Here is a 144,179-nt window from a genome sequence, read left to right as displayed (position 1 = left end):
ATGCAAGTGGTTTGTGAAAGGCTTGTGCTCAGATTAAAGGAGTGTTATTGCTGTTGAAATGGTCATCTTTTTAAAAAAGTTGCTAATTATGCTAAAGTACTAGAGAGAGAGCTCAGAAGGATTATGAGAACTGGTATTTCATAGAGATTAGCATTATCAAAGAGAAACAAAGATTTTTGGTTTCAAATACAACCTTGGTTGGAATTAGTTGTATTCCATGTCAAATTATCAAATCTGTTGAAAGCCAGACACGCTTAAGTAGTAAGGTCTGGTACTGGAAGGTTAAATAAGGAGTTAAGAATGGATATGAAGTTAAGTTTAGAAATGAAAGTAATGGATTGGATTAAAAGTTCTGCTAGAAATTATATAAAGTAAAGTATGAGAATATAAGAAGTATTTTAAATGGATCAAGTGATATATATACTGTTTTGTAAGAGTTTAAGAATGTGTACATCGATGATTGGTTTATAAGATAAAGGAAGTTGTAATGCTTGAGTTTGAACCCAGGAAATTGCATTGTGAATGAGTAAGAATGTGAGTTTGATGAGTCAAATAAATTATTCCTGAGTTAGTTTTGACCAGAAAGAGTGTATATGATTGGAAGAACTGTTGCTGACTGACAAAGTTAGGTGATGATGAATGTATTAAAGTTAAAGGATTAGAAGATGATGTCAGGTTAAGCTAACAAAGTATGATGTGAATTTGTAAATGGTTGTGTATTTTGATTATGTAAATGTGATGTAGTGAAGGAGATAAGGATTAGTATGTTTGAAGGAAGTTAAGGATTGATAAAAAGTTTAAGGTGATAAAAAATGATATTGGTGTTGTGATTTGAAAAGGGATTTTATAATAAATAAGATTTGTACAAAAGCGTGGATTATCATAATTATGATGACGTGATAAAAATAGGTAATTAGAGATAAGTATAAGTAATATGAAAAGAGTACGTGAGTATGAAAGAAATGATATGACTGATGTTATAAGAAGATTTTGATTTATGGAAAATAATGGAATAAAGAAATGAAAGAATGGAGTTTATAGAAACATATATGACAATGGTTATATGGAAGTATATATTATAAGTTTGATATAGAAATAAGAGAATTGCGTAAGGTAATATGAAAAGATCACGATTATTGTAGTACAGAAAATGAATAAGAAATGAGTAAAGATTTGGTTTATGTGGTAAAACAATTAGAGAATAAGGAAAGAAATCAATTGAGTTATGATATTGAGGAGTAAGGATTGGATTTTCTGTCTATATAATGAGTAACAATATATGGATTTATAAAGGTCAGATGTATATGCAGATTTGAGTGGGGAAAACGGTAAGTATGCTAGCGGTAAACAGGAAAGACTAAGTAAATAAAGTAATATAAGAACATTAGAAGATATGTTCTTATCGAAATGTGTAGTGAAAATTCGAGGACAAATTTACTTAAAAGGATGGGAGATTTGTAATATCCCAAAATCAAGGTTAGTGACTAAATTGTAAATTTTGAAAACTTTGTGCTTAATTTCAAAATAAGTTAAAAGTTTAGAGATTTAATTGGATATAATGTGTGTAGGGTTGATTGGTAAAGATGGAAAGAAAGAAGGGTAAAATGGTCATTTTTTAAGAAAGATTTTTATATTTACTTTTTGGACTATAAAACACGTGGAAAATGGGATAAAAAAATAGAATTGTCTTGAGACTTGGTTCTCTTCTTCCTTGTTGCCGTGAGCTCCATTTTCCTAAGGTGAGTTTTGGTTAAATGATTATTTCTTGAGTTTTAAGCTTAGTTTTGATTCTTGGTGTGTTAAGAAAGCTTAAGGAAATCTTAAGTTAATTTTAAATCAAAGAATGAAAGAGTTAGGAGAAATTAAAGATTAGGAGTTTTTAAATGTAATCTTGGAAAATAGTTGAGAAGTAGAATTAGAAGCTAAATTTGACTTGTCAATAGTTGAATTAAGAGATATGAAGCAATATAATTGAAATTAGAACATATAGAAAATTTAGTATGATTCTTGATTTCTATTTTGAAGATGAGATTTTGAAGATAAAGAGGTATTAAATTCATAGGAATTGGTTTGGGTATGTTTATGTGAGTTAAGAGCATTAAAGGGGTTAAGATATTAAGGATTTAAGTTGAAATGGAGTAATTTTTGGGCTTAAGAAGGAAAATATGGGCTATTGGTATCGGTATTGATTCATTAGGTACTGATACTTCAAGAGTAAAAATAAGGAAGATATTCATGATGTATCGATACCTGAAGAACAATATCGATACCAAGGGGTATCGATACCATAAGGATGGTATCGATACCATCTTTGAAATGAGAATTACATAATTCAATATGGGTATCGATACCTAGGCATGGTACCGATACCACAACTAGAGAAGTATCAACCCTACAGGAGGTACCGATACTACTCCAAGTGGAAATGAAATTAAGCCTTTCTTTTGGTCTAAGAAATTAGGGATCGAATTATGATAGCTGGAATGTTGATATGTATATAATATGTATGATTATGTAGATATCGATCGAGAGTAAAGTTTGGACAAATTGACAAGTAATAATCATCACGAAGAAATAAAGGATTGGTATTGACTAGTGAGGCCAGGTGAATGCTAGTTATTATTATATACAATATGTTTTATGGAAATAAGACTTGAGATGAGTCTATTTCCACTATTAGATTGTATGAGTCCATGAATTCAGTTGTCATATTGATATGATTTCTTTGTGGATATGAATACATGTTTATATGATACACATTAAGTGTTTATGATATATGTGAATCCATGATAATATGATATAAGTTAAGTTGTGTAATACTAGATTATGAAACTGTATGAAAAGGTTATATGAGCATGTAGAATAAGTTAAAAGATCATGAATAATATAAAATAGTAAATGACTTATCGGATAACAACAGAAAGAATATGAGCTAAGTGATTATAAATAGGTAGATATATGTTTAGATTAAGATATGATAACAAGACATAAATTATATGAGTTAAGTTTAGAGGAAACTAATATAATAGATTTATTATATTAAAGGAAAAGTGAGAGAAGCTAACTAACATTGATCTTTAGGATAATAGGAGAATATAAAATAAGTTGTGTAATTATATGATCATAAGAGGTAAGTCATATGACAAGATAAATGTGATACATAAGAATGTAATATAAGCTATGTATAAGTGATGAGTCATGCAAATGTATGTCTATGAAAAGACTTAAGAGAACTAAATATAAATCATGAAATAGTGAATTATGAGACTATACGAGAATAGTATATAAATTAGGGGACATGAACTTAAATGATAATACGAAATTATAGTATAAGCCTTAAAGGAAATTATGATATAGGAATTATCGAATGAAGAATTATAAAATTCTATGAGAAGTTTATAGTTTTTATATGATTTAAGCATAGAAATAGACATAAGATATAGTCAGGTGAAATTATTATGTGATATGAGTATATGACATTACTATATGGATTATAGGAAAGAATATATATGAATAAATGTGTAAGCTTATATGGTATTGATATAACACATAAGATTATATGCATGTATGATAATATGAAAAAGTGAATTAAGTTCAATGATATTACGTGAATATAAGAGAATAAAATATAAATTATATGAAAAGATATGAACCATATGATATGACATTGTGAACATATGAGAAAGGATATAAGACATATATGTGTTACATGATATATGTGATATGTGTGATATATGGGAACCATATGTGAACAAGAGATGGCAATGACATACATGTTATATGAACACATGAGAAATGTTATAAGCTAACTGCCATATGAATATGAAATCATATAAAAAGTGACATGTACATGTGAATATGGAAAATGATATAAATAATAATAATGCTCATGTTATGTGTCATGAGGGCTAGAGGTATAGTTGGCATGCCAAGAGTCGAGGGTTACCTATGTCCCTTGGGACATATGGACAGAATTACCTATGTCCTTCGGGACATATAGACAGGTCCTTTGGGACGTAGATGATGTCCTTCGGGACATAGACTTCATATGCCACTCAGTGGAATTATACGAGCTGTGGTGACAGCATAGGTGTACAACCTCAATTACTCACATATCTTTAGTTCTCACATATGTACATGGGCTAAGACAGAGATAACAACAAATACCTTATATATATGTTGTATATGTTTATGTGATATGATATGAATTATAGAAATTGTATGGTGATATGTTTGATTCTTTGCGAACTGATCCATGTGATATATGATGTGCATAAAGGTTAAGGATAAGATTACATGAGTAAAGGAATAAATGGAAATAATATTGATAATAAAAAGAATATGAATGATGATAATATTAGTATATATATATGCATTTGTTACATGAAAGGACATATAAATTTTGTATGATATGATATAATTATATGTTCATGAATGGTTCAGAGTTAAAGTTACTTATATGTTTTTCAATGCCTCACTAAGTCATTGACTTAGTGTGTGAATGTTTGACACGTAGGTTCCGTGAGAAAAAAGAGGAGCATGAATATGCAAAGCATGTCAGTTACTTCTTTCCAAAGGTTAGATCAGAAAAGCATATTTTGAATCATATGTATTTTGTTATATAGAAAGTTGTTGGCATGAAATAAAAGATTTGAATTGGATCCGCTTTGATAAGTTTTATAAATTCTTTGATATAAATTGTATAAGTATGCAATTTGATTTAATAAAAGTCAATATTTTCATTCTTTTGTAAAAGTAATGGGTTTAATAGTCAATGTGACATCTCGGACTCGTATCCGGGTCGGATACAGGTTGGGGGTGTTACACTCGCGATAAGTCAACCTCTTATGTTTTGAAAGAAAAATGTTTTGAATTTATTATGAAATACTTTTATCATGCTTTGTTAAATAAATTTTGAATAATTTGGCTTGTGAGTAGCCAATATTGAAATTTTAATAATGAAAATGGTTTGGTTTATGTTATGATATTTTTCTGATATTTTGATATATTTGTGTTTATGAACTTTGACATGAAATGATATATGGATTTAAATATAACACTATGTGAAATCCTATGAGTATATGTTATACGTGAACATGTTCTATGTGAAAATGTGCTAAGTGAATTTGTTCTATGAGAATAAATGATAAGTTGGGAAATGTTATATAAAATGCTATGAGTAAATCCTTTATGTGAATAAATGATAAATTTTGGGGAAATGCTATGTGAAATAGTATGAGTATATGTTTTATGTGAATAAATGATAATTCAAATAAATTATGTGAATTAATTAAATGGTTAAAGCCTAAAGTATGTACTATGAGAATTAGATGTATAGTTGGCATGCCAAGAGTTGAAGGTTCTACGCGGTCCTTCGAGACAAATCTATGTGGCACTTCGGTGCATATTCTACGTGGCACTTCGGTGAAAATTCTATGTGGCAGTGGTGACTGCAATTATAGTGCACAACCTCATTGTACTCACATACCTTGAGTTCTCAGTGATATACGATGGGCTAATTAAACAAATCGATATGTATTGAAAAGTGTATAATTGTATATGTAGTTTTTATGAAATGTAAATTGATTATGAATTGAATAGTGCCTAAAAGTCTATTTTATTTATATGAAACGTAAATTGATTTTCATATTAAGTATTTTCTCTGAAATGTTTTATTGTTTTATTATACTCATTATGGCTCAATAAGTCAAAGACTTAGCGTGTCAATGTTTTCACACATAGGTTCAGAGGAGTAAATAGAGTAAGCAAGGGCAGGACAACATATCTATGAAGAGTATAAGATCAGAGGAATTTGAATCGTATGTGATGTTATTATTGGAATTTTTGTTGGCATGTACCATAAATGTTTAAAGTGTAGATGCTCTGATATGTATTTTAACTGTGTTTTATTAAGTTTTTCTTTCATTTTCAAGTTTTAGTCGCATTTTAAAATAGTTAAATCGTTTTAAAAGTCAATGTGACACCTCAGATTTGTGTTTAAGTCAGGTACGGGTCGGGGTGTTACACCATGAACCTTGACTAGCTATGGCCCTCTTAGATGGAGTCTGTAATGATCCAACTATCTTGGTAACTCTCCTGGACTGCCATTCGGTCACGTTGACCTATCTAGCCCTTCTAATAAAAACCTTCTCGACTGCCTTAGCCTGACGGGATAGCTCAACATAAACTTGGGAATGGTCCACTGCAAGGTGTGAGAGGATATCGAGGTATAGGCCCTCCCTGAACCTATGATAATGATACTCTTCTGTGGAGATCAACTCGGGCACGTACCTACTTAGTCGGAGAAACTCGCATTCATACTCTATCATTGTCCGGTCCCCTTAGACTAAATGTAGAAATTATTCCCTAAGATCATCAGTGTGAGCCTTACTAATGTACTTCTGCCGAAACTCAGAAATGAACATCTCTCATGTTAGTCTTTCTGGCTCCAATGCCAGCTCGATGGTCTCCCACCAATCTATAGTGTTACCCTTGAGTAGGGCAGTGACACACTTAAGTCTACCCTTAGGGGTGAGATGCAGTTGTCCGAGGGTGAAAAGGGTCTTTCTAAGCCACTTATCGACTGCTATGGGATCATCATCCCCTAAAATTAAGAACTCAATCATCCTGTATCTGCAGAGCCTCTCCACATGGAGCTCCAGGAAAACTATCACTGATTGAGGTGGGGTACAAGTGGGGGATGTGGTGTAGCTGAAGTACTGGGTAGGGACCTGACGATCTGCCTAAGTATCGAGGTGAGGTCAATGAAAAAGGTCGCCTCCTCAACTCCTGGATCCACTAGGGTGTTCTGATGATTTGAATTCGGGACGAACTCTTCCCCGGAATATGATGCTAGGGAAGCATGACTCTTTACCCTATCATCCTAATTGTGGGTTGGATCATTTGCCATTTGAAATGGGAAAGAGCAAGGGTTATTATTTCCATTTCAGCCTTAAAGTACTCTTAACACTCTAGAGGCATGTATACTTACAGGAACAGAATCACCTTACCTGTGGGTCCTAAAACTGACTAAACCTGATGCTTTGATACTACTAAATGTAACACCGTAATCCATTTCAACCCAAAGATCTTGGATCAGGATGTCACATTGGACCACCTAAATGGCTAACCCAAAATATTTCTTTTAAAATAACTCAATGTCAATTTTATGGTAAAATTGCCCATTAAAATAATAATAAAAATCAAAACAGCTGAGTTGTAAGCACGGGTGAGCTACCAAAGTATTCAAAATAATACAATACTGAGTTAAATGAAGAGTTATGACTAAATATACAAGGGTCCATAACAATACATGCTCTCTAAAAGTAACTCAAGACATACTCTAAAATACTCATCTGCTCTGTTATACTGCAGTGGATGCCTGATGACGATAACTCACCACGAATGGTCTCTTAACTTGTGCACGGAAACACATTCCAAACGTTGAGTTTACTAGCTCGGTGTCTCACTAAAAATTATATTATACTATATGTATTAATTAAATATGCTAGTTGAATGCACATGTAAAGGGAATAAAAGCTATTGGTCTACTATACTATAGCGAACATCATGGTGCGGCTGAGGGATTCTATATCTTGGAGCTCACACACCCCTCTAGCCTACCTGAATACCCGAAGGTACTCTGGGTGAGATACGAAATATGCATTGAAAACGTACACCCTACCAACTCAATCCCTCGAGTCTTGGGGCATCTTCGCCCAGCTGGCGATAAGTGTATTGGCAGTGAGTGTGATATCCAACTGTACGATTATATATACTAGAGAGACTCGGGTGTCCTGGCTGTGTCCAGAGCGTCAAACAAGGCTAGTGTTATATCACCATAGCTATTGTTTTTCTAACTATTTTGAGTTAATTTAACATTCTCACTTGTAGTTTTATTTCATAACATTCTGGTATGAATGGGACCCCTAATACCTAATCTTTAAATTCTTAAGTTCTCTATCCAAAATTGTTTGTGGGTATCAATACTAAGCCTTTAGTATCGGTATTGACCCTTGAGTATCGATACCAACCCCTAGTATCAATTTCATTTTTAGCTTCGATGTTATGGTAATTGACTGAGTATCGATACCTCTATGGAGAGTATCAATATTGGTATCGATACCACCATAGGTATTGGTACCAAAATTACCTACTGTAATTGTTAAGTGATCTCGGTATCGATACCACCCTATGGGTATCGACACTGGCCATACAGTATCGGTACTCCATGAATGGGTATCGATACTCCCTACTGAATTTTACTCTTTGTTTTAAGAACATTATCGATATTGTTCTTCCAGTACTGATACTCTCGTTCGAAAATGTCATGTTTTGGCATAAAAAATGCCACATTTATACTCTAAATGCCCTATTGAGGGTCCCAATTGTTTTTAAAGTCTTATGTATGATTAAAGGAATCATAAAAATGTTATAAACACGCTGGGAACACAAATTTCTGATTTCTACCGTAAAAATGCTAATTAACTCATGTAACTTTGTAACACATATATTTACCTGCATATGGTATAGTTGAGTCAAAAGTGAGTTACCTTTGATTGCTAAGCTGCTGGAAGTGCTAAAGGTTCAACCCAAGGTAAGCTTCTATTTTCCCTTAGCTTGAGAGGTCTCTTTCAATTATCTCACTAGACAAGAATCAAACACTTGTGTTACTAACTTGTTCTAGAAGCTTATAAGAGATTATAAACCATTTTTAAGACTTGGAAGTCAAGGTGGAATGAAGAGATTATGGGCTTAGATTGAAGTTATGAAGGTGGAGATTTTGAAACTTACCTTTAAAAATCTCAACTAAGGTTGAAAGGCCACCAAACTAACACCTTTTCTTAGTTGTTAGAGAATAAGATGAGAGCTTGGGAGAAGAAGACAAGGTGAGTGATGAAAAATAGAATAGGGAAAGGGACAACGAGATATCACCATGTAATTAAAGCTTTTTAGCAAACTACGTTCCTTAAGCAAGGTCAGGGGTTCGAATCCTGGCGTTTGCGAATGAAGCAAAATGGGTTAGGAGGGTCGCCCTCGCCTCTGCAGTACTCGATCTGGATTAGTCGGTTAATAGATTAGATACCAGTGATTAATTAAAAAAAGGTTTTTAGCTTTTGTTTTGAAAAAAGGTTTATTTAACCTTTTGGTAACTCTACCTTTAATCAACTCTCAAAATCATCCTATTTACCAACTATTGGGCTAAATCACAAGCCCAACTCCACTCAAATTGGGTCAAGGCTTCCATAGGCTAAGGAATTTATTCAAGGACCGACTCAGGTTAGCCTGAATCTATAACCTGGGTTTGGGGGCATTACATCCAATTTCTTATATATATATTATTTTTTAAATTATTTAACTATACAATTTTAAATTATTAATTTCTTAAATTATTTCACCTTAAAATCTAACTTATTTCTTTTAATTTCAATATATTTTAAATTTAATTATATTTTTAATTACATTTCTAATAAATTTTATATTTTATTTTTTTAATTTGAATTTTAAATTTTATCTGTGAATTATGTATCATAATTTTTATATAAATTATTTTAAAAAATAATAGAATTTAAAAAATAAAAAAATATAAATCGAATACCCAATATTTCTGAATTATTTTCAATGTACATAAAAGCCCAATTTAAACATGGGATATATAAAGCTTGTATGGGATAGCGTAGTCAGGGACAAAGCCAAAATTAAATATTGGCAGGGGCCGAAATATTAAACTATTTAAGAAAAATATAAAGACATATTTAAGAAAAATATAAATACTTATTATGTATTTAAACTCGAAATTCAATATGAACCAAGTGACCTTAGTGATTAAGGAATTGCTGTTATCCTTGAGGTCCTGAGTTCAGGCACGTATGTAGGGGTATGAGCGTTCATTGTCAAATAGGTGAAAGTCTTTGTATAGATATTACCTTGTATTCATCCTAAATAAAAAAAATCTCAAAAACTCAAAAGATAACTTTTAATTTGTCTAATATTTAAACTTACAATGACATAAATTATAATTAGACCAAAAATTTAAGAACTCTGACTTATCATTATTTAGTTCAACTCATACTTGATTAAATATTTAATAAAATTTTATATTTTTTAACTTTAAATATTTATTTTTACATTAACCAAAATACTATTTGTTGAGTTAATCGATTGACGGAATTGGCCAAGAGGGCGGTGAATTGGCAATTAAAAATTTGGTGGAAGCTTTTGCAGAAAATTGAAAGTAATTGCACAACGATTTAGAGTGGTTCAACTTTCTCAATCAAAGTCTACGTCCACTACCTTAGCTATCTACACTAAGGATTTTCCAACAAATTCACTAATTTGTTCTTTCTTTTGAGGCCAAAGAGATAACCTTACAACACCCTCAAGAATATACCCCAATTCTTGAGAACACTCTTTCCCAAAGAGAAGATTACAAATTTGCAAACTTACGAGGAAAACCTCACAAGGTAAGATGTTTGCACAATTCTAGAACAAGAAAAGAACACTCACAAATAATTACAAATGAGCACAAATGGTGTTCTTTGAAAGGAAAGAAGAATATTGAAAGGAAAATTAGCTTGATTTGCACAAACTTGGTGTTTGATGCTTTCTCTCTTGTTTCTCTATGATTTCTTCTTGATCAAAGGCTTCAGAACTTGTTTAAATACACCTTGAATCACTTCTGAATGTTGGGGATGATTAGTGAAGATCATATAGCCGTTTTAGTGTGAAAACAATTAATAAAATAGCTTGGAGCGTGGGGGAATCGGTACCCCCTATGGGGAATCGGTTCCCTAAGTGTAAAATTCAAATATTTCGACCGTTATACAAGGGGGGAATCGGTACCCCCGAGCATACTGGAATTCTCGGAGCCAAACCATTCAGGGGGAATCGGTTCCCTCTGAGCAATCTGGAATTTTTGTCTTTGAAATGGTTCGAAATACTTTGTAAAATTATTTTGTAATTATTTTAAGATTAAAACTTAATTTTACACTTGAGTAAGGATTAAAAATGACATTTGAAAGATTTGGAGTAATATTTTGATATTCGAATAATTATATCAAATATACTTAGAAAATCTTTTTTGAAAATCTTAAAATTCATTTAACTTAATTTGTTATATCGAAATATCAAAATGTTTTCAACAATCTCCCCCTTTTTGATATAACAAAACATTTTAGTAATTTTAAGATTTTGAAATCAAGTTTTGAAATTACTCCCCCTTACTTTAACACTTCTCCCATTTACCATTTAAATTTAAAACACATATAACACTTCTCCCCCTTTTTGTTAAATCAAAAAGACATTTTAAAGAATTTAAACAAGGTTTTGAAATCATTTAGCCAATTGATTATAGATAATATAAGCTGCTAAGATCACAAGCAAGAGAAACGTTAGCCATTAGTTTCATAATCAATATTCATAATTAATGTGACATGACAAAATTGGTCATATATCTAACATGAAGTAAATGATGCAATAATGAATAAATTTATCACACCAAATAGATAAGTTCTCACCATTCATAAATCCAAACAAATTCAAAATCAATCAATCCACAAATTCAAACATTCCAAAATATTCAAAATGTTAAAACAATAAGTTTGGAGTTCAAAGCAAAACATAGAATCACATATCCGGATCATGAGGAGGAAAACGAGCTTGCATAGCGGCCATTTCGTGAGTGAGTTCATTAATACGCGCGTAGGTTGCTTCGTTGTTTGCACGCATCTCCCGAAGAATTTCTAATTGATGAGCTCCCATTGTGGATAAATGAGACTCTATAGAAGTAAAGCGCGAATCCATGATAGCATATCGGAAATCGAATGTCTCCATAAAGGATTGAAAATATGGAGGCATTTGATGTGTTTGTTGTGCTTGCTCCTCGGGCTGCTCAGGCTCATCTTCGGCTTCATCGATGTCTCGCATTAATTTCTCAAGCTCGAGATCGTCATCAGCTTCTGGTGGAGCTCGTGAAGAACTAGCTCCCGGAGTATTTGCAGAAGATCGAACCCATTCACCGGTTTCCTTATCCTTTATCCATCCCGCTCTCTAAGCCCAGCTTTGGAAAACAGATTACTCAAAATATAACCGTAAACTAGAGATGAACATAGTTTCTTGTTAGGAACAAGATTTACGGTTTCAATAATTTTAGAAAAAATAATTTGAGGTAGGTTTATTTTAATATTGTTTTCGAAACAATGTAACCACCAAAGATCTAAGGCTCTAAGAGTAGAATAACGACCTCCAGATGGTTAAAACCACCAAGAAATCATTAGATGAAGAAAACGTTCATGAAGGTCTAAGACACTTGCATTATCCCTTCTTTTATAACGAGATCCTAAGATTTGTTTTTCATTTGAAATACCATCATTATCTAATCCGAATATCTTGGCTATGTAATATATAAGAATTGTCCTAGGAGGTAGGAACGAATTCCTATGGTTTCAGTTTCAGTTTGGTTTTTAACACAAACGACATTAGAATAGAAAATACGAACAAGTTGATGGTAGACAACAGGTTCAAGATCAAAACGTTTGTCAAATTTCCACTCTTGTAAAAGAGGAAGATATTTAAAATTAATATCTAACAAAGCTTGACGAGAAGGAATACGTTCTTCTCTAATTTTGTAAGAGTCGAAATATTGATAATACCAAAAACGATGATTTCTAGGACCAGGATGATTGAAGCACAAATTTTGGATAGTCAAATTAGGATCAATGAGATTATGATTAGGAATTGGATTTTGAGGATTTGGAGGTGGATTTAGTTGACGGTGTGAGCGACTAGATGATGACCTAGCACGTTTAGGATTGGACATGGTTTAGGAAATCGGAATAGAATGGATAACCTATAATTTAGAAAACACATTATGCAATTCAATCAATCCTAAAACTCAATTGAGTCCTCAATATTTCAAGGTTCTCTAAATCAATCCTAATGGGCAAAGTTTTTGAGAACTTTTGAAAAATATGGTTTTGAGAAACAATATATGTATAGTTTTCATAACAACAACATAATTCAATCAAAACACAATAATTTGAAAAATAAAATTTTTTTATTTCGAAAATTTAAGAATTTTTGGAAAATTCTTGTGTTTTTGATGAAATTAGTTGTAATATCTAGTTTCTAATCACTAAACAATCAATGCCCAATCTAAAGTTTATCCTAGAACAAATTAAAACTAGTTCTATGTTCATAAATTGATGAAATAGAAGTTTTTGAAAAATACCTTGAAGGATTTCGGATTTAAGTGAGATTAGATGAAGTTTGCACGTTTTTTATGATTCCAACAGGTTTAGAAGATGATATTTGAAGTGAATTCTGATTAAAAACGTTGATTTGAGGCAAAGATGGAGATTTGAGAGTGTAGAGGGTGATAGGCGGTAAAGAGAAAAGAAGAGGGTTTTGAGGATTTTTGAGGTTTTGCCCGTGTTATAACCAGTACCCCAGGGGGGTATCGATTCCCCTGTGAGGGGAATCGGTTCCCCTTCAAAGGGGGAATCGATTCCCTCATAGGGGGATCGATTCCCTTTGCACCAAAATGCTAAAATCTGATTTTAAACACCCAAAATGCTAAATTAATTTCCTCTAGTGGTATTGGCAACTCATATATTGAAAATTAATCATGTTCAAACAATTAAATTAATCTTTAAACGATATTTGAACATAAAATTAATTTTTCATCAAGAATCATAAACTCCCCCTAACTAATAGCAATGAATGCAATCAAAAATTACTATTATAAGCATTTTTCATTTATTATTAAAAGTGCTAAAATTATTTTAAACACTAAGTGAAGATAGGTTGGTCAAACTTAATTCTCTCCTAAGTGTCCAAAATCGTTCCTTGTCTAAAGGTTTTGTAAAGATATCCGCTAATTGGTGCAAAGTATCAATAAATTCTAGAACTACATCTTCCTTAGTGACATGGTCTCTAATGAAGTGATGTCTTATTTCAATGTGCTTAGTTCTAGAGTGTTGGATGGAATTTTTAGTGAGACAAATAGCACTAGTATTGTCACACTTGATAGGAATGATACCAACTTCAATTCTATAATCAAAAAGTTGTTGTTTCATCCATAAAACTTGTGCACAACAACTACCAGCTGAAATGTATTCGGCTTCAGTAGTAGATAATGCAACACAATTTTGTTTCTTTGAAAAACAAGAAATCAACATATTTTCAAGGAATTGGCAAGTACCGGAGGTGCTTTTCCTATCTAATTTGCATCCTCCATAATCCGCATCAGAAAAAGCATGCAAGCTAAAGCTAGAGTCTCTAGGATACCAAAGTCCTAAACTAGGTGTGTCTTTAAGGTATCTAAAGATTCTCTTAACAGCTAGTAAATGTGATTCCTTAGGGCATGATTGAAATCTAGCACATAAGTAAACACTAAACATAATGTCTGGTCTACTTGCAGTTAGATAAAGTAGAGATCCAATCATTGACCTATATAATTTAATATCTACACATTTACCTCATTCATCTAAGTCAAGCTTTGTTGAAGAGCTCATTGGAGTGTCATGAGGTTTCCCATTTTCCAGTCCAAACTTCTTGAGTATATCTTTGACGTACTTAGCTTGATTGATGAAGATGCCATCTTTTCTTTGCTTGATTTGGAGTCCCAAGAAAAATGAGAGCTCCCCCATCATGCTCATCTCAAACTCACTTTGCATTAGCTTAGAAAATTCTTGGCAAAGAACATCATTAGTAGAACCAAATATTATATCATCAACATAAATTTGAACTACTAATAAATCTTTACCTTTATGCTTTAAAAACAATATAGTGTCAACCTTCCCTTTTGAAAAACTTTTTTTCAATTAAAAAATTTGACAATCTTTCATACCAAGCTCTAGGAGCTTATTTTAAACCATAAAGAGTTTTTGTCAATTTAAGAACATGGTCCGAAAATTTTGAATCTTCAAAACCTGGAGGTTGTTCCACATACACTTCTTTCTTTATAAAACGATTTAAAAATGCACTTTTAACATCCATTTGATTTAATTTAAATTCATGAAAACATGCAAATGCTAATAACATTCTAATTGCTTCCATCCTAGCTACGGGAGTGTATGTTTCATCATAGTCTATGCCCTCTTCTTGAGTATACCCTTGAGCAACAAGTCTAGCCTTGTTTCTCACTATATTACCACTCTCATCAAGCTTATTCCTAAATACCCATCTAGTACCTACAGTAGGTTTATTACTAGGCCTTTCAACTAATGTCCATACTTTACTTCTCTCAAATTGATTTAACTCTTCTTGCATAGCCATAATCCAATTTTCATCATTTAATGCTTCTTTAATATTCTTAGGCTCTATGCATGAGATAAATGCAACATAATTATAAATATTTCTAAGAGAAGATCGAGTTGTTACCCCTTTGGATGGATCACATATAATTTCACCATCCTTGACATAGTTGTACTCTCTTGGATAAGATATTTCCCTTTCTTCAATGGTTGGATTCTCAAAAGGATCATGAGTTTCCTCATTTTTTGTTTCTTCCTTTGATGATGGTTCTCCAACGTCATGTCTAACGTCATTTGTATTTATAACACCTACATCATCATTCATACAAGAGTCCTTCCTTGGAAGGGGATTATCATCGAAAACAACATGTATAGACTCTTCTACAACTAAAGTTCTTTTATTAAACACTCGATAAGCTTTAGAATTTAAGGAATAACCCAGAACAATTCCTTCATCACTTTTAGCATCAAATTTACCAAGGTTCTCTTTACCGTTGTTTAAAACAAAACATATACATCCAAAAGGATGAAAATAGCTAATGTTAGGCTTTTTATTTTTAAAAATTTCATATGGAGTTTTCTTTAAAATTGGCCTAATCATTACTCAATTTATAACATAACAGGTGGTATTTGTGGCTTCCGCCCAAAAATATTTTGGCAAATTATTTTCACAAAGCATGGTTCTAGCCATTTCTTCCAAAGTTCGATTTTTCCTCTCAACAACTCCATTTTGTTGAGGGGTTCTAGGTGCTAAAAAATTATGGCTAATACCGTTAGAGTTACAAAATTCAGTAAATCCAAGATTTTTAAATTCAGTTCCATGATCACTCCTAACACTAGTTATAGAGTAACCTATTTCATTTTGGATTACTTTTGAAAACGTGATGAATTGTTCTAATGCTTCATCTTTAGTACTTAAAAATAGAACCCAAGTATATCTAGAATAGTCATCTACCAAGACAAATGCATATTGTTTTCCACCCAAGCTAGTAGTCCTAGTTGGCCCAAAAAGATCTATATGGATCAATTGTAATACTCTACTAGTTGATACGTCATTAATGGATTTAAAAGAAATTCGCTTTTGTTTTCCTTTAGCCCAAGCATCATAGATTTTATCATTATCAAATTTAAGCTTAGGCAACCCTCGAACTAAATCATCTTGAATTAGCCTTTGCAAAACACTCACACTAGCATGTCCTAGTCTCCTATGCCATAACCAACTATCATGTTCATCCTTAGCAACTAGGCATAAATTAGTCATATCAATAGAATCTAAATGCACCATGTATATGTTTCCTATTCTATGACCAACAAGCATAATCTGATTAGATGCAATGTCAATGACTTTACAACCATTAATATCAAACATGACATTGAATCCCTTATCACAAAATTGACTAATACTTAATAGATTATGCTTTAATCCATTCACATATAAAACATTCTTAATTTGTATGGAAGAGGTATTACCAATAGTACCAATACCTTCAATGTGACCTTTTGAATCATCACCAAAAGTCACTTCTCCTCCATTTTTGGCGTTAAGCTTAATGAACCGGCTTTTGTCTCCGGTCATGTGTCTTGAGCATCCACTATCAAGGTACCATGAGTTTGAATTTGTTTCCCGTGCCTTGTAGCAATGCTCCTTTTCCTACAAACATAGATTAATTTCTAATTTTTGGTACCCAAATTCTTTTGGGTCCATATTCATTAGTTTCCAAAATTCTAGTCCCCTTAGGTATCCATTTGTGTAGGATATCCTTATCTTTAGTAGTAATGAGCTCTTTAGGAACCCATATACTTCTAACAATTTTTCCATTAGAGGTTATTTGGGGACCTCTATGATTGTAGTTTTTAAAACTTTTTCTAACAAAGTTGGGTTTAGAATTTTCTCCACATTCAAAACATTTTGTTCCAACTTTATCAAAAGAAGCTTTAAGATCATCAATTTTCTTTTGATGATCATCATTGACCTTTGAAAGTAAATTTTGCAAATCTAAATTTTTATTTTCAAACTCTTCTAGTTTGATTTGAAAATCTTTGATCTTACTTTCAAGATCGTTTTTGGTTTTGGATATGAGCTTATTTTTATTTTTCAATTTTGAAACATCATTTTAATATTTTAAAAATAATTTCGCATAATCCTAAGCCAACCCATTATATTCCTCTAATAGCTCATCATAGGATAAATCATCAAAATCAGATGAGTTAGAGGTTACCTTAGAATCTTCCCCGAATACCATCAAGCACAAGTTTGCTACTTCTTGTTCCTCTTCATCGGAACCTTCTTCGTCTCTCCATGTAGCTACATGAGCCTTGTGCTTATTCTTTGATTGACCATTTCTCTTCAATTGTGGGCAATCATATTTGACATGCCCCGGTTTTTTGCATTCATAGCAAATGATTGGGTCCTTCTCTTTTGGTTCATTTTTGAGGCCTTCATTTCGTTTGAATTTTCTTCCTCGGTAAGGTCTCATCATTTTTCTGAACCGTTTGGCAAATAATGTCATTTCCTCATCATCGTCATCTTCATCCGAATCACTCTCATCTTTTGTGGATTTGAGAGCAACTCCAATGTTTTTCTTCTTCTCCTTCTCCTTCTCCTTTGGTGTCTCTTCAATCTTATCAAGGTCCACCTCATCTTTAAGCATCATTTCATAGTGAGGAGTGACCCAATTAGCTCTTCAAGATTTAAGGACGTTAAGTCCTTAGACTCGATGATTGCCGTCTTCTTTGATTGCCACGATTTTGGGAGGGAGTAGAATAACTTCCTCACAAGCTTTTCATTTGAAATGATCTCTCCATATGACTTGAGACCATTGACAATCGTTGAAAATCTATCCGTCATAGATTTGATATCTTCATTTGGTTTTATCCTGAAATTTTCATAGCTATACGTTAGAATACTAATTTTAGATTTCTTTACCTCATCGGTACCTTCATGAGTGACTTGAAGTTTGTCCCATATTTCTTTGGCGGTTGTACACGATGAAACTCTTTCGTATTCATCTGGTCCAAGAGCACAAAAATGATATGGATGACTTTGGAGTTGAGTTGGAACATTTTTGTCACTCCTTCACTCCACAATCTTGGATGAGTGAGAGGCTTGATGTATCCTTCTACTATGACATTCCATGCTCCCATGTCACTTGCTTGAATGAAGTACATCATTCTATTCTTCCAATATGCATAGTTAGCTCCATTGAAGAAAAGAGGCTTGTTGGCGGGCATCGAATCGAGACCGAAGTCGAAGTTTGAAGCGGAGGCCATTGATGACTTTGATTATCGATATAACTCTTCCCGAATCGACTCAAGAGGCGATTAAACCTTCAAATGAGTTAGGCTCTGATGCCAATTGTTGAGTTAATCGATTGACGGAATTGGCCAAGAGGGGGGTGAATTGGCAATTAAAAATTTGGTGGAAGCTTTTGCAGAAAATTGAAAGTAATTGCACAGCGATTTAGAGTGGTTCGACTTTCTCAATCAAAGTCTACGTCCACTACCTTAGCTATCTACACTAAGGATTTTCCAACAAATTCACTAATTTGTTCTTTCTTTTGAGGCCAAAGAGACAACCTTACAACACCCTCAAGAATATACCCCAATTCTTGAGAACACTCTTTCCCAAAGAGAAGATTACAAATTTGCAAACTTACAAGGAAAACCTCACAAGGTAAGATGTTTGCACAATTCTAGAACAAGAAAAGAACACTCACAAATAATTACAAATGAGCACAAATGGTGTTCTTTGAAAGCAAAAATGAATATTGAAAGGAAAATTGGCTTGATTTGCACAAACTTGGTGTTTGATGCTTTCTCTCTTGTTTCTCTATGATTTCTTCTTGATCAAAGGCTTCAGAACTTGTTTAAATACACCTTGAATCACTTCTGAACGTTGGGGATGATTAGTGAAGATCATATAGCCGTTTTAGTGTGAAAACAATTAATAAAACAGCTTGGAGAGTGGGGGGAATCGGTACCCCCTATGGGGAATCAGTTCCCTAAGTGTAAAATTCAAATATTTCGACCGTTATACAAGGGGGGAATCGGTTCCCTCCGAGCATACTGGAATTCTCGGAGCCAAACCATTCAGGGGGAATCGGTTCCCTCTGAGCAATCTGGAATTTTTTGCTTTGAAATGGTTCGAAATACTTTGTAAAATTATTTTGTAATTATTTTAAGATTAAAACTTAATTTTACACTTGAGTAAGGATTAAAAATGACATTTGAAAGATTTGGAGTAATATTTTGATATTCGAATAATTATATCGAATATACTTAGAAAATCTTTTTGGAAAATCTTAAAATTCATTTAACTTAATTTATTATATCAAAATATTTTCAACACTATTAAACTAAAATTATATTGAATATATAAATTTTAATAGGGGTCGGGGCCACTTGGGCCATAAGGGAGCTCCATCCCAGCGTAGTTGTGAACCAATCCAGCCCAAATGAGAGTCAACTGTCAACAGAAGAAGAATCCATCACCCTCCATTACACTATAATGCAGGATGTCCATGATTGAAGCATTTTTAGAAATATTTGTTAAAATTAATCACCTTCATCTTCAAAACGTCTCCCCCAAAATGGCTTCCAGTTTCGAACTTGTTTGCGAAATCTTGCTGGCGATTTTTCTATCTCCGTTGGGAGTTTGCTTCAGGCACTGCTGTTGCAGCGTAAGTAATTAAATAAAAATATTGATTCCAAAACAAAATCGAAACAATTAATGTTTGGTTTGTTTTGCAGATAGAGGTACTGGTTTGTCTGGTGTTAACTCTCCTAGGATTTATCCCTGGCTTAATCTACGCTCTCTATGTCATTCTTTGTGTGCCCGGCTGAATCTGTAACCCACCTCCACACTTTAACTTCTTAAGGTATATCGTCGCTGTACAAATATTTTTCTCCTTACTTTAATAGTATTTATTTTTAACAAAAAAAAAAAACCGACGCTTTGTGCCCTTCTTTTCTAACCTTGACCTTTTTTGTCCAAGAGAACGAAAGACAAACAACAATGTTGATTCACCTTCGTTATGTCCACATCTCTGTCTTAATCTTTTTTATTTTTATTTTTTCCCATTTAATCATTAAGAACATTGAGTTGACCTCATAAAATGTAAATTATTTTTTAAAATGTAATAATATTTGATACGTTTTTTGAATATCATGTGTTATTTTATTTATTTGATAGAAATATCAGATTTTAATTTCTAATTAAATAATATTTAAAAAATGAAAATAAATTTCATCAAATTATTTTTGTTACACAGTTTGTTTACGTTCATTGCATGTTATGTACAGTAGACATTAATAGTAAAGTGCTTAACATAAATATATAATTAAACATATAGATATGCTTTAAACACAGTTATAATATAAGGATAGGAAGATTCTGTATAATATTTGAAAGAACAGTGCTTAGCCAAAGCTATTAAAAGGAAGATTATGCGTAATATTTCTAAGATGATTCGACGGTTTTAGTGGGAGACTGAAAAGTTTTAATTTTTGATTTCGATTGAAATTTGAAGACATTAAAAGGTTTTTCAACGAGTTTAAACCAAATAAAAGAAAGAAATAGAAGAAATAGAGCTTGTGGATTTTTTAATAAAGAAACCGTAAAACGATAAGAGAAATCACGAAAGGAGAAGCCTATGATTTTCTTTAACTTGTCATGGCAACTCTTTTATCAACAGTTACCAATACTGACCATAATGAAAGAGAACTAAATGCCGAGTGATTTTAATGTTTAGTGATCCACAATGTAGTTTAACCATTAATATTTATGAGAGATTCAAAATTAACTTCACCATTGAATCTCAATAAGTTCAAAAAATGTTTTGTCCCATTAACATCATAGAAGTCTTATTACCGGCTACCTACAACATACTCGAATCTTATCCTAAGAAAGTGTCATAACATCATATTTAGATAGGTTCGTTATTCATGAAGACCAACAATTGGCTCACCATCAACCTCCATCGAAAACTTCTCTTCCATCACAACACCTTTTGAAAATCTCCTCCACAGCTCCCGGCACTAATATATGAACGGTCCTTAATCAACAAGCCCCAAATCTCATACCAAGTTGGAGGTAGCAAACGAAACGACAGCTACGGAAATAAATAATTTGGCGGCCTAACCTCTGGTCGGTAGGTACTCAGAGATAGACTGAAGGGACGAGGAGCAGTCGCTCCTAAAAATATAAAACTATCATATATTTTAGATTTTTTTATATATATTTAAGAAATTCGTCTCCTAACGTCTGTCCTGTTGGTACTCATGCTTTCCTGTGCTTTTAAATGCACTCTTGTGCATGTTTCATCTTCTAGTTTATCACTTGTGACGGTAAATCCAGCATGTGAAACTCTTGAACGAAAGCAACATTCGATACGTTTTTTTTTCTATCTTAATTTCCATTATTAGCATCCGTCACCTTCCGGAAACCTATCCTACCACAAAATGTATACTCATCGTTTCAGCACCATACATAAATAATGGAAAACCAACGATGTAACATCTTCGTCCTGGTGCAATGCAATGTCTTATCTATTCATACACTCACATTTATGTGTGTGAGAGAGAGTATTGCTTTCCTGTGATTTTAAACGCACCTTCTATTATGCACGTTGAATTATTGATACTCCATTATTACCCGAATAAAAAAAACTCAACTTTTAAACGCTCTCACTTCTATCAATTCATTCTATTAAACTAAGTAGATTTTGTTATTGTTTTTATAAGGTAAAATTATTTTGATTAAATTATATTTATTTTATATTTAATTATTTGAACAAATTTTATTGTACTAATTATTTTAGATTATTTTTTGCGGTTGTAAAATTGGAAAGTGACATCATACCTCGAGATATTTTGCCGATATGGCAACAATAGGAAGTTGTGTTATTTAAATTATTGTGGAATTTTTTAAAAAATTGGATTAGTTTATATTTTAATTCATATACTATTTATTTAATTAGGCATATTTCAGATATAAGACTTTTGATCTTTTAAAGTCTCAAAATAACGCGTATTTCAACTATTGTTTACTATGATGGAGAAATTCGGGAAGATGAAACCGGTAGCGTCTTCGCATCAAATCATTATGTCAGAATATCCTTCAAGAGAAACATCACTCTTGAGGAGTTGATCACTAAAATTTCAAGGAAGGTTCATGTTGGAAGTACTAAATGATTGTCCTCACTTCAATACAGATTTCCAACTGCAGTATTTTCGTTAACTTATACAGCGTTCGAACTCTCCAACGATGGCGATGTTGCTATGATGGTTGATTCTCAGAATCAATATTCAAACATCGATACAAAGATGTATGTGATATTTGTTGAAGTGTCTGCGGTTCGTGGTATGTCATTATGCTCTCAATATGTGCTGGCTCAACAAGTTGATCAAGTTGACAGCCCAACTCAAGTAATGTGTAATGATTTTAACTCGTTAATGGGAAATCCACATCATGGTGACATCCCATCAAGTTCAATAGAGAGACATTTATCAGCAACTTCTTATGATCTGTACCGAGATGGCTCCATAAACAATCTGTATGACAACATCGCTTCCAGTTTAAGGGCAAGGCATTCATCTGCCAATTTCTTTTACCTGAATATGGAGATGCCCTTAACACAACAATCTGTGCAGTACCAATTTGACACGATGCCGTCAAGTTTCAGGGGGAGGCATTCCACTGCAAGCTTCTTTGACCTCAACGTCGAGATGCCTTCAAGTTCAAGGGGAAGACATTCAACTACCAGCTTGTTCGACCTAAATGTCGGCATCATGAAGGAACCCTCATCTCCACCAGAAAAACCTCTTTGTGAGCCAAGTGCGGATGGTGTTGAGACTGGACTTTTCGTTCAGCCAGAATCACCGCAGTTCAACATGGACTCCGATGATGATGATGTAGATAAAGTTCCCACACAATAAACACTGAACCTCCAGCACATATATATGAAGTTGACTATGGTGCAATGTATGTGCCAAAATTTGTGGATATGCCTAATGTTGATGACTATAGATTTAACTCATCAGTCAATAATGGTGAGTTATATAAAAGAATGGAGTTTCCATCCAAGTAAGATGTGATGATGTCAATTAAGAATTACAACATTCGTAATTTTGTTCAGTCTAGAGTCAACCGTTCCACAATCAAAGAGTATGTTTGTCATTGTGTCCAACGTGATAACAGATGCAACTGGATGGTTCATGTATCAAAGAGGAAGAGAAAAAACAATATATGAGAACTAACAGTATACAACGGTCCTCACACATGTTGTTCTGGGGGGATCAACCGGGATCATCCCAACTTGGAATCCGACATTATCTGCCAAGACATCATGCCTATATTCAAAGCAAGCTCCCAAATAGCTATTGTGGTGTTGATTTCAGCTATACAGTCTCAATATAGGTACACTGTCTCATATAGGAAAACATGGAAGGAAAAGTAGAATGCTATTAAAAAACATCACGGCGAATGAGATGTATCTTACAACGAACTACCAAGTTGGTTTAGGGTAGTGCGCAGATTGAATCCTGGGACAATTGTCGACTTCAAAACTTATCATGCATACCACAATGATCGAGTCATTCGCAATGCCAATTCTATCGATTTTTTTGGACTTACTCGCAGTGCATTAATACTGTGAAATATTACAAGCCCATGGTCCAAATTGATGGGACAATCTTGTATGGAAAATACATGAAAGTTTTACTATTAAAAGTTGTCCAATATAGTAATCACAACATTCTTCCAGTTTTTTTTGTCCTTGTTGAAGGAGAAGATACATATTCTTGGGTTTTTTCCTCAGATACTTATGCTTACATGTTGTCACGAGGGAAAAATATGTGTCATTTCAGTTAGCGGAACTGGGATCAAAGCAACAATGGAGTCTTTGGGTTAAGTGTGGCAACCACCCTATGTCCAACATCGGTACTGTATCTGACATATTACTGCAAACTATCATGAAAAGTTCAAGAAGAATGATGAACGACAATTACTTATGCGTATGAGTATGTAAAAATGCCTAAGTTTATTTCTCAATCATTTTCATTTTTTTATGGAAACTTAATAATAAGTTTTACATTTGATGCTCAGGTTATGAAATATTACCTGAAACATTTGAGTCTATGCTTCAAGATTTGTGAGGAAAGAATGAGGAATGATACAATTACATCAATCTCGTCAATAAAGAAATGTGGACAAATGCATATGATGATGGATATCGATATGGACACATGACGACAAACTTGGCTGAGGCTATAAATTTGACCTTAAAGGGGGCACACCATTTACCAGAAACAACTTTGGTTAAAATGATGTATTTTCGTTTGGGAGCGGTTTTTGCCAAGCTCAGGGGACAAGCTCAAACTTGGATGCAAAATGGTATTGGATGCAAAATGGTCATGTCTATCACCCAAGATTAGTTGTAGATCTACAAAAAAGAATTGTTGCATAAAATGGAATATTTGTAACATTCTTCTCTAGAACCCATAAATTACTTCGTGTCACAGAGATGTCACGACCTCTTCAAGGGATTCAAGCTAATTCATTCAGAGTTAATATATGAGACAGGTGGTGTGACTGTGAGTTTTTTCAAGCTCTGAAGTATACATGCTCCCATGTCATAGCAACTTGCTCTAATAGCCGTCAAGACTATAACCATTTTGTAGATCTCGTTTACCGACTTTTAGAAGCATTTAAGGTATATTAATTTGAGTTCCCCCATAGTTAATGAGAAAGACGCTGATGAGGTTCAGAATTACCTTCCGATTGTACTAGATCCATCCTTATTAAGGGAGACCAGTCGTCCAAAATCTGTTCGAATTCATTGTGACATGGATATTCGAGAGACGTTAAGAGAAAACAAAAGATATTGGCATTGTAGAAACCTAGGACACAATAGGAAAAAATGTTCATCTCTTTTGTCATCAAGTAATCATTGATGATGTGATGATGTAATGATTGTTTATGAAACCTAAATTTGTGTTATTTAATTTTTATTTATTTTCAATTAATGTCATTTGAGCATCACCGAGTAATGGGTTACTCAAGTGAAAATTAAATAAAAACATTACAAACTAAATAGAAGAAAACGATACAATTCAAACAATAAGAACAACTAAATAGAAACATTAAATGCAGATGATACAATTCGAACAATTAATTAATAAAACAATTAACAAACAAAATAAATAAAAAGTCCATAATCAAATAAAAACTTTACAATTACTGGTAAACAAATAAAATTAAATAAAAACATTACAAACTAAGCAACTATATCGATGTTTGAGTCTTGAATGTGTTCCGCAAGGCAGTGGTTGTCTGTGTCGATGAAGATTTCTTTGTATAACTTGTTATTCCTCATCACTCTCATCATCATCATCATCATCAGGAGCAGCTACATTTTGTTTATGAGAGATGGATGACGATGTAACATCTCTATAGAATAAGGAACCTAAAGGTGTATGACTGAGTATCCCACCGCTCAAAGAAAATTGTGAAAATTGTGAAAACACCGACATCAACGTGTGAAAACTGTGCCGGAGGTGTCTTTATATGTGGTCCACCTTCACCCGCTAAATAAGCAACATATGAACCTCCACGCTGGATCTAAAAGCATGGAAGTATAATATCCGCTAGGAGGGGTCATAAAACCCTGCAACGATGGCATCTGACCCGACTACGGTGGCATCTGATATGGATATGGTAGCATCTGATATGGAAGCGATGACGTCTGACTTGGGTGAGGTGGCATCTAAAATGGTTGTGGTACCATCTGATACGGCTTCGGTGCCATCTAAAATGGCTGCAGAATGTACACTGGTGTAGATGATGGTTGCTGTGATGGTTTCGGTGCTGCAGCTGAGGATGAACCGAAAGTGCCTACTCTCCGTCCACGATTTGAGGGATGACGATATTGTGATGGTGGACGTCTTTGTAGGCGCCGATGTATGATCCTGCCTCATGCTTCATTGAAAAGTATGAACGGTTTTCTGTTCGTGTTGAACCACTCATAATAATCTTCCACAACCGAATAATGATCCGCATAAATGGCTTCCGTACAGGGAATGCGTCCATGTCAGTCATCCCATATCATTACACACTCTATGTATTTCAATAGCCAGTCGGCTTCTTTTTTTAGCCATCTATCGATGATATGCATATCATCAAGATTCTTAGGTGCTTCCGGAATAGATTGTACGAAACCAAATTGGTGGGGCACGTGATCAGTAAGATGCCACTCGTGAATAACATAACAGATCAGAGGAACCACCGCCATCCAGACATTTCATGGGCATCTCAAGTGATGTGGGATGCAAATTCTTATTTCTTTAGTAGAATAAGGATCCTATTGAAACTAAAAAAATATATATAATTTTTATCAAAATAATATTTTAATTATATAACGAAATTTAAAAGTAAATAATAAAATTTAAATGCATACCTCTGTACCTGAATTATGATCAATGAGTAGCCAAATTTCTTCCAATTCATCTGGTAAATCCCGATAATCTTTTCTTGCACTTGACCACTTATTCAATGAAAACAATTCATTATATACTCAACAAAACTATTTCTATACGAATTCAATATTGAAATTACCTCAACAGCGGGAAGATCAACGCGTTTTTCACGATCAGACATAAAAAGGGCATGTGATACCACGTCCTATACTGGAGAAGAATGAGACATCTTCCGATAGTATTTTTTATAATCAATTGCTTGACAGATTTCCCTATACAGAAATGCCAAAACTGCAGAGCCCCAACTGAGTGTGTCGGAAACATGAAAATATGCGAAATGACGCAACCACATACAATGAACTTAGTTGCACGATTTGTCGGGCATCAGGATCCTTCCTATGAGTTGTAATATGCAAGTCTGTGTATACATTTTAACTTGTTCCTCGGAGGCGTCGCGACTCAAATGTTTAAAAGTTGTATCCAACCAATTTAACGGTATTTGACTACCGTTGAAATTAGGCGGGACACCTCCAAGATACCCCTCGCACAAGGAATGCCAATCACCATCCGCCACCTCAGAAATCACATCCTCATCTACCGGAATCCCCAAATGTATAAAAACATCCTCCAACGTAATCGTGCACTCTTCACACGGAAGATGGAATGTGTGTGTCTCTGGTCTCCACCTCTCAATCAGTGCAGAAATAAGGTTGCATTCAAGGTTACAGTGCCCTTCATATTTCTCTATGTAACTGAATCCAGGCTAAACTAAATATGGACATACACGAGTATGTATCTCTAACTTAACGTTACGAATGAATGGATCTAATATACGATCTCTCTCCTTATTTAATAAATAGTTTACAAATTAAAATATAAACTAATACTAAAAAAATTAAATAAATAAAACATTCACAATAATTAAAATAACAACACAATTTAAAATTGTTACTGCATCAGTAAAATGCCTCGAGATATGATTCACATCTAAATATAGCAATTAACCTTCCATTTTATAAATGCAAAAAGTAATAAAAAATTAGTACAATAAAATTTAATAAAATAATAAATTAATAAATAATTCTAATATAATAGAAAAAAATTAACCTTCTTAATATAAATATTGATAATATGAAGAATGAGAGAATTTGATATTTGAGTGTGGTTTAAAGGTTGTGTTAGGTGTGATATTTATAGGGAAAGGGGAGAGGGAGACATGTGGTAATTAATGTGGGAGACAAACAGTTGGAGAAATAAAGAAAAGGCTTTGAATGACTAAAAAAACCTAATCTATTAAGTTCGGTGAAAAATTTGAAAAGATTTCTTGTAGAAAAAAATAATATTTTAAGTAGCGCTTTACCGGAAATGTTAAACATTTTAGGTAGCATCCAATATTAATATTTTTGATAAAAAAAATAATATTTTATATAACGCTTTACCAAAAATATTAAAAAAAATATTAACTTTCCAATAATATATTTCTTTAACTGTTTATTGAGACTGTTGTACTTTAGACATCCCATACAAAACACATGGGTGTAAGCAATAACATTGTAGTTTTACCATTTTGAACAACAGAAAGGTCAATTGATTTCACGATTTCCCATCTCTTCCTTTCCCCTTGGGAAACTATCGTATCTTCGTCAAACACGTTCAATATAGACAAAAATTTGGGTCTAAAAAGTTTGTTATATTGTTGTAATAACACTTATATTCAATAATTACTTAATAAAATATTTTTTAAAAAATATCTTAAAATATATCATTTTGACATATTTTTCAGAATGTAAGTTTTATAAGACGTGTCTTTGTTAACATTATAAGAAATTTGAACATAATTTTTAACATATTTGCGAGAACGCGGATTAATTGAACGACAATAGTAATATATCTATAAATTTTGTCTTCAACCATATATCGTCAAAGTTCATCCCTTAATAAAATGTTTTATAATATATTCAATGCATTTATTTTCCGTTCCTGAAAATCTGTGAAAAAAGCGATGACTGTTCTGCATGGAAGCCAACAAGGGCCCAAGGGTGGATCCAAGAGGTAAATGGGTAGTTATTTCTTTAAAATTTTAAAATTGTTATATATTTTATATTAAAATATATTTTATATTAAAATATATTTTCATCCATTAAAATTTTAAAATTTTAAATCTATTTCCTAAAATTTTATTTAAAATTTTAATAATTTAAATTTACCCGCAACATAAAATTATGCATACGAGCGACCTAAGGATTTTGATTGTATAAACCATCCAGCTGAAATTTACACTTACATCACGTGGTGAAGATTTGGTTCACATAGTTAGTCAATGATTTAACCTCTTGAAGCATCAATTCAAGCACATTCTGATTAAATGAATTTTCTAGGCATTATTATTATTATTATTATTATTATTATTAGGGTAAAGGAGAGTAATAGTTACTGAACTTTTCTAAAGCTTTCATTTAGGTTCCTTAACTTTTAAAACTTGCAATACAATCCCCTAATATTTAGTCCGTTTGCAATATGGTCTCCGACGTAACCGACCGTTTGACACTGTTACACTGTCGTTAGTACATTTGCAATATGGTCACTGAACTTTTCAAGTGCTTGCATTTAATTCCCCCAACTTTTAAAACTTGCAATACGATCCTCAATTTCATTCTAAACCCCAAATTCCTTTTCGATCTTGAATTTCCTTTTTCGCTTATCTCTTCTCATTTCCAGCGTAACTTTTCAGTCGAGGATGCATAGGAAATTCTAATCTAACTTTGAATTATGTGGAGGTGTTGACTTGAATAAGAGTCCATTAAGAGAAGACCCGACCAATGGACTATTGGGACCATCAACGATTCAAGGTGTAATGTTATATACATGTCATCTCAGGTGAAGCATAGATGTTCGATGAAACGCTTGTGAGAAAAAAAATGGGGTTAGAAATGCAGAGTTGACAAATACTACTAAGATGAACTAAATATCACTGTTGAAAGTCACCAACAAAGCTGGAATTATTTTGTATAAATAGCATATAATAATTTTTTCGTTTAATCATTGTGGTTAAATATTTTCCAACAGATGATCAAATATAATGAAATCCCAAACAACGCATTCACCTCTCAGTCTCTTTCGCTCACTTGCACTCTCGTTTGGTTTTTGTTCTTCAATTTTCCGCCATGTAAAATTGTAAACCCAAGCAGTGCTCTGTCTTTCAGCTTTTTATTTACAAAGAAAAAAATGGAGGAAGAATTGCTAGAATGCAACACCGATTGCGTTTATTTCTTAGCCTCTCCCCTCACTTGCAAGAAGGTATTTATTTTCTCTTTTGGGCTATCCGGAAGTAAGTTTTTCCTCTTTTGCACTTTCCCATTTTCAGCTCGCATTGTGTGTTTTTTGTTGAAATTTTTATGTTTCTGGAACTGCATGTCAATGATCTGGATATTCAGTGTTAGTTTTGAACCAAAACCATCTAATTTTCTTTCTTTCTTCTTAATCAAAACTTTTAGTACTCCTTGTGAAAGATATTTAGTCCATCAGAATAGAAGTGAAATAGGGTCATAGGCTAAATTTTTTATCTTCTTGTTTGGTTTTTCTTTAAATCATGGAATTGATTGTGAGTATCGGCATAGTGAAATCACCAGACTCAATTCGAGAGACTGTTGGTAATAGTTTACTGGAATTGTATTGATCTGACCTGTGGTTTTCGGCGTCTTGTGAGCTCGTATTCTTTTTAATAAGTTCATGTTGATTATGAGACTGATATATCGTGAACGAATTGGATTTTTTTACATGTTTTGGAAATTTTACTGTTGAATTGTATTGAATTATAGCTTTAGAAGACAATTTTGCATGCACGTAACTCGAAAGGCATCATGATAGGGTAGTATATTTGGAGCAGCTACTTGACCCTGTCATGATGCCTTTCGAGTTGCGAAAGAGACTGAGAGGTGAATGCTCTATTTGAGATTTCATTATATTTGATCATTGGAAAATCTTTAATCACAAGGATTAAACGAAGAAATTATTATATGTCATTTATACAAAATAATTCAGCTTTGTTGGTGACTTTCAACTATGATAATTAGTTCATCTTAGTAGTATTTGTCAACTATGTATTTCTAACCCCATTTTTTCTCACAAGCATTTCATCGAACATATATGCTTCACCTGAGATGACATGTATCTAACATTACACCTTGAATCGTTGATGGTCCCGATAGTCCCTTGGTTGAGTCTTCTCTCAATGAACCCTTATTCAAGTCAACACCTCCACATAATTCAAAGTTAGATTAGAATTTCTCATGCATTCCTGACTGAAAAGTTACGCTGGAAATGAGAAGAGAGAAGCGAAAAAGGAAATTCGAGATTGGGAAGGAATTTGGGGTTTAGAATGAAATTGAGAACTATGTTGCAAGTTTTAATAGTTGGGGGACCAGAATGAAAGCGCCTGAAAAGTTCAGTGATCATATTGCAAATGTACTAACGGCAGTTTAACGACGTCAAACGGCCAGTTACGTCAGGGACCATATTGCAAACGTACTTAATGTTGGAGGACTATATTACAAGTTTTAAAAATTAGGAGACCTAAATGAAAGTTTTAGAAAAATTTAGTTACCAGTACCATACTCAATGTATATCCCTTAGTCGCAACAGTGTGCAAGATCTAAAAACAATTGTGTTATTGCTATTATATTCCACCCGAACATGCAGAAAAGATCAGATTCGATCAGACTGTAAGTGAAATAAAACAAAAAGAGGTGGGCTTTTTCGTCTTTGAGAACATAAATACAAGCTTGCAGGCACGAAAAGATGGGAAAAATAACAACTTTTGCCTGTGGGGTTTTGCAAAAAAGCTTTTCTTGTACATCAACTAATCATTCAACTATGTCATGATTAAACTTCAGCCAACAAGGCAATGTGAACAGTGTGCTCTGATTATACAGCAACATCAACTAATCACAGTCCAACACCTGTAATTCTCTGTTTATTAATAATAATAATGATATTCCATGGGAAAAAAAACTGGGGAGCACATATTATATAAGCAGCTAGTGTTTGATGTAAATAGTATGTGATAAAGGGTTGTTAGAAAACAAAGACCTTTGATATATGGTGGATGTCGTTGTAAGGGATACTGGTCATTGGTGCCTTGCTGATTTAAATACAGCTTGGCTACTAGTAGTTTTTCCCTTCACATTATAGGGAGGAGGCCACCTTTTTTTTTCTGGTTTTACTCTCATCTTCTTCTAAAACCCTTGTCATGGTTAGTTTCTCTATAAGCTTCTTTGCTGCTTCTTGTTCCAGTTCTGACAGAAAAAAAAATGGCATGGAACTGGGGTTTTGTCATGAAAAATGTTGTTTTATGTTCAGTGTTTCTTCCTTACAGGCTGAGAAGATGAGCTTAACTGTTGCTGATGCAGTGGATTACAAGGGATTCCCTGCTGATAGGTCTATAACTGGTGGCTGGGTACCTGCAGCTCTCAGTTTAGGTACACCAAAAAACAAAAAGCAAAAACTCATCATTCATCTTCTTCATAATGAGTTAATGACTGTGCCTGATCTGAAACCAGTAGTAAACAGACAAGAAATCAACCTTGTCTCATGTCTTTGTTTGAGGCAAAACTGTTGAGTTTTGGTGTGTTTTTTTTTTCTTCAGGCATTGAAATATGTGAGAGGCTGGCAACAATGGGGATAGCAGTGAACCTTGTGACTTACTTGGGTGGGAAATATGCACTTTCCAAGTGCTACTTCTGCAAATGTTGTGACAGACTTCACGGGGACCTCGTTTATTCTGTATTTACTTGGTGGATTCCTTGCCGATTGGTGCTTGAGACGATACTAAACGATCGCGATATTCGCCTCGGTTCAGATGCTTGTAAGTTCAGAAACCAGAGTTTTTAATTGAAACCATCAAAAGTTTGCATTCAGTTTCTATATATGCCTAATGATGGTGGTGAATCAGGGGACTTTCCTGTTAGCTGTATCAACAAAACTGCAGCAACTTCGGCCGCCTCCTTGCCACGCTGCCGATGTAACACAATGCCAACGAGCTAATAGCTTTCAAATGGGAATTCTGTACCTTTCATTGTATCTAGTAGCATTAGGGACCGGTGGCTTGAAATCGAGCGTTTCAGGATTCGGAACTGACCAGTTCGATGAAAAGGATTAAAAGGAGAAGGCCCAGATGACTTATTTCTTCAGTCGGTTTTTCTTTGTTATCAGAACTGGAACTTTGATGGCTGTCACAGTGCTTGTTTACATCCAAGATGAAGTTGGTCGAAGTTGGGGTTATGGGATCTGCTCTGCTTCAACGTTTGTTGCACTTGTGGTGTTCTTTTCGGGAACGAAACGATACCGATACAAGAAATGTTCGGGGAGTCCCGTTGCTCATATTTCCCAAGTTGTTTCTGCTGCATTTAGGAAAAAGAAAGCTAAACTCCCTTCTGATATTTCCTTGTTGTATGAAGATCTCCCTGAGGCATCACGAATCCGTCACACCAATCAGTTACGGTATGCAATTTGTGATACCAAACATGTCTATCAATCGGTTCAATATAATATCAGTCGATAACCAACATCTTTCTTTGTTTTTTCATTCTTAGCTTCCTGGACAAGGCATCTGTTGTGACCGAGGATGATGACGGGCACAACGGTTCGTTCATGGTGAACCCTTGGAAGCTTTGTCCAGTTACAAGGGTGGAGGTGGTGAAGAAGATGATCAGGCTACTACCGATTTGGGTGACAACTATCTTATTTTGGACGACGTACGCGCAAATGATCACTTTCTCGGCGGAACAGGCGACCACTATGAAGAGAAACATAGGGAATTTCCTAATTCCAGCTGGTTCACTCACTGTCTTCTTTGTGGGGGCCATACTGATCAGTTTAGCTTTTTATGATCGTTTTATAATTCCACTTTGGAAAAAAATGGAAAGGCAAACCTGGTAAGACAAACATCATGTCAGCATCATATGCTAATCAATAACATTGAATTATTCACATAATTGCATGATTTGACATTAATCGAATAATGATTTGATCAATATCTGTCCACAGGGTTAACAAATCTGCAACTGATAGCCATAGGCCTCTTCCTGTCTGCCATGGGAATGGCAGTTGCAGCCATAGTAGAGGTGAAACGGCTATCGGTAGCAAAAAAAAAAAAAAAAACACAACGAAACCACCACCCTACCGATAACCGTTTTCTACCTGATTCCTCAATTCTTCTTGGTGGGTACGGGAGAAGGACTCATATACACCGGTCAGCTGGATTTCTTCATCACTCAATCCCCAAAAGGAATGAAAACGATAAGCACTGGCCTATTCCTCACCACTCTTTCGCTCGGTTTCTTCTTTAGTAGCTTGCTAGTTTCCGTTGTGAAGGTTGCGATAAGAAGCGGTGGAAAACAAGGATGGGTGGTAGAGAACATAAACAAAGGAAGATTAGATTTCTTCTATGGACTTTTGGCTGCATTAAGCTTCATTAACTTTGGATTATTCCTTCTTTCTGCAGCATGGTTCAGGAAGACAACATGTAAACAAGCTCCTGAAACAGAGATTGTCGTAAAATGTTAAGAACTTGTAAATAAATGAATCAAGCAACTAATGCATTCTCATTGATAAATGGCTTGATACGGTTTACATTGCTTATATAGCTTAAGTTGTTGAACCTTCAAGCAACATTATTAACAGAATTACAAACTGCTCCTAACAATTTGTGCTATTCCTAACAACCTTCCCTAATAGCCTGAGGTTGTAATCTTCTGCAGCGCAGCACATCCTTTGCACATGAATCTAACTGGAACCTTCTTGATCCATGCAGCCACCCCAATCTGCATATGCAAATGCAGTTACTCTCATTACTTCCTTTGATGGTTTAAAGACTAATCCATATTCAATAGTGCCAGCTAGATATCATAGAATGCGCTTGGCAGCCAATAGAAGACAGAATTACAAACTGCTCCTAACAATTTGAGCTGGTCACGTTGCATGTGTATGGATGAAGAAGGTTCAAGAAGGTTCCAGTTAGATTCATGTGCAAAGGATGTGTTGCGCTGCAGAAGATTACAACCTCAGGCTGTTAGGGAAGGTTGTTAGGAATAACTCAAATTGTTAGGAGCAGTTTGTAATTCTGTTAATAATGTTGCTTGAAGGTTCAACAACTTAAGCTATATAAGCAATGAAAACTGTATCAAGCCATTTATCAATAAGAATGCATTAGTTGCTTGATTCATTTATTTACAAGTTCTTAACATGGTATCTTTCGCTAAGGATCTTGGGGTCTTCGTTTTCATTGCTGCTTAGTTTCTCCCTTTTCCTTCAACATCATGTTTACCAATAAAAAGGTCAATGTGGTGTTGGATGAATCGAATTACCTGCTATGGAAACAACAGGTTCTTCTCACGGTGCGCAGTCATCGTTTGGAATGACTTCTTAATGGAACCATGCATATTCCGCCTGAATTTGTTGTTAATAATGAAGGTGCATCTGTTGTTAACGAGGCGTATGAAGTTTCTTGGAACAAGACAGTGCTCTTGCTTAATGGCTACTGTCAACGATCAGTGCTCCACTGCTGCCTCAATTAATTGGTGTTGAGTCTGCCTCAGCTGTCTAGAGCACAGTTATTTAGTTTTTTGCAAACAAATCAACCACTACAGTGATGGACCTGCACTATAAGCTACAATCGATAAGGAAGGGTGATGATTCCATGCGTGTGTACCTCACTCGCATCAAAGAGGTTTGTGATGCTCTTGCATCCTGTGGAAGTTCGGTTTCACAAGTTGAACACGTGGTAAGTATTCTCAAAGGGCTGCCAAGAGAGTATCAGTCATTCATGGCAGTTATTACATCAAGTTCTGAGACTCTATCACTCGATCGGGTTACTCAATGCTGGTTGACGCAGAAACACAGCTTGCTGGTTTTGATGCACAACCTGAGAACCTTCCCATGAGTGCAAGTGTGGCTCAAGGACAATTACATGGTGTATCAACTAGATCTGCAGCTTCCCATGAATTCAAACAACAATCCTCAACGATACGCAGTGGTCGAACTGGTGGTAGAGGTCGAGCACGACTTCAATGTCAATTGTGTGGTAAAAATGGTCATTCGGTTGATAGGTGCTGGTATAGATTTGATCGTGATTTTGCAGGAGTCCTTTCCACTAGTGCTCGATCACAGTATAAGGATGAATTGAGCAGCGTCAATTATGTTAATCTTAATAACGCTGCTTGTACGTGTTGTGCCAACAAGAATGGAGCAGGTGTTGTGTCTACGCAAACGACTGTGGCTCCTGCTGCAGCTCTAAATTCATCTCGTACTCAATGGATTGTGGACTCGGGTGCGACGCATCATGTCACTCCTGATGCCTCTCATATTAATCATTCAACTGATCTTGATGGACCAGGTAATCTTGTGGTTGGAAATGGCACTTCTCTTGCAGTTAAATCAGTAGGTTAATTTGTTTTAAGGTCATCTTGTCAAACTTTACGCTTTAATGATCTACTATATGTCCCTAAAATTACTAAACATTTGCTCTCAGTTTCGAAGCTTGTTAGGGATTATCACATCTACTTTGAATTTCATGCTGATGGTTGTAGTGTTCGCGATGAAGTAACATGCAAAGTCATCCTTCGAGGGAGGCAGACAGGTGGCCTTTATTAATTTACTTTGGATAGTTAGTCGAATGGTTGTAATAAGGCAGAAGCTTATGCAATACATGATACTTGTAGTTCCTTTGAACTCTGGCATACGAGATTAGGCCACCCAGCTTTTACTACTTTAAAATCAGTTTGTAATTCTATTTCTGTTAACATTTCAAGTAATGCAAACCAGCTGTGTGTTGCTTGCTGTTTGGGTAAAAGTCATAAGTTTCCATATGTTGATTCAACTACAGTTTATGACATACCATTTGAACTTGTGTTCATTGACCTCTGGGGGCCTTCACCATCTCCTTTGTAGATGCGTGTATGAGGCACATATGGGTGTATCTCTTGAAAAACAAGTCTCAGGCTATCACTGCATTTAGATTGTTCAAAACAATGGTTCAGACTCAATTCTCATTACCAATCAAAGCAATCCAAAGCGATTGGGGTGGCGAATACAGGAACTGGTCTGATGAATTGGCTCATGAAGGTGTTTTACATAGAGTCACCTGCCCCTATTCATCCGAGCAAAACGGGGTGGTTGAACGCAAACATAGACATCTAATAGAGTTGGCTCTCGTGCTTCTGGCTAGAGCCTCACTTCCAATCAAGTTCTGGTCTTATGTAGTTACAACAGCTGCATATCTGATAAATAGATTACCAACTAAGGTACTGCACAACGTGTCACCATTCGAGAAATTGTTTGCAAGGAAGCCTGATTATAACACCATGCGAGTGTTTGGTTGTAGATGCTTTCCATATTTGCGAGATTTTCAATCGCATAAGTTGATGCCACGTTCTCAAGAATGCGTTTTTCTGGGCTACAGTCCTCAACATCGAGGATTTCAATGTCTTGGTACAAATGGATGAATATTTATTAGTAAACATGTGAAATTTGATGAAGTTGTCTTTCCTTTTACAGTTATTAAACAATGTACTGGTCAACAGACAGTTCCTTCAACACGATCTGCAGCTCTCAAAATCACACCTAGAAGACATGCTGAATGTTCACATGATGTGGTCCATTCTATGGACTCGAGCAGTATACCTTCTCAGACAAGTCACGATGAGAATGATACGAGCCTTGTGAATGTTGTGCCTGCACATTCGAATCACTCGACTGCTGCTCTTCTACTCAGTACTACTCCAATGATTTATACTGAAGAAAGTTCTGAACATCAGTCTCTTGAAGTAGACAATGTGCCTACCCTTGGTTAATTCTCATCCAATGGTTACTAGAAGTAAGCATGGTATCTTTAAACCAAAGGTGTTCTTTGTTGGGGAAGATTCTGCTATTCCAGTTAATATTCATCAGGCCTTGCAACCTACTCAATGGACATCTGCAGTTCATGATGAACTTGCTGCTTTGCAACAAAATGGAACATGGTCTTTAGTTTCACTACCATATAGAAGAATAGCAGTCGAATGTAAATGGTTATTCAAATTGAAGAAGAATCCTGATGGCACAATTCAACAATACAAAGCAAGGCTTGTTGCTCAAGGGTTTTCGCAAGTTCCAGGACAAGATTTTAAGGAAACCTTCAGCCCAGTAGTTAAGTTTCCAACACTTAACATTATTTTATCTGTTACAATAACAAACAACTGGCCACTATGACATGTAGATGTTAACAATGCATTCCTTCATGGTGAGTTGAGTGAGGAAGTTTTCATGAAACAACCACCAGGGTTTGAGAAGGTGGCTGAGGATGGGACTAAGCTAGTGTGTAAGTTGCATAAGTCTCTGTATGGGCTGCGTCAAGCTCCCAGAAAATGGAACAACAAATTAAAACAAAGTCTGTTGCAGATGGGTTTTCGAATGTCAAAGGTAGATGCATCATTGTTTGTCTCACTTGCTCAAGGGGAAGTAACCTAAGTGCTTGTTTATGTAGATGACATTTTAATTACTGGGCAGTCCACTGTTGCAATTGATCGTGTAGTTTGTGCACTACAAGTCAATTTCTCATTGAAGGATCTTGGTGAATTGCATTACTACTTAGGCATTGAAGTTTAGCGTACCAATGATGGTATAATGTTGTCTCAAAAGAAGTTCATTTTCGAACTGTTAGCAAAGTCTGGCATGTCAAAAGCAACACCTACCAGTACTCCTATGGTGGTTTCTAATAAGCTTCAAAAAGAGACAGGGAAGCTTGTTGATGGTGCTCGAGAGTTTCGAAGTACATTTGGAGCATTACGATATGCATGTCACATGAGACCTGATATAGTTTATAGTGTAATTGCTCAAATCGTGCATGAACCTTGTGAGAATCATCTATTGGCTGCCAAGCGCATTCTACGATATCTAGCTGGCACTATTGAATATGGATTAGTCTTTAAACCATCAAAGGAAGCAATGAGAGTAACTGCATTTGCATATGCAGATTGGGGTGGCTGCGTGGATGATCAAAGATCCATGTCTGGTCAGTGTGTGCTAGTTGGTGGCAACTTAGTGTCCTGCAGTACAAAGAAATAGAAAGTTGTCTCCAGGTCCACCATGGAAGATGAATATCGCAGCTTAGCAGATACGGTTACAAAAGTTACCTGGATCGATGCATTATTAAATGATATTGGAATAATAAGGCAAGAAAGACCAATCATATGGTGTGATAATACAAGTGCAATATCATTGAGTGCCAATCCTGTTCAACATTCACAATCTAAACATGTAGATTTAGATGTGCATTTTGTCAGAGAAAAGATTGCTGGAAATCAGTTGGTTATTAGTTATGTACCAACAACACATCAGCTTGTTGATGGCTTCACAAAGCCACTGTCAAAAATACCTTTTGCATCATTCCGAGAGAAGGTACACGTTTGTTTAGCAAAGGAAGGAAGAGAAGAAGAAGCAGGAGGAATGTTAGATGAATGATTGAACTGGTCACGTTGCATGTGTATGGATGAAGAAGGTTCAAGAAGGTTCCAGTTAGATTCATGTGCAAAGGATGTGCTGCGCTGCAGAAGATTACAACCTCAGGCTATTAGGGAAGGTTGTTAGGAATAGCACAAATTGTTAGGAGCAGTTTGTAATTCTGTTAATAATGTTGCTTGAAGGTTCAACAACTTAAGCTATATAAGCAATGTAAACCGTATCAAGCCATTTATCAATGAGAATGCATTAGTTGCTTGATTCATTTATTTACAAGTTCTTAACATAAAAGAATCGACGATCGTAGAGAAATGATAGGCTTTTCCATAATGGAAATATCACTTGAAATCTGCATTAATCACCAGAGTGCTACTGCATAAATAAATTGTCTACATCATCGTAGTTCCCTGCTTAGCTTCAAGGTGTAAAATAAATATAACTGTTCACTGCAATTTGTTATTCTAAACCTCGTCTGTATGCATACACTTCTGAAATATTAATGTTTGATGTAAAAAACTATATTCTAAATCTACGACAAACTTGGATTTCCTGTCCATCCTTGAGTGTCTTGTGGTGCTTTGATTCTCCATCAGTCATGGTGGAAAATGCACATGCTTGATTCCTGGTTTCTCCATTACCAATACCAAAGTTTATGCGCCATCAAACTCTTTTGAAGGGCTAAGTGCACCACCAAAGTCAAATCATCATCATAAGTGGGAACTTGGAAAAAAAGTTTTACCTAGTTCCATATAAATTCTGATTTTGAAATTCCATTTGATCTATCCAATTCAATCTTATCAGACATCAAATTATGATATGAACTAGAAATTTCATTTGAACTATCCGATTTGATCTTATTAGATATCAAAATATGATACGAATATGACACAACTTAAAGCGTATAATAAACACGATACATCATGCTTAATATATGTATATCATATTATACACGATACATCATGTTTAATATATGCATATCATATTATACATAGACACAAAATGACTAATCTAATCTTTTCAAACTTTAGGAACATCCAACCCATAGTTCCAACATCAGGGAAAGGAGGGGGCACTTTCTTGAGAATCTGATGCGCTTTTTACCTTTCTTTTTAATTACTTTTTCTGTAAAGCTTGTGACCCCCAATAAATAAAATGAGAAAATCAATAAGGTAACCTGGAAAGTTACCAGAGGGAGAATGTATTATATAACAGGAATATAAAGCCAATTTCCCAGTAGGGATTATTACTTTTTTTTTTTAAACATAAACATCCTGAATCCAAATGCTATTTGTTCCAAATTTTTTTCAATTTTAAATGACCATAGAGAGGATAATACGAAGACTGCAATGGTGAAGAGACACCAAAAGCAGAACACCCACCACCCGGTTGTGATTTCCTATATTGTCCACTGGTTCAGAACATATAAAAATAGCAAGTTGATAATAGCATTTCAAGTTTTTTTAGGCTTTAAAAGTTCATATTCTCATACCATTAACTGAAAATGCATTGAACATAGACTGCAAGATGAATGAAGAATCCCATACTCCAATTTTACCTCTCAAAGTTCAAACAATGAAATAAACACACATTACTATACAAGCAAAACAAAGAAACCATGTGAGAAGAAAGAAACATATATGAATAAAAAAGAATCAAAGCTCCATCAATGGAAGGAGGACTTACAGAAATACTTGTCAACATCTGAAAGAGAATATACAAAATAAATAAATAAACAAACAAAATCACAGGGAATGTGAGATTCTTCTTCCTCTCCTAACATACATCAATTAGTTCAATAAGCAACAGATGCAAATCCCAACCCCTTTATATTACTAAGAAATGACCATAATAACTAAACTATGGACTCTCGAGTCTCATTTGTCATTTCCCTCGCCTTGGTTTTCCTCCTGCAACCTGTGAGCTTCCACGTCAGCTTGTGCAACTTTCTTCTCTGCTTCTTTGGCCTTCAAAGCCTGTAACTTGGCATGGTTGTAGTAAGCAACACCCATAAATGCAAGCCCATAACCAAATAAATTGATGGGTGTCACTGTATCCTTAATGACAGACCAAGAGAAGGCAATTAACAACCAGTCCTTAACAACCCCACCTACGTTCATTGTCAATGCAGAAGTCTTCCCAACGAGAAGGAAAACAGCAAGGTTCAGAGCAAAAGCACAGAACGAATTGGTTCCGAATACAACGAAATTGAATTCGAAACTCGACGTCTGTTTCAAAATTGGGTACTCAACAAAAATCCATGGCACCAAAAGGAAAACCAAACAGCAAGGTGCAACGTAATATAGAGAAGTAATCGGATTCAAGGTGATCCCTTTAGAAGTGAGCAGGATTTGGATCAAAACCAACCTGGTAGCCTCGAATGCAACGGCGCCTAACTGCAACAGGACACCCCATGTATCGAATTTAGCTTCCCCATAAGCTGCAATGGCGACCCCGAAAGAGATGGAAACCATGTTGATCATCGTGTCCGTCTTGAAGCTCTCTTTTTTAAAAAGAACACCAATGGAATAAACAGCGACGGGCATCAAGGCCTTGAGCATCTGAATGAAGGAAACGGATAAGTAAATGTAGGCTGAATTGGAGAGCCAGAGGCTGAGGGAATAAAGGGCGCCGATGGGTACGACGGAGGAGATGTAAAGGTCTTTGGACATGGAAACGGGCTCGACGACTTTGAAGACCTTGATGAGGAGGAAGGCGAGGGAAGCGCAGAAGGACATATGGATCATTGTAAGGGAGATGGGGAAAGGCCAGTTGTAGAGCTTCTTGTCGAGGATGTACTTGTTGTAGACAATGACGGTGAAGCTGAGGAAAATCCAGATGGAGACGTAGGTGTATGAGAGGATGATGCTCTTGATGACATTGTCGCTCAAGGAACCACCTTTTCCCATTGTTTTTTTAGATTCTGGGAGTTTGGGGGGAAGCGCTGAATGGGAAGAAGATAATGGTGATGATGATGAAGAAGAAGAAGGGGTCAGAGCGGATTGTGAGGGGAGGAGTTTCGTGGGAGAGTTTGAAGAAACGAAAATAGAATTATGGTTTTGAATTGAAACGTTGGCAAAAAGATGGTAGCTTTAGCCTTTAGCTTGTTGAAAAATAGACCATTTACCTTGGGCTTTTTTGCATGCTTCTATATATCGTATATTCTTTTCTTTTAAGTAGAATTACATGCAAGGCCAGTTGATATCAATGAGACAAACTAGATTATATTGAGTGAAATAATCACGAATTTTCGTTAATCAGTCAATAAATTAAATACCATACACTTTTTCTCACTCTATAGCAATAACCTTCTGCCTACACAATACATCAAAGCATTAATAGAAAATATACTGTTAGCATTATAAAATAGATGAACAAACCATTAGATTTAAAGTTTTAATCTTTAACACCACAAACTCAAATTATGAATCATAATCTGCAAATATATTAAGATTAAGAGGTTAAGCTTCAAATGACATGTATTAAGATTATATAAAATGCAACACTAAGAATTCTCAGAAGAAAAAATCCTCAAAAAGCTAAATCCTCGATTGAGTTCTTGTAAGGCTACAATACACTTTACGCAGCAGTCAAAAACAACATGGTAGAGTGCATCCGCTGCTTTAAAAGGCGTTCCGCACAAGTTTACAAAGAAGTACACATCGGCAACCAAGTTTAAGCTTTTCATGGTTTGAGCCCCGAAGACTGGTATTGTTCCATTTATGATGGCACTACATAAACAAATTGATGAGCATCAGAAAATTTTTATTACCATCGGTATATCCAACACAAAATTTCAAGACATGCAAATATATAACACATATATATCAATTGCATGCATATAAATATATTTATATTAAAATATAAATCTTACAATTATTAATTACATTTTGATTTTGAATGTAATTACGTAAGAAATGAAGATATTTTAGATAATAAATAAATAAAAATTGGTTTAAAAGATTAAAATCTTGTGCCAACCAATACGGACTGGTATGCACCGGTGTGGGCCAGTATTGACCAAAATAGGCACAGCACACACTGAAATTTTAACCAAAACGGAACCTAAACTAGTTGATACCCATATAAAACCGGTACTGGTTTAACTTTCGACACAATGTGATATCATGCAGTCAAACAATGCATTTTTTAGCAAGCATATAAATGTTCTAATATCAAAAACAGGCGGAAGGCACACAAAGGAACATACTGTACGTGGCTGTACCAATCTGCTCGGGAAGCTCCTTTATATCCACCTCAAACCTCTCTTGGACCTGCAACGTATTGAACAAATTAGGTCAAAGGATGACAAACCATGGGTCAAAACAATGTTTGGAAGTTGTGGACCCAAACCTGATTCAGCACATCAGAATCAGAAGCAGATGAAACAAATGTAATTGCAAGACCCTTGGTGCCAAACCGACCAGCTCTACCAACCTACCACCAAAGAACCGCGGAACATCATTCAGTATGTGCAGAAAAAAGAAGCAAGAGTGGTATGCAATTGAAACAAACACTACCCTGTGCAGGTATGTATCAGCAGAATCTGGCATGTCATAGTTGATGACAATGTTAACACATTCAATGTCAATTCCCCTTCCAACCAAATCTGTAGCCACAAGAATTCTTTTATGCCCCTCCTTACAACCCTTGTAGCAAGTTAACCTACATATCATAAATTAGCATTACAACCAAGGGTAAGAGATTTGGAGGCAAATATAATGGGAAAAGCCAAACCACAACACGTTTATGCAAGAACCATTAACAAAATAGGAAATCATGTTTTAAAAAATCCATAATACTGATATATATACAGCATACACCATAGCATAATACACAATCTAAGCGACTGAACCACCATATTTGGTGCATTGAAAAACATGATATGAAAAAACCATCCTTAAAACCTTACATAGGGATCATTATACAAGTAAAGTGTCGCAGCCGTATTTCGGGTGGGCCCGGAGTTGGGCTTCGACTTTAAAAAAATGTTAGAGTCGCCACTGATCATTTAAAAAACATTAAGATTGATCGGACACCATCTTACCTGATTTGTGTCTGACCAGAAATATGTTGGATTCAGGAGTCGGTTACAGTCAAGGAAGGATTAGCACTATTGGACTGCCCTTTCGGTACTAATTAATTTCCAGTTGTCTTAATTTTGAAAATTGTAAGTTAAATTAAAAGGTAAATTTTGATCCAGATTCCTTTAATGGATTTAAAAAGCGTACATTTGAAAAGTCAAAAAACCGTTAGATAAGTAAAATGCAGATATCAAAAGGAAAAATATATGTTAAATTATGATGCTTTAGGTAAAAAATATAGGCATGTTGAGGAACTAACAGAAATAAAAGCGTGTTTGTATTAAAACCCACAACAAACAAAAAAAGTCTATTAAATTATAAAAGTAAAACACAAATTGCAGGATTAAACAACAAAAGAAAAGAAAGGATAAAATAGGAATAAATAAATAAATTACCTAAAAAACAGGAAAAAGAAAAAAAATAATGGAAAAAGAATATAAATAATAAAACAGAACCAAAAATAGAGGAAAAATAAAATAAAAAACATAAAATAAAAAATATATAATAACATGTAGTATTTAAATAAAATCAGAAAAAGAGAAAAATATAATATATATATACATATAACAGTAACAAAAAAAGATAATAAAAAATAGAAAAGTAAAATAAAAATATATAAATAAAAAATGTTAGGAAAAAAAATAAAAAGCAGAAACAAACAAAATAAAAAAAATTAGAAAATAAAAAAAATATATATAAATATTAATGTTAAATTAAATAAAGAAATGAGAGAAAAACATATATATATATATATTATAGTATTTAAATAAATAAAAATAAGAATAAAAAGAGGAATTAAAACATGAAGGGACTAAATTGAAAGAATAATAACGTGGGGGTAAAATTTAAAAATAAATTAGGGATTAAAATTGATTTTAGGATTCAAAATGAATGTTTCAAAACAATGGGGGAACAAAACTATAATTTCCCTTTATTTCGGTAAAACACACGGATCCCAAGGTCCGTGGGTCGGTCAACGAGTAACTCAGGTTTGGTATAAATACCAAAAATCATAAACACCTTTCATAATTTCTCATTCTTTCAAACCGATCAAACACCCCCTTATTTCTCTAAAATGTTCTTCATTTTTGAATAACATGGCCGCTGGGTTCATATGAACCCAGATTCCGGCTGGTCGCTGTCTCGTCGGCCGTCGTTCATCGGCGGTGAAAATTTTTTTTTTTTTTTTATTTTCGAAAGCTCATTAAATCCACTTTTCAAAAATCGCGTTTATTTTCAAAAACGAGCCTCGGGGAAGGCTATATTTAAAAGAGACCCTTTGAAAGCCTTCCCCCTTTTCATCGGCTTTTTGATATTTTTCAGTCAAAAATGACGAGCAAAACTAACCATCACATGCAAAGCCGAGCAAGGTAACAAAAAAGATACCTTTTTATTCGCTTTTTCCTTTCGAAGATTACTAAACTTTGCTTCCGATTTCTCATTGTTTCTCTATTTTTTCATTACGTATTTTCTTGTCAAATTTTCCTCTGTTTTTTGTGATTACATGCGCATATAAATAGTCTTAAAAATCCTATTTTTAGAGACTCCTATTCGAACTAAACTTGTTTGTTATTGTTTGGTTTTGGCTTGTTTTGGTGTCCCACTAACACACGGTGATGTGTTTGTTGAGCCAAGAAAAATGGCCGGCGTGAGGTATGAGACGTGAGGAGTCTTTGAATGGAGATACGACGTTGAGGAGGTAGGGAGTTAGGGTCTCAAACCCTAACTGACCCGGGTTACATCTTGGAGTCAGTTCGGGTCTGAATCGGGTCTTGGGTTACTGGTTCGGGTTGTAGCTTAGGCCAACTGGGTTTTTTGGTTGTAACATTGGACCTGATACAAAACATGTAATAAAATAAATAATAAATATATATAATATATGTTCAATATAATATAAATATTATAAATGTATAACATATAACGTGTATGCCTTATGATGATATAAATATGTAATATATATGTAATACATAATATTACATAAAGCGGGACAAAATGGTGTGTCTACAACTGCCCCTCTTTGCTCATAATCGTGCAGCGGGAATAGGGCAAAGATTAAAAGACACCAATTTCGTCCACCATAAATGTATAATTTAACATCCACTATTACGGGAATCGATTCCCATTTTATCGAATATCCTCTGTCATAGAGTTGAAATTCGATGGTATGATTGATTTGTTGTAGCTAATTTGAACCAAATCACGAAATGACTCCCTTATCATGAGGTTAAGTTGAATCGAGCACGATATCCTTCGTCGGGAAGTTGACACCGAGCTCCAAGCATTGGAAATTAACCTCTGGATCATTTTCTGGCACCCAATATACTCTGTCGTGACGTTGAGATTTAACATGAAGACTTTGGTGTTGCTGTGTTACTGATGACTCATTTGTCTTGAACTTGGGTCAATCTTTTGGGTATGATATCCTTCGTTGTGAAGTTGAAATTGTAGGAAATCAGAAAGTGGCTTCTTGTTGCCACTTTTGACCTTGGTCTTCTTGTAATATCCCAAAATCAGGGTTAGTGACTAAAATGGAATTTTTGAAACTTTGAAGTATGATTTTAAAAGATTTTAAAATATAGGGACTTATTTGTAAATATTTTTGAGGGATTTTTTGTAATTATTAAATGAAGTAAAGGGTAAAATGGTCATTTGACAAGGAAGATTTTTATTTTCCCTTATAAGATAAGGAAACCACGTAGGAAGAGGGAAAAGGAAGTTCCAGAGTTCTTTTCATCTTTCTTCTTTCTCTCTATCGTGAACCAAGGTTGCAAAGGTAAGTCCTATTGTTAGATAATTTCTTGTTGAATTCAAGGTTTGTTTATGATCATTAGATGATAATTAAGCTTAAAGAAAGCTTAAATCATCTTAAAAACAAAGGATGGTAGAGTTCGGAGAGATTAAAGATTAAGGGTTTTTAAATGAAATCTTGGAATAAAGTTCATTACTCAAATTGGAAGATAAATTTGACTTGTCATCAACTTAATTAAGATATATGAAGTGATAGAATTGAATTAAGAACATATTGAAAAATTGGTATGATTATTGATTGCCATATGGAGAAAGGAATTTTGAGATTTAAAGGGTGATAAAAGAGTATAAATGAGTTTAAGTACGTATATAAGAGTTAAGAATATGGTAGAGGATGTAATATGAAGTGTTTAAGTAGAATTGGAGTGATTTTCAGGCTTAAAAATGAATTATGGGTCATGTGCATCGATGCACATTCAATGTGTTCCGATGCACATTCAATGTGTACCGATACATCAAGGGTATTTCCAGAAATTGTTCAGTGTGTATCGATGCACATGAAGTGCATCGATGTACCCATTAAAAATGGAAACATCGAATGCAATTAGTGCATCGATGCATAAGGAGTGCATCGATGCACCGCCTTAAAATTAAAACATCGAAGGTGATTTGTGTATCGATGCATGGGTAGTATATCGATGCACATGTTAAAGAATGCATCGATACACTGTAGAATGTATCGATGCACTTTAAGGGAAAATAAAATTAGGTCTTTCTTTTGGTCTAAGAAATGATAGATTAGAATACATCAATTAGATACTGATATGTATCAATGTATAAACATGTAGATATCGAGCACGAACAAGTTTCGGGATGACCATCAAGTTAAGATTCGATCGGAAGAAAGGAAATCATAAAAGGGGATTGGAACTTAGTGAGGCCAAGGTGAGTGCATACAAGTTAGTTTATGATGTTTAATGGAAATAAGACTTGCAACGAGTCTATTTCCTATATTAGAATGCATGAATTTATGATCATATGCAAATGTTTGATTTGGGTATATGTGATATATATTACAGTATGTATTAAATGATTTGTGTGAATACATGTATTATGATAAGTTATAGGAATTAATATGAATGATCTATATGATTACATGGGAATGTAAATATATGGTTATGGAACAAAGTATGTAATAATAGAATGTTATTTGAGTTACTTAACAATAAGTCATAAGATTACAGGCATATGTAACGTAAGTTATAAGATAAGAAAATATGAGCTTACATGTATTTGTAGATATATATATATATATATATATATATATATATATATATATATGAATAAGATATGATATATGTTTATGTAAAACCATGCAAAGTGATATGAGAAGGGAACTACATGATTATGTGATCATATGAGAATGAAATAAAGAGCAATATGATATATGCCATGAGATATATGAAAGAGAAAGTATATGTGATAAGTGAAAGTGAATCATATGATTATATGAAGATGTTCTACGTGCAAGTGATCTACGTGTATGTGTGATTTATATGGAAATGGATTACTTGAATACGTGTAATCTTATAAAAAATGTAATAATAAGAATATGTGTATATGTGAATGCATGATAACATAAATATTAATGCCCATGTTATGTGTCATGAGAGCTAGAGGTATAGTTGGCATGCCAAGAGTCGAGGGTCTAAGCGGTCCTTCGGGACATATATGTATTCCTTGGAACATGTGTGATGTCTTTTAAGACACATACTTGATCCTTTGTATATGTATATGATTCTTAAGGAATTTTCTACGTGGTCCTTAGGGACATTTTATATGGCACTTCGGTGCAATTCTACGCGGCACTTCAGTGCAATTCTACACGGCACTTCGGTGCAATTATACGTGGCACTTCGGTACATTTATACGAGTTGTGGTGACAGCATTAGTGCACAACCTCTAGAGATTCACATATCAATAGTTCTCACATATGTACATGGGCTAATCAAGAGATAAATAACAAATATATGTTGTGATATGATAAATTTTATAGCAAGAAAATGATGAGGTATAGATATAGTATATGATTAAGAAGGTTAAGTATATGTGCTATGTGATTAAATGATAAGTGACTAATGATGATTTATATGTATGCATGTATTTCTTAATAGATAATCTGATATGATTTATATGATGATGTATGTATTGCTTGGTTAATTGAATAATATGTTGAGTTAAAGAATATATATAAGAGGATATAATTATAAGATATAAATGATAAGAATATTGATAGTGAAATAAGGTTAGAGATTTAAAATAATGTGTGATATGTATATGTTATATATAATGTTATATTGTTTTGATGTGGCATTATAAGATGATATGTTCATGCATGTGTAAATAATTGGAGTTCTTTTATAATTTAATGCCTCACTAAGTCAAAGACTTAGCGTGTGATTGTTTCACACGTAGGTTACAGAAACGAGAAGAGAAGTTAAGAGGAGCAAGATAGGTTAGCACCTTCCTTACGAATATCAGATCAGAAACCTATGGAGTCAATGTATTTTGTGTTACAAAATTTAGTTGGCATGTAGCTACAAGATTTGGATTGAATATGCTCTGATTGGTTTGTAAAACAATTTAATTATAATTATTTCTATAAAGTACTCATTTTTTCAAATGATGAATTTAAGATTTTGGTGGATTTGTAAAGAAATATGCTCTGATTGGTTTGTAAAACGATTTAATTATAATTATTTCTATAAAGTACTCATCTTTTCAAATGATGAATTTAAGATTTTCGTGGATTTGTAAAGAAAAGAGTTTTGGAAAGTCAATGTGACATCTCAGACTCGGATACGGGTTGAGGGTGTTACATTTAATGGTATCAGAGCTAAGGTTTAGCCGATTCTAGGCTTAAACTGAAGGTAAAAGAGTTTAAAATGTTTACATGCCAACGTAGAGTGAAATTTTTTTGATTTGATAGTGTAAGGGGTTGTTGTCTTGATAACAGAATAAGATTAGTTTAATATAGTAGAAATCTGATCGTGATAATTTTAAAGTAAAGTGAAAGGCAATATTCCTGATTGTGATAGCAATTCATCTACCCTGGCCAGACAGCATGAAGAGCAAACACATCAGGAAATGCCTCATAAGATCAAAGATTGATTTCAGGAAGTTGAAATCATATTAAAATAGTGATAGCAGGTTTTCACAGTTTCGAATCGGAAAATTGAGGTGAATTATTCTTATTATTTCATGGATAAGATAGAATATGGTGAACAAGTATCACCATAAAAGTGTTAAAAGATCAAATGATGCAGTGAGAATTGGTGAAAGAGTTCAAGAATAAGTGTATAAATGACAAGCGTATAAGATGTATAAAGTTAGAGCTTATGAGTTTGAAACAAAGGAATAATATTGAGTCTAAGCAAGAGTATGTATATGATCAGGGTTTGTAGTAGAGATGGGAATAGTTAGCGTTGGCTAACAGAGTATGTGATGAAAATGTACCGTAATTATAAGATTATAAGATATGGTCAGGTTAAGATAAATTAAATATGAAGTGGATCTGGATACAGTTGTATAGTTGGATCTTAGTAATGTGAGATAGTGAAGGAAGTGGGAATTTGTATATTTGAGTAAAGTTAAAAATTGATAAGAAGAGTTTCAGAATGGATACATCAGTGATCAGTTTATAAGACAAAGGAAGTTAGAATGTTGAGTTTGAACAGCGAAAATTACAGGATATATGAGAATATAGGTGAATTTGATAAGTTAAGCAAACTAATTTTGAAATAATTTCAATGGGAAATGATGTATATGATTGGTTGATTAGGACCTGTGCCCTAGATTGAACAATTGTTATTGACTAGCTGTCAGAGAAAATGAGATAGAGTTACAAGATTGGAAGAAAAGATAAAGTTGAGTTAATCAATTGTGATGTGGATCTGAATATAGTTGTTTATTTTGATCAGATAACTATGATGTAGATAAGGAGATAAGTAATTGTATGGAGCTTTAAAGAAAGAAAATACAAGTATAAGAGATGGTAAAGAATGAGGTTTGTATAAGTGAAATTGATTATCGAAGTTATGAAAAGGTGATAAAGATCGATAATCAGATATGAGTATAAGTGATAGGAAAATAGTAGGTGAACATGAAAGGAAAGATATGATTTATGTATAAGGAGATTTTGATTTTGAATGAATAAAGGAATAAGGGAATAAGGAAATGAAAAGGATTGAGTTTAAAGGATCAGATATGATAAAGGTTATATGAAAGTGTAGATGATAAGTTTGATATATAAGTAAGAGAAGTGTGTAAGGTGATGTGAAAGATTGCTTAATTTCGTAAAGTGTATGTTTAATCATATTTAAAGAAGATTTAAGGTTGTGTTCTTGGTCAAATGATGATGAACAAAGAGTTTGATTATTGTTATAAGGTAATTAGAGATGGATGTTACTGTCTACGTGATGAGTGACATTATATGGAATTTTTGAACAGTCAGAGGAAAATACAGAATCGAATGAGAGAAAAGACATGAATGGATTGAGGTTACTGGTTCTTATGTATATGGTAAATGACAGTAAATGAATGTATAAAGGAAAAAGGAAGTTGAAGAACTAAAGGAATGAAAGGTTAAGTAAAGGAGGCAACATGAGAACATTAGAAGGTATATTCTTATTGGTATGTGCAATGAAAATTCGAGGACGAATTTTCTTAAAAGGAGGGGAGATTTGTAATATCCCAAAATTAGGGTTAATGACTAAAATGGAATTTTTGAAACTTTGAAGTATGATTTCAAAAGATTTTAAAATATAGGGACTTATTGTAAATATTTTGAGGGATTTTGTAATATTAAATGAAGTAAGGGTAAAATGGTCATTTGACAAGGAAGATTTATTTTCCTTTATAAGATAAGGAAACCCGTGGGAAGAGGGAAAAGGAAGTTCCAGAGTTCTCTTCATCTTTCTTCTTTCTCTCTATCGTGAACCAAGGTTGCAAAGGTAAGTCCTCTTGTTAGATAATTTCTTGTTGAATTCAAGGTTTGTTTATGATCATTAGATGATAATTAAGCTTAAAGAAAGCTTAAATCATCTTAAAAACAAAGGATGGTAGAGTTCGGAGAGATTAAAGATTAAGGGTTTTTAAATGAAATCTTGGAATAAAGTTCATTACTCAAATTATAAGATAAATTTGACTTGTCATCAACTTAATTAAGATATATGAAGTGATAGAATTGAATTAAGAACATATTGAAAAATTGGTATGATTATTGATTGCCATATGGAGAAAGGAATTTTGAGATTTAAAGGGTGATAAAGGAGTATAAATGAGTTTAAGTACGTATATGAGAAATAAGAATATGGTAGAGGATGTAATATGAAGTGTTTAAGTAGAATTGGAGTGATTTTTGGGCTTAAAAATGAATTTTGGGCTATGTGCATCGATGCACATTCAATGTGTACCGATGCATCAAGGGTATTTCTAGAAATTGTTCAGTGTGTATCGATGCACAGGAAGTGCATCGATGTACCCATTAAAAATGGAAACATCGATGCACCCCCTTAAAATTAAAACATCGAAGGTGATTTGTGTATCGATGTATGGGTAGTGTATCGATGCACATGTTAAAGAATGCATCGATACATTGTAGAATGTATCGATGCACTTCAAGGGAAAATAGAATTAGGTCTTTCTTTCGGTCTAAGAAATGATAGATTAGAATACATCAATTAGATTGATAACTCCGTAAAAGCCCACATTTTGGGGCCTTTTAACTTAAGTTATTGAATGTTTAAAGGCTCATTTAGGACTATGTAGATGCATTTAGAAGCATTTAATTGCATGTGGTGGATTTTAGTTTGCCGTGGCATTTTATTTTTACATTAGTGCTACTTTATGGGAAATGTACTTGTCCGATGATGTGCAGGTATTGAGAGCAAGGAGAAGAGGAAAGCAAATGTCGTGACATAAGGAGATTGCTGAGCAAAATGAATTTGCCAAGTTCATCCGTCATTTCGAAAGTGTTTAAAGTGGGGGAAGATATTTTGAAGCCAGTTGTATCTAGCTGTCTGAGAGCTCTGCCCGAGAAATCCACCTCGAAGATACGTCCGGAGGGATCAGCGCTGCAACCGCCGGTTCTGCTGATGATGCCACCTGACCCTGCAGATCCTGGTTGTCCATGGGCATCTGCCACGGGATTATGCCGGTCACTTAGCCAACTACCCAGGCTGTATCATCACCTGTCTTGCCCAACTCCCAAGCAAAATTAACCATGGTTTGGGAAAGTCAAATCTTAGTTCAAGGGTTAATTTTCCCCTATAAATAGAGGATGAAGCTACATTGTTATGGACTTAATTTCCACCTAGATTTGAGCTTAAAAAGTTAGAGTGAGAAGGTTTCATCTCTCTCAGTCAATCTGTCTTGCCGTGGTATTTCTCATTGACTAGCAGAAGGGAGTGACATTCTGAGCGTTTGAGAGGAGCCAGTCCGCTGGGAGCAGTTCTTAGTGGCCGAGAGGAGCATTGGGCAGTGCACGTCGAAGGCTTTCTCTCCTCCCCTTAGTTCTTTGATTTCATATTTTGTTGTTGGGTTGTAAGGAACGAATGGAACTTGTCTTGAACTTGTTTATTTCGAACCCCACCATGAACTAATCCTATTTGGTGGGAGTTTACTTGGAAGTCTAAGTTTTATTTTCAATGAATGATTGCTTAACCAGGCCTAATCCATCTTAGAGATAAGAATAGGATTTCATTCGACTAAAAGGAGTAGAGCATAACCGATAGGTTAGATGTTAATACTGCCGTAAAAAGGTATTGCCGAGACATATCTTATTATATAAACCAATAGGATCACTGCAGGAGTTTACGCCAATCAGATTTGCCAGGGCATCTTTAATTTGTCGAGTCCCTTACTAGAGATAGCTTAGGGAACTTTAGTAGACTCTGTCAGGCAGGTTAAGCATAGAGGAAATACCATTCAGAGAAATAGACTTAGGTTTTCCTAGTGACTCTCATCGCTCATTCCCATTGCAGCTTGTCGTGTGAGAAAGCTAAAGTCCTATAAATTAAATCCAGTGTTTACATTTTATTTTGCCTTGACATTTTCATCTGCTTGCATGTTTCACAATTCAATTTGCCACGACATATCCATCTGCTATCATACTACCACCATTCCATTTCCACAATATCCATCTCATTTTGCCAAAGCATTATCATTTGTATATACCATCACTAACTTTACTTAGGTGACAAAGTAAAGTGCCTTGACAAACCTATTTGATTTCCCCAATTCCCTATGGAGATGATACTCTACTTATCACTTTATTACTTATTCGAATGTGTATACTTGCACATATATCCGCACCCATATTTAGTACTCACAAAGAGCGGACAAGTTTTTGGAGCCGTTGCCGGGGACTTGGCAACTGGAAGTTAAATTGATTTGTCATAGCATTTTTATTTTACTTGTTCATATTTTCTTTTTAGTTAGCTTTATATATTTTTTTTACTTTCCTTAATTTTTCTTCATTTATTTTTCTAGGTACATGATCCGAAGTAATCCTGAAGAGCCATTAGAACCTATTGATCCTGAAATCGAGAGGCTTTTTAGACACAGAAGACGCGCTCAACGTGTAAACATGTACCAAATCAGAAATCAAGGCATCAACCATGAGGAGGATCAGAATACCGGGGCAAATTTAAATGTTGGGAATGAAGCCAGACCTCGTGCCATTCGTGATCACTTAAACCCGATCTTAGAAGATTTAAATCTTGGAATTATGGCCCCAGATATTCAGGCAGCCCATTTCGAGCTTAAACCTGTCATGTTCAATATGTTGAACTCTATAGGATAGTTTGGGGGCATGCCAAATGAAGATGCCAGGCAATATATTCGCAACTTCTTGGAGGTGTGCGATTTTTTTCGCCAACAAGGGGTGCACGAAGATGTTATGAAATTAAAGCCATTTCCTTATTCCCTACGTGACTGAGCAGGGGCATGGTTGAGTAGTGTTCTAGCGGGTTCAATAGAGTCGTGGACAGATCTGTGCAAAAAATGTTTATTGTGGTATAATACTCTGAATATGAACACCCAATTGAGGAACGACATTGCTTCCTTCCGTCAAGCTAATGACGAGTCGATGTATGAATGCTGGGATCGATACAAGGCATTGCTTCGCAAGTGATTAAATCATGGTTTTCAAGATTGGACCCAGGTGGTGATGTTCTATAATGGAGTAAACATACCCACGAGGATGATGCTAGATGCCTCGGCAAATGGGACGTTACTTGACAAATCACCAGCAGAGGCATTTGACATCCTGGATAAGATTGCCATTAATGATTATCAGTTTCCATCCACAACGCTTGGTGTTGGGCGAAAATCTCATGGAGCTTTCGAGCTAGATTCTAAAGATAATATGTCCACCCAACTTGCTGCTATCACCAATATGCTGAAAAATTTGCAAAGGCCAAGTGAGGTGAGAGAAGTCAAGGTGACCCATTCTGCTTGTTTATTATGCCATGGCAATCACAATGTGAGTGATTGTCCAACCAATCAAGAATCCATCAACTTCGTGAGAAATTTTAATCGAGGCAACAATAACCCCTATTCTTACACATATAATCCTGGATGGCGTCAGCATCCAAACTTTTCGTGGGGAAATCAAGGATCCAACAATGCCCATCAACCAGCTCGGCAGCAGAATTTCAATGACTCCCAGGGTTATCAATCTAATATGTCATGGCATAATTCTAACAAAAGAGGACCATCTTAATCATATACAAGTTCTTTGGAGGCCACAATGCAAGAGTTTATTACGACAACAAAGACAATGCTGCAAGACCATGCAACCTCTATAAAATATCAAGGAGCTCTGTTTCAGAGCCATAATTCGTCGCTAAGGGCGTTGGAGAGTCAAGTTGGTCAAATTGCTGCGGCATTACAAGAACGCAAACCATGACAATTATCGAGTGACACTGAAGTCACTAAACCTCATGGCAAGGAGAGCTACAGTGTGCTAACTCTCCGAAGTAGTACACAAATTAATATTGAAGACAAGTTTGGGAGAAGACCGAAGGATGAGTCACCCCCTGTAACCAAGCAAGCTGATCAAGAAGTGCAAGAAGAAGCACCGATGGAAGAGAAAAAGCCGGGGAATCATCAAGTAAAGAAACTGAGGGGGCAAATAAAAATGTCAAGGAAACTTCTGTTCACACCCCGTCAGTACAGGAGGCCAGACCCCCACCTCCTTTTCCGCAAAGGCTGAAAAAACATAACGAAGATATTCAGTTTAAAAAATTCGTTGACATTCTAAGTCAACTGCTAATCATTGTTCCTTTTCTAGAGGCTATGGAACAAATGCCCACCTATACCAAATTTTTAAAGGAAATCGTTACCAAGAAGAGAAAGGCTGAGCAGTATGAAACCATTGCCACGGCAAAAGAATTTTGCTCTTTCTTAAGTAAGCTGCCACCAAAGAGACATGATCCAGGCAGCTTCATCATCCCATGTTCAATAGGAGAAAAATTTGTTGGGAAGGCATTATATGACCTTGGCTCAAGTGTGAACTTGATGCATAATTAAATATTCGTCAAGCTTGGGATAGGAAATGCGAGACCTACCTCGGTATCTTGTAATTAGCTGATCGTTCACATATTCGTCCAGAGGGGGAATTGAAGATGTTATCGTACGGGTCGACAAGTTCGTTTTTCCTGTTGATTTTTTGATTCTGGACTATGAGGTCGACGCCACAGCACCCATCATCTTGGGGAGACCCTTCCTAGCCACCGGTCGTATTCTCATCGATTGTGAGAGGGGCGAGCTGACTATGCGAGTAGCCGATCAACATGTCACTATAAATGTCTTCCGATCACTTAAGTACATGGATGATTCTGAAGAATGCCAGAGCATTTTTGAAGTAGATACAATAATTGCAAAAGAAGAAGATAAATTTTGCCATGGCAATTTTTTTAGCTGAATGATAATGAGAGGCTGCTGGAAGACTTAAAGGCCGTAGAGCCTAATGATTTTTCATCTGAGGAATAGTAGGCTAGCTTTCTGAAGGCTAGCCCAGGTATGCGCTTTGAACCTATTAATTTCGAAGAGTTTATTCCTCCCAACCCCTCATTACAGCATGCTCCTAACCTAGAGCTTAAGAATTTGACACTGCATCTTAAATATGCTTATCTGGGTAGTAATGAAACTTTTCCTGTGATTATTTCCTTTGCCCTTACTCCTAACCAAGAATCGAGTTTGTTAAGTGTTTTGTCACAGTATAAGAAAGAGTTAGGATGGGCGATGGCAGATCTCAAGGGAATAAGTCCAACAACCTGCATGCACAAAATCCTGCTGGAAGAATGCCAAATCCATAGAGCCTCAGCGAAGATTGAACCCAATCATGAAGAAAGTTGTGATGAAAGAGATTCTCAAATGGCTTGATGCTGGAGAATTTACCCCATTTCGGATAGTTCATGGGTAAGTCCCGTTCAATGTATGCCCAAGAAAGGAGGCATGATCGTGGTGACAAGTGAAGACAACGAATTGATACCTACTCGCACGATCACCGGATGGCGAATCTGCATGGACTACCGCAAGCTTAACAAGGCCACCAAGAAGGATTACTTCCCTTTGCCGTTCATCGATCAAATATTGGATCGACTTGCTGGCAAAGCATTTTACTGTTTCCTGGACGGTTATTCGGGGTATAACCAAATTTCCATCACATTAGAGGACCAAGAGAATACAACGTTCACATGCCCCTATGACACTTATGCTTTCCGCAGAATGCCTTTTGGACTCTGTAATGCCCCGATAACTTTTCAGCACTGCATGCAAGCCATATTCTCTGACATGGTTGAGGATTATCTTGAAATTTTTATGGATGATTTTTCCGTTTCTGGTGACGACTTTAAAAAATGCCTCGGCAATTTGGCAAAGGTACTGAAGCTGTGCGAAGAGGCTGATCTCGTACTGAATTGGGAGAAATGCCACTTCATGGTGACTGAAGGCATTGTTCTAAGCCACAAGATTTATACAAAGGGCATTGAGGTAGACAAGACCAAGATCGAAGTGATCGAGAAACTCCCCCCACCAAACTCTGTCAAGGGCATTCGGAGTTTCCTTGGACATGCTGGATTTTATCGAAGATTCATCAAGGACTTCTCTGTAATATCCAATCCCTTGTGCACCCTGCTGCAACATAACCAACCATTTGTGTTCGATCAGAAATGCCATGGCGCATTCAAAGAGCTGAAGCAAAGACTTATCTCTACGCCGATCGTAGTTCCCCTAGATTGGACGGCACCGTTCGAATTAATGTGCGATGCAAGTGATTTTGCCGTGAGAGTTGTGCTCGGACAACGTAGAGATAAAAATTTTCATGTGATTTATTATGCTAGCCGTACCTTAAATGATGCACAATTAAATTACACTACTACTGAAAAAGAATTACTTGCCGTGGTATTTGCATTTGACAAGTTTAGGCCGTACTTGATAGGCACAAAGGTCATAGTTCACATCGATCATTCCACTATAAAATATTTAGTGAACAAGAAAGATGCCAAGCCTAGACTGATTAGATGAATATTACTACTGCAAGAATTTGACTTAGAGGTAATTGATAGGAAAGGTACTGAAAATCAGGTTACAGACCACCTATCTAGGCTAGAGAACATTTCAGAATGCCATGACATTTTTGATATTAAAGAAGAATTCCCTGACGAGAAAACTTTATATGACACGCCAATTCCGTGGTACGCTGACCTCATTAATTTTCTTGTTAGTGGTGTTTTTCCTTATGAACTAAATAGCCAGGGCAAAAAGAAGTTCCTGCATGATGCCAAGTTCTACTTTTAGGATGAGCCGTACTTGTTCAAGCAATGTGCCGATCAAATGATTAGGTAGTGTGTCCCCGAAGAGGAGCAACGCAATATCTTATACCATTGCCATACAACAACCTGTGGAGGGCATTTTGGAGGTTCAAGGACTGCAGCAAAGGTCCTCTAATCGGGCTTCTATTGGCCATTGTTATTTAAAGATGCCCACAAATTTTGCAAAGCGTGCGACAGATGCCAGCGCACTGGAAACCTTTCCAGACGACACGAAATGCTGCCGTAAAATATTTTGGAGATAGAGATATTCGATGTTTGGGGCATCTATTTTATGGGACCGTTCCCATCTTCTTTTGGAAACTTATACATTTTACTCGCGGTGGACTACGTATCTAAGTGGGTTGAAGCAATTGTGATACCAAGGACTGACTCAAAGACGGTGCTCAAGTTCTTTCACAATAACATTTTCACTCAATTTGGAGCACCAAGAGCCATTATCAGTGACGAGGGCACCCACTTTGACAACAAGCTAATTGCCAAGGCATTACAGAAATACGGAGTGCGACATAAAATTGCAACGGCATATCACCCACAAAAAAATGGGCAAGCTGAAGTGTCCAACCGTGAAGTCAAGCAGATTCTTGAGAATGTGGTGAACCCCCGAAGGAAAGACTGGTCCCTAAAACTCGATGAAGCACTCTGGGCATACCGGACGACATTTAAAACACCTTTGGGAATGTCTCCCTTCAAGATGGTATTTGGAAAAGCCTACCACCTTCCAGTTGAGCTAGAACATAAGGCATACTGGGCAATCAAGAAGCTGAACTTCGACGCACAACTAGCTGGGGAGAAACGGTTGCTCGATCTGAATGAGATGAAAGAGTTTCGAGCACAAGCATATGAAAATGCCAAGCTCTACAAGGAAAAAACGAAGAAGTGGCATGACAAAATTATTTTGCCACGGTATTTTCATGTGGGCCAGAATGTATTGTTGTTCAACTCAAGGCTCAAACTCTTCCCTGGCAAACTAAAGTCACGTTGGTCGGGACCGTTTGAAGTTCACCATGTTTATCCATATGGCGTTGTTGATATCAAGACCATGGACGATGGATCCATTTTTAAAGTCAAGGCCAGCGCCTGAAGGCTTACCAAGGAATCCCACCTGCGCGTGACAAGCCGGCGCTGCTCTTGCACGATGTCGATACGGGTCCGGCATCTTAAGGATGCCATGACATTTTAAATTTACTCATGTGCATAAATAATTTTTATATTGCTATTATTTTAGTATTTATTATTTTTAATTAATTCTATTTAATTTTATTTTTACAAGTGCCCTCCCGTATAGAGGAAGTTGGGAAAAATTTGGGTGGCAAATGAAAACAAGAAAATGAGGGAAATTTTTAACTTTTTTACTTTTGACTTGGGATTAGTTTTCTTTTTACTTTCATTTTGTTTCTTTCCTACATAGGCCCCACTTTTTTATTTAACATTCCCCCACAAAATCCTCATTTTGTGTATATCTTCATTTCACTTTTACTTTATCTTTTTACTTTAACTTTTTCTCATCTTCTTCCTCCCTTCTTGTTGATCGAACCTCCATAGTCAGCAACCCAAGTTTTTCTTCTTAGTTCCTTTGTGTGTTCTCATCATGGTCTGTACCCGCCCCCTACGCCACCACGGTTTGTAGATGATTCTGCCTGCAAACGGTTCCAAACACTTAAAAACCGCCGAGTCTTTTTTGAGTTGTGATTTGTCATCTTTGAGGAGGAAGATGTGGCCTTAGGGAGTGAGGTTATTGACGTTTTCGCCACGCATAAGTGGTAGAAATTTGCCAAGCATCCCGCATCCATCAACGCCACTCTAGTGAAGGAGTTTTACTCCAACATATCCGAGCCAAACCAGCATGCCTTGACGGTTCACGGCATTTCTATTCGTTTTACTCCTTCTACAATTAATCGTTATTTTAAACTGCAGGTTACTGAAGACCAGCATGCTACTTTTGCTCAAAATGCTGACAATGAAACTTACCAAGGCATACTGGAAGATCTCTGTCTTCCGGACACACAATGGAATGGGCAGCAAATGAGCCGCAAGACCGTGGATCGGGAGAGGCTCATTCCATAAGTGAATTTTTGGAATCATTTCATGAAGCACAAACTTTTACCCACTTCCCACAACACGACCGTGTCTTGCCAGCGAATGCTTCTGCTTCACTCGATCATCTTTGGGCGAGCCATTGATGTAGAGAAGATTATAGTGGAGCAGGCTCATTTGTGCCTGAAGCGCCCTGCAAGTGCCTTGGTATTTCTAAATCTCATCACCGCATTATGCCGTAAAAAGAAGGTCCCCAAAGAAATATTTGATGAGATTTTACCAGGTTTTGCTGGGATCACCAAAGCAAAAATCCCTTTGTTGTTGGGATTGAAGGAAACAAAGGGGAAGGAAAAAGAGGCATCCACATCTCGCGTTTCACCATCTCCACATGCCAAGGCAAATTCAGATGCCCTAGAGCAGGCAGTCCAGCGCACTCAAGATCATGTCGGGAAATTGTCTGACAAACTGATTATATATTTCGCCTATGCCAAACGCCGAGATGAATTTCTCACCAGTGCCTTGATGGAATTCCTCCCACACACAAACTTGACCATTCCTGTCTTCCCGGACATACTCGTGCCACCGAATGAGGATGCCGAGGCATATAAAGAAGCACCTTGTCCTGCCCATACCGATGCCCCTCAATCGTATGGTGCAGAGAGTCCCCAGCCTGCTGAACCTGAAGAGCCTGCTGAACCTGAAGAGCCTGCTGACGCTAAAGAAACTGATGATCCTGACCCCGTCCATGTTGTAGCACCCGATGCATATCAAGAAGCCAGCCTCCAACTCGCTAATATCTTAGAGCCAGCACAACTTGTTGAACCTTTGGTGGCAAAACACCCTGAAGTACCACAGCCCATTGAGTCAACCGAGGAGTCACAATTTGAGATACCACGGCAAGCTCCTTTGAGTAGGAGCCGACGTCCCCTTAGGAAGGCATCTCAGCATCAGGAGCCCCCGCTCCCAACCGTTCCAGAAGGACCTAACACTCCTCCAGTCGCATATGTGTCTGACTCAGAGCACTCTAGCCCTGCCAAGATATGAAAGTGCACTCACCGCGCAACCATTGCACCACCACCCGTTTAAAGAAAAGGTACCTTGCATTTGCATTGCATTCATAGCATGTAGTTTTCTTTTTCTTAGTTTTCGTAAGCATTGGGGACAATGCTTCTCTCAAGTTTGGGGGAAGTAGGGTTCTCACATCACTTCATGATAGTAGTAGTAAAATAAATATGTCATGACATTAGTAATTGCTTGACTAGTTTTTTTGAAATTAGTTAAGGATTTCCGATGATGATGAATTTCATGGCTAGGATAGAATGTACATGACTGGTTGAGGATGATAGAACTAACTTTAGGACTTGCTTCTTTGAAATCCTTGAACACACGATTGCATTTTTTCCATGCTTGAGAAACTTAGAAATTTTTTATAAGAGAATTCTTAAAATGTCGTGGCATAAAATTTTAAATGATGAAAAACCCACTAAAAATGAAAAAAAAATGAAAAAAATGAAGTTGTGAATAAATGCCTCGGCAAATCTGTAGAGGGACACTCCGCTATGCCAGGGCATATGAGTGAATGAAAGTAGTCACGGGATGACTCTACCTGACTAGCTCGGGGGTGGAAGGTATGCTCCCTTTCATCTAGAGTGTGGAAGGGTAGAGTGATAGGCTGACTCCCCTCGTAGCAGAAGTAAAGAAAGAAATAAAGTTGGGAGTAAAGAATTTGTAAATGTCATGGCAAATTAAGAAAGCTTGGCTAGAAAATTTTTAAGTTTGTTAAGCATGGATTGGATACAAACACGCACTCACTCGCACAAAGAATCTTTCCATAGGGGGACAATATTAGATTTCTTGACCTAGTCTAGCATGTTGAAGGCATATGTTCTGAGGGCTGAAATTTTATCCCATGAAACTATTTGGCTTCTGAACTTGTCATGGTATTTTTGTTTTGCTTATTACTATCCATTTCTTGAGGACAAGCAATAACTTAAGTTTGGGGGTGTGATAACTCCGTAAAAGGCCATATTTTGGGGCCTTTTAATTTAAGTTATTGAATGTTTAAAGGCTCATTTAGGACCATGTAGATGCATTTAGAAGCATTTAGTTGCATGTGGTGGATTTCAGTTTGCCGTGGCATTTTATTTTTACAACAATGCTACTTTATGGGAAAAATACTTGTCTGATGATGTTCAGGTATTGAGAGCAAGTAGAAGAGGAAAGAAAATGCCGTGACATAAGGAGATTGCTGAGCAAAATGAATTTTCCAAGTTCATCCGGCATTTTGAAAGTGCTTAAAGTGCGGGAAGATATTTTTGAAGCCAGCTGTATCCAGCTGTCCGAGAGCTCTGCCCGAGAAATCTACCTCGAAGATACGCCTGGAGGGATCAGCGCTACAACCGCCAGTTCTGCTGATGACGCCACCTAGCCTTGCAGATCCTGGCTGTCCTTGGGCGTCTGCCACGGGATTATGCCGGTCACTCAGCCAGCTACCTAGGCTGTATCATCACCTATCTTGCCCGACTCCTAAGTAAAGTTAACCATGGTTTGGTAAAGTCAACTCTTAGTTCAAGGGTTAATTTTCCCCTATAAATAGATGATGAAGCCACATTGTTAAGGATTTTAGTTCCACCTAGATTTGAGCTTAAAAAGTTAGAGTGAGAAGGTCTCACCTCTGTCAGTCAATCCGTCTTGCCGTGGCATTTCTCCTTGACTAGCAGAAGGGAGTGGCATTCTGAGCGTTCGAGAGGAGCCAGTCCGCTGGAAGTAGTTCTTGGTGGCTGAGAGGAGCATTGGGTAGTGCACGTCGAGGGCTTTATCTCTTCCCCTTAGTTATTTGCTTTCATATTTTGTTTTTGGGTTGTAAGGAACGAATGAAACTTGTTTTGAACTTGTTTATTTCGAACCCCACCATGAACTAATCCTATTTGGTGGGAGTTTGCTTGGATGTCTAAGTTTTATTTTCAATGAATGGTTGCTTTATTATGTTTTAATCTGTTTTGTTTATGAAACTTAATGCTTTGAGGTTGTAGGAGCTGCGAGAGTAGCCTTTCCTTTGAAGGTGTTTAAGGTTCGAGAGAATGCCTAGGTAAAATATCTTTAGTCTTCGAGAGAAGCTAGGGATGAACCATATAAACAAAGGGATTCTAGAAAGTAACTAGGCCAAATCCATCTTAAAGATAAGAATAGGATTTCATTCGACTAAAAGGAGTAGAGCATAACCGATAGTTTAGATGTTAATGTTGTCGCAAAAAGGTATTACCGAGACATATCCTATTATATGAACCAATAGGATCACTGCAGGAGTTTACGCCAATCGGATTTGCCAGGCCATCTTTAATCTGTCGAGTCCCTTACTAGAGATAGCTTAGGGAACTTTATTAGACTCTGTCGGGCAGGTTAAGCATAGAGGAAATACCATTTAGAGAAATAGACTTAGGTTTTCCTAGTGACTCCCATCGCTCATTCCCATTGTTGCTTGTCGTGTGAGAAAGTTAAAGTCCAACAAATTAAATCCAATATTTACATTTTTTTTTGCCTTGACATTTTCATCTGCTTGCATATTTCACAATTCAATTTGCCACGACATATCCATCTGCTATCATACTACCACAATTCCATTTCCACAACATCCATCTCATTTTGCCAAAGCATTATCATTTGTACATACCATCACTAACTTTACTTAAGTGACAAAGTAAAGTGTCTTGACAAACCTATTTGATTTCCCCAATTCCCTGTGGAGACGATACTCTACTTATCACTTTATTACTTGTTCGAATGTGTATACTTGCACACATATCCACACACATATTTAGTACTCACAAAGAGCGGACATATATACTGATATGTATCAATGTATAAACATGTAAATATCGAGCACGAACAAGTTCCGGGATGACCATCAAGTTAAGATTCGATCGGAAGAAAGGAAATCATAAAAGGGATTTGGAACTTAGGGAGGCCAAGGTGAGTGCATACAAGTTAGTTTATGATGTTTAATGGAAATAAGACTTGAGACTGAGTCTTATTTTCAAAACTCTTTTCTTTACAAATCCACCAAAATCTTAAATTCATTATTTGAAAAGGTGAGTACTTTATAGAAATAATTATAATTAAATCGTTTTACAAACCAATCAGAGCATATTCAATCCAAGTCTTGTAGCTACATGCCAACTAAATTTTATAACACAAAATACATAGACTCCATAGGTTTCTGATCTGATATTCGTAAGGAAGGTGCTAACCTGTCTTGCTCCTCTTAACTTCTCTTCTCGTTTTTGGAACCTACGTGTGAAACAATCACACGCTAAGTCTTTGACTTAGTGATGCATTAAATTATAAAAGAACTCCAACTATTTACACATGCATGGACATATTATCTTATAATGCCACATCAAAACAATAAAACATTATATATAACATATACATATCACACATTATTTTAAATCTCTAACCTTATTTCACTATCAATATTCTTATCATTTATATCTTATAATTATATCCTCTGATATCTATTCTTTTACTCAACATATTATTCAATTAACCAAGCAATACAAACATCATCATATAAATCATATCAGATTATCTATTAAGAAATACATGCATACATATAAATAATCATTAGTCACTTATCAGTTAATCACATAGCACATATACTTAACATTCTTAATGATAACTCCATAAAAAGGTCATATTTGGGACCTTTTCACTTAAGTTATTGACTGTCTAAGAGCTCATATAAGATCATATAGATGCATTTAGGAGCATATAGTTGCATGTGGTGAAATTCTGTTTGTCACGACATTTTATTTTATAATCAGTGCTGCTTTATGGGGAAGGTGTTTTGTTTAATGATGTGCAAGATTTGGGAGCAAAGATAAGCAAAAGGGAATTGCCATGACATGATGAGACTATTGAGCAAAATGCGATTACTGCGACATCTCGGATGACATTTCTGGGCAGAAAAAGTCAAAGAATATATTTTTAGTAAGAGCCAGCTGTCGTGGCATAAAAAGTGCTTTCTGCAATTAGCATTACTGGAGAGGCCAATTGCCATCTTTACACCAACTCTCACATAAAAGGAATGAACTTTAGGGTGCAAGTGTAATTTTAACACAAAACCCTATGTTCATTCTCCCCTATAAAGAGAAGATGAAGCCTGACTTTTTGAGGGGATTTGGAGATTTTTAGACAGCCGCCAAGAGCCTACAAATTCGAAGAAAAAGTTCTCTCTTTTTCCCGTCAATCATTTTTGCCTTGGCATTCCTTCGTTGACAGGCTATAGGGAGTGGCGAACTAGGCGTCCGAGAGGAGCTAGATCGCTGGGACTGTTCGTGGTGGTCGAGGGAAGCTCTGGCGGTTCACGTCGAAGGTTTTTCCTCCTTCCCTTTGCTCTTTGCTTTCGTTAACGGATTAACGTGCTTTGTGCTTGCATATTTCGAACCCCACCATGAACTAATCCTATTTAGTGGGAGTTTATTTTGGATATTTAAGATTTGCTTTAATGAATGATTGTTTTTCTATGTTATAATCTATTTTGCTTATGAATTTTAATGCCTTAAGGTTGTAGGAGCTATGAGAGTAGCCATTCCTTAGGTGATTACTTGGTGTTCGAGAGAATGCCTAAGTAGCATATCCTTAGTATTCGAGAGAAACTAGGGAGGAACCACATAAGAAAGGTGTTCTAGATAGTAACTAGGCCTAATCCACCTTAGAGATAAGGCTAGGATTTCATTCGACTAAAAGGAGTTGTGCATGAGCGATATGTTAGATGTTAATGCTGCCGCAAAAAGATATTGTCGAGACATATCCTGTTATATGGACCAATATGATCCCTGCAGTAACTAACGACAATCGGTTTTGCCAAGGCATCTTCAATCTGTCGAGTCCCTTAACTAGAGATAGCATAGGGCACCCTTAGTAAACTCTGTCGGGCAGTTAAGGCATAGAAGTAAAACCATTCTGAGAAGTGGACTTAGATTTTGCTAGGTAACTCCCATCACTCATTCCCATAGTAGCTTGTCGTGTGAGGAGTCTAAAGTCCCTATAATTAAATCCAGTATTTACATTTTATATTGCCTTTGCATTTCCATTTGTTTGCACTAAACACAATTTAATTTGTCACGACATCCCTATCCATTTTGCCACAATATTCTCATTTGTGAATATCATTATATATACTTAGTTACTTTAGAATAGTGCATAAACTTTACTCAAGATCTCTCCAATCCCTGTGGATACGATACTCACTCATCACTGTATTACTTGTTCGATTATGTATACTTGTACATATTTCCGCATCCATAGATAGTACTCACAGAAAGCGAACAAGTTTTTGGCGCCGTTGCCGGGGATTGGCAATTGAAGATGTTGAGTTTAGATTTTGCACCGTTTTATTTTTTTTCTTTGTACATAGTTACTTGTTTTTTTGTTTACCTTTCTCAGGTGTTACGTTGTCTCATGACTCGTAAAAGACCCAAGGAACCATTATTTTATATTGAACCTGAAGCTCATGTTATGCAAAATCAGGTGAAGGATCCTACAGTTATAAATGCCACGACAATTCCAAATACTGGGAATGTTGCTCGACCACGAACTATTAGAGATCACTTAACTCCCAGATTGGATGACCTAAAACCTGCTATTGTAGCTCCCAAGATTCAGGCAACCCAATTCGAGCTCAAACAGGTTATGTTCGACATGTTGGACTTGAATTGACAATTTGGTGGTGCTCCTCATGAGGATGCAAGGTAACATGTTCGGGCATTTTTAGAGGTCTGTGACTCTTTTCGACAACACAGTGTGCATGAAGATGTGCTGAAATTGAAATTATTCCCATATTCTTTGAAAGATCACGCCAGGGCATGGCTCAACGGATTACCTTCCGGCTCGATAAGGTCTTGGGATGACTTGTGCAAAAAAAATTTGCTACAGCATAATCAAACCAATATGAACAACAATCTTAGAAATGCCATAGCATCTTTTCACCAAGGCAATGAGTCTATGTATGAGTGTTGGGATCGATACAAAAGTTTGCTTCGTAAGTGCCCCAATCATGGATTCCACGACTAGACTCAAGTTGTGATGTTCTACATTGGAGTCAATGCACCCACGAGGATGATGCTAGATGCCTTGACAAATGGGACATTGCTTGATAAATCACCTGAAGAGGCTTTTGAAATTCTTGATCGAATTGTTAACCATGATTACCAATTTCCCTATTTCAGGTCTGGAACTAGAAGGAATACATCCAACTCAGCATGTCTATTTTTCCATGGCAATCACAATGAGAGCGAGTGTCCAATCAATTTGGAGTCCATCAACTATGTAGAGAACTATAATCGAGGAAACAACAACCCCTATTCTAACAATCTTGGATGGTGTCAGCGTCCAAACTTCTCTTGGGGAAATCAAGGAACCAACAATGCTAGTCAGCCCGCTAGGCAGCAGAACTTCAATGACTCCAGAGTTTTCAAATGAATATGCCATGGCATAATTATAACGAGGGAGTGTCATCTTCATCCAACACAAGTTCTTTGGAGGCCACAATGAAAGATTTTATAGCAACCATGAAGACTATGTTGCATGACCATGCGACCTCTATAAAAAGCCAAGAAGCTTTGCTTCAAAGCCACAACTCGTCTTTAAGGGCCTTGGAAGGTCAGGTTGAAAAAATTTCCACGGCATTACATTCTCACCCATATGGCAGTCTTCCTAGTGATACTGAAGTCACTAAGGTTAAAGACAAGGAGCATTGTAGTATGTTCACATTAAGGAGTGACATCAAAATCTACAAAGTTGCTAAGTTTGGGGGGGGGGAGACACTCGGAGAGCCCGATCATGAGATTGTGCATGAATATCTGAAGGTGCAAGATGATTCATATTCACTGAAAAATAATGATGAGGGTACAGCCAATGAAGACAAGAAAAATTTTTCCATGGCAAAAGAAAAGCCCCCATCAGTAGGAGTTGATGACCAAAGAGAAACTGCAGAATTTTGCCGCAACAAATTGTTATGCATTGATAATCACTTAAAGCTTGATGAAGAAGACGAAGAGGAGATTGAGGATATTCCAAAGGAGATGAGTCAATCTAGCTCACCCATAGCTAGACCAGGTATGAAATTTAAACCTTTGGATTCTATTGAATTTACTCATCCTAAACCCCAAGCAATTGCCCATCTGTCTAGACTAGAAATTATAAAAGAATTAAGGAATGGAATGGAGATTAAGGAAAAATTCCCTAATGAGAAATTATTATTTGCCGCGATAATTTTATCGTATGCTAACATTGTTAATTTTCTCATTAGTGTTGTTTTGCTTCCTTACTTGAATAGCATAGGAAATAACAAGATCATACACGATTGTGGCTACTGTCATAGGGATGACCTCGACCTCTTCAACGAATTTACTGCCCAAATGATTTCAAGTTACCACAATAAAAAATAGCGAAAAGATATCTCATTCCACTACCATTCAGCTTCAGGCAGAGAGCACTTTGAAAAAGAGAGGACTACTGTAAAGGTCCTACAATTCAGATGTGAAAGACCCGAAATGCCAAAGCAAAATATTTTGAATGTGGAACTGTTATATGTGTGGGGAATTTTGGTCTATACTGGTGCTCCGATCGAACGCGACAAATTTGCACTCCTCTTGCACGATGTCGAGACCTGCTAAGCATCTTGAAGATGCCGTTACATTTTGGATTTACTCCTGTGCATACATAAATGTTTATTTTGTTACTATTTTATTCAATTTCCTTTTAATTAACTATTTTATTTTTCTTTGCAAGGTTAGGGTACATCCAACTTTCAATCGTACCAGCATCAGGTTGTGAACATTTCAGCCCCACACAATTGTGAAAGCGCACACGTCGTACGACCGTCGCACCACCACAAGCGTAAAGTCAAGGTACCTTGCATTGCATTGCATTTCATAGCATGTAGTTTAGTTTTACCTTAGTTTTTAATAAGCATTGAGGATAATGCTTCTCTCAAGTTTGGGGGAGGTAGGGTTCTCAAATCATTGCATGATAGTATTGGTAGAATAAATATGCCATGACATTAGAAAGTGGTTGAATTGGTTTTCCGGAATAAATTAAGGATGCCTGATGATTATGAATTCTTGATGGCTAGGATTGAATATACATGACTGTTGAGGATGATAGAACCAACTCTAGGACTTGCTTCTTTGAAACCCTTGAATACACGATTGTATGTTTTTCAAGCTTAAGGAACTTAGAAATTTTTTATAAGAGAATTCTTGCATGTCTTGGCATAAACGATGAAAACCCCACTTTGTAAAAAAATGATGTTGTGAATAAATGCTTTGGCATATCTGTAGAGGGACACTCCGCTATGCCATGGCATTTCCTAGAAACTACAAATAAATAAATGGCAGCTATGGCATATGAGTGAATGAAAGTAGTCATAAGATGACTCTACTTGACTAGCTTGATGGTGGAAGGTATGCTCCCTTTCACTTAGAATGTGGGATGGTAGGTGTGATGGGCTGACTCCCCTCGTATCAGTGTTTAAAAAACTAAGAAAAAAAAACAAAAAGGAAAAGAAAACAATGTGGGAGTAAAACTTGTAAATGTCGTGGCAAAATAATAAAGCTTGCGTAGAAACTTTTTAGGTTTGTTAAGCATGGATTGGATACAAACACGCACACACCCACACAAAAAATCTTGCCCTAGGGGACAGTACTTGATTTCTCAAATCAGTCTAGCATGTTGAAGCCAAATGTTTTGAGGGCTAAAATTCTATCTCATATAACTATTCTACTTCTGAACTTGCCTTGGTATTTTTATTTTGCTTAATACTATCCATTGCTTGAGGACAAGCAATAGCTTAAGCTTGGGGGTGTGATAACTCTGTAAAAAGGTCATATTTGGGACCTTTTCACTTAAGTTATTGTCTGTCTAAGAGCTCATATAAGATCATATAGATGCATTTAGGAGCATATAGTTGCATATGGTGAAATTCTGTTTATCGCGACATTTTATTTTGTAATCAGTGCTGCTTTATGGGGAAGGTGTTTTGTTTAATGATGTGCAGGATTTGGGAGCAAAGATAAGCAAAAGGGAATTGCCATGACATGATGAGACTACTGAGAAAAATGCGATTGCTATGACATCTCGGACGACATTTCTGGGCAGAAAAAGTCAAAGAATATATTTTTAATAAGAGCCAGCTGTCGTGGCATAAAAAGTGCTTTCTGCAATTAGCATTAAAGGAGGGGCCAATTGCCATCTTTGCACCAACTCTCACATAAAAGGAATGAACTTTATGGTGCAAGTGTAATTTTAACACAAAACCCTAGGTTCATTCTCCCCTATAAATAGAAGATGAAGCCTGACTTTTTGAGGGGATTTGGAGATTTTTAGACAGCCGCCAAGAGCCTAAAAATTCGAAGAAAAAGTTCTCTCTTTTTCCCGTCAATCATTTTTGCCGTGGCATTCCTCCGTTGACAGGCTATAGGGAGTGGCGAACTAGGCGTCTGAGAGGAGCTAGATCGCTGGGACTATTCGTGGTGGCCGAGGGAAGCTCCGGCAGTGCACGTCGAAGGTTTTTCCTCCCTCCCTTTGCTCTTTGCTTTCGTTATTTATTATTTGGGTTGTAAGAAACGGATTAACTTGCTTTGTGCTTACTTATTTCGAACCCCACCATGAACTAATCCTATTTGGTGGGAGTTTATTTTGGATATTTAAGATTTGCTTTAATGAATGATTGTTTTTCTATGTTATAATCTGTTTTACTTATGAATTTTAATGCCTTAAGGTTGTAGGAGCTATGAGAGTAGCCATTCCTTAGGTGATTACTTAGTGTTCGAGAGAATGCCTAAGTAGCATATCCTTAGTATTCAAGAGAAACTAGGGAGGAACCACATAAGCAAGGGGTTCTAGATAGTAACTAGGCCTAATCCACCTTAGAGATAAGGCTAGGATTTCATTCGACTAAAAGGAGTTGTGCATGAGCGATAGGTTAGATGTTAATACTGCCGCAAAAAGATATTTCCGAGACATATCCTGTTATCTGGACCAATAGGATCCCTGCAGTAGCTAACGCCAATCGGTTTTGCCAAGGCATCTTCAATATGTCGAGTCCTTTAACTAGAGATAGCATAGGGCACCCTTAGTAAACTTTGTCGGGCAGTTAAGGCATAGAAGTAAAACCATTCTGAGAAGTGGACTTAGATTTTGCTAGGTAACTCCCATCACTCATTCCCATAGTAGCTTGCTGTGTGAGGAGTCTAAAGTCCCTATAATTAAATCCAGTATTTACATTTTATATTGCCTTTTCATTTCCATTTATTTGCACTAAACACAATTTAATTTGTCACGACATCCCCATCTATTTTGCCACAATATTCTCATTTTTGAATATCATTAGCTATACTTAGTTACTTTATAATAGTGCATAAACTTTACTCAAGATCTCTCCAATCCCTGTGGATACGATACTCACTCATCACTGTATTACTTGTATGATTGTGTATACTTGCACATATTTCCGCATCCAGAGATAGTACTCACAAAAAGCGAACACTTAATCATATACTATACCTATACCTCATCATGTCCTTGATATAAAATTTATCATATCACGACATATATTTGTTATTATCTCTTGATTAGCCCATGTACATATATGAGAACTATTGATATGTGAGTCTCTAGAGGTTGTGCACTAATGCTGTCACCATAGCTCGTATAAATGCACCGAAGTGATACGTAGAATTACACCGAAGTGCCGTGTAGAATTGTACCGAAGTGCCATATAAAATGTCCCTAAGGACTACGTAGAAAATTCCTTAAGAATCATATACATATGCAAAGGATCAAGTATGTGTCTCAAAAGACATCACACATGTTCCAAGAAAACTTAGACATTAATATAGGAAACTAAGAATCCTATATGAGAAGAGAACTACATGATTATGTGATCATATGAGAATGAAATAAAGAGCCATGTGATATATGCCATGAGATATATGAAAGAGAAAGTATATATGATAAGTGAAAGTGAATCATATGATTATATGAAGATGTTCTACGTGCAAGTGATCTACGTGTATGTATGATTTATATAGAAATGAACTACTTGACTACGTGTGATCTTATAAAAATGTAATAATAAAACTATGTGTATATGCGAATGTGTGATAACATAAATATTAATGCCCATGTTATGTGTCATGAGAGCTAGAGGTATAGTTGGCATACCAAGAGTCGAGGGTCTACACAGTCCTTCGGGACATATATGTATTCCTTGGAACATGTGTGATGTCTTTTGAGACATATACTTGATCCTTTGCATATGTATATGATTCTTAAGGAATTTTCTACGTGGTCCTTAGGGACATTTTATATGGCACTTTGGTGCAATTCTACACGGCACTTCGGTGCAATTCTACGTGGCACTTCGGTGCATTTATATGAGCTGTGGTGACATCATTAGTACACAACCTCTATAGACTCACATATCAATAGTTCTCACATATGTACATGGGCTAATCAAGAGATAATAACAAATACATATCGTGATATGATAAATTTTATAGCAAGGACATGATGAGGTATAGGTATAGTATATGATTAAGAATGTTAAGTATATGTGCTATGTGATTAAATGATAAGTGACTAATGATGATTTATATGTATGCATGTATTTCTTAATAGATAATCTGATATGATTTATATGATGATGTCTGTATTGCTTGGTTAATTGAATAATATGTTGAGTAAAAGATTAGATATAATAGGATATAATTATAAGATATAAATGATAAGAATATTGATAGTGAAATAAGGTTAGAGATTTAAAATAATGTGTGATATGTATATGTTATATATAATGTTATATTGTTTTGATGTGGCATTATAAGATGATATGTTCATGCATGTGTAAATAGTTGGAGTTCTTTTATAATTTAATGTCTCACTAAGTCAAAGACTTAGCTTGTGATTGTTTCACACGTAGGTTACAGAAATGAGAAGAGAAATTAAGAGGAGCAAGACATGTTAGCACCTTTCTTAAGAATATCAGATCCGAAACCTATGGAGTCTATGTATTTTGTGTTACAAAATTTAGTTGGCATGTAGCTACAAGATTTGGATTGAATATGCTCTGATTGGTTTGTAAAACAATTTAATTATAATTATTTCTATAAAGTACTCACTTTTTCAAATGATGAATTTAAGATTTTGGTGGATTTGTAAAGAAAAGAGTTTTGAAAAGTGAATGTGACACCTCGGACTCGGATACGAGTTGGGGGTGTTACACTTCTTCTCGACTTAAATACCTTGGTGTGAAAATTTGACCGGAAAGTGGTCCCTTGCTGCTACCTTGCGGTAAATGTGCTCTCGAACTAAATGGAATCGATCTCGAAAGTTCTTGTTGACAGATAACTCTTCTCGCCTTTGAGTTATGATATACTTGGTTGGGGAATAAACCCCTGTTGTTGTAGACGACTTGTTTGCTATGAAATTAAGTCGATTCGTTGGGCACGATATCCTTCTTCGTGAAGTTGAAATCATGGATTGCTCATTCATTGTGAAGTTGAGCTTTGAATTAGATATCCTTCATTGTGAAGTTGAAATCCCTTATTGTAAATTGATCACTTCGAGTTCAATATCCTTCGCTGTGAAGTTGAAATTGACTCTAATAGGAATATGCAAAGTTATGCATATATGTGATGCTATGAATACAATTATCTTAGGTGTGCCTAAAATGCATATGTGAAATATGTTATTTTAGGATCTAGAGAGAAATCTCAATCTCTAATTGCTAGTCTTGATAAATCTTGACTCTAGAATCTTGAATATCTGATTCTTGGTCTTGAATTCTATAACACGTTTAAATCCGATATGTAAAATTTTATTCTTATCCTTGATTTGGGAAACGCTTTTCAATCATCTTAAGTACATTGCATGAGCCTTGATCGGCTTTCGAGTGCCTGTACTTTTCAATTAAAATCTTTGTACATTAATATGCAATTATCTTTTTCAGAAGTGAATAAATCATTAGGTTTAAATTCAACCCAATATGCTTAAAAGGAATTGATTTAGAGAAATGGTCGTCTTTATTCATAAGGGAAAAAAAACAAACAATACATGACAAACATTCTAGAAAGTAAATACATAAAAGAGGTATAGATGGACGTTTTAGATCTCAATAATGCGGGTGCTTCTGAACTGGTAAACCGTTAGATGACCTTGAAGGAAGCTTTTTTTTTAAGGGATCTTCGAAGATGCGACAATATTCAGGAGAGTGCAACCTTTCTCCGACTCGTTAAGTCTGTAGAAGATTCAGATACCAGGATGTTTCACTATCTAGATTAGGGACCTTTCCTGAATCAATATCCAAATCGCCATTTCGGGTTTTCAACTTGGACCCATCCTTGGTCTCAAGATGCTCTTTTCAGGTTTTCATCTTGGACCCACTTTATTTTCTTTTTTCTTTTTCTTTTTCTTTCTTTTTCTTTTTTTCAATTTAGGGCGCCCTTTTTGGTTTTCACCCTAAACATTTTTTCTCTTTCTCTTTTCATTTTCTTTTCTTCTTCGACTTAGGACGCCCTCTTAGGTTTTCATCTTAATTCAAAGTATTTTTTACTGCATCTGAATTAACGGGATTCGACAGTTTCGGTCTGTCCATATCATCTAGGACAAGTGCTCCTCTGGAGAAAGCCTTTTTCACGATAAAAGGTCCCTCCCAATTTGACATCTATTTTCATATGAAGTCTTTTTGAATTGGCCAAATTCTCTTAAGCACAAGATCTCCTTCACGAAATACTCTCGAGCGCACCCTCTTGTTATGTGCTCGAATCATTCGTTTATGCTAGAGTTAACCATAATGAATGGCTTTCAATCTCTTTTCCTCTATTAGGTTCAATTCGTCATACCAGGATTGTATCTATTTTGCATAATCTAATTTGACTTCTGACAAGACCCACAGTGACATAATTTCTTCCTCAATGGGCAGCACTGCATCCATCCCATATGCTAATGAAATGGGGTTGCCCCAGTCGAAGTTCGTATCGAGGTTTGGTAAGCAAATAAAGCAAAAGGCAATTTCTCGTGACAATCCTTGTAGGTCTTAGTTGTTTTCTCTACTATCTTCTTGATGTTTTTATTTGCTGCTTCTATTGCTCCATTCATCTTTGGTTTATAAGCAGTAGAGTTGTGATGCCTTATGTTGAATTACTCACAAGCAACATCCATCATCTTGTTGTTCAATTTTGTAGCATTATTGGAAATGATCATTTCAGGTAAACTATATCGATATATGATCTCTTTCTTCAAAAACTTACAAATATTGGACTGAGTGACACTGGCGTATGATGTAGCCTCTACCCATTTGGTGAAATAGTCAATTGCCACAAGAATGAACTGGTGACCATTTGAAGCCTTCGGATGGATTTGCCCGATAACATCAATGCCCCACATAGAGAAAGGTCATGATGATGTCAATACTTGAAGGGACTGAGGTGGAACATTTATTTTATCCCCGTAAATTTGACATTTATGACATCTTATAGCGTAGTTGATGCAGTCACTTTCCAGTGTCGACCAAAAATATCCGCATCTCATTATTTACCTTGACATCATATATCTATTCACATGTGTTCCATATACTTTGTAATATACTTCCTCCACTACCATCTTTTCCTCTTCTGCATCTACACACCTTAATAGAACTTGATCATGGTTTTTCTTATATAAGACCTCCCCATCAAGGACATATCCAGTTGTTATCATTCTAATGGTTCTTTTATCAGTTTCGATGGCTTCATCTAGATAATTTCGATTCTTGATGTATTACAGAATGTCGTGGTACCAAGGCTTAGTGTCTTTCATTTCCTCGGTTTGGTAACAATGAGTCTGGTACTCATACGAATGCATGTCAATTGACATCATTTCAGACTCCCTGCCAACCTTGAATGTGGCTGCCAAGGTAGCTAAAGCATCAGCCATTTGATTTTATTCTCTAGGCACATAATAGAAGGTGGCTTCATCGAATTCTTCGAGCAGATCTAGTATTAGCTTCTGGTACTCCACTAACTTCACATCCTTGGTTTCTCATTCTCCACGGAGCTGATAGATTACTAAGGCCGAATCTCCATATACTCGCAAGGTCTTTATATTTTGCCCTATTGCAGCTCGAATCCCCAAAACACAAGCCTTATAGTCTGTCATGTTGTTGGTGCAATCAAAATTCAATGTACTAGTGAATGGGTAATGATTCCCTTCCAGGGAGACCAGTATGGCCCCGATACTATGTCCTAATGCATTTGATGCACCATCAAAATGCATTTTCAGAAACTGTCTATGGAAGTACTTGCTTCTTCTAAAGATATGGTCATCAAGTCTCCGTCTGAGAAGTCAAAGTCCAGCGGCTCGTAATTTTCATCAGTTTTGCTTGCCAAGAAATCTGATATGGCACTTCTCTTTATGGCTTTCTGGCTCACATACTCGATGTCAAATTCAGATAATAACATCTGCCATCGAGCTAATCTTCCTGAGAGAGCAGGCACACTCATTATGTATTTTAGTGGATTTAAATTGGAAATTAGCCAAGTGGTGTGATATAAAATATACTGTCAAGTCTTCGTGTAGCCCAGACTAAAGCACAACAAACCTTTTCGATGGGAGGATATCTGACCTCGCAATCGGTGAACTTCTTCCTCAAGTAGTAGATGACCCTTTCTTTCCTTATGGATTTGTCATGTTGACCTAGGACACACCCCATTGAATTCTTGAATATGGATAGATACAAGAATAGAGGTTTGCCCGGGATAGGGGACATCAAGATAGGGGTGTGAGACAAATACTCCTTTATTTTCTCAAATAATGTCTGGTAGTTCTCATCCCATGCTCTAGGGTTGTTCTTTCAGAGAAGGTGAAAGATTGGGTCACATTTATCGGCTAACTGATATATGAATCGTGCTATGTAGTTCAATCTACCCAGAAAGCCTTAAACTTCTTTTTGTGTTTGTGGAGGAGGTAGATTCTAGATAGCCTTAACTTTATCAGGATCAATTTTGATGCCTTTCCTGTTGACCACAAAGCCTAACAGCTTCCCAGATATTACTCCGAATGTGCACTTATTGGGGTTCAATCTTAGTTGGAACTTTCTTAATCTCTGGAAGAGCTTTCTCAGATTCTCGACATGTTTATTCTCAGTTTGTGCCTTAACAATCATGTCGTCAACATAAACCTCGATTTCTTTGTATATCATATTATAGAATAGGGTCATCATAGCTCTTTGATACATTGCCCCAATATTCTTCAATCCGAATGGTATCACTTTTTAGCAGAAAGTTCCCCACATTGTGACAAACGTGGTCTTTTCCATGTCTTCAGGGTGCATCTTAATCTGGTTATATCTTGAAAATCCATCCATGAACGAGAAGAAAACATTCATAGCAGTATTATCCACCAACGTGTTTATGTGTGGCAGAGGTAAGTTGTCTTTAGGGCTTGCCTTGTTAAGGTCTCGGTAATCAAAACACATGTGCACCTTTCTATCTTTCTTTGGAACTGGCACTATATTGGCCACTCATTTCGGATACTTGGCCACTTGAAGGAAACCAACATCGAACTACTTCTTGACTTCTTCTTTGATCTTAAGGAGCATCTTAGGTCCATTCTTCTTAGATTTTGATGTACGGGTTTGCATTTTAGTTTGATTGGCATTTTATGGACTACCATATCTATGTCTAGCCCCGATATGTCTTGATACGACTATGTGAACACATCTTTGTATTCTTGGAGTAAGACTATCAAGTTTTGTCTTGCTTCAGCTGAGAGAGTTGTGTCAATTTTGACCTCCTTTCTTTCCTCCTCGGTGCCTAGATTCAAGACTTCATTTTTCTCAATAATTCGGTAAGTAAGTTGCACTCCTCTTCATTATCGCATTCATCAATTTCCCCAAGATAAATGGACGATTCAAAATCCACCTCAGGATCAAGATAATTAGTACATGCATTATTGTTATCTGGGGACCTGAAGGAAAAAGGAAATCTTTTTGTATGAGAGGAAGATATCCCATACGGGACAATAAAAAATTAAATTTGAAAGAGAATGAAATGAAGTACTAAAATGAAGAAAATAAAAAATTAAATTCAAAAGAAATAAAACGAGAAAATTGTTTTCCATGAAAGAAATTGCATCTTTTATTGAATTTAAATCAACATGTTTATTCACCCTTACAAAAGATCACCTATTGCCCCGGGTATAGGCGAATAGGGATAGTTTGAACATTACTCTTAAAGAACTTTGAAAATCATAGGTAGTTCTTCCGACGACCAGTTGCTAAGCACACACCCAAGCGGTAGTGGGCGGATTCCGGATCTATCCGCATCTTTAGTATTTTCTGTGATTACGGCGTTAATACTCAGGTCTTTTAGAGTCGCTTCCAAATCTGGTGAGGTGGTCTCAAACACATAACCACCTGTCTTGAATGTGTCGTAAAGAGGTGGGAATACCATGGGTTCCCATTGAAATTCAGTTCCAATCAATCTGGCCAATCGTCTCTCTCAGTTATTCTGAATTTATCTCTTCTTGTGTTGCTGACTGGGCTGAAAACCAAGCCCAAACTGATCTAATTTTTTATATAGAAAGGACAGGATTAATCCTTCCTTGCAGCAGCTTCCTAAATCCTCTTCCTATCTTATTACCTCGTCCCAAGGTCTATTTGATCTCTATTTTGGTGTATTCGGAAAGTTGAGGTTTAGAAATCTTCATTCATTCATCCACGAATATGGCATTCACAAATTCTAAGGAGCGGAATGAGCATTCTACCTCCTCCTCGTCTACTTCAATGTATGGAGCATCCGTGGTCACACTCGCCACAATATCTTCTTCAGTGTTAATAATTACTAGGTCTTTATCAATGACAAACTTAACTTTTTGATGCAATATGGATGGTAATGCATCAGCTTGACGAATCCAAGGCCTTCCTAAAAGATAGTTGTAGGAAGGCATGATGTTCATCACTAAAAACTAAATGTTGTAGGTGGAAGGTCCAATGGTTAACGGCACCTCAATCTTGCCAACTACCTCCCTCTTGGTCCCATCAAATTCTCGGACCACGCTCTGGTAGGTTCTCATATAAGAGGTATATATTGACAGTCTTTTCAATGTAACTAAAGGCATCACATTAAATGTTGAACATTTTTTTATTAATACACTTGATAAAGCGTGCCCCTTACAATGGGTGGTTATGTGCAATGCCTTAGCTCGACCTCTTTCCTCAGACGGAATCTCATCATCTGAAAATGAAATGATATTATCAGCTTGAATGTTATTAACCAATCGATCCAACTTGCTGACTGGTATGTCTTGTGGCACAAAAGTCTGATTCAGGACCTTCAATAGTACATCCCGGTGTGTTTCCGAGTTCAATAACAGCACCAATATTGAAGTACGTGTCGACAAGCTATGTAATTATTCTACAATGTTGTATTCAATGTGCTTCACAAATTTGAGAAACTCTCTAGCTTTTTCTACATTTATGGGGTCCTTGATTGCTAACACATCTTCCTTAAAGAGTTCAAGTGGTCTTTGGGGGGACTTATCCTCTTGGAAGTAGTGTTTCCCCACAGTCTGCCCCACTTCGTTATCATCTTACTTGACACTCGTATTTCAACAACACTTGTCGGTTGTCCTTGTAGTGAAAAGGTTGGGGTGTTGTGATCACCACCTTCACTTGTGTCTTGTCTGTTATCTTTGCTTTAGGGGTAATTATCAAAGGACTACCCCTATCGTATCTTCTTTTAGAGGACTCTCCGGCAGCGCAAACATCTATTTTCGGAGAATCTTGGGCTTCTTTATAAAACTCCAGCTTCTTCCTATCCATCATGAGCTGGACCATGGCTTTGAACTCTGGGCAATCTTGCACCTAATGCCCCTCTTCATTGTGGTAACAACAGTGATTACCATGTCTATTCCTTGATGTATCCGAATGTGGTACAAGAAGCCCTGATTTTACCATTTGGTTTAATACCTAAGCCAAATGAGACTTTACTTCAGAAACACTAGTTTTAATTTTCCTACCATTCTTTTTAGTGGCTGCGTTAATCCAGTCTCCTGATGATTAGGCAAAGGATTTTGTGTAACATTTGGTGCTCCTGAGTTAAAGTGGATCATATTCTTGTTGCACATTCTTTGCACAATCCTCTTGAATGTTAGGCAATTTTCTATCGTGTGCCCTGACACACCACCATGGTATTCGCAGTAGGCATTCTCATCATACCATCTGGGGTATGGGGGCTTCAATGATTTCACAGGGTATGGTAACACTACATGAGTGTCAAAGAGCTATTGATATAATTCTTTGTATGGCATGGGAATATGATCGAATTACTCCTTCTATCTTTCTTTCCTAGGTTCCCTCGGACTTTGTCTAGAAGTACCTGACGGTACAGCTGCAGTTATTTTTGTGCTTGAGATTGCAACACCTTTATTGGCATTATAGGTGTTGACATTATTAATCTCTCTGTTCTTATTCTTCATGTAAGGTTTCTTGCTTGATTCCCTCCATCGATTTTGTCTTATTTTATGGCCAACTCAATCATCTCTATGGCCATAACTAAATCTGAGAAACTTCCTGAAGTGATTGCGACCATATATCTGAAGTAAAGAGCCTTCAGAGTCTGTACAAAGAGCTTCCTGGTTTCCTTTTCATCCCAGGGTGGATGAACTTGCACAACCAAATCCCTCCATCTCTCTGCATATTGTCGGAAACATTCGTTATGCTTCTTATCCATGCTTTATATCATAACTCGGTCTAGTCTCATATTGATAATGTGCTTGTACTGTTCCAAGAAAAACTAGGCTAGATTTTTCCAGGTATTGATATGATATCGGTTCAACTGGTTATACCACCGGATAACTGAACCAGACAGGCTCTCCTAGAAGCAATGAATCAGGAGTTGATCATTTCCCACATATCCTGTAATTTTCCGACAAAACATAGTGATGTGGGCTAAGGGGAAACTATTTTATCGAATTTCTCGAACTCATGGAATTTGAATTTTGGTAGAAGTACCAAATCCGAGACCAGGCTTAGCTCCAATACATCCACTCTATAGTAGTCATGGTCCACTTTGACCACCTTCATTTGGTCTTCCAGCAGTTTAATTTTCTCTTCCATCTTTTTTGCCTTGTCTTCTTCATCAAAATCTGGGATGTGGTAAACATTCAGATTATTGTTAGGGTTGAATACAGAAGTTTGTATCTTTACAACAGATGAGGCTTTATCTTTTGCAGCAGATGAGTCCACTTGCAGTCCGGGTGAGATAACCATCTGTGGGGTCGGTGGTATAGTTACCCCATCAGACGAACCTGCCCCTGGTGCACTTGCTTGATGTAAACCAGATAACTTGGCCATAATCTGATTGACCAAGGACTCTTGGTTCTTTGTGATTGTGTCCAGAGTACTCTGATTGTTCTAGTTTATCTTTTCTTCCAGCTCTCTATATAACTTCAACATGTTCTCCTCGAGTTGAGCGATTTTGGCTTCCATTTGTCTTTTCTTCGTTCTGGTGTTGTGAGGATGATGCGTGTCTAGAGCATGTAGAGGTAAACTCGGTGTTTGTTCTTTCTTCTGATGAGACATTTTCTGTTAGTTAATATGAATGTAAAAACATGGAAAATATAAAAATAAACATAGAAAATAAAATGCAAAGTATGAAATGCATGATGTATGTGATTTAGAGGCATTGATCCAGAAATATGTCTGTTATTATAAACAATCCTTATTAAAAAAAAAGTGTTTTATCTTTTAAGAGACAAAAAATAATTTAAAGGTACATCTAGACTAAATCCTCTAGACCCCGAACAGTCTCTAACAGGTTAACCAGATTTCTTCCTTCATTTGTCACTGGTTGAATGCCTTGTCGAACCACTCTGGCTTCTCTTGCTAAACCATGTAAATAACGAGCTGCCTTCTGTACTTGCTCTAGGAAATCTCGGATGACTGTATATCTAGCTTTCACCCTTTGCTGAGCTTGTTCCCAACGAAAACACCACTGCACCCCTCCATCAAACGGCACTATCTGAAACTAGCTTGCTTACTTCTTGAATCCGTTCACAATGGCATCTAACTCAGCTATGGTTTTGTCATCCCATTCTTTCTATTTCTTAAGAGACTTCTCTAAATCAGCTACCTGGATTCTCAAACGCTTATTCTGATGTTGGCTATCTATTAAACGCCTCTGAGCAGTCTTTAGCTGTTCTTTCATAGTCTCTCTTTTATCATGCTCTACAAACTTCCTTTTTAGGCTGCTAGCTTCGCCTTTCTAGTATTCAGAAGTCCTTTTTAGATTAAAATTGCTTAGGACTTGTTTTCGATATCATTTTCTCAAGTCTTCAAGTTCAAAATAAGTTTTCTTATGTTCATTCTCTAACTTGTCTACTCGATCTTTCTGAGTATCGGCATATAATTTCCACTGATATCTTTCGGCCTCAAGCTCTCTTACCCTTTGTTTCAGCTCATTCTTTATAGCTTTAAATTCTTCCCTTGCTATATCTAACTCAGAAGGAACATGCTTAAGATGTTCCTCTATAGTTCAGGTGTCCTCATGATCTGGCACTGGGATGTTGTCATTTTTCCTTAGCCTCTGCCATTCCAAATAGTCCGGAGTAAGATGTCTTTTCCAGCCATGACATCCATTCGGAACACTTTTTTTCATGCCTCGGCTACTTCCTTGACCTTTTTCTTATAGTTGTCCCCATGGTATGAAAATTTCAATCCCGATATTCCGTATGTTGCTGGGAAAAATTGGCGTGCCCCATACTGTAGAAGTGCCAAAAGTAGAGAATATCCAACTCCTCCCCATAATCCAAGTAGAGTCATAGTATCTGAATCCTTACATCAGAAGAGAATGTCATTGTGGGTCAACCAAGGATCTCTCCAAGCAATATCCCTGTCATAAAGATGTGTGAATACTTTCATCCACTTTCTTTTGAGGTGCTCTCATGCCATTTCAGAGTAAGGAATTCCCCAAAGGTAAATAAGTTGTGTTGAATTGACGATAAACAATCTCGTTAGTCTTCCAGAAATGACTGTGGATCCAAACTTGGAGAAGCTGAGCACACCCTATGAATCTTCCTCTGCCAGTCTTCCTGCAGTGGTTGAGAGAGAGGAAGGTCTCATCTAAGATTGCTGGTGCTAGATTTACTCACTTCAAGAGTTGTTCAAACAATTCCACCACAACTGCCTCAATGTACCCTAAAGTTTTCAGGAATATCACCAAACTATAAATCCCCCAACGCGAAAAGGTCTATCACATTCCATTCATTGGGGTAATTCTTCATTAGTTGCTCGATATCGGTCCAAGGAATTCCTTCCCTGCTACCTTTGCGTTGAATCTAGTCGGTTACCCATTTCTCATCTACTCCCGTAACATTTGCCAACCCATTCTTGAAAGGTTGACTTTTGATGTGCTTGATGTAGGCTCGATCCATTCTGATTCCCTTGCAATGCATCAATGTGGTATACTCTTCAATTTTGGGTACCATGTATTCCTGGTTAAAGGTGAAATAGTTGTACCCCAGGTTCCAGAATTGTACCAAGGCTCTGATTAAGGGCTCATCGGTCTTGACATAGAGTAGGAGTGCGATATCATCATACTGTTGGCTGAACTTTTGCTTTCGTTCACCCTTCTAACTGTCCCAAATGCTCCGTAGCTCTTGGACATCATTCTGTTTTAAGTGACAGAGGCATAGCTAACCAGTTTTGACACATAGCTTCCTTGCAGACTGTTTCCCTTTTCTTTCTGAGTCTTTTCGGACCATAGTCGTACCACGGTGTTTTTTACCTCTTGCATTACAACACCTTTGTCCATTAATGCATATTATTTTTGTATAACTAACACCTTTTTATGGATCAATGACCTCTTTTTATGATGCAAATGCTAAAAAGACAAACATGAAAGAAAAATGTTAGTAAGATAAAAAATATAAATGATGAAAGTAAAAATAAAACAAACAAACTGCATGAATAAAAGAATATCCTAGGTTTTAAAATGAGGTTTCGGGGTAGGCTCTAATTCCTTGTAGTCTCTTGGTTTAGGTTCTAAAAAAAAGGTACTCGATTTCTCCTTATCGGTGCCCCATTGTGCTTGCCAGACCCTTAGTCCTAAGCCCATTACAAGCTTATGTGGACTAAGTTAAACTCGAGAGGATACATTTCCTTATGCCCATACGGAGAATAAATTCACACGAAGACATAAGGTATATGAATCTCGAAGGTTACTTGCTACACCCATACGGAGAATAAATTCTCACGAAAGCGTCACTTTCACCCCCACTTAAAAACGGGTTTGGAGCTCGGGTATAGAGCCTTATATGGAAAAGCGTTTGATAAGCTGAAACCATTGAAAGAAATCGTCAGTACAACTATTTATTTGAAAAGATAATCAAACGTAAGTAATAAGGATCGAAAAAGTTACCTTAAAATTTAAACTTACCATTTCACTTAGGAAGACAACTGGAAATTAACCTTAGCCTGACTCACTTACCTATCCCCAGCAGAGTCACCAAGCTATCGTAGCCATCTTTTGGGTGGACCCGGAGTTGGGCTTCGACTTTAAAAAAAATGTTAGAGCCGACACCGATCATTTAAAAAACATTAAGGTTGATCAGACACCATCTTACCTGATCTGCGTCTTACCATATATATGTCGGATTCGAGAGTCGGTTACAGTCAAGGAAGAATTAGCACCCTTGGACTGCACTTTTAGTACAAATTAATTTCCCGTTGTCTTAATTTTGAAAATTGTAAGTTAAATTAAAACGTAAAGTTTGATCCAGATTACTTACCTTTAATAGATTTAAAAAGCGTACCTTTGAAAAGTCAAAAAAACGTTAGATAAAGTAAAATACAGATATTAAAAGGAAAATATATGTTAAATTATGATGCTTTAGGTAAAAATATATAGGCATGCTAAGGAACTAACAGAAATAAAAACAATGTGCTTGTATTAAAACCCACAACAAACAAAAAAAAGTATATTAAATTACAAAAGTAAAACACAAATTGCAGGATTAAACAATAAAAGAAAAGAAAGGATAAAATAGGAATAAATAAATAAATTACCTAAAAAACATGAAAAAGAAAAAATAATGGAAAAAGAATATAAAGAATAAAACAGAACAAAAAACATAGGAAAAATAAAATAAAAAAACATAAAATAAAATATATATAATAACATGTAGTATTTAAATAAAATAAGAAAAAAAGAAAAAAAAATATATATATATATAACAGTAACAAAAAAGATAATAAAAATAGAAAAATAAAATAAAATATATATATATAAATAAAAATGTTGGGGAAAATAAAAAACAGAAACAAACAAAAGAAAAAATAAGAATATATATATATATATATATATTAGTTAAATTACATAAATAAATTAAATAAAGAAAGAAAAGAGATAAAAAAACATGTATATATATATATATAATAAAATATAGTATTTAAATAAATAAAAATAAGAATAAAAAGAGAAATTAAAACACGAAGGGACTAAATTGAAAGAATAATAATGTGGGGGTAAAATTTAAAAACAATTGGGGATTAAAATTGATTTCAGGGTTTAAAATAAATGTTTTAAAATAATAGGGGACCAAAACTGTAATTCCCCACTTATTTCGGTAAAACACGCGAATCCCCGAGTTCGTGGGTCGGATCAACAGGTCACTCGGGTTTGGTATAAATACAAAAAAATCATAAACACCTTTTATAATTTCTCATTCTTTCAAACCGATCAAACACCCCCTCATTTCTCTCAAATGTTCTTTATTTTTGAATAACACAACTGTTGGGCTTGTATGAACCCATATTCTAGTCGGTCGTCGCCTCGTCGACCGCCGTTCATCGGCTGTGAAAAAATTTATTTTTTTGGTTTTCGAAAGCTCATTAAATCCACTTTTCAAAAATCACATTTATTTTCAAACACGAGCCTCGGGGAAGGCTATATCTAAAAGATACCCTTCGAAAGCCTTCTCCCTTTTCATCGGCTTTTTGATAGTTTTTAGTCCAAAACGACGAGCAAAATCAACCATCGCATGCAAAGCCGAGCAAGGTAACAAAAAATATACCTTTTATTCCCTTTTTCCTTTCGAAGATTATAAAACTTTACTTCTAATTTCTCAATGTTTCTCTCTTTTTTTCCTTGTGTATTTTCTTGTCGGGTTTTCCTCTGTTTTTTATGATTACATGCGTATATAAATAGTCTTAAAAAATCCTATTGTTAGAGACTCCTCTTCGAACTAAACTTGTTTATTGTTGTTTGTTTTTAGCTTGTTTTGGTGTCCCACTAACACACGATGTTGTGTTTGTTGAGCTGAGAAAAACGTGAGGCCTGAAGAGTCTTCGAAAGGAGATGTGGCACTGAGGAGGTAGGGAGTTAGGGTCTCAAACCTTAACTAACCCGGGTTACATCTTAGAGCCGATTTGGGTCTGAACCGGGTCTCAGGTTGCTAGTTCAGGTTGTAGCTTGGGCAATTGGGTTTGTTGGTATTGGGTGGCAACTTTGTAATGGCTTTGGGCCTAACATTTGTTGAAACATTGGACCTGATACAAAAATGTAATAAAATAAATAATAAATATATATATACAATATATGTTTAATATAATATATAAATATTATAAATGTGTAACATATAACGTGTATGCCTTATGATGATATAAATATGTAATATATATGTAATACATAATATTACATAAAGCGGGACGAAATGGTGTGTCTACAGAAAGGTCATTATTTCATTTGTTTTACAAGAATATAAACTACAAAAGTCAAGGTGACAAAAATGAACTATGCACAATTTACGAACCTTTCTTCCTGGGACATAACAGAGTGGATGCATATAGATGGAAAATTGCACTCCACAAGTAACCATTTCAACTCAGATGCCCGATTCACACTTTTGACAAAGATAACAATTTGGTTGAAGTCCAACGCATCAAGGAGTTTTTTTGCATCCAAACTTAGCCGGCCTGATTGATGAGCTAACTCCCTTATATGACATAAAACTAGGGCAACAACTTGTGCTGAAGCTGGTTCTATTTGATGTAAGGATTATAGAACAAAAACTACAGTATTCCACATTCCTAATTGTTGACACCGCTTTTCACCCGGGCTAGAAAACCTGATACCAACTCGGGGGTTTTCTTTTATAAAAGGAATTTTCGAAATGTGAGTCGTCACCAATCATTTAAAGTGCGATTGGGACACCATAAAAACTGGGTGATTTTAATAAAACATTTTATTTTTATCCAAATACCAAGTTTTAAGGCCTGTGAAAATCCAGATATCAAGTTCAGGAGTTAGTTACGCGTGGGGAAGGATTAGCACCCTCCACAAGCGTCCAAAAATTGGTACCTAGTTGGTTACCCTATATTTAAAATCAAAAATTTTGAGTTTGATCTTTTTTCAATTTGAAAATCATTACGGATGCAAAAAGTTGAAAAGTGTATCTGTTTATTAAGACTGATAGCATTCTCCCGCTAGAATAAACACGAGAGATCAACTATTGTGCCTAATAACAAGATATTGCCTTAATTTTAGAAATCATGATGCGGTCTTGAAAAGGATGTTGACTTATTTTGAGAATCACCACTACTTACTCCTGAGCATACATGTGGGGGATTTACCATTAATTCCCTAATAAGTGAACATTACCTTAGGTTTTAAAAACAAAATGCAATCAAATGAATTTATTAATAATAATTAAGCTAAGAGTAAATTAAGACATTTTCTAGCTTAAAGTGTCAAATTATGAAAAATAAAGGATCTAGAAGCATAAGCCTAAAACTGTAGGCTCTGATATTATTCTATTTGATTTTTAATCAATTATTGTATCAAATAACCGTGATGGTCCCTCGAGCATTTAAGCGAGGGCCAACTCGAATTATTCCCTAAATTAAGAGGACATATTGAAATCTAGCTAAAAGTGGATGCTCAATTTAACCTATTTAATTATGTTAATATTAAAGCTCTAAATGAAATTCAGGGACTAAAAAGGTCAAGATATTAAAATATCGATTTCTAAAAGATTTAAAAGTTTAAGGACCTAAATTGATAATTTCTAAAGTTGAGGACCAACTAACAACAAAAATTCTAAATATTGTCTAAATTATTAAACCTAAAGTATTTTTTAGAAAATATTAATTATTAATAAATTTTAAAGTCGAACAATCGATTCGAGTAATCGGGCATCTTATGCGAAAAATCGACTTGAATTGCTTCCTAGTTAAACAAGAGCGTCGTCCTAATTTCTAAGCTTGATTCGAATGTTAATCTAATTTAAAACTAAATATAAGAATTTAAACTATGAAACAATGAATTATTTAAACAATCTAATTAAAAAATAAAAAATAAAAAAAATATAAAAATAAATTAAGCATGCACAAGGACCAAATTGCATAAATGTCGAATTACTAAGCTAAAAAAGAATAAACTAAACATATAGCAGAGGCTAAATTAAAACAAGTCAAAATTAAATGGCTAAATCTAAACAAAATAAAAAAATAGTTTTAGGGATTAAAATGTAAAAACACGCGGAAGTTACATAGACTAAAAGAAATTTTCCAATTAAGCCTAAAAGTAATTGTTCGCTATTTGTGAGTACTATATATGGGTGCGGAAATATGTGCAAGTATACACAATCGAACAAGTAATACAGTGATAAGTGAGTATCGTCTCCACAGGGATTGGAGGAAATTGATAAGTTCGGTCAAAGCGCTTTACTATGTCACCTAAGTAAAGTTAGTGATGTTATTTGCAAATGAAAATGTTGTGGCAAAATGAATGGTTGTTGTGGAAATTGTATGATGGTAATATGGTAGCAAATTGAGATGTTATAGAAAATTAAATTGTGCTGAGTGCAATCAAATGAATATGTAAAGGCAAAATAAATTGTAAATATTGGATTTGCTTATAAGGACTTTAGACTCCTCACACGACAAGCTACTTGAGAATGAGTGAAAGGAATTACTTAGGAAATTTAAGTCTACTGCTCAAAATGGTCTTACTTCTATGCCTTATCTGCCCGACAGAGTTTACTAAGGGTACCCTATGCTATCTCTAGTTAAGGGACTTGACAGATTGAAGATGCCTTGGCAAAACCGAATGGCGTTAGCTACTGCAGGGATCCTATTGGTCCAGATAACAGGATATGTCTCGGTAATACCTTATTGCGGCAGCATTAACATCTAACCTATCGCTCATACACAACTCTTTTTAGTCGAATAAAATCCTAGCTTTATCTCTAACGTGGATTAGGCCTAGTTACTATCTAGAACTCCTTGCTTATGTGGTTCCTCCCTAGTTTCTCTCGAACACTAAGGATGTGCTACCTAGACATTCTCTCGAACACTAAGTAATCTCCTAAGGAACGGCTACTCTCCTAGCTCCTACAACCTTAAGGAGCTAAGCTTCATAAACAAAACAGAATATAACATAGAAAAATAACCATTCATTAAAGCAAAACTTAAATATCCAAAATAAACTCCCACCAAATGATTAGTCTCGAATAAAGTGACCAACATCACCACATCTAAAACAGGCTCCTAAAACCACTCGACATACTCATGTATGATTCTTTCCATAATGGGAACATTATCTAGATTAACTTAGATTTGATCTTTTAGTCGAAGAAGCAGTCAATTCAAACATAGTCAGAGTTTGAGAATCCAAATCTCTAATTTTCTTTGATAGCGAAGAAATCGACGAAATACCAATTCTCTTAGACTTCTGAACTTTTTGTTCTTTAAATCTCTCATTCTGAGCTCTCTCTAGAGTTTTAGCTCGATTGACCACCTCTTGAAATGATGACAAATTCAAGGCTAGCAACAACTCTTTTAGCCTAGGGTGCAAGCCCTCCACAACCAATCACATACATCATTTTCAGTCGGAATAAGCTCAACAGCGAAACGACTTAACTTGTTAAACTCACATTCATATTCATACACTGTATAATCTTCTTGCTTCAAATTCAGAAATTCTTGCTTCATCTGTCTGATAAACTGGTCACCAATATACTTAAGCTTGAATTCTTCTAAAAAGAATAACCATGTCACTTGAACACTTCTTAATCTCATGGTGAAATTTGTCCACCATATTCTATCCTGACCACGCAACAGAGAAACTATTCCATCTAATTTCTCCACTTCAGAGCAGTGAAGTACATCTAACATTATATTAACATCGTTAAACCAAAGATCCGCAACAATATGATCTTCCTCAGCTTCACCCTTGAACTCGGGTGCTCATAAGCCTTTCAAGTCCTTAGCTATATTCATTGGAGGAGCTGAAGGAACAGGAGGTTGAAAATGCGATAAAATAGTGTTTAACGCCCCGAAAAACAACCCTTGATCTCTCACTGGTACTACTGGAGGTGTTCACTCTTCACCCTGTCTGGCCAGGGCAGGTGAATTGCTTCTACCTTCAGGTCTATTACTTCTCCTATCACTTCGAGAACTCTCACAATCAGACATCTAATACATAACCATATAACTCTATTAGAGGACAACATACTCATGGCTCTATCAGATTAGAAACTTTCACTTTTTGTTGGCATGTATACTTTTTAAAACACCTTTTTTTAAAACACATTTTGACTTCGGTTTAAGCCTAGAATCGACTAAACCTTAGCTCTGATACCATTAAATGTAACACCTCCAACCTGTATCCGACCCAAATATGAGTCTGAGATGTCATATTAACCTTTCAAACCATTTCTTATATACAAATATAGGAAAATAATATATAATTTAAGCACACAAAATAATTTACAAATATTACTCGAAAGTTTACAAAACGGTTCAGAGCTTCTACAACTTAATTCTTTAAATGCATGCCAATAATATAATACAACAAGAAAACCTATTGTTAATTCTTCTGATCTGATCTTTACAGAAGTTATGATGTCTCCTCTGCTTATCTTCTCTGCGAAACTTCTCGGATCCTACATATGAAACACTCACACGTTAAGTCATAGACTTAGTGAGACATGTAAATAAATAATGGAACTATAACTACTTAACAAATGCATGTACATATCATGTAACATGATGTTCATATACACATATATATCATCATTAACATGCTAAATATTAGTTATATTAATATCATTAATTCCTTTTATCATATAAACATGTACTTATCATTTTTATACACATCATAAAACAAGTAGATCATTTCACAATGGAGCACACATAGTATCATGCCAAGTTTATTTAATTATTGTATTTAAAGCCGATGTTTACTTATGAGAACTTAATGTATGTGAGTACATAGAGGTTGTGCACATATGTTGTCACCATAGCTCGTATAATTCTCACTAGGGGCACATAGAATTTGTCCCGAAGAACCACGTAAAAATATCCTGAATGACCACATAAAACACATGTGTCCCGAAGAACCACTCCTTAAGGACCGCATACATATTCCAATGGATCAAATAAGTGTACCGAAGTGCCGCATATGTGTTCCAAAGGATTACATATATGTCTCGAAGGACCACGTAGAACCCTCGACTCTTGGCATGCCAACTATACCCCTAACTCTCATAACACATAACATGGGCATTACCTTTTATGTTTGTCACATATACACGTTCATATCACATAGTCATATAAGTTCATAATTTCATGTTATATCAGAAAGTCATATTTCATGTAACATTCACATATGATCTCATATCCCATTATCACATATATGTCATGTCACATTTCTTGTGTTCATAAAGACATGTAATCACATATATCACTTTCACAACAATATCTTTTATCGTATATCTTATTGTCACACATAGCTCATGGTCACATGATTTATCACACATACATGTATTCACACAAATCACATATAGAAATGCAAGTACCTCTAAACATATGCATGGACTCATGTACATCTAAGCATCATATCCCTATATGTTATATTCACAAACTCATGTAACCTAATATCAAAATTAGACTTATCGCAAGTCTTAATTCCATAACATAACTTACACTTATTATCATGTACTCACCTTGGCTCGCTTGTCAATACCAATATCTTGTTTCCTTCTCATAATTATTACTCTGACGGCCTATCCGAACTTTGCTTTCGATCGATATCTACACGAATATAATCCAATGAAAATCGGGATTTGAATTACTTAACAAGATTCATATCAAAGCAACTAAATAAAACACTAATTTCCAATTTCCAACTTAAGTAGTAGCATTACTACCAGCACAGTATTGATACTTCTATGCTAGGATACCGATACCCCATCCAGTATTGATACCAATTTTAGATTCGATGTTACCTGGTATCGATACCCTCCATAATGGCATCGATACTCCTAGTATCGATACTGTCACTTCAATACTGCTACTTCATGAAGATTTCTTACTCTATTTCCTTATGGTATTGATACTGTTTATGCAGGTATCGATACCCCATGCATAAATTTCTCAAAAATTACCTTGTAGTATCGGTACTCACTCAACCAATACCGATACTACCAACCCAGAATTCATTCCTTAAACCCAAAAATTCCAATACTTTACCCCAAACTCTACTTATTTAACTCTCTTTATGCTTTTAAACTCAACTATACGTACTTAAACCATCATAGATCACTATAACACCTCATCATCTTTCATAACTCACCATAACTCTTGAATTTAAGAATTTTACCAAACTTTTCATGTTTTCTAAATTCATTTTTTAATGCTTTAAACTTCTTAATCCTTCTAATGGCAAGTCAAATTCATTAATAGAACTTCAAAAACCTTTTCATACCTACAATTCATTTATACACCCTTATTACAATTTCCTTTCTAATTCTCTCTTCTTGATGTTTTGATATTATATAAACTTTCCTTAAGCTTATATAACACCCAAAGAATAAAACCCAACTTAAAAATCCAAGAATTAAATAGCTGAAATTAAACTCACATTTGGAGCTGGAGCAAACAGGAAGAAGAAGAAGACAAGAGAAAATGGTTCCAGATACTTTTCCCCAAACCCCACGTGCTTATCTTCTTAATAAATAAAAGAAAAAATATCCATTAAATTGAAAAGTTCATAATACCCTTCATTCTTTCCATCCTTCCAATTTAATCCAATACCAAAATATTCACATATAAATCCTTGAACTTATCAATTTCTCCTAAATTGGTAACCATAATTAAAAAAAACTTTCATTTTAGTCACTAACTCGGTTTTTAGGATGTTACATTCAACCCTTTTTGAATTAGCAGATACTTTAAACTTTTATGATCTGTATAAATGTAGCATCGCTCACCATATAAATAATGGTGCCAAATCTTCAAGGCGAACACAATTGCTACCAAATCTAGATCATGAATTGGATAATTCCTTTCACGAGTCTTAAGCTTTCTCAAAGTATAAGCCATGATTTTTTTCACTAATAAGCATCCTAAACCATTATGAGACATATCATTATAGACCACATAATCCTTTTCAAATTATGGTCGTACTAATACTGATATTTGTATCAATATCTTCTTTAGTGTCTCGAAGCTTTCTTGGTATTCATCCATCCAATTCTCAATAACTTAGTGAATAGGAAGACAATCATCAAAAGTTCTTTATGAATCTTTGATGATAACTGACAAGTCTTAAGAAACTCCAAACTTCAGAAAGATCATTTGGAATTCTCCATTCAACAATAAATTGTACTTTCTTAGAATCCATTCTTATTTCTCTATTAATACTTACATGACTAAGAAATGCAACTTCAGATAACCAAAATTCACACTTTAACAAATTGGCACAAACTTTTTATCTCAAAGAATTTGAAGAATTACACGACGATGCACATTATGTTCTTCCTTAATCTTCAAGTAAACTAAATTATCATCAATAACACCACCACAATTTGATCCCAGTATAATAAAATCACTCTATTCATCAAACCCATAAGTGTTGCATGAGTGTTTATTAACCCAAACAGCATAACTACTAACTCTCAATGTCCATATCAATTTCTGAAAATAGTTTTATGAATATATTCTTCTTTAACCTTTAACTAATAATATCCAAATCAAAGATTAATCTTGGAAAATATCAATATGCCTTTTAACTGGTTAAAGAGTTGATCGATCCTTGGGAGAAAATGTTTATTCTTCACTATCATTTTATTCTTCACTATCATTTTATTTAACTGACAAAAATCTATGTATAACCACACATAACCATCTTTCTTCTTCACAAAAATTATTACCGACGTGCCCCAATGTGACACACTCCATCTTATAAAACTCCGATCTAACAATTCTTGTATTTGTACTTTTAAATTTTCCTTAGCTCAATTGGAGCCACCTTGTATAGGATCATAGATATGGGCGTAATACACGGTAATACTTTTATCTTAAATTCTACTTATCAATTTATAGGTAATCTAGGTAATTCATCTAAAAATACATCTGAATATTCTTGAACCAATTGGAATATCTTCCAACTTAATTTAACTTCTTAAGCCTGAGTATCCTCTACATTAGCTATGAAAGCTTAACAATCTTGTAATAATAACTTTTTTTAGTAACTACTGTTGAGATAACTCGAACAACGAATTTGCTTTTTCACTAATTACTATGATCTTATACTCTTTCGAGTCTTTCCAAATTAATCATCTTAAACGACAATTCATTGCTATATGGTAAGGGAGTACCCAACTCATAAATAGTAAGTATTTCTATTTAGTCAACCTTCTTTTCAACATCTTCCATTATTAATCTTGGCACTTACACTTATTTCTTTTCTGGCGCACCGTTCTTATTATACTGAGTAAGAAAATTGTCATTAATCTCTTTATTTCCACTATTAGCTTCATCATGAAGCTCCTAATCAGTCACTCTAAATGATTCTCCTATTTTAGAAATATAATACAAACACATATGCCAAAAAATGTAACACCCCTTTTCCATATCTGATCCCAAATACGAGTTAGAGATGTCACATCAAACATTTAAAACATTTCCTGTTCAAAATTTTATTTCTTTTTTTAAATCATTAAATTCAATTTCAATCGCTAAAATATTCAGTTCGCATAAATTCAAAATATAATAATTTGAAAATTCAAATCAAGTTTAAATTTAGGCAGTAACTTAGTAGTTTAATTTTGTATCATATCCTAAGTAATATTGCATAAAACTGCTTAATTTACAATTCATTTATTTTATAAATAAAGCTTAATTTAGTAAAATACTATTCATATTATTTACTAATTATACTACTAATGTTTCTTTTTAAGTCAATATGTATATATATATCACTACAAACCAGTATTAAAAATATCTATATCAGAGCGATCATATCATATATAATATACATGCCATCAATAAATATAAAAAACAACATCATAAAGATATCATATTGATACCATTGAATACTCTTCATTGTTGCACACCAAAATATATAATAATTTTGTTAAATACAATAAATAAATATAATATTAAATACAATTCAAGTGTATATAATATTACATGCACAAAAATATCCTTGCAAATATGCTTCTGCCCATTCATCTTTATGTTTGTCTACTAATTCTTTCCAAGCCCTTCAAAATCAGATTTAGTTCTACACTTATCAGTACATCTTAATACTTCGAACAATGTAACAACAATTAGTGCAAGCATACACTATCATTTATCAAGTAATAAAGTGGATGCAAATTAATGCATCTAGTATTATATCTATAGAGACTAGTATTTCTCAAAGAACTGTCATAGCATTATGTAAGTGAAATAACATAATTGTGTAGGTGATGTTGTGAACAAAGCAATAAAAATATAAAAGTAAATTAAATATGTGAATAAAGATATGAAGGGATGAAGCGACTCACAACAGTGACAATGAAAGCAATGGATCGATTCAAGCTAAAGAATAAGGTATTGTTAAAACCAATCATGCAATTAGCGATACCACAACAATAAGATCGATGCGACTACCATTAATTTAGCCTACTTCGTGTTTGCTCCAATGCTTCCTGCACTGCTATGTTAATGCATATTTTCCTTAGCACATCAAGAAATTTCTTGAATTGTTTGTTCTCCTCGCTTTTCTAGAATTTTTTGGGGAATAAAGGTGGAGGTCTTAGATTTTACTACATTGGCAATGTTGGTGGCATCACATATGACAATATTGTGGACATTATTGGTGGTAATGTCCCGAAATTATTGCTATGTCTTCTATCATTTACGTTAGTATCCACACTGGGTACCTCAATCTCTACTTCAAACTCTTTTCTTTTTACATGTTGTTCACGCTTCTCACATTCTTTCTTGTTTTCAACATTTGATTTTCCAAGATGGAGTCCACTACATTTTGGGATGGCCTTGCAATTCTTGTTGTAATGAGCTTTCAAAACTTCAATTTCACTTTGCAATGTCCTTGTGGTCTATTGCTAAGCGCATTGGCCAACTGTCCAACTTGATTCTCCAATGCTCTCAGCGATGTTAATTGGCTTGGGATCACAACTTCATTTCTCGAGATATATTCCTTCAAAAAGAAACTCAAGCAATGTAGATGTTGCAGCATGTTAGTAGTCTGCCCTTGATAACTTTGTTGGTTTTTACGTTGTTGTTGTGTAATTTCCTGATGATGTGACTGTTGATGTTGCAGAATGGGTTTGTGCTGAGTATATTGTTGTTGCTGATAGTTATGTGTATTCCCAAAAGTGGATTGTAATGCTACATTGGGGTTGGGATAATTCTAGAAATTTGGATTGTAGGTGTTCCCATATATATTGACATTATCATTCCTATTATAATTTCTCAAAAAAAATACATAAACTTAGGGTTTTGTTGACATTATTCAAAATTATGGGTATCACCATAATACACACCTTCAGGCTTTTGCATTTTCCTTATCATTTCAGTCAATGTTGTCACCTGTGTGGAGCATCATTGTCCACAACTCCTACAACTCGTCTACCCAACATAATCCTTGTAGTGGGTTATTGGTAATCATTGTTGAAAACTCTCCAAGATATCATATGCTTCATTGTAGGACTTTTCCAACAATGATCCATTGGCAGAATCATCTACAACTATCCTTGTTTATATGTTAAGTCCATTGTAGAATATCTCTATTTGTGTCTAATGTTGGAAACCATGCATCAAACATTTTCGCAACAATTCTTTGAATTACTCCCAAGCTTTATACATATTATCATCCTCCAATTGCTTGAAAGATGTGATGTCATTCTTCAATCTAGTATTCATGTTGGGAGGATTAAATCATAACAAGAACTTTTGGTTAAGTTCATTCTATGATGTTGTAGTACCAGGTGGCAACGAACTGAGCCACGCCTTGGCTTTGTCGCGAAGCGAGTATGCGAACAATTTCAATTTCAAGGTTTTTTTGGGCACTCCTTGTTGTACAAATGAATCACACAGCTCCATAAATACTCTTAAGTGTGCTCGAGGGTCCCTCTGTGTGCATCCCACTATACTGCCCCATTGATTGTAGCATCATAACATTTTGCAAACGTGGAATTATTCCAACATTAAACACTTTTTGTTGTTGATCTCATTCATAAGTATCCAAGGTTTAATAAATCCCACACAAATTAAAGAGTATTTCAACTAAACAAAAATAAAAACTCACTCTCATAATTATTTTATCGTTGTTGTCATTGATGCTCTCCTCGATCATTAGCTACCACCTGTCGGTGCTGCGACTTTTGACTTCACGTCTAGCTGTTGTTCTTCCCTAAAATTGCCTAAGCAACTATGACTAAGGGTGGAGAAAAAAAGAATAAAATAAAACCCTAAAAAGTTATCCCTAGATTAAGTGCAACCGCCTCTTTTATATAATAATTAAGAAACCTAAAAAGTATAAATTCACCCTGCATTAAATTGATAATCATTTTCCATTAAGACTTCTTTATAATTTTCAGTCCTTTCCATGTTAGAATTATGTCCAACTGTCAATAGCTTTCTGCCCGTGCAACGTTTGCTACAGCAACGACCCAATAATCCTACCTCGCATTAACTCTTAGTAATGTCTGTAGCATCAGAGAATGTCACGATATCAGGGTAACAATATCATATCAAAATATCATAATCAATCCAAAAATTACCAACTCACTCCCAACAATGCATATAATGCAAAATTAACTAAAAAACACTCTAAATATGATCATAATATGTTAAAGTACAAACATAAACCTAAAGAAAAGGGCCTTCAATAATAACTCGTTTATAGAGTTACACATCTAAAAAACTTTTCGAGAAAATTGTGATCAACAATAATGTCGGCAAACTCTAATTCACTATTGTATTCATCTTTATCCTGATTTTATCTATCTTCATCCTGATTAACTCTGTAATTTGAATTTTGGTATATTCATTATCAACCATCTCGAAAAATATATATTTTAAAAAATATAAACAAAAGAAACATTATTAAAATGGTGAATGATATGATAATTTCATTAACACAAAATTGTACAAGTCAAGCATATCATACCGATACACTCTATTAGTGTATCGGTACACAAATATGAAATTAATAACAATATACAATTACAATATCGGTATGCAGCTAGTACCGATACTCGAATGTCTGTGTATCAGTACATATGAGCTAAGGTATCGGTACGACCGACGGGATTCAAATTGGAAATTCAGAATTGGATTTCAAAAATGCGGTTATAACGTAGAAATTAGGGTTCAATTGTTCTAATTGGGGTTCTAATATGAGAATTATGGTACTTAATTTGGGAATTATGGTTTTATAATTAGACTAATTAGAAAATTAGGGTTAGGTTTATGAATTAAGGGATTAGAGAAAGATGATGAGATGGTGACAGTTTCACACCGGCATCCACAACTACTATCGGTGAAGGCGCGACAGCTAGTGAGGCCCCACTCGCAAGTGACAACTTGGGCGAACGCCCAAGTCTAAAACAAAATAAAATTAATATAACTTACCTTAATGGATTGTTTGTGCAAACGAACGATGAATGAAAACCACGTCAGGAGGGATTAATGAGAAAGACTTAATCGCCGATGATAGATGATACCGACAGCGACGACTATAGGAGCTTCAAAGTTATGAAAAATAGGATTTTAAAATTTAGGGATTAGCATTTGATCTAATTATAATTAAAAATAAGATTATAAAAAATAATGTAATTAATATTGTATTTTTAAATAGTTTATATTTAGATTATAATATTGTAATTAATATTGTAATTAATAGAATTATAGTTATGGGTAAACTACATATTTAATATTTAATTTATTAGTTTTATTATGTTTTAGTATTTAGACTTTTAATTTTCTTAAAATCATATTTAACATTTAGTTTTTATTTTATTTTAGTACATGCAGTTAAAAATTTAACGCATTTAGTATCTGAATTATCAAATTTTGTATGTTTTAATACTTAAACTTTCAATTTTTTCAAAACTTAACGTGAAATTTTTGAACCAGTACTAAAATAAAATTTTTAACGACATAATACTAAAAGGTATGCTTTTGAAAAATCAAAAATTTAAATACTAAATGAATCAAAAATATTAATTTAGTTATTAAACACATAATTTATCCAATAATTATTAGTAGTAGTTGAATATGGGATTGTATTGTCTGATTCCCGAGATTAATATTGAAACGTCCATCACAGATTCACAGTCGATCATCATCAACTCATCGTCACAAAAGAGAATCAAGAGCGGGAAACAAGAAGCAAACTTCTCCGGCAAGAATTGAAGTCAGTTATCTCTCTCTCCAGGATTACTTCATTTCTTCGAAACTCACACACCAAAATCACAATTCTTTATATTTGGGTTCATCTCCTTCACTCTCAATTCAACCCCTAAACCCACAAAAAAAAACCTTGATTTCTCCTTCTGTTGCTCTGCAGAACGCGTTAAAAGTTTCTTCTGTAGTTTCCTCCAAGCAGGTTCTTTCTTGCACTTTTTTCAAAATTAGTTTCGTTTTGTTTCTTATCTTCAACGATCACATTTTGTTAAAAAGGTTTTATTTGGAAGAAAATGGGAATGTGATTTGGGTATTTCAAAAATCAATTGCATTACTGTCGATATTGATGAATTTTCTTTTGGATTTATGTTTTTTGCTCGATGTTTGATTTTCTGTACTTGGTTCATCCTTTAGTTGCACTGTTTTCATGTAATATGTTTTAATAGAAGATGGAAAGATTGAATTTTCATTTCCTGATAGATAGAAACAGAATTGTTGCCGAGTATGGTACGGTATTTTGCCTAGCTGTTGAGAGTATGTAAGAGAAACTTAAAGTTAGATTAATCACGTTTTTCTTGAATATATTGTGCTAGATTTCGTTTCAAGAATTCGCTTGATATTAATCCGAAGTGGTTGATTATCTTAAACCTATGGAGCCCGAAGTAAACGAAAAGGACACTCTGGTGACACAAGTGACACAAGTTAGTGTTGGTGGATTTGACAGTAATGTCAGAGCCAAAGATCTGCTGGAGTACTTGGAGAAAGAAGTTGGAGTTGTTTGGAGGTGTAGATTGAAGACTTCATGGACACCGCCGGAGTCTTATCCCGACTTTGAGATTCCAGACACTTCAGTAATCCGAAGAACAGATGACTATAAGAAGGTGGATCCTCATGCCTTTGTTCATTTTGCCTCCCCTCTAACAGTAAATTGGGCTGTGGATGCCGCTGGTCGTACAGAGCTTGTCTTCAACAATCAGCTATTGAAGGTTAGTTTGGGGCCTGAAAATCCTTATTACATGAATCGCCGAAGGAGGAAAACTATACCCTTTAAGTTACCTGATGTCTCCCTGGAGATTGGAAACATGGCTAGCCAAGATGAGTTTTTTGTTGGATGGATGGGACCTCCTTCCGGGGTTGAATTTATTGTGGATCCTTTTGATTCCACCTGCAAATTTTGTTTCTCAATAGATACAGCCTTCTCTATTAAAGGCACAACCAAGCATGCTGTCATAAAATGTCACTTTAAGGTAGAGTTCTTGGTGAGGGAAATAAATGAGATCCAGCAGTACACGGATACATCATGTTTAGTAGTGATCTTGCGGCTGGCTTCTTCACCTTGGGTCTGGTATAGAACTGCTGATGATGAGATAGAAGAAACAGTTCCATGGGATCTGTTGGATGATGATGATCAGTGGATCCGGACCACAGATTTCACCCATAGTGGAGCTCTTGGTCGTTGTAATACATACAAAGTAAAAGTTCGTCCTCGTCATGGTTTAAAGCTGAAAAAGGCCATGGATTTTCTTAGAGAGCGAAGAGTGGCTGTCGACTACCTTCGAAGGCCTCTTAGGGTCAGTGATGAACCTGGTTCCGGGAGATGCATGTCAGGACCATTCTATCATATTGATTACAAGGAAGGAATTCCCTTTGAAACAATGTTTTTGGTGAATGCTGTAATGCACAAAGGCATATTCAACCAGCATCAGTTATCAGAAGAGTTTTTTAACCTACTGAGAAACCGATCAAGTGAATTAAATGTGGCTGCACTAAGGCAAATCTATTCTGACAGGCGCCCAGTAAATGATGCGTGTAAGAGGCTGAAAGTTGTTCAAAGTTGGCTCAATCCTAAACTTTTTGAGAACCCTAAACAGTTGGATGATATTGTTGAGATCAGAAGATTGGTTATTACTCCAACCAAAGCATATTGTCTTCTTCCAGAAGTTGAGCTTTCAAACAGGGTTCTGATATTTTGAGATCAGAAGATTGGTTATTACTCCAACCAAAGCATATTGTCTTCTTCCAGAAGTTGAGCTTTCAAACAGGGTTCTAAGGAAATACAAAGAAGTAGCTGATCGGTTTTTAAGGGTCACATTTATGGATGAAGGCATGCAGACAATGAATGCAAATGTGCTCACCTACTATAATGCTCCAATTGTAAGGGATGTGACAGCTACCTTTTTTTCCCAGAAAACGGGAGTGTTCAAAAGGGTGAAAACTATTCTTACTGATGGATTTTACTTGTGTGGTCGCAAATACCATTTCCTTGCTTTCTCAGCCAATCAATTGAGAGACCGTTCGGCATGGTTTTTTGCTGAAGATGGGAAAACAAGTGTGCTTAAAATTTTAGGTTGGATGGGGAAGTTTACAAACCGAAATATTGCTAAATGTGCTGCCAGGATGGGTCAATGCTTCTCATCAACATATGCAACAGTGGAAGTTCCTCCAACAGAGGTTAACCCTGATCTTCCAGATATTGTGAGGAATCAATATGTGTTCTCTGATGGAATTGGCAAGATCACTCCTGATCTTGCAATGGAAGTTGCTCAGAAATTGAAGTTGGACCTAGATCCTCCTTGTGCCTATCAAATTAGATATGCCGGTTGTAAAGGGGTTGTGACTTGTTGGCCCGAAGAAGGTGATGGGATCCGTCTTTCTTTACGGCCTAGCATGAATAAGTTCCTGTCTAATCACACAACACTCGAAATCTGTTCTTGGACTAGATTTCAGCCTGGCTTCCTTAATAGACAAATTATTACATTGCTTTCTACTCTAGATGTACCAGATGGAGTATTTTGGGAAATGCAAAATACCATGGCTTCTAAATTAAACAAAATCCTTGTGGATACTGATTCAGCATTTGAGATTCTCACCTTGTCATGTCCTGAGCAAGGGAATATTCCGGCAATAATGTTGAGTGCAGGTTTCAAGCCTCAATCGGAGCCTCATTTACGAGGCATCTTGACTTGTGTAAGAGCATCTCAGCTTTGTGGTCTTAGGGAAAAGGCTAGGATATTTGTTCCTTCTGGAAGGTGGTTGATGGGTGTCTTGGATGAACTAGGAGTGCTAGAACAAGGCCAGTGCTTTATCCAAGTGTCAAATCCATCTTTGGAAAAGTGCTTCTTGAGACATGGCTCTAGGTTTGCGGAAACAAAGCACAACTTAGAAGTAATTAAAGGGTTGGTGATTATAGCTAAGAATCCATGTCTTCACCCTGGGGATGTAAGGATTCTAGAAGCAGTTGATGCCCCTGGCTTACACCATTTGTATGATTGTCTGGTTTTCCCTCAAAAGGGTGAGAGACCCCATACAAATGAAGCTTCTGGAAGTGATCTTGACGGGGACCTTTATTTTGTCACTTGGGAGGAACTTCTTATCCCCCCTAGGAAGAAGAGCTGGCCACCCATGCAATATGACCCTGGTGAGCCTAAATTATTGCAACGACCAGTCAACCATAAGGTAACTAAATGTTGTGTTTATTTAATATCACCTAACTTTACTGGACCTTTGCTTTCCATAATTTTTTTCTCTGATTATACCCATTCTTGATATACATTCTGTTTCCTGAATAAAATCCTCACTTTTCTACTACAACACATATTGATTTCCAGTATGCTCTGCTTGAAAGCTGGTATCAAAAGGAACGTTTCAATCATAGACAAACACGGTTGAGTACTTAAATATATTGTTAGGCCGTTATCTATTTGGAGGAAGGCACTGACTGTTTTTAAAATGGTATATTTTGTTATTGGTAAATTCTGTTACTATAATTTTCATCAGAGATATCAGCAAAAAATGTGGTGATGACACGAGTAATTCCGAAGCGTAATATGGTACAAAAGCAAGTCAATTGTTTTGTATTTGTATCATGAATTCATGATGAATATTTGGAATTTCAGTGCGTAAAAGATAAAATCTTCAAATGGGAGAACCTAGAGCGGAACTGTCAGAATAAAGTAGATAATATTCTTGTGTAAAATATATCAAATTAGGCAGGATAGTTTAGGATTTGTAATTTGATGAATGAACTATTTCGAGTTCCAAGTAGGTGAAAGACAAAATCTCATGACTGTTTTCTTTCACGTTTCCTCTGCAGGACATAGTAGATTTTTTTGCAAAAAACATGGTGAACGAGAACCTGGGGAGTATTTGCAATGCACATGTGGTTCATGCCGACCTTAGTGAATATGGTGCTCTAGATGAGAAATGCACACGGCTTGCAGAGTTAGCGGCTACAGCTGTTGATTTTCCTAAAACTGGGAAGATTGTGTCAATGCCTGCTCAACTAAAGCCAAAATCCTATCCAGATTTTATGGGTAAAGAAGAATATCAATCATACAAATCAAGCAAAATTCTGGGAAGACTATATCGTAATGTCAAAGATGCATATGATGAAATCTCTGAATCTTCTGAACCAAAACTTGATGCTAGTGACATCAATTATGATGATGCAGATCTTGAGGTTACAGGATCTGCTGACTACATTGCTGATGCATGGGTTAAGAAGTGCTCCTACGATGGGCAACTGATCGGACTCCTTGGACAATACAAAGTGAAGAGGGAAGAAGAGGTTGTAACCGGGCAGATCTGGTCCATGCCTAAATACTCCAGTCGAAAGTTAGGGGATTTAAAGGAGAAGCTCAATCATTCTTACGGTGCCTTGAGGAAAGAATTCAGGCAGATTTTTGAGGATATGGACTCAGATTTTGAGCAGCTTAATGAGGATGAAAAGAATGACTTGTATGAAAGAAAGGCGTCCGCATGGTACCAGGTCACTTACCATCCAAAATGGGTGAAAAGGACATTAGAGTTGCAGGAGTCCAATGGTGCTGTCGGCATGGTGATGTTGAGCTTCGCTTGGATTGCAGCTGATTACCTTGCTCGAATAAAGTGTAGGGTCCATGAGACCCAAAATGTCGACTTTGCTAAGCCTGTAAACTCTCTAGTAAGGTACCTGGCTGATCGAATCTGACTGCATTTGGCAATGACTTTTGCTGGATCACAATTCTAGTTGGCAAGGCCACTCTACCATTGTTCTACTACTTGTGTAGTTTCTTTCTGCTGAACTGTTACTTATCGTTTCTATGGCCTAGTTGATTCCACCATGGTTTGTTTGGAAGTTTGCTTATGTAATCATGTTGTCGAATTTTCTTGCGTTGCTTATATAGACCTAAGTGAAAAATAGCATGTGATTTTGGATAGTCCTGAATTGGCATTAACAGTGGCTCGAGTACTACTAATGTGTAGAGGTGCACAAAAAATCCGAATATCCGATTTTGCGCACAAAATATCCGAAACCGGATTTGGGAAAAATTGTTTTTTTTTAAAACCGGATCGGATATTTTAAAACCGGATAGGATAACCGGTTTGGGAAAAAATTGGACAATCGGATTTTTTACCGGATTAAAAACCGGTTTGAAAAAAACCGGATAAAAAACTGATTTTTTATCCGGAAAAAAATCCGGTCAGGGGTTTAAAAAATTGGATGACCAGATTTTTTACCGGATTAAAAATCGGTTTTTCTAAAAAATCGGTTTTTTTCAAACCGAAACCGGTTACACCGGTTACATCATCCGGCTCTCCAAACCGGTTATGATCCGAATCGGTTTTTTTATAAACCAGTTTTTTGGCTTGGTGAAAAAATTGAATCGATTTTTATCCGATCCGGATCGGATTTAAATCCGGCTATGTGCATCTCTACTAATGTGTTAACTCTTAATTTTGAGCACTATAAATATTAAGGGTGTGAGTGTTCAATATTAAACGGTTAAGTATTATTTTTACCATATATTGTTTTATATTTATCTTAGATTAATAAAAAATACAATAATTATTTTATATATTTTTATAACTAAAATATTGAAAAAATCTTATAATTAGAAGAACAGTAGTCAGCTAATACATATACAATCCTTGGGGCTTTTGAGATACAATGAGAAGGCAATGTCTGAAAATATAACGGAAAGGTTAACTTCTTTCAATCGAACTCGCAATTCAACTATATATATATATTAGGGTCTAAATGGATCAATCCCCAATTGTTATCTGAGCGACTGAGCCCCACATTTCTTTAACTGATCTTATCTAATCTAATCCGCTTCCTCTTCTTTAATCTTCATTCTTCATTTTCCCTCAAACAATTCAATAACAACTTGAAAACGGATTAAGTTAGAAAACGGAAAGGGAGGTCCCTTTGGTCGATTCAGTGACCAGAGGAAGGCCAAAATCAATCTCTTTCCAGGAATAAAGTTTAACTTTGTTATAAAATGATCCAACCTCATCTCCAAATATGACGCTTTCAAGGTATTTATTTCATTCCTGAAAGTAAACCCTTTACCCTTTGTTTCTTCCTACATTTCTGCGAAAAATCCCAGGCGAAACAGTTGAAAAGAAAAGAGTTCGGAGGAAAGCTATTAACTTGTCTCGGGAATTTTGAGTCTTTTCCTTTCTGCAATTGGGTTTTTTTTTTCTTTGGGGATTTTAGATGCGATTCCGTTCATCTTCCACCTTGGATCTCTGCCCTTTTTGGCTGCCTGGGGTCGGTTTTCTTCTTCTCTTCTTTTTCATGCTGTTATCATGTTAACCATTTGATTCTTAGCCTTCTTTAGTTATAAGAATAGAGTTTTGATGCTTTGTTATGTGTAGCTTTAAGTTTGCTATTGTTACTATTGAATTTTGGGGTTATTTCTTGGTGCTTACTTGTACTAAAGCTATAAGATATGTTCAGAGGGAAGGGCTGAGAGCATCTGAGATTCTTCGATTTGGGGCATTCTTTGCTTTGAGTTCTGGGTTTCTGGTTGTATGATGCAAGGGTCTTTGTTTTGATATCTTGATCATAGGTGTTATTTATTAGCTTAGCTCTGGGAAGAAACCTTGTTCATTTATTGTTTTTTCTTGGAGCTTATTTACATGCTCTTACACTCTGATTGGTGGAGCTATAATGGAGTTTGGATTGGAGATTGAAAGGGCTCATAAATTTTCTGCAATTAAGCTATGGGTAAAAGCGCTCATAATTTACCTGCCTTGCATTTATATGTTGATATTTTTGTTGATAAAAACGAATGCCAAGTCCCAATGTTTCAAATGCCACTCCTCTTTGATTATGTTCAAAATCAGACATTTCGAAGTTGAAGTTTAATTTCATATGCTTATTTCCAATGTATAGTTGTGAAGTTGATGGCTTTGCTTTCTATATGCTAGATCCAGGATTCAGTTTTTATAGTTAATACACCGGTTTTATGTGTGGTTAATCCTGGTTTGTAACATATCAGAGGTTGTTTTGGATGCTTCGAGCCATCTAAGAGTGTAATGATTCAAGACTGGAGAGGGAGGAGCTTTTCTGAAGATTTATGGAGTAGCAGCACATGTGAAATCGAACATGGTGCACTTGGGTCCCAAAGAAGCATTTCGTCAATCAGCATACTGAGTCATTCCCTTGACCTTTCTGGCAGCACTAGCCATCCTTCTGAATTTGTAAATCATGGCAAGTTCAGATGTGTTAACTTTATCTATGCTACTAAATAGAGCCAATTAGCATCCCGTTCTTTCATTTATTCTCATGTCCTGTTGTAAGGTTTTAATACTCTCGAAAATAGTATTGGTGGTAAAACTTCTTGATGACAATTTGTTTTTGCAGGCCTTCATCTCTGGAACCAAACAAGGCAACAATGGCTTGGAAATAAAAAGTGTGAGAAGCATGTACAATGTCGAGAATCCCCGTTAAGGTTAGAAAATTTCCTTGTTCGTTATCGCCACTGTTGTTTAATTTGGCTGGCGAGTTACTGCATCTACTGCTAACTAAAGCAGTTGACATGGGACTGTTTTCAGGTTTTGATTTAGGTGCCCAAGATGGGGCATTTAAACTTTCGCATTTGCAATTTGCGGATGATCTTATTATTTTAAGTAAAGGCTCTTCTCGTGATTTGAGGAATGTTAGAAGAGTGCTATTAATATATGAGTTAATGGTGGGGTTGAAGCTAAACCTAGCTAAGAGCAGAATTTATGGCATCAATGTTGAGGATGGGGTGGTAGCTTCTTGGGCTAATGACATTGGATGTTCGGTAGGTTGTCTTCCATCTGATTATTTAGGATTACCCTTGGGGTACAAGAGGAATTCGGCTGCCATGTGGGATCCAATTGTTAAGAGGTTCCATGTTAAGTTAAGTGGTTGGATGTCTAATTCCCTGTCGCTTGCTGGAAGGGTGGTGTTGGTTAAATCAGTTCTGTGCTCGCTCCCCGTTAATTTTCTTTCAATTTTCAAAATTCCAGCTTCTGTGTTAAAGAAATTGAATTCCATAATGGCTTCATTTCTGTTGGGGGAGCGGCGGATAAAAAATGTATCCACTGGTTAAAGTGGAATTCAGTTAGTAAACCAAAAAGGATGGGGTCTAGGGGTCCCGAACTTATCTCTTTTGAACAGGGCCTTATTGGGGAAATGGGTTTGGAAGTTTGCATCTGAGAAAGAGTCTTGGTGGAAGAGGGTGGTATGTGGTGTGTATGACATGGAACCGAATTGTATAATGTTGGGGAATTCGTGGCCAACCCGTGCATCATGGATTTGGAGAGGTGTGGTGAAGAATTTCTTTATAGCTGATGGATTTGGGGATTGTATTAGGAAGAATATGCGTGTGAAGACAGGGAAGGGGAACTCTGTGCAGTTCTGAAATGATGTTTGGTTGGGTGATGTACCTTTGAAAATAAGGTTTCCTAGACTTTATGTTCTCTCGAGCAACAAGTTGGGGAAAGTAATGGAGTTTAGGGTCAATAATGGCGTTGGCTGGGAGTGGGACATTCAAATGAAGAGGAATTTGGCAGATTGGGAGGTTGAACAGCTGCTACAGTTGCTGTCCTTATTGAACAATTTTCCTATTACGCCATGTGTAGATGATTGTTGGATTTGGTCAGGGAATGGAGAAAGTTGTTTTTCAGCTAAATCTTGCATGAGCTTTTTCCTCGATCAAGATGGTACTCAGCAGGAGGAGATATGGGAGAGGCATATTTGGGTTGGGATAGCTCCTCCTCGGGTGGAGTCATTTTTTTGGCAAGTTGCTCATCAGCGAGTGGTGGTTAAGGTGGAGTTACTGAAGCGTGGTGTGGCAGGGATAGTCGATTCTTTATGTTCATTGTGTGGTCAAGAAATGGAATCAGTCTCGCATCTATTCTTGCATTGTGAGGTCGCCTGGAGTCTGTGGTCTAGATTCTTGAATTGTTGGAATTTGTCTTTCGTGATCCCTAGAAATATCATCGGCTTTTTTAATTTGTGGAATGATTTACTTCCGAAGTCTTTGATATGGAAATTTATTCCAAGGGCGTTGATGTGGTCAGTGTGGAAATGTAGAAACGAGGTAGTTTTCAGAAAGGAAAGCTAGATGTGGTGAGACTGTTCTTTATTGTTCGTTTTAGAATAGCTTCTTGGTTTGTTGTTAAGCACAAGGTTGTGAATATCCCTTTAGATTCACTTGTGGGCGATTTAAAACTTGCTGATTTAGTGGGTAGACAAGGAAATGGTATTCCTAAATCAATTTGCTGAGTTCCTCCTCCGGATGGTTTTTTAAAGCTTAATGTTGATGGAGCGATGGGTAAGGGCTGGGATAAGGGAGTTATTGGTGGTCTGATCCGGGACAGCAAAGGGGTGTTGCTTCATTGGTTTTCTGAGAGTATTGGGGGTGGTCCTCCTATCTTGGCTGAATTATTGGCGATTAAGAGAGGGTTATGTCTACCAGATGATTTAAACTCTGTTATTTTTCAGAGGACTATTCTTGAATCAGATTCAAGCACTGCTCTGAAGTGGATCTTGAATCCGAGGTTATGCACTCCTATGTTTCAAGTATTGGTGAAGGATATTGTCTCCCTTTTGTCAGGGAAGGATATCATTTTCAAGCATATTTTGAGGGCTGCAAATTGGGAAGCTGACAAACTAGCTAAAGATGGGATAGGGTGATGTTATGGCGTATGTTTGTTTGGGTTGAGGTGTAGGAGTTTTATTTCTTATGCTTAGCTGTTGTGTTTACATACGCTTTGGTCTGCTTTTGTTGTTCTATTTGTTTCATCTAATATATTTTGGGCACTCTTTTCTCCTTTTTCGTCCTTCATGTTACTTGCACAACATGGAGGGTGAAAAACGGGGTTTTTAATGAGGTCTAATTTTCTATATAAAAAAAAAGTAGAAAATAACAATCATTAAGTCAAGTTTAACTTGTTTCAACCATTTTCATCTTTTCGTTTAAGACCTTATCGAGTTTCTTGTTTACTTGTTGAAGTTGCAGTTGCAATTGGAATGTACTCTATCATAGTTTACATGCGAATACTAAGCCATTCTCTCATCCAGTTCCCCTGTCTGTAAGCTTACGCTGCCAACCGAATGGTTTCGGATTAAAAACCATGATTCATCCTTGTATAGTTACTCCAATTCTTGTTTGGGCTCACTGGCAGGAATTGGTGGATTTCCTAGACGAGGTTTGGGAGCAAGAGGGCTTATATGACTGAGCAGGATGATGCTAAATTAAAGCTAGAAAACACGGGAATATGTCGAGATTGTCGATTGCACCATCCTCTTCTCTGTTGGATCCTTCGTCTGTATATCAATGTATTGTAGTTTACAAATCCTTTGGATTGAAAATGCAACATTAATTATCCAAAATGAAAAGAAAATGCAATATTCCAGTTTCTTGAACCCTTTTCTTGGTGATTACAAACAGCCATTCGTGAATGCATATACATGTTTTTTTTGGGGGGGGGGGGGGGGGGGAATGCCCATAAAGGATTCGGTTGAATACGAATTCTAGAACTTAAACAGTATTATGATCCAACTCGACGAGTTTTTCATCATTTTTGGAAGCTATAGGAAATTTCTTGGTAGCCAGGTGATCGTGCAAGTAGGAACAATCCAACAAAAGCAAATTGGACTAAGGGGGGGGGAATGCCCATAAAGGATTCGGTTGAATACGAATTCTAGAACTTAAACAGTATTATGATCCAACTCGACGAGTTTTTCATCATTTTTGGAAGCTATAGGAAATTTCTTGGTAGCCAGGTGATCGTGCAAGTAGGAACAATCCAACAAAAGCAAATTGGACTAACGACTAATGAAATGGACCACCATGTCATGAATTATGTTATATGGTTCACATGATTATACATGCTTTAATGATTGTAGCTAATACTAAGATAAGTAAAAGCGGTAATAATTGAAGCTTGAAATGAGTCAGCATTTAGAAGCTTCATCAGATTTGACCAGAAATGAAAGATGGCATTTTTTTTATGAGATAATACCAAAACTAACATTTTTTTCTCCTATTAAATTTATCAAAATGGCATCTTTCTAATAAAAATAAATAACTTTAAAAATTAAACTTATATTTTTATTAATGCAACAAATTTCTCCTACACTGATATTGTGGCATATATCATTTGTGAATTTCTAAATATATGATAACAAGAATCTCTATCTTGCTACGCTAGAGATTCTTGCATATTATATACATATGTTTGTTAGAAAAATGTATGTATCTGCACGTTTTTTAAGTGGAGAGCTTTGGACAACATCAAAAATGAAAGAAGCCATATCCATGTTGGTCAAAAAGAGTATATTTATGTAATGAGAATAGTTAATGTTATTAATAATTTGAGTTAAATTGGAAAAGAATTGCTCAGCTCCTTCAATGGAAGATATGGATTTCGCAAGATAAAGTTATAAGGAAAGTATTAATATTGGAATCTCAAGATTCAAACAATTCAAATTATGGATATTATTCCTTCTTTTCATGGTACATGGGACATGCTATATACGACCGGATCCGTCCGTCCTAGATACGTATAGAATACCAAGCTGGATATTAATCATTATACTCTATATGTCTAAACTTTACCTCAAATTGACTTTTGGTGTCTAAATAATTTTTCCTTAAAAATGATTATATAATATTTTCTCCGTTATATTTTTAGGTATTTAAAAAAAACTCGTTAAGTGACACTTGTCACGCTTATATTTTAAATTCTTTTAAAAATAAATATAATATTTTTTAAATTTAAATATACATTATGTCACTTAATAATTTTTTAATGATAAACACCTAAAAGTATGATAGAGAAAATATTAGATATCTAACTTTAACAAAAAAATTCTTTAAACACAAAAAAATCAATTAAAAATTTAGTTGAAGCACCTAAAATTTATCAATCCTTACACGTAATATATATACCAAGTTGGGCAAATGAAGATTGTGAGGTTGGCAATGAATGTAGCTTATTACAACACAGAATATACTTGCAAAATTAAATATAGCATAAATTACAAATTTAGTAATTGAATTTTTTCTTTCTTATTTCATCTATTATAATTTAATTTTTTTCAATTTCTTCACTAAATTTAATAAGTTGAGTCTTTTTGTCATGCAATCGTTTTCTCATTAACGGCGTTATAAATGAGATTTTATATAGATGCAAAACGACATTAGTTTGGTAAAAATTTTACTTTTTTAAAACGGCATCATTTAGTTATGAAATTAAAAAATTATAAAATTTAGTGAGCAAAATAGAATAGAGTAAAATTTATGATGAAATTTGTAATTGACCCTTAATATGATCAAACACTTGTGGATAACGAAAGAAAGAAAAATGCAAAACATTCAACGGCAAACAGCGGTAAGCGGTATTGGAAATGTGGGGGAGAAGACTGAGAATCCTAACAAGGACAAAACCCCAAATTTTTTTGGTCAAATACATTGCATTTGGTTTTCTCTCGTGTATTGTCACGGGAAGTTGTGATGTACGGCATTAAAAAAATTAAAAAACAGCGTAATTTGTTAAATAAGTAACTGATTAAAATTTATATAGATTATATTATATCATTTAATCGGAAATATTATTAAATATAATAATGTATTAAGTAACACTTATATAATATAATAGGTAACTCTTATATAATAAAATAAATATTTAACCGAAAATATTATCAAGTACAATAACATATTATGTAGCACTTATATAATATAATAGGTAGCGCTTATATAATTAAATAGGTATATATCCGGAAATATTATCAAGTACAATAACATATTAGGTAGTTCTTATATAATGTAATAAGTAGCGCTTATATTGACTTATTTTCTAACTAAACCGGTATATTTATACCGGTAACATTATAAATTTACCTATTACATTATAATTATCAGTTTCGATGTTTTTGGGATAGATACAATTTTAAATATATCGACACTTTATGCGTGTATCTCGTTGGGCATTCATTCTGGAAAAAAGTATTGATACAAATTTAAAACGTGTCAAATACATTATGTAGACCTATTTTCTCATAAAACCGGTATATTTCTACCGGATACATTGTAAATTTACCTATTACATTGTAATTATCGGTTTCGATGTTTTTGGGATCGATACTTTTAATAAATGCATAGACACTTTATTCGTGCACCTCGTTTGACATTCATTCTGGACAAAATGTATCGACACTTTTTAAATTTGTGTCGATACATTATGTTGACCTATTCTATCATAAAATCAGTATATTTATACCTATTACATTATAATTATCGATTTCGATATTTTTGGGTCGATACTTTTAGAAAATGTATCGACACATATGTTTACATATTCTCTCATTAAATCGATACTCTTTATAATAATTGGTTTCGATGTTTTAATGATCGATACTTACAATAAATGTATCGAAACTGTTTTAGAAACTTTATGTTTGAGAATCATACTGGACAAAATGTTGGAAACAAATATTTGTGTTTACTAATTTTGTCATTAAAAAAGTCTATTTTTACCGGTTTTGTTATTGTTGGGAATAACAAAACTGATAAAAATTACCTAAAATATTATTATTTCTACCTAAAACATCAATATTTTTTAACATTTCTGATATAATACCCAACAATAACAAAATTAATAAAAAAATAAAAAAACCGACAATATTTTTACAAATTTTATTAAAAAATCAGATAAATTATTAAAATAATAACAAAATCAATATATATAATAATATTTTTAATAAATTTTACTAATTTTATTATGCACAACAATAATAAAATTCGTACCGTCTTTTTTAATAGTATATTAAGCGCCTCATTTCCCGTATTGTCACGTGCCTCTCCTCTCATAATAAAACCCACCCCGTTTCCCCTATGTCTCCATCTTTTTCTATTCTCTCACCTTTTTGCCCTATCTGATGGGGTTATCCATGTCCTTCTAGCTCCAATCTTTCCCATGCATTCCTGTTTTCAAGCTACAATACTTGTAGTTTCGACTTTCTTCTTTGTTGGGTCTCTCTTTTTTGTTCTCTTTGGAGGGTTTTTGGGCTGTGATCAGTGCGGATTTGACCTCCCTGGGTTTTTTCAGCTGTACACATGTCAAAGATATTTTCTTGTAACGGTAAGCTGTTCCCCTTGCTAGTTTTTAGCTTTTTTCTTTTCTGGGTAACTTTGATTTTCGTTTATGATGAATTTGGTGTATGGATTGGATACGAAAATGTTATACCCTTTTATGTGAACAAAGTTTATAGATTTTGGGGCTATTTAATGGATGATTAATACCCTTTTATGTTCGTTGGGCATGATACTTGTAGAGATGTGGTTTTGATAGCTGCATGTGGTCGAAAATATATAGAACAACTTCTGTCTAATCTGAAATATCTGTCAAGTTTTTTATCTGGTTTTTCTATAGTAGGGTGGTAAATTGCTCTGTTCTCATCAAGGGTTTTAATCTTGGTTACCAGGAATTGATAATTTTTTCCCTGGGGGGTCAGTTTACCCGAACCCCAAGGAGTCAAGTCTCTTTTTCTCTATTGGACATCAAGCGGATGTATATTTTCCTCATCAAAAGAGGTCCCGCATCAGTGCCCCCATTGTTTTCTCTGGAGAAAGGTTCGAGCAGAAGAAGCCATCTATCGAGATTCTCCCTGATGAATGCTTATTCGAAATCTTCAGACGATTACCTGGAGGCCGAGAGAGGAGTTCCTGCGCCTGTGTTTCCAAGCGTTGGCTTAATCTGGTATGCAACATCTGCAGAGATGAAATCAATGACAACAAGGGTGGTGTTGTGTCTGAGGTTGAAGATGAGGATGTTGAGGGTGATGGATACCTCTCTAGGAGTTTGGAAGGGAAGAAAGCAACAGATGTTAGACTTGCTGCTATTGCTGTCGGAACTTCTAGTCGTGGTGGATTGGGCAAGCTTTTTATTCGAGGAAGCAATTCCACACTTAGCATTGGACTAAGGGCCATTTCCCGTGGATGCCCTTCTCTAAGGGTTCTTTCATTGTGGAATTTGTCTTATGTTGTAGATGAAGGTCTGTGTGAGATTGCTGATGGATGTCACCAGCTAGAGAAGCTTGACTTTTGCCACTGTCCTGCAATTACCGATAAGTCTTTGCTCGCCCTTGCTAAGAGCTGTCCTACTTTGATGGATCTGACCATTGAAGGTTGTGCAAACATCGGAAATGAATGTCTCCAAGCTGTAGCACGCAGCTGTCCAAATCTAAAGTCTATTTCAATAAAAATACTGCCCCCTTGTTGGAGATCAGGGAATTGCAAGCATGTTGTCTTCAGCCTCATGTACCCTCACAAAAGTAAAGCTCCAGTTCTTGAACATTACCGATGTCTCTCTTGCTGTTATTGGACACTATGGCAAAGCAGTGACTGATCTTTCTCTCACCAGCCTTCCGAATGTGAGTAAAAAGGGCTTCTGGGTAATGGGTTATGGTCATGGGCTATTGAAGTTGAAATCTTTCGTGGTTACATCCTGCCGTGGTGTAACAGATTTGGGACTTGAGGCTGTCGCTAAGGGTTGCCCGAATTTGAAACAGTTATGCCTCCAAAAATGTGCTTTGTTGTCTGATAATGGGTTGGTGTCTTTTGCCAAAACAGCTAGTTCACTAGAGAGTTTGCAACTAGAGGAGTGCGACAGGGTCACCCAATTTGGGCTTTTTGGTTTTCTCCTCAACTGTGGTGCAAAGTTGAAGGCGCTATCCCTCGTGAACTGCTTGGGTATCAAGGACCTAAACCTGGGATTGCCTCCTGTATTCCCTTGCAAATCCCTTCGATCACTTTCGGTCCGCAGCTGCCCTGGTTTTGGTGATTCCAGCTTGGTTGCATTAGGGAAGTTGTGCCCTCAACTGCAGCATGTGGAGTTGAGTGGGCTTCATGGAATAACAGATGCTGGGTTTCTTCCATTGCTTGAGAGTTGTGAGGGTGGTTTGGCGAAGGTTAATCTCAACGGTTGTGTGAATTTGAGTGACAAAGTTGTCTGTATCATGGCTGATTTGCATGGTTGGACTTTAGAAATGCTGAATCTTGATGGTTGTAAGATCAGCGATGCTAGTTTGGGTGCGATTGCAGATAACTGTCAATTGCTCAATGACCTTGATGTCTCCGGGTGTGGTATCACTGATTCCGGAATTGCATCTCTGGCTCGTTCTAATCGGATCAATCTGCAGATCCTTTCTGTGTCTGGTTGATCTAAGGTCTCCGACAGAAGCTTGCCTTCACTTGGAAAATTGGGTGAGACCCTCGTGGGTTTAAACCTACAGCACTGCAAGGCAATCAGTAACAGTGCAGTTGACCTACTCGTAGAGCAGCTATGGAGGTGCGACATCCTTTTCTGAACTTGACGTATGTAGGCACCTCCGCGTACTGCCGAGTATCGATTTATCGACAAAACAAGGTTTGATCAATCAAGAAGCCTATGAATATACCCTCTGTGAGTTGCCACATATCGTTTAGTTTTTGGGTCCATCAGTCGTGGGTCCTATATCTTCCAGAGCTCTGTCCCTTTTTTACAGGGAACATGGCCATTCTCCCCCATTTTTTGCAGGTATTCTTTTATGGAGATCCGTTACTGGATATTGACGGTGTCGGTTTCTCAATGGCCAGATTCCCCTTACAACACAGTTACTGGGTTCTGGATTTTAGTACTATAGTTTGTTCATTGTTGGTTTTACCGAGTCTTCCTTGATGGCAGATTCGAATTCTTGTAGTCACTGTAGTCATGGTTGCCTTCGACAGTTCAAAGTTAAGTGTCTAGCTCTAATTGGGTTTTGGCCATGGCAGCAATGTAGATAATCTGCCGTGACAACTCTTGGGAGTTGTTTTTTCCTCTCTTTTTTACCAGAACCCCACTTTTACTTGCTTCATTTGCCTTTGAACTGTTGTAGTCTTCAACCTCTCAAACCATGTAATGAAATGTTGAATCCGCCATTGGAAATCACCGTCTATGTTTCTGTTTCCACTATATGATAAATAAAAGATGATCAAACTTTGATGTAGAATGATTGCAAGTTTGATTTGATATGATTCATGGAAGATGTGCTGTTTGGAACTGTTGATTGAGGTGGGTATGGGTTGATTATTTGTGGATCACTTGGCTGCATTCAACAAAAGAAAATGAGAAAAAATCTAGAGTTGTTGGGAGGTATCAAATAAAGTGGAAACATTACCTTTCTTAGTCAACAATCTTTCACCATTCTAATTATATGAGATCGACTTTGGATTGCAATGGAAGTCTTTAAATAATCAACAAATATGAAGTACTTTCATAGGATAAACAGAGCAAGTTACACAATGTAGGAATTCACAATTACTTAGCAGGTTTGATCATTGATTATCTATGACACCAACAGCAAACAACTTTAGAAACTCAGCAAGCCATCCTTAAAACAACACAACTTAGGCCGACTTTTGTAAATGATTGACATACAGTACTGTAAACACTGTTATGCTTAATTCTCCACTGCAATTGGTTCTTATTCCAAACCCAGCTGCCCTTGCTCTCCAATCATCGGCCCTCGATCCTTCTCAGGCCGACTTCCACCTGAATCAGCAGTCGACACTGCCTCCGGCTGTTGGACTGGAGATAATTCCTCATTTGTCAAATCAGATGATGTGGTGTTCTCCTCGTTTGTTTCTTTAGTTGAGGCTTTCTTTCCCTCGGTTGTTGCTTCTGATTCAGTCGCCTTTTCCTGATAGGATGCTTCGGATCTTCATTCTTTGCACTGGACAAAGTAAACTTCTGAGAAGGCAGTTTGGGAAGTGATTTCCTCTGTGGCTTCTTTGCATTAACATGAGAAATTACTTCGGCAGATATCCTCTGAGATGCTTTCTCATCCAAACTTAGCCGGCCTGATTGGTGAACGTTATTGCTGTTACCATCAATTTCTGAAGTAGAGGAACTTTTTATCCGACCAAGCTTTGGAGATTTAGCTCTTGTAGTTGGTATCTGCACCCAAGTAACAGAAAAACATTAATGTTGTAAATCGTGAGAAATTCACCATGGCCATATAGCAGCAGATAAAGAAAGAAGAGTAATGAAAACTTTCTATGGTCACGTGCACAAAATATATAATGGAACATAAAATAATGCATTTATACACACTCAAGAAAGGAAAAAGAAAAGGAGAATACAAATAAGCATGTCATTGGGAGTTAAAATTAAAATACAAAGACGAATCTGTCTATGCAAAATTTATATACCCAAAGAACCATCGAGCCTTCTATCTATACCAGCAGCACATTCAACTAACCTTCTTTAATTCCAACGTCGGAGGTGGAGGTTCCTGATAGAAGCTTGGCATCGGAGTTGCTTTAAAGTTCAAAATCTTCCTAAACATCTTAATCTCAGCCTCTTGAGTTTCCTACAGAAAAGTTAGATATCATTATAAAAAGAAATGATTCAAGACCATAAGCCACCGTATTCACAGAATAACACCTTAGACTTGGCCTAAAGGACGGAGCTAAGACTAAATATTGACAAGGGTCGAAATATTGGACTATTTAAGAAAAATATAAAGACTTTTAGGTATTTAAATTCAAAATTTAACACGAACTAAATGACCTTAGTGATTAAGAGATTGTTGTTATCCTCAAGGTCTCGAGTTCGAGCACTGCACATATAGATGTATGAACATTCATTGTTAAATAGTTGAAGTCTTTGTACCCTAAATTGTTATTCGACCAAAAATTCTGAGAACACTAAGTTATCCTTCTTTAATTCAGTCGTTATTTGATTAAATATTTAATAATTTTTTTTAATTTTAATATTTATTTTTACATAAAACAAAATACTATTAGTCCAAAATTATATTAAATATTCAAATTTTAACAAGGTCCGAAGCTCCTCACTAAGCTCCGTCCTGCTTGGCCTGAAAGTTGCTCTTTTCTACTTCCATTGCATGAATCTTTTCCTCAAGTTTATAGTAAAACTGTGCAACAGAATGGCGAAGACTGAAAAGTCAAGTAAAATTGCTGCAAGATTAGAAAATGTAAAATCTGGGGAATATCATATAAAGCACCAACCTCTTTTCTTTTTTCAGTCCGTTCGCCACACTTGAAACTGAAACCATAATTTGGTAGAGTACCGATCTTATGAGCTTTATCATCAGCTGCTGTGGGGCTTCAATGAAGCAATTAAGGATAAACAGAAACATGCCAATGAAATAAAAAAAGAAAACTTATAGACAACATTGGAAAGAAAACTCAAAGCGTGACCCATTTCAACATGTAGTACCAGACGTAATAACAAAATGTTAAAACAGACAAGGATACGATAACTCAGTGTCTCCTTCAGCTTTATTTGGAGGTTCTTTCTTCAGAGGCTTTAACTTGGGTTTCTCCCTGTAATAAATGGTAGAACAGTTGTGAAAATGCAGGAGAAAATTTCTTTTATCATGTCTAAGGGAAGATAAAAAGCTCCTCTCTCGGTTTACATAATCAATAAGAATGGTAGATGGTTGCATGAAGAAAGAAAAGGAATTCAAACAAAAGTAATCGTACGTATCTATTGCCTTCAGAGAAGGCTGCATCAGGTTTTCCAGGATGCTGTTGTAAGCACACAGAGGAAGGAAAATAAATAATCAGAAACGCAGAAAAATAAATAAGTTGTATTATCATTGTAAACCACTAAACCCCAACCTGGGATCCGTTAGCTTGTCTTTCATTCAATGATCTACTTTTAAGAGGCTGTTTCATACGAGAATTTGCAGCAACAGAACCACCATTAGGAGCTGTCAACCTTTCCTTAGCAATCTTTTCATCTTTACTTTTCTTCACCAAAGCTGGAGAAACATTTTTAGGATCAGAGGGCTTCTCAGTCTTGGTCTTGCCTTGAATCTTATGAGGTTTGGATTGCTTCAATTTATCTTCGGCTTGCCCTTCCTACCAAGAAAGACAATCATGCACATGAAATTAGTCTAATGGTAATTACTAAAAGACAAACAGAATGTAAGACCTACTACCTTAGAATCAATCAATCAATCAATCCACTGCTTTCCACATAGTCATTCGACCCTTCTTTAGCTTGCTCGGTTTGTCATCCATTTCATTCTGCAAATAAGTCTTAAATGTTTCATGGATATTTCCGCCTAGAACAGCTCACCACAAGGTCGTCAAATGATTCGAATTAGCAAGTTAGTGGTAAGGGGTTAGTAAATTAGAAGGTTAGTAACTTGGGAATTAGTAAGTTAGAGGTTATTGAATTATAAATTAATAATTTTGTTAGAACAGAGATTGAAACGCAATAAAATAAAAAGATAAATTCGAAATTGTAAATAAAGCATTGAATGAAATAAAATAAAACAAGAAAAAACATTGCCAAATTCAGCAAGAAAGTAAAAAATGACCAAAACATAAAATAATGGAAACACTGCATAAAATTTGAAAAAATTTAATAGAAAAAAAGCAAAGAATAGAGCAACTTATAAAAACATGCAGAAAGTATAGGGACCTAACAGAAATTAAGCCCTTAACTCTTTGTATAAATCCTACATTTTTTTGTTTTCTTTCATTTTGTAACCCTAGTTTCCCCAAAAAAAAAATCCTCCTTTCCTCTCAACTTCTTCAACTAGTCATCCTCTCCAAATCCTTAAACCTCATCGTCGGCCATCGTACATAAGTAGCTGAATCGAACCCTATACTATTCTAAACCTTCAATTCACAACATAAACCCCAATTTGGGGTCAAAATCAAAAATTATGAATTCTAAAGGACTGAACCCAATTAAACACATTGGTCTCGAACCCAACTAAACCCAATTTAACAAAATGTATCATTCATGGCTAAAAATTCTCAAAGCTCCCACCATCAATGCTACTTGAACTAATTCAATATATATGCACGAACATCTTCAAATTGGTTCTCCATTTACTTAAACTAAGTAGATTAAGCACTTTTAGTTAAAAAAATTTATTTTTACCGCAAAATCAATGTAAAATTGGTAAAAAAATAAAAATAAAATAGTGGTAGAAAAGATGGTTTCAAACCAACCGCAAAAGCTATGATTTTTTTAGCTTTTTTAATTTTTAACTTTGCATTTGGAAGTAAATTATAATTTTACCCTTACTATGCATGAACTCCATTTAATTATGTATTTACATTTTATTTTAATAATTTAATATCAACGTTCTTAAAGAAGTAATTTATTACTTTTAATAATTTATTTTAATTATTTAAAAATAAATAAAATTTATGATTTATATATTAAAATATTATTAGTGAGTTATATAAAATATATTTGTATTTTTATATTTTTTATTATAATTTAAATTGATATAATTCATATATAATAATAGTTTTTTTGAATTTATTATAGTTTAAATTGATATGATTCATATATAAGTGTAAATATAATTTATATACTATAATCTTAATTTACAACATAATGTTTATAATGAACATTTTATTTTTTCGAGCTCACTTTTTAACAATAATCCCAAACAATTAAATTTTAAATTGCACTTTTGTACAATATTTTTAAAAGTTCGTTTCTACAACGTTTTTAAAAAGTCATTTTTCAAAATCTACACCAAAGTAGCCCTAAGAGTGTATAGTATATACTCCCTCTGTTCCATTAAATTTATTCATTTTTATCAATTATTTTAACTTTGACTATCATTATTTAAGATTTATTATTTTAAAAATATGAAAAAATATATTTTAAAAATCTTCAATCAAATAGTTTCTAAATATATATTTGATAAAATTTAATTGTTCAAAAAATTTAAAATAATTAAGGTCAAAGTTTTAATGTTTTGACTTTTAAGAAGTCAAATAATGTAAAAATAAGTGTCCAAGTCATACCTAAAGTTAATTTTAGACGTTGAAATAATTTTTTGCACAAAAGCACTTAACGTTTCTCACGTTATACTTTTAAGTGTCTACACCGTAACAACTGTTAAAATGATATGTTGTCTAACACAGATCATATTTATATATTTTTTTTAAAAAGACCTTATATATTTTTAAAAATATCATAAACCCCCCAAAAATTTCAAAACCCCCAAAACTAGCTGACCATCCCTTGTCGGGTGGTCCTGTCACAACCATTGTGGCCCCTAAACTCACCTAAATTCCTTGTTAGAAAAATAATAGATTAGTTGAATAGTATTGATGTAATTTAGTAAGCTATAAGTCATACCACTTGGTGAATAGACCTATTGATATTAAGTCATATCACTTAGTGAATAAATTTAACTTTTTATTTAAAGTTGTATACATTCATTTATACCTATTAGTTTTTCAAAAAATTTCTACATGAAAAGGTCTTAACATTTCAATTCATTTGCTCTCCAATTTAAAAAGGTTAGTTGAGTCGTAAATCTTAGACACAACTTATATGACACTGCGTATAACGTCACAAAAATACTATAAACATGACGTTTTTTTATTTTTGCACTTTTAGTGATTTATGGTATATCCTTTATGATAATATTGAAAATGGTTACCGATTTTAGTCACTATATGTTTTGAGCTAAAATTTTCCTATAAAATAATTTGGAGGGAATACTTTTAATGACGTTTAGATAAAATAGTGACATTATAAAATTGTCCCCAACGAAATTACAGTATTAGTGACGATTTATTATAATGACGATTTGATTTTAATTACTGATGTTGTAAATTTGTCACTGATAAATTTTATTCGTGACAAATTGATTCGTCATATTTTATAAGACAGAAAAGGTGATGTTTTTTTATTGTCACGAAAAATAATTTTAACATGACGAAAATAATTACTTATCACAACCTCTTTTATTTTATACTACGATGGTAAAAGACATCATGAGATTATTTCACTTATTTTTAATGCAAAGAAATAACATAAAGGATTTGTGAGGCAAATTTTTAATGACATCTTAGATATACCACTCATTTGAAATATTGTTAGTGATGATTTTTCAAATGTTTTTTTATTTAGTGTGTTCCATATATTTATACTTATACATACATTTAAGGTTGTTTTGATTAATAAATGTTTTAATATGTATATGCATGTTTAAGATCTTTTTTACCGTTAAAAGTAATCTTTCGTTGATCATGTCAAAGTCGATTGTTAATAAAATAATAATATACGTTGGCCAAGTAAAAGATATTAAGAGAATTTGTTGGGTTTAAATTTTATTTTAATATATAGTTGTGAAATTCATATTGAATTGAAAACAATTTGTAAAGTGAATTATAGACTGCTCGGGGATTGAACATGTTAAAATTTAAGACCTTTTTTTCATTAAAAAATAATTTTTAATTGACCATGTTAAAATTGAGTACTAATAAGAGAATCATATATGCCAAAGAATTTGTGGGTTTAAATTTTACTTTTAATATATTAATTCTAAAATTCAGATTAAAGTAGGAAATCGTAAAGTTCTTGTGGAAAATTCATAATATTTGGAAGTTTTGTGCCATTAATTCGAACTCTAGACTAATCAAGTACTAAACTTCAAATTTCACCCTTTTGACTTATGTTTCAAAAAATTTAAATCAGTTTCCAAAACTTCAGCGAAGCCATCAAGTCAATATAACCTTTTTGAACTTTAATTCACCATAACCTATTTTAAATAAATATTATTTAACAAGCCAAAATACTTATATTATACAAGCGCGCGCGCGCATATATATATATATATATATATATATATATATATATATATATATATATATATGTTATGGCAACTGGCTAGGTTTTCAAAGAGAAAACCCTAGCCGTCGTTTGATTTATCAACAGCACTAGAACTCCTCCATTCTTGAGTAGCATCCATTGTTTTTTTAATCGGCCAACCACAATTTGTCCTCCTAAAGCCATCTTCTTTCTCTGCTCTCCTTTTCCTTATCGACCAACCAGTGCTCGTCCTCTGGTCATCCAACTTTATCATCGTCCATCTCTCATCGCCCGATCACTAGAGCCATCACCTTCCCCCGCTCGACCAACCACTATTCAGCAAAACATCGTGAACCCCTTGAACATCCTTCGCCCTGCTCCACCCCGGTGAATATCCTCCAGCCTTGTCCAAGGTCACCAAGGCACCTCGACAGCACCACTATGGTGCTCCATCAACGTCTTGTTCCCAGCATTCATCACCACCATGGTGCTCCATCAGCCCCTTTCTTTTATGTTTTTTTTTTCAATTTTATAACCCCTTGTTTCGTTGTTTTACAATGTTTAAAAAGTAATATTTGTCATTTCCCTTTCTATATTAATTTCTACCTTTTCTTTGGTCTAATATAATTATGAACTTCTTGTATCTCAGGACATGTCAATGCAAAATCCAAAATAAGAGTTGGTTGTCAAAGATTTGCTTGAAATGAGTGATGTTTTCAGCATGTCTTAGAGATTAATACTTACAATACCAATAATATTAGACTCAAATCTAAATATTAAGTAAATCGTTTTCTTATTTTGAGGAATTGGTTCACTTGAAAATGGGAATGGTAGGTCAACCAATAAGACACTTACAAGATGGAGGGATTTTTTCGTTGGATACATTTGTTTTTTAAGGTTAGATTTCTTCCTAAAAAATTACTATCAAATTTGGTTTGTTGTTTATTTCACTTAAACGTGGACATGGAACTGACTTGAAATACGAGTGCTTAATATTAAACCAAATCTTATAATCATTTTATAGAGGTGAGAATGAAGAGCTACGTGTTGGACTACAAAAGGCAATGAAGCCAAATGCCGATACTACTTCTACAAGTTCAAGTGATCCTCTTGTTGTGCTTGCAGATGTATGAGAGGCCAACGTAAGAAGAACATTATTCACTATATATTACAAACCAATGTTTATTTTATTTTAAATTCGTTAAATTTCATGGTTTCCCTATTTCTTTTTAAACCATTAATATTTTAATCATGAATTTTCAATTTCAGGAGATGGTATATCTATAAATTAAGTGAGACGAGTTATGTTAGATATTGATTGAGGAAGTTTTCTTTCTAATCAGGAAGATGATGGGGCAAGATCTCAATCAACATCCATGGAAAATAACGATCCTTGAGCATGAATCCCATGAAAGATTAAGCGTGCAACCTATGAAAGGTTGATCTCAATAAGACATCATTACAAGGAAAGGTCAAAGTCGCTCTAAGTTAGCTCCAAAAATCATTCCAGGAGCCGGTAGGACATCAGCCCTCCATGCATCAACATTCATTTCCCTCTTAAGTAGAGCCCTCCATGCATCAACCTTCAGTTACCTCTTATGCTAAATTTATTGTATTTTATAAAAAATTGTCTCCTTTTATTATAATTTATAAAAAGTTTTATCCTTTATTGTAATTTATAAATAGTTTTGTATTTTATTGTAATTTATAAATTGTTTTGTACTTTATTGTAGTTTACAACAAATTTTGTCTTTTATTATAATTTATATAAAATAATTTTCCTTTATTGTAAATTCTAAAAAGTTTAAACTTTTATTATAAATTCTATAACATTTTGTCTTTTATTTTAATTTGATGATTTTTTATTTTTAATAAAGAAATTATGACAATATTATTTCATCATTGATAATATTAAATTATTATATTATTAGTGACAATATGAATAATTAGTGATGAAATCTTATGTTATTTAATGACATAATTAATTGTCACTAAATACAACTTATAAGATGATGTTATGCATTAATGTCACTCTATGTTTAACAATATGTGACGAAAATATATAGATCGTCACATTTGACATTTAGTGACACACCTAGGATGACGTTCACCATGACGTCAATTTTAACATCATAAAATACAAATTGTGACAAAAATGTAAGTTTTAGTGATAATATTTTAGATGCCACTAATAAACAAAATTGTTGTATTAGAATTTTGGAATAGGAAAATACTTAAAATATTCATTTTAAATTCATTCTTTTCGATTATAGAGAAAAAGAAGATTGTGTTCGATTGATTAATATTGTTGTAATCATTTGTTGTCGTATCATGAGAGATCGACGTCAACGTTACTAAATGATTAAGGAAATGACAAATTTGTCTTAAGAAAACTGTTTATACATGTCTCAACAAAAAATATCTTTTATTTATTTAATTTCTTTATTTATTTACTTCGTTTAATTAAATAATAATATTTGTATTTTATTAATATTTTATTATTCTATTTCTCATTTTAATATTTTTTCTAACATCCCTAGATTAAGAATTTAGGGTTAAAGATTTGAGTATATGAATTTTAGTGATTTAGGGGATTAGAATAATGACAAGGGTGATGGTCGGTTAGTAGGTGGTCGAAGATAAGTGGGCTGTCGTTCGATGTTCATGGTGATGAGCGACGATGACTGACGAAAGTAATGAGGGTTTGAAAATAAGAATTTAAGAAGTTTGTGTTATTTTGATATTTTTTTAAAAAGTTTGGATTTTTTTAAAAACAATAATATTTTTAAGTTTTTTTAAATAATTTTTTAGAAAAATATAAATGCGACGTTTATCAAATAATAAAATTTTTTAACAGTCGTTATAACGTATACTTAAAAGTATAATGTTGAAAAAAGTTATACACCTATTTTGACAAAAAAAAATTCAGGAACCTAAAATTAACTTTGGGTATAGTTTGAGTACTTATTTTTGCATTAAGCCTAATAAAAATGAATCCATATGTATAAACTTCTATAGATATGAGTGATTATTGTTATTCAAAGTAATAATTCAAGACGAAATGGAACATGAGAAAAAAATAAAATAGAAGAAATTAAATTTCTTTAAAAAATAAAAAAGAATAAAAGGAAACAAAAATACTTTTTTATTTTTGATCGTGTGATAAGAAATAATTGAGGTTTGTCGCTAATTAGTTTTCTAAAGATAGATTTTTGGCCATTCCTTTGGTGCTCGAGATCTTTGATTGTCTGTCTCTCATGATCCAATAACTATATAATCAGTGAACAGTTGCACAAACTTTCAATATCACGAATTATCCTTGCTTTCATTTATCACCGGAAAAATAAGAAGGAGAGAAAATGTTTTTCAAGAAAAAGAAAATTTCTTGAATTCTGAGATATAAAAAACCTAACATGTTTGCTTAGTATTTATAAGGGGTTTTCAAGAGAGTTTTACTCCAACATGATCTCTTTTAATATCCATATAACACCTTAATCTGGTTTGTAAACACTAAGTTTTTGTCTCATTTTATTATTATTATTATTTAATAAATAATTTTATTACAAATCAGGCCAAATACAATAACCTGAAGCCAAAATTACAAAGGAAGCCCAACATACCCGATCTAGATGCAGCTAGGGTTTTATCCCTATCTCCAGCCGCCATCAATCTCATCCGTTGGATCTCTCCAGATCCAACGGCCCAAAATGGATCTGTCAGAAACCTTAGGGATCACTTTTCCAACTGCTCCGCCGCCTCCATTCAACCACTCCGCCGTTATGTTCCCCAACCAGCCGCTGCCATGACATCCACGCCACCAAAGCCTCTAGAAGACTCAAGGAGAGCCGCACACATCGCAATCTGGTAACTCACCAAGGACCCTCCTATGATAGATCCACCGAGAAGAACCTCAACGAGCCCTATAAAAGGACTCAATTTACTTGCAAAGAAAAAGAAAAAGAGAGGAAAGAAGCAAGAGAACCAATCTACCACCAGCAGTAAAAAACCGAAAGGAAAAAGAAGGAGAGAGCTTACCACAGTCATCGGAAAACCAAAATATCGAAGGTATAAATTTAGATATAGAAAATTCTAGGAGTTTTTAGGAAAAACGGAGGCCGGATTCGGCTTTAGGGTGTTCCGATCTATGATTTGGGATATTTTTATATTTTTCGGCCACTATGAATAGTGATCGACGATCGGAATAGTTACCGACGGTGGTCGGAATAGTAACAGGCGGTAACCGGATGTTTTGGTCTATTTAAGGTCTATTTATACCCTCCTTAAAACTACGCGTTTTGGGGAGGGACTTTTGTGTAATTTCCATCTGGGAAGAATCACGCGTGTAGCCATCCTAGTTTTGTAACTTTCTATTTCAGTCACTAAAATAAACTTCTAATTATTTCAATTCGACTTTATAGTTTTATTTAATTAATTTAGTCATTATTATATTACATATTTATGGTAAATACTTATTTAGTCCCTGGTAATTTTAATAAAATTTATTTTAACCCGATAATTAATATTGAGGCTAATTACACTGTTAGTACATATCTTTTTTAATAATTCAAATTAGGATCGTTAGGTTTTATATTTTATATATTTGTCACTGTTTTTTCATATAATTTTCATTTTGTCTATTAATTTATATATCTTATATTTTAATCCTAAAATTTTAGTTTTCTTTTTTTGTCATTGTTTTATTTATTTATATGTTTAATTGCAATTTAATTTATATTATTATCATTTCAATTTCAATATGTTTAAATTATTACTTTAATCATTATTGTTATTATTATTATTTAGTCATATTCATTCATTCTTTTTATTTGTTTTTTATTAAAATCCTATTTGTAAATTTAATTTTATAAATTACTTTTAAAAAATAATATTTTAATATATATTTATTTTTCAATATTAAGAAAGGACAGTCTTAAAGCAACTGGATATCCATTTTCTGATATTTTTAAATAAATAAATATTTTTCTTTTATAAATTATATATATTAATCTATTTTTTATTTTTAGATAAATGTTTTATTAATTTTTTAATTCTAAGAAAAGAGCTGTCTTAAAACACCTAGAAGTCTTTTTCTGATATTTCTAAATAAATAAATATCTTATTTATAAAAATAAAATTATTTTGAAATAACAGGATTATAAATTAAATACATCTTTGAATATTTAAATTTCTAATAATAGAGACAATTTATAATTAATAAGTACCAATATTGGGCGTTGTGGGGGGTGTTAATCCTTCCCCAAACGTAATCGACCACGAATCCCTTTTTATTATTAAAAAGAATGAATTTTTGGTTAAAACGCAGACCAATTTATCTTTTAACTGATGTTTTCTTAAAAACTCTTTAAAAAAATAATTTTTAGGTATTCGACCTACCTGATCCAAAAGGCCGATGGCGACTCCCAAAACATTTTTAAAAAAACCATTTATTCACACATCATTTTTCCCTCAAAGTAAAAATTTTGTGCCCGGGCGAAAACCGATTACGATAGCTTGGCGACTCCGCTGGGGACCTGGTCAAGCTTTAAAATCAATTATAAATCGTCTCTATTAATTAGAAATTAAAAATTCATATATTTAATTTATAATTCTTTCTTTTCAAAATTTTTATATATACTTATTATTTTCATAATATTTATATGTATATTATTTTTTATTAATATTTTTATTTAATTTTATTTTCAAGTATTAAATTTCATTATTTATTTGTTTGTCAAAGGTTTGAATATTTCTCCTCACACACAACACGTACATTGCATAACATAAGCTTTATAATTAAGCTTGTCCCTTTTAAATGGGAGTGAAAGCGACGTTTTCGTGAGAATTTATTCTCTGTGTCAGACCTAGCAAGTAGCTTTCGGGGTTTATATGCTCTATGTCTTCGTGAGAATTTATTCTCCGTGTCAGGCATAGAGAAATGTGTCCCCTCGAATTGAACTCAATCCGCTTAAGTCTGTAATGGACTAGGATTGAGGGTTTGGTAGCCCAATGGGGCACCAACAAGGACAGTTTGAGTACCTTTACTCTTAGAACCGAAACCCTGCATATAATAAACCTTAGAAGTTCACCCAATTTAAGACAATACTGAACCTCTGTCCATAGGTTTACACAAAGGAGAAATAAGCTTTAGCTTTTAATTTATTTCATTTTTTCCTAAATAAATGCATGTGAACTAGAAATCACGCAGTTAGGTTAAATTTTCTAAACAAAGCATGGAACTAGAAAGCATGAGGTTAGGAGTTATACCTTGATAGATAGAATTTTTCTTTTCATTAATTGGTACTAACTATTCTATTTTTTCCTTATTTTTCCATGCATGTTACATTACTCTAATTTGTTTATATTGATTTCTTTTGTCTGCATTGCATAATCATGGAATAACCAAAAGGTGTTGACTTGAAAGATTATTCATCAAATTAGAAAGAAATCGTAAATGGACAAAAAGTTTTATGATCAAACAAAATATGATGCGGCCAAGGAAATACATCCTGAGGAAACTCCGAGGATAGAAGCGAGCAATGCACACAGAGATCCTGTTATATTAAGACCAAAAGTACTCCACAAAGATCCTGCCAGATTGATACCAAAAGCAGTTTATGGTAAGAGCATCAGTCAGGGCATTCAGAGTAGATTAGGATTTTATGAAGCTCAAGCATGTTATTTGAAGGACTTGAATGACCAAAACAAGAAATTGAGCACAGAAGTGGAAACCATGCATGCAGATTTCCAAAAGATCAGTCAAGCCTTTCAAAATGCGGGCATAGGAAACACCCCAGAAGAGTGGATAACAGGGGTTACCAAACTGAAAAAAAACTGCAACATATATGAAGATCTAATCCAAGAGCTTCTTGGACAGAAAGGTTCTCTTACAAGGGAAAATGAGCAATTCCGAGAACTGATACAGAAGATGAAAGAGAGTGTCACGGAAGAAGCTGCAGTCCAGACAAGCAATATAGCCCATAAGCTGATAGACTAACTTGGCTTTAAAGAAGAAAATGAGAAAGTTATCTCCTATAAGTAAAGTTTTGTTGAAGTTAGGATTGAAATCTATCCCCTATATGTAAAGTTTTGTTTGATGCATGAAAACTTTTGTGTTCAATGAAATCTGTTCTAAGATGATCACTCTTGAGTAACACCTTTTCATACATGCATTTGCATTTTGCATCTTTGTGTTTTCATTTATACTTTTATGTTTGCTTTTGTATTGCACAATTTTTATTTTTATTGTTATATTCACATATTTACATTTACATTTGCATTTTGCATTTTTTACATTTTTATGTTTATATTTATATTTTCATTTTTGCATTTGCATATTTGCATAATTACATTTTATTTCAAACTATTTTACATGCATTCAATCATGACAACTAGAATAATTCGTGGAGAATTCCATGACAGAATTTTTGAAATCAAAGTGGAGTTAACTTGGTCTTCCTAAAGAAGGATAATAGCCATGAATGAGATTTTAGCAAGGGTTGGTAGAATCGAGAAACTGCAAGAGCAATTTATCGAGACATAACAAAAGATGACTGATCAAGTAAAAAAGTTCCAGGATGATTCAAAGGAACAACTGACCAAATTGATGGACCTGGTGAATATTTTAATCCATGGATAGAAACCCTTAGAGGATCCTGTTGTGAAAGATTTGAATAGGATTATGAATGATGTAGCTGATACAATGAAAGCAAATGACCAGAACTTTGTCAGGGAATACGGAAATTCGATAAATCTCCAAAAATCGGGTATGACCCCAGAAAATGCGACAAAGATCAAGTTGAAGCGAAGCATGGAAGAAATTTCAGTGCCATTGAAGAAAGCTAAACAAAGCAAACATATAGATTGTCAGTCACAAGAAAGCAAAGTAAACAATTGTAATGTGATAGTGATGTCAGAGGAAATTCTACCCAAGTTTCCTTCAGTTTCATGCAACAAGTTATATCCTGAGTTACTCAAAGCCCATCTTATTGGCCTATGTCAGGCTAAGCCTTTGTTGCCTCCTTACCCGATATGGTATAATGAGAAAGTCTTTTGTGAATATCATGCTGGAATCCGAGGACACTCCATCGAGAATTGCGGTAACTTCAAACGACAAGTTCAAGACCTTTTAGTTCATAAAATCATAAGAGTGGATGTTAACAGTCAGTCTATTTTGATCAAACAATTGGGATTCAAACCCCAAAATGAAGTTAACAAGGTCAAGGTAAATGAAAGATTATACAGAAGAAGTTATTGAAAAGTAAAAGGGCAAAATTGAGAAATATGAAGTATGTATGACAGATTCAACTCCTGATACTTCTCTGATGCTAAAAAATGAGAAATAAATGAAAAGAGAGGTAATTCGAGACTAGCCCACAGGTTTAATAATGAATGGGAAAATATAACTCTGAAGAAACCCCAAACATTTATATCAAATTTTCTGAGGACAAGTGAAGTAGTGGGCAATATAAAGAGTCTGGTGAATACTACTCCAATCACAATTGCAAGATGTATTCAGAATCAGAACAAAACTGTCATCACCAAAGGAAGCTGTTAGCTATTCTGAATATAAAATTGAGCCCAATTTCTACTCGGGGAAAAAAATATGATGATAGAGACTGATCAGGAAGAAATAAAGATTTGTGCATTTGAGGGTTTATCCAAAGAAGTTGACACAAAAGATGATCAAGAAATGGAGGGCAAATGAGGACAAAAACCTTAGTCTTATTACATACCCAACATTATAATGAGGCATGATAAATAAACAAGTGGAAGTTGATACCTACCACTTTAGTACCTTTCATTTTCAGCATCTTGTTTGAACTTGTTTTTTTTCCTTTTCTCCGCCTTTTGTACAATAAATAAATTTTTGCTCCTTTTATGATTATGAACAAGGAATTAAGTTTTAATCTTGAAATTCTTGAGTATCAAGTAGATTAAATATTCTTTTAATTTTTCAAGAATTATAGATCTTTGGCAAGTGGTAAAATTATATCTTCCATATCCCATCCAACGCCAATTACTTAACCCTTACCAAAACCAAATCCTAACACTACAATTATTTGAGACTCTGAAGAAATGTCTCTACCTATTTTTGAGAGAACAACTCCAGATGTTTACTGGTTTATGATACTACCTTCCACCATATACATGACTTCATAAGTCACACTTTTGTCCTTCCAAATACAAAACCATCATAAACCAAAAAACTTCAAAAGAACCAAACTTTCAAATTATCCGTGAATTTTCCTGTAAGAAGAGACGAGATGAGGCATCATGGATCAATTTATTGAAGATAATTTCGAGTGATTAGGGCATACTCAAAGAAGAAAAAAGGGATTGATTTAAATAAATTTATCATGCATTAATTACATTGTTTTCATGTAAATGAAAGTTAATCTTGAATATTCATCCCCTGGAGATACCTCTTTTTACAAAGACTTCTATGTATGAGACGACTGAACTTTGTGCACAGTTTAAGCATGCAAACTCATTGACATATCGCCCAAAGATGAATGGGGCAGTTGAAGGAGCAAATAAGAACGTTAAGAGGATCATTACAAAGACTTACTGAAACTTACAAGGATTGGCACGAGAAGCTACCTTTTCCCTTATATGCATATCGAAATACTGTTCGAACATCACTGGGGCAATACATTATTGTTCATCTTTACCGATTTAAGTTAAGATCCCACCACTTTGTATATTGAAGGAGGTAATATTGGAGGAGGTTGAAGGGATCCAAGCTCGATTTGATCAATTAAACCTTATTGATGAGAAGAGATTGAAAGCTATTTACCATGGGTAGATGCATCAGAAACGGATGATGAAAGATCACAACAAGAAAGTGCATCCGTGAGAGTTCCAAGAGGGTGATCTAGTTTTTTTTTTTAAAAAAAGAGATATTGTCTATACATAAAGATGTCCATGGAAAATGGATGCCTAATTAGGAAGGGTCATATGTTGTAAAAAAGGGGTCTTTTCCGGAGGAGCGTTGATTTTGGATGAAATGGATGGGAAAGTTCTGAGAAACCAAATAAACTCAGATTCTGTCAAGAAATATTATACTTGAAGAAGAGAAAAAATAAAAAAAAAGGAAAAAGAAAAAAAAGAATGAAGAAAAAAGGAAAAAATTGAATCAAAATAGGCAACTCATAGAGCCTCAAGTTACAAGGTTGATCAAGTACAATTAGTTCAAAGATTCATATTCAACAAGAAGCGCAATAAATACTGGAGATGAATGAATCTTATGGAAAAATCCCCAGCAAAGCAGATCCAAGTTAAGCAAAGCAAGATTGAAGGCATCTAATTAAAAGAGAATATCTTCGGAATTCATTCCGCCTTTCAAGATTGATTTTTATTTGCAAAAATTGGTTTTTAAAATCTTTAATGCATGATATGAAAAATGATAAAAGGGGAGGTTCAAGATGTAAATTTTGAATAACATCTTGAAACCAAAGGAGGATTCGAGTTAAAACCTGAAAAGGCTGCTCGAATATTAAATGGTGCAACAACGACATAAGAGATGATCTTAAGCTCTTAATGAAGAACCACACATCCCAAAGATGTTCCTGAGAGTATGGAAACAAGAAGTATTTCTACGAGATGAGCATAACAACAAGAAGTATCTCTACCAGATAAGCATAACAACCATTTCTTTAAGTTAATGAAAGCCCAAAGAGACATATATGCTGGACTAACCTGAGAAACCCTACTTTACCAGAATCAACCTACACCTTAAATCAGTCAGTAATTTTGTCACTTGTCATAGGACTATGATTTTTGAATGATTTAAAAGAGTAGTTGATTTATTTGATATTCATTAATTTCATGTCTTATGATTTGATTCTATTGTGAACCTATAATAGGCAATATTTTACAAAATTCTTTCATTCTTCGATAAAGAAAGGAGAAAAACATTTTCAAACAGGACAGTCTCAAATGAGGAAGGTCCTTGAAGCAAGTTGTCTGTTATACCTTTATTGTAGAAAAATAAAGTGATGCCAAAAAGATGAATCATTTCACATTCTTGAAAGAAAGTGGTCCAAGAAGCCAAAAAGTCTGGAGAATTGAATTTGTAATGCCTTTTCTTGTGACATTATCAACAACTCATCAAGAATGACTACCTTGTACTAAATGGACATACTGAAAACCCATTTCAACTAAACCTTTCCATGGTTCGGGAAGAATGGGATATGGAGGTGTCTATCTTGAAGTAGCAGAAGAGCCAGTCACTGTAGCAGTCATTGCAAGAAAATGCACCAACAAAAATCTTCTAGTTCATCCCAATGATGTTTATTTCTTCTGGTAAGATTGTTACACTAGATGCCACCGATAACAAATTCGAATCCGCCAAATCTATTCATTAATTGTTCCAACTGATCACCATTCAGTTCTTACACATTTCAAGGATATGCCAAGATAGTAGAAGACAACCTCTGCATCACTGATTCCAGAGAAAAGAGACAGAACATTGATACCACCGGGGAACAGGTCTCTAGCAGATCCTCTTCCTCGTGTATGGTTTTTAAGGGAAACCTAGAAGTATTTCCACCTCATCAGGTTTAAGTGGAACAACTTTATTACTTCCAACCCATACCAGATTCCCTTTTCGGCATTCATCAAGAACATACTTCTGGACACTCAAAGGTGGCTCATCGTCATAAGCTTCAAAAGCCTTACAGATCATTTCTGTCAATTTGGCACTTCCTGTACATATTTGTAAACAGTTCAACTTTGTTCTTGGATCCCAAGAAGGCCACCATTTGTTGTTGTCAATAGAAAAGCATCATGTATGGTGAATGGAGGAAGCGGAATTAGAGGAAATATGTTCTCAATTGACAGATTATGAATATATCCCATTTTTCGTGCAACAACACAAAATACTTCAAATCTACAAATTCTGGCTCTACATCGTATAAGTACCATGACATTTCGGTCCAAACACCGACTGTAGCAAGTGCCACGTTCTCGTAGTAGGAATAAGGAGGCCTAATAGCATCTTCTGGAAGTGTTCTTTGAGTTATCTGATTTGGTTCGGTAGAAACCCCAAAACCAATCATTGGATTTAGAAGATGAACTGCATGATCGCCTTCATTAAGAAGCTTTTTTTCAAGCTTCCTCTGCTTCTTCCTTTTCCAAAAATCATAGCACGAGTTTCACTTTTGCTTGTAATTGGGGTCATTGCATAATGGTTTCCTATCTTCTACCGGAAGAAGTGCGTCAATAGCCTTAGCCATTTTAGCAGCACATATAAAATCTGTCAACTCTGCAATTGATGAATCTGGGCCACATCTCTCTCCATGGCTATTGAAGCCTCAGCCTCTGAGTATCCCATTTTTGGTAAGTATAACAGTTTATTCTCCTCTTCAGAATAAGAATTCAGGATTTCTTCGGCATAAGAAGAACTATCAATATCTGTGAAATCATCCTGAAAGATTGCTTCATAATCAGATGAGTAGTTATCAGAATCAACATGTTGCATGAGTACGGACTTTTCAAGAACCTGTACCACTGTATATATATAGTCTTGCTATTGCATCAAAGTAAGATTATTGTTCACATAAATTGGTTTCTCTCCCACAGAAAAGTATATTATAGAAATAGCCTTCACTGAAAACAAGGTTCACTGTGTCAGCCTAGAATGAATTACCAAGCGATTTATACCACTCTGTCCGACTAGATCCCTCTAGATCCAAAAAATGGGCACATCATTAAGAAGAGACACATATCTCAGACATTTCTATCAGAATGATTGAGTATTTCTTAAGTTTGTGACAACATGAAGAGAATTCCTCAAATTACTTGACAACTACTGTTTAATGTCACCAGAATGAGAGTATTCAAGATAAACAGATTTGAGGCACGAACAAAGCTGTAAGTACCCACAACAGTGCATTGTCAAAATTGGAACTCGTGGGGATCATAATATTGAAATCAAACAAACATTGAAAGTAAATCTGAAGCAGAAGGTTAGGGGCATTTCGAAGGCCCAATTCAGACAGATCCATTTCAACCATAAATAAAATATTGAGACATTTTGAAAAGCTCATAGAAATAGAATATTTGGGCATTTTTTTAAGGTTCATATTAACAAGAAGCAAATTATGGAGCATGCTGAAAGCCCATTTCAATCAGAATCATGAGTGTTGATGTATTTTGAATGTTCATATCAGCAAATATTGGGGCATGCTGAAGGCCCATATCATCATAAGTCAAGATCATTAACTTGAACAAATATTTCCAATGAGACAGAAAATTATGATGAATGAAAATGGAGAAGCAATGGCAGTCGAGCTGACTATACATAATTGCTTCATTCATCAAACAATTGCATTAGGGTCCTTCTGTTGAACAAATATTTACTCAACAAGTATGGTTTCAAATACCCAATCTTCTTAACCATGTGTCACATGACAGCGTGTTCTTTGTTAAGCTACATCACAGTTGCATGAATAAAGATGGTCCCTAGGCAGACCATTTCGATCCAGGGTTCAGTTCCTCAAAATCTCGGTTTTGAATTTTGTATTCTGTGTGTCGGTGATGATTGGAAATATTTCGTTGAGATTCCTGGAATTTAGTTTCAATCATGTTGTTGAGGTTACAAAGTCATTTTTCACATCAATTTCGCTTACTTGATGATATTGAATAAAGAGGCTCAGCTTACGTCTATTGCCCTTTCCCGTTGTTACTAGGGTTATCATTGTCAGTCATGATGAACTGAGTTTTCATCTATTTGGTTTATCATGTGCGTTTTATCTACAACAACAATAATTCCATGAACTTCCTTCTGTACATGGATTCTATAGCTGATGTGTTTGTACTTTCTACAATGCTCATTACAGAAAAAAATGTGATCAGTATCACACTTTCCTTGCTCAAGATGATATCAAGATCAGTTGGGTATCTCTTATTCAATTCAACATTAACATATTTTGTGAATTTAACCAACTTTTTGGTCATGAAACACACCAACATCTCACTTCTATTCCCACTGAGTTTTGTTCTCAAGTGGTCTTGTGACATCATACAAAAGCTTTGAATACTGTGCAAAGAGCTTCATTGAACAGAAATCCGTGCAGAAACCACAAAAAATGATGAATGTGTTGTCAAAAGCTTTACGAAAATCCAGGCAGAAGCCACGAGAAAGGATGAATGTATTGTCACATGTTTTACGAGCCAGTGATTATGGTGCTAAACCAATGTTGCTATCATATGATGTTTTCATTTATTGATATGAAATAAAGTTTGACTTATTCAAACCCAAGGTCAGAAGTGAGATATGATGAAGATTTTTTCCCCCGGAAGGGAAGCAAAAATTTTAACAACAAGAAACTAGTGGATCCAACTAAGGTTGAACGACAGGTTGTTGTTAAGCATCTCGACATGATATAGTCCAAGTTGCCTTGTTCGAGATCTAATTAGATGTGAAGACATGAAAAGAATTAGGATAAATCCTCCTTGTGATGTGTTTCAAAAGTCAAATTAGAACATACTTTACTCCCCTAATTAATCCCCGCTGAGTCAGACATATCTACATATACACTCTTTAAAGATGATAGATTCTCTTTTCAAAGATGATAGATTATCTTTTCAAAGATGAATGCTTTATTGGATTTCTACACAAGTCCAAACGAATAAAGCCGATGTTATCAAAGACAATAATGGAGCATCAAGGTCATAGTTCTGACTACGACAAGAGTTTTATAAATTTCTTCTAAGACTTTCATGAGACAAAGGAGACACAAAGATACAAGTTGATCAAAATGGTTCTTTAGCTTTATGGCATAGGTTGATACACTGATATCCAAAGGTAACCGTGACAATAAATGATGAAGTGAAGGAAGACTGAGTTCACCACTTTGAAGTCAAATGAAGATTGCATAAACATTCATGCATTCATAATAACATCATTTGCATAACAGAAAATGCATTACATTGCTACATTTAATTACAATCAAACATAAGGTTTTACAGGTTTTCGTATGAAAAAGACGATTCATGATGAAAAATACCTTACAAGAAGAAGGTAGAATTCAAAACCTCAAATACAGGAATCATGCAAACATCTGAAGAATAGATGGACGTAATTCAAAGAAAAAGAATTATTTTGGGGCATGTTACCTAATCAACAAATTATTTCAATAAGAAAATGATTTCCAAAGTTTCTCATTTAATCTTTTATAAAAATGAAATTGTTGAATAGTAAGAAAATGATTTTCATAGTTTCTTACTTAGTAAACTATTTCCCACATCTGTAAGCCCTTCAGTGAATGATGTTTTCAAAGCCTTCGGGTCATCCATAAGACCTACAGTGCAGGATGTTTTCAAAAAGCCTTTGGGAGCTTTTTGATGTTTTTAAAGCATATGGGTCATTTGTAAGACCTACAGTGCAAGATGATAAAACCTCAGGGCTATTCCATAAGACCTTCAGTGCATGATCTTTTCAAATAGTAATTTATCTCACTTGAGATTGTTTTTCTTAAAACAAATTGCATCTCGCTTGAGACAGTTTCACTCGAAACAATAATTTATTACTTGAGATTATTTTTCTTAAAACAAAACTTATCTCGCTTGAGACAGTTTCACCCGAAACAACAATTTATCTCACTTGAGATTGTTTTTCTTAAAACAAAATTTGTCTCGCTTGAGACAGTTTCACTAGAAACAGAAATTTTCATCACTCGATGGACCAACATTTCCAGATGAAGTTCATAATGAGAAGAAATCATATGAAGAAGAAGGAGAAGTTCATAATGAGAAGAACTTGTTCAACCTTTTGCTTGATTCTATCCCAAAAGGAGATAGATCAGCACCAACATTTCCAGAAGTGTTCATAATGAGAAGAACTCATCTGAAGAAGGAAGAAGAAGTTCATAATGAGAAGAACTTGTTCAACCTTTTGCTTGAATTCACCACTCGATGGATCAAAATTTCTAGAAGTGTTCATAATGAGAAGAACTCATCTGAAGAGGAAGAAGAAGTTCATAATGAGAATAATTTGTTAAACCTTTTGCTCGATTCTATCAAAGAAAGAGATAGATCATCATCAAAATTTCCAGAAGTGTTCATAATGAGAAGAACTCATCTGAAGAGGAAGAATAAGTTCATAATAAGAAGAATTTGTTCAACCATTTGCATGACTTTATCACAAAAAGAGATATATCAGCATCAACATTTTCAGAAAGAGTTTATAATAAGAAGAACTCATATGAAGAATGATAAGAAGTTCATAATGATAAGAATTTGTTCAACCTTGCCTTAATTCATCACATATCAAGCCGAACTAACAACCCCTCTTTCAGAGATCAGCATTTCCAGAAGGAGTTCATAATGAGAAGAACTCATTTGAAAAAGAAGAAGAAGTTCATAATAAGAAGAATTTGTTCAACTTTTTGCTAGATTACATCACAGAAGGAGATAAATTGTCATCCCTAGTGGAAGAGTTCATAATAAGATGAATTAGTCCCCAAGAAGAACAAGTTCATAATAAGAAGAATTTATTCAACATTTCCGTCTTAATCAAGAAAAGTTAATTGGACAAAAACTTAGTGTTTTTTCGTATTTGCTCTATTCTTGTTAACACAAGAATGAGCAAAGAGGGGCAGTTGTAAACACTAAGTTTTTGTCTCATTTTATTATTATTATTATTTTAATATTATTATTTAATAAATAATTTTATTACAAACCAGGTCAATACAATAACCCGAAGCCCAAATTGCAAAGGAAGCCCAACAGACCCGATCCAGACGCAGCTAGGGTTTCATCCCTATCTCCAACCGCCATCAATCTCATCTGTTGGATCTGGAGAGATCCAACGGCCCAAAATGGATCTGGTAGAAACCTTAGGGTTCACCAACCCTAGGGTGATAATTTCGGCGCCGCCTCACCTTTCAAACTGCTCCGCCGCCTCCATTCAACCACTCCGTCGTTATGTTCTCCAACCAGCCGCTGCCATGACATCCACGCCACCAAAGCCTTTAGAAGACTCAAGGAGAGCCGCACACATCGTAATTTGGTAACTCACCAAGGACCCTCCTATGATAGATCCACCGAGAAAAACCTCAACGAGCCCTATAAAAAGACTCGATTTACATGCAAAGAAAAAGAAAAAGAGAGGAAAAAAAAGAGAACCAATCTACCACTAGTAGTAAAAAAACTTAAAGGAAAAAGAAGGAGAGAGCTTACCATGGTCATCGGAAAACCAAAATATCGAAGGTATAAATTTAGATATAGAAAATTCTAGGAGTTTTTAGGAAAAACGGAGGCCGGATTCGGCTTTAGGGTGTTTCGATCTACGATTTGGGGGTATTTTTATATTTTCCGACCATTGTGAATAGTGATTAACGGTCGAAATAGTGACCGACAGTGGCCGGAATAGTGACCGGTGGTGGCCAACCGGTGACTAAGTTTAGAGAGAAGCAAAATGAAGAAATAAGGAATATTGGGAATTTTAGGCTATTTAAGGTCTATTTATACCCTCCTCAAAACTACGCCGTTTTGGGGAGGGACTTCTGTGTAATTTCCATATGGGAAGAATCACGTGTGTAGCCATCCTAGTTTTGTAGCTTTCTATTTCAGTCACTAAAATCAACTTCTAATTATTTCAATTCGGCTTTATAGTTTTATTTAATTTATAATTAGTCACTATTATTATACTTATATATTTATGGTAAATACTTTATTTAGTCCCTGGTAATTTTAATAAAATTTATTTTAACCTGGATAATTAATATTAAGGCTAAATTACACGGTTAATACATATCTTTTTTAATAATTCAAATTAGGATCTTTAGGTTTTATATTTTATATATTTGTCACTATTTTTTATATAATTTTCATTTTGTCTATTAATTTATATATCTTATATTTTAATCCTATAATTTTAGTTTTCTTTTTTTTTTGTCATTGTTTTATTAATTTATATGTTTAATTGCAATTTAATTTATATTATTATCATTTCAATTTCAATATGTTTAAATTATTACTTTAATCATTATTGTTATTATTATTATTTAGTCATATTCATTTATTTGTTTTATTTGTTTTTTTTATTAAAATCCTATTTGTAAATTTAAGTTTATAAATTACTTTAAAAATAATATTTTAATATATATTTATTTTTCAATATTAAGAAAGGACAGTCTTAAAGCAACTGGATGTCCATTTTCTGATATTTTTAAATAAATACATATTTTACTTTTATAAATTATATATATTAATCTATTTTTTATTTTTAAATAAATGTTTTATTAATTTTTTAATACTAAGAAAAGTGCTGTCTTAAAGCACCTAGAAGTCTTTTTCTGGTATTTCTAAATAAATAAATATCTTATTTATAAAAATAAAATTATTTTGAAATAGCATGATTATAAATTAAATACATCTTTGAATATTTAAATTTCTAATAATAGAGACAATTTATAATTAATAAGTACCAATTTTAGGCGTTGTGGGGTGCTAATCCTTCCCCAAACATAATCGACCACGAATCCCTTTTTATTATTAAAAAGAACAAATTTTTGGTTAAAACACGGACCAATTTATCTTTTAACTGATGTTTTCTTAAAAACTCTTTTAAAAGATAATTTTTAGATATTCGACCTACCTGATCCAAAAGGCCGATGGTGACTCCCAAAAATATTTTTAAAAAAATCATTTATTCACACATCACTTTTCCCGCCAAGTAAAAATTGTGCCCGGGCGAAAACCGGTTACGACATGGTTCGACTTGAAATCTGAAGGATTAGAGTGTTACACAAAATGACCTAAGTGGCTAACCATTTTTTTTTGAAATTTTGGACTTATTCATAACTCAATCAAATTAAGATATCGAGTGCAAATACGTTTATAAGATATAAAATAGTTTACAATTTGTGGGGTGCTCCCATAAGTATACTCAAAATACATAAGTCAAATTAGATTTACAACTCAAATAAATAACAAGGGTCTATGATAATACATGCCCACTATAATACTCGAGACATACTCTGATGGGTGATTAAATTTGGAATCTCGAATATGATGACGAGCTCCTCAACTAGCACCTAAGAACATACGCACGAAAATACATTTACGCTAAGCTCACAAGGTCAATGCCACAAAAATAACCATACTATTCAGTATACATCCAACATATAAGCATGTGACTAGTATGGTTATGAACATTTGCATGCATTCACACAACAACAAAAGTAAGCATCATGGTATAGCTCTGGGTCACCATAGTATCACGAAACTCACACCCTTATTTTCTTGCAAGGGTACTTTAAGTAAGATCTAGGTCACACACAATGTCGAAGTCTCACATTACCCAAGGCTAGGTCTGGGTCACATAGCATCGGTGCCTAACCAAGCTAGTCTACTACTCTAGAATACTCGGGACGTATAAGGGTCACATAGCATCGACACAACATCCAACTAGAATTTAAAGTGCCCAAACACTAGATTTGATATATCCAGATAATCTCTTACTCAACTATATGAATATCGTACACAAGTAACTCGGGTGTCCTTAGTGTTTCCAAAGTATCAAGCAAGACATAAGTCTTATGAAATCTTATCTCATAATGATATTCTG

At 35.0% G+C, this 144,179-nt stretch overlaps 5 protein-coding genes, 1 long non-coding RNA gene and 2 pseudogenes across 8 annotated transcripts; 4 read left to right on the top strand and 4 right to left on the bottom strand.

The window, feature by feature from the left end:
* Positions 1-28,328: 28,328 nt before the first annotated feature.
* Positions 28,329-42,286, bottom strand: LOC120166243 (probable sugar phosphate/phosphate translocator At5g25400). The gene is made up of 2 exons (XM_039175550.1): positions 41,072-42,286; positions 28,329-28,339 (listed from the first exon to the last, which is right to left on the bottom strand). Exon 1 carries the CDS (start codon positions 42,122-42,124, stop codon positions 41,093-41,095), a length of 1,032 nt encoding a protein of 343 aa, XP_039031481.1. The 5' UTR covers positions 42,125-42,286; the 3' UTR covers positions 28,329-28,339; positions 41,072-41,092.
* On the top strand, positions 31,930-34,689 carry LOC120166216 (annotated as a pseudogene).
* A 624-nt stretch (positions 42,287-42,910) lies between the features above and the next one.
* Positions 42,911-91,498, bottom strand: LOC120166215 (DEAD-box ATP-dependent RNA helicase 15-like). The gene is made up of 6 exons (XM_039175536.1): positions 91,414-91,498; positions 87,835-88,063; positions 43,736-43,880; positions 43,569-43,652; positions 43,426-43,489; positions 42,911-42,946 (listed from the first exon to the last, which is right to left on the bottom strand). The coding sequence occupies exons 1-6, from the start codon at positions 91,496-91,498 to the stop codon at positions 42,936-42,938; spliced, it is 618 nt and encodes a 205-aa protein (XP_039031467.1). The 3' UTR covers positions 42,911-42,935.
* A 9,151-nt stretch (positions 91,499-100,649) lies between these two features.
* On the top strand, positions 100,650-105,932 carry LOC120166253 (RNA-dependent RNA polymerase 6-like). The gene is made up of 4 exons (XM_039175557.1): positions 100,650-100,928; positions 101,320-102,652; positions 102,732-104,182; positions 104,820-105,932. The coding sequence occupies exons 2-4, from the start codon at positions 101,377-101,379 to the stop codon at positions 105,693-105,695; spliced, it is 3,603 nt and encodes a 1,200-aa protein (XP_039031488.1). The 5' UTR covers positions 100,650-100,928; positions 101,320-101,376; the 3' UTR covers positions 105,696-105,932.
* Positions 102,584-102,830, bottom strand: LOC120166254. Its single transcript, XR_005519906.1, has 2 exons — positions 102,767-102,830; positions 102,584-102,687 (listed from the first exon to the last, which is right to left on the bottom strand). It is a non-coding gene; the product is annotated as an uncharacterized LOC120166254 (long non-coding RNA).
* Positions 105,933-106,795: 863 nt separating the features above from the next.
* LOC120166250 lies at positions 106,796-111,362 on the top strand. Of its 3 annotated transcripts, XM_039175556.1 has the most exons (5): positions 106,803-107,026; positions 107,995-108,206; positions 108,360-108,447; positions 110,983-111,061; positions 111,155-111,362. In XM_039175556.1, the coding sequence occupies exons 1-5, from the start codon at positions 107,013-107,015 to the stop codon at positions 111,206-111,208; spliced, it is 447 nt and encodes a 148-aa protein (XP_039031487.1). In that variant the 5' UTR covers positions 106,803-107,012; the 3' UTR covers positions 111,209-111,362. The 3 variants fall into 3 exon arrangements, with proteins under 3 accessions (XP_039031485.1, XP_039031484.1, XP_039031487.1); XM_039175554.1 differs by having other exon boundaries at positions 106,796-107,026; positions 110,989-111,362; XM_039175553.1 differs by having other exon boundaries at positions 106,799-107,026; positions 110,983-111,362.
* A 3,505-nt stretch (positions 111,363-114,867) lies between these two features.
* Positions 114,868-118,001, top strand: LOC120166248 (annotated as a pseudogene).
* Positions 118,002-118,470: 469 nt separating this feature from the next.
* Positions 118,471-121,024, bottom strand: LOC120166249 (protein WVD2-like 5). Its single transcript, XM_039175552.1, has 9 exons — positions 120,966-121,024; positions 120,643-120,885; positions 120,505-120,549; positions 120,277-120,345; positions 120,028-120,127; positions 119,874-119,933; positions 119,441-119,452; positions 119,256-119,366; positions 118,471-118,951 (listed from the first exon to the last, which is right to left on the bottom strand). Exons 2-9 carry the CDS (start codon positions 120,666-120,668, stop codon positions 118,604-118,606), a joined length of 771 nt encoding a protein of 256 aa, XP_039031483.1. The 5' UTR covers positions 120,669-120,885; positions 120,966-121,024; the 3' UTR covers positions 118,471-118,603.
* Between the last annotated feature and the right edge of the window lie 23,155 nt (positions 121,025-144,179).

This window comes from Hibiscus syriacus, unplaced genomic scaffold (genome assembly GCF_006381635.1).
Source record: "Hibiscus syriacus cultivar Baekdansim isolate YM2019G1 unplaced genomic scaffold, ASM638163v2 tig00111633_pilon, whole genome shotgun sequence".
NCBI lineage: Eukaryota > Viridiplantae > Streptophyta > Magnoliopsida > Malvales > Malvaceae > Hibiscus > Hibiscus syriacus.
This window is presented reverse-complemented; position numbering and strand designations above follow the sequence as displayed.

What these genes read in the sequence shown, in the direction of transcription:
- LOC120166249 (XM_039175552.1), bottom strand. Translation starts at nt 120,668, where the DNA reads ATGAAAGACAAGCTAACGGATCCCAG. An exon ending in GAAGGAGACACTGAGTTATC is followed by an intron (nt 120,128 to 120,276) that starts GTATCCTTGTCT and finishes ATTGCTTCATTG; the next exon opens with AAGCCCCACAGCAGCTGATG. An exon ending in GGACTGAAAAAAGAAAAGAG is followed by an intron (nt 119,934 to 120,027) that starts GTTGGTGCTTTA and finishes TCTGTTGCACAG; the next exon opens with TTTTACTATAAACTTGAGGA.
- LOC120166250 (XM_039175553.1), top strand. An exon ending in TTCTGAATTTGTAAATCATG is followed by an intron (nt 108,207 to 108,359) that starts GCAAGTTCAGAT and finishes TTGTTTTTGCAG; the next exon opens with GCCTTCATCTCTGGAACCAA. An exon ending in TGTCGAGAATCCCCGTTAAG is followed by an intron (nt 108,448 to 110,982) that starts GTTAGAAAATTT and finishes TACTTGTTGAAG; the next exon opens with TTGCAGTTGCAATTGGAATG.
- LOC120166243 (XM_039175550.1), bottom strand. Translation starts at nt 42,124, where the DNA reads ATGGGAAAAGGTGGTTCCTTGAGCGACAATGTCATCAAGAGCATCATC.
- LOC120166253 (XM_039175557.1), top strand. Translation starts at nt 101,377, where the DNA reads ATGGAGCCCGAAGTAAACGAAAAGGACACTCTGGTGACACAAGTGACA. An exon ending in TACTCCAACCAAAGCATATT is followed by an intron (nt 102,653 to 102,731) that starts GTCTTCTTCCAG and finishes CTCCAACCAAAG; the next exon opens with CATATTGTCTTCTTCCAGAA. An exon ending in AACGACCAGTCAACCATAAG is followed by an intron (nt 104,183 to 104,819) that starts GTAACTAAATGT and finishes TTTCCTCTGCAG; the next exon opens with GACATAGTAGATTTTTTTGC.
- LOC120166215 (XM_039175536.1), bottom strand. Translation starts at nt 91,498, where the DNA reads ATGTCTGATTGTGAGAGTTCTCGAAGTGATAGGAGAAGTAATAGACCT. An exon ending in ACCTGCCCTGGCCAGACAGG is followed by an intron (nt 88,064 to 91,413) that starts GTGAAGAGTGAA and finishes TACATCAAATAG; the next exon opens with AACCAGCTTCAGCACAAGTT. An exon ending in CTGATACATACCTGCACAGG is followed by an intron (nt 43,653 to 43,735) that starts GTAGTGTTTGTT and finishes CTTTGGTGGTAG; the next exon opens with GTTGGTAGAGCTGGTCGGTT.